General features: G+C 36.9%; 11 protein-coding genes, 1 long non-coding RNA gene and 3 pseudogenes across 29 annotated transcripts; 8 read left to right on the top strand and 7 right to left on the bottom strand.

The window, feature by feature from the left end:
- Positions 1-30,960: 30,960 nt before the first annotated feature.
- On the bottom strand, positions 30,961-33,371 carry LOC147473587 (uncharacterized). The gene is made up of 3 exons (XM_086587265.1): positions 32,393-33,371; positions 31,724-32,267; positions 30,961-31,633 (listed from the first exon to the last, which is right to left on the bottom strand). The coding sequence occupies exons 1-3, from the start codon at positions 33,369-33,371 to the stop codon at positions 30,961-30,963; spliced, it is 2,196 nt and encodes a 731-aa protein (XP_086443391.1).
- A 494-nt stretch (positions 33,372-33,865) lies between these two features.
- Positions 33,866-35,064, bottom strand: LOC147473586 (uncharacterized). Its single transcript, XM_086587264.1, has 2 exons — positions 34,541-35,064; positions 33,866-34,469 (listed from the first exon to the last, which is right to left on the bottom strand). The coding sequence occupies exons 1-2, from the start codon at positions 35,062-35,064 to the stop codon at positions 33,866-33,868; spliced, it is 1,128 nt and encodes a 375-aa protein (XP_086443390.1).
- Positions 35,065-39,019: 3,955 nt separating this feature from the next.
- Positions 39,020-41,128, top strand: LOC147473585 (uncharacterized). The gene is made up of 2 exons (XM_086587257.1): positions 39,020-40,792; positions 40,891-41,128. Exon 1 carries the CDS (start codon positions 39,020-39,022, stop codon positions 40,730-40,732), a length of 1,713 nt encoding a protein of 570 aa, XP_086443383.1. The 3' UTR covers positions 40,733-40,792; positions 40,891-41,128.
- LOC147473584 (RNA polymerase sigma factor sigE, chloroplastic/mitochondrial-like) lies at positions 40,890-44,112 on the top strand. Of its 2 annotated transcripts, none has more exons than XM_086587258.1 (6): positions 40,890-40,948; positions 41,161-41,516; positions 41,823-41,942; positions 42,250-42,315; positions 43,104-43,367; positions 43,576-44,112. In XM_086587258.1, the coding sequence occupies exons 2-6, from the start codon at positions 41,424-41,426 to the stop codon at positions 43,660-43,662; spliced, it is 630 nt and encodes a 209-aa protein (XP_086443384.1). In that variant the 5' UTR covers positions 40,890-40,948; positions 41,161-41,423; the 3' UTR covers positions 43,663-44,112. The 2 variants fall into 2 exon arrangements, with proteins under 2 accessions (XP_086443384.1, XP_086443385.1); XM_086587259.1 differs by having other exon boundaries at positions 40,899-40,948; positions 41,312-41,516.
- A 3,870-nt stretch (positions 44,113-47,982) lies between these two features.
- On the top strand, positions 47,983-56,429 carry LOC147473583 (uncharacterized). Of its 2 annotated transcripts, XR_015210384.1 has the most exons (7): positions 47,983-48,363; positions 49,694-49,815; positions 50,931-50,994; positions 51,435-51,522; positions 53,373-53,430; positions 53,797-53,839; positions 54,018-56,429. It is a non-coding gene; the product is annotated as an uncharacterized LOC147473583 (long non-coding RNA). The 2 variants fall into 2 exon arrangements; XR_015210383.1 differs by having other exon boundaries at positions 53,797-56,429.
- A 911-nt stretch (positions 56,430-57,340) lies between these two features.
- Positions 57,341-69,432, top strand: LOC147473582 (protein BLISTER-like). 15 transcript variants are annotated; one of them, XM_086587254.1, is made up of 14 exons: positions 59,658-60,039; positions 60,138-60,195; positions 60,574-61,237; positions 61,406-61,988; positions 62,295-62,414; positions 62,722-62,787; positions 64,185-64,295; positions 64,934-65,010; positions 65,604-65,676; positions 65,753-65,871; positions 67,045-67,092; positions 67,182-67,231; positions 68,021-68,098; positions 69,039-69,432. In XM_086587254.1, the coding sequence occupies exons 4-9, from the start codon at positions 61,896-61,898 to the stop codon at positions 65,611-65,613; spliced, it is 477 nt and encodes a 158-aa protein (XP_086443380.1). In that variant the 5' UTR covers positions 59,658-60,039; positions 60,138-60,195; positions 60,574-61,237; positions 61,406-61,895; the 3' UTR covers positions 65,614-65,676; positions 65,753-65,871; positions 67,045-67,092; positions 67,182-67,231; positions 68,021-68,098; positions 69,039-69,432. The 15 variants fall into 15 exon arrangements, with proteins under 15 accessions (XP_086443366.1, XP_086443380.1, XP_086443379.1 ...); XM_086587253.1 differs by lacking the exon at positions 59,658-60,039 and adding an exon at positions 67,422-67,837 and having other exon boundaries at positions 60,134-60,195; XM_086587252.1 differs by lacking the exon at positions 59,658-60,039 and adding an exon at positions 67,422-67,837 and having other exon boundaries at positions 60,134-60,195; positions 67,041-67,092.
- A 952-nt stretch (positions 69,433-70,384) lies between these two features.
- On the bottom strand, positions 70,385-72,837 carry LOC147473581 (cell division control protein 45 homolog; annotated as a pseudogene).
- A 4,945-nt stretch (positions 72,838-77,782) lies between these two features.
- Positions 77,783-79,392, bottom strand: LOC147473580 (transcription factor CPC-like). The gene is made up of 3 exons (XM_086587273.1): positions 79,160-79,392; positions 78,926-79,013; positions 77,783-78,058 (listed from the first exon to the last, which is right to left on the bottom strand). The coding sequence occupies exons 1-3, from the start codon at positions 79,212-79,214 to the stop codon at positions 77,929-77,931; spliced, it is 273 nt and encodes a 90-aa protein (XP_086443399.1). The 5' UTR covers positions 79,215-79,392; the 3' UTR covers positions 77,783-77,928.
- A 15,260-nt stretch (positions 79,393-94,652) lies between these two features.
- On the top strand, positions 94,653-96,218 carry LOC147473579 (protein FAR1-RELATED SEQUENCE 5-like). The gene is made up of 4 exons (XM_086587263.1): positions 94,653-94,782; positions 94,900-95,882; positions 95,964-96,063; positions 96,208-96,218. The coding sequence occupies exons 1-4, from the start codon at positions 94,653-94,655 to the stop codon at positions 96,216-96,218; spliced, it is 1,224 nt and encodes a 407-aa protein (XP_086443389.1).
- Positions 96,219-99,445: 3,227 nt separating this feature from the next.
- LOC147473578 (pentatricopeptide repeat-containing protein At3g53360, mitochondrial-like) lies at positions 99,446-101,835 on the bottom strand (annotated as a pseudogene). The gene has a single exon (XR_015210388.1). The product of XR_015210388.1 is annotated as a pentatricopeptide repeat-containing protein At3g53360, mitochondrial-like (transcript).
- Positions 101,836-101,955: 120 nt separating this feature from the next.
- LOC147473577 (rhodanese-like domain-containing protein 4, chloroplastic) lies at positions 101,956-106,578 on the bottom strand. Its single transcript, XM_086587281.1, is given in 10 exon segments — positions 101,956-102,262; positions 102,265-102,277; positions 102,390-102,596; positions 103,207-103,287; positions 103,677-103,751; positions 103,852-103,926; positions 104,752-104,838; positions 104,948-105,050; positions 105,645-105,696; positions 105,699-106,578. Coding segments are annotated over 10 exon segments (1,317 nt in total). The 5' UTR covers positions 106,291-106,578; the 3' UTR covers positions 101,956-102,230.
- Positions 106,579-107,468: 890 nt separating this feature from the next.
- LOC147473576 (uncharacterized) lies at positions 107,469-110,911 on the top strand. Its single transcript, XM_086587262.1, has 4 exons — positions 107,469-107,605; positions 107,714-107,892; positions 109,549-109,868; positions 110,542-110,911. The coding sequence occupies exons 1-4, from the start codon at positions 107,469-107,471 to the stop codon at positions 110,728-110,730; spliced, it is 825 nt and encodes a 274-aa protein (XP_086443388.1). The 3' UTR covers positions 110,731-110,911.
- Positions 110,912-111,542: 631 nt separating this feature from the next.
- LOC147473575 (uncharacterized) lies at positions 111,543-112,473 on the top strand. The gene is made up of 2 exons (XM_086587283.1): positions 111,543-111,949; positions 112,254-112,473. The coding sequence occupies exons 1-2, from the start codon at positions 111,680-111,682 to the stop codon at positions 112,302-112,304; spliced, it is 321 nt and encodes a 106-aa protein (XP_086443409.1). The 5' UTR covers positions 111,543-111,679; the 3' UTR covers positions 112,305-112,473.
- LOC147473574 (uncharacterized) lies at positions 111,631-114,991 on the bottom strand. The gene is made up of 6 exons (XM_086587282.1): positions 114,927-114,991; positions 114,628-114,763; positions 114,463-114,535; positions 113,378-113,443; positions 113,032-113,279; positions 111,631-112,773 (listed from the first exon to the last, which is right to left on the bottom strand). The coding sequence occupies exons 1-5, from the start codon at positions 114,976-114,978 to the stop codon at positions 113,067-113,069; spliced, it is 540 nt and encodes a 179-aa protein (XP_086443408.1). The 5' UTR covers positions 114,979-114,991; the 3' UTR covers positions 111,631-112,773; positions 113,032-113,066.
- A 9,021-nt stretch (positions 114,992-124,012) lies between these two features.
- On the top strand, positions 124,013-125,292 carry LOC147473573 (acyltransferase GLAUCE pseudogene; annotated as a pseudogene).
- The last annotated feature ends 18,740 nt before the right edge of the window (positions 125,293-144,032 follow it).

The following is a 144,032-nucleotide window of genomic DNA, read 5'->3' as shown; positions in this document are numbered from 1 at the left end:
TTTAGTTTTGTTGATTGTTTTGATATTGGTTGTTGATGTATGATGGACGTCGGGCTTGAGGAGTGGGGCTGTTCTAGTTAGGCTGAAGCTCCCAAGAAAATCGTTAATGGCGTTACTGCCATTACTGGGACTTGGGGTTTTCGTATTTTTAAAATCGTTTGAACCATTTTTGTTTGGATTTCGTTGGTTGGTTAATAATGGATTGAAGTGGGGTAGTGTAGGGTGTGTGGGGCTGTCGATTAGAGCTTGGTGGAAGCTCTGTTAATGGCGGACGGTCTCAGATCTAGGTTTGGTCGATATGTGGAAGTTAAGAATTAGAGTTTTTGGCTTTGTTAATGTTATAGGGGTTTTGCAAGGGTTAAAACCGATTGGTTTGTTTGGGTGGTCGATTGGAATTGTGGTGGCCGGATTTTTGGTGGCTGTTGGTGGAGGGGAAGATGAACAGTAACAATTTCGGTTTGGGCTTTGGGCCTAACCCTTTTGGTTTTGTGTGGGCCGAAATGTTTAAGTGTTTGGTTTGGGCCAAATTCTTTTAGTGGCTAGGCCGAAATTTCAATAGTGGTTGGGCCTTTTTCTATTTGTTTTGTAATTTTTTTGGACCAGTTTAATTAAGTTTAGTTTGGGCCCAGTTTAACTTAAGTTTTGGGACCAGTTCTAATATTAGTCTATGGGCCCGTTTCGTTTGTATTTTTGGACCGAACCACTTAACGTTTTGGGCCAGTTCAGTCTAGAGTTTTTGGGCCTGTTTCTAATATTGCTTGGGGCCAATCCATAGGGCTTAAAATAGATCTTTTTGGGTCTTTCTATGTTTAGACTTTCGGGTTCTAAGGTTTGGGCTTGGCCAGTTGGGTCCGAACCATGACCTTAGCCATGAGCCCATGAGCCATGCACATTGACCTTAGCCATGAACCATGGCTATGACCCTGAACCTGTCGAACACGGAAACGACAGTTTGACTTTGACCAGGACATGTTGACTTTGACCAGGACAGTTTGACTTTGACCATGACATGTTGACTTTGACTGTTGACCTTTGACCGTTGACTGGTGACTTTGACCGTTGACTGTGGAATGTTGACTTTTCCAGTTTTTCACATATTTGATTTGTATGGACAAATATAGTAATAAAATATTGTCGATATTATATAACTTGGTTGGTCATTATCTAATTTAGATTTGACGTGAGTAGTGTGTAAAGCATATACATATTGGGCTTTGATTGTGGATTTTTGACTGTTTAATCGTGCTACGTTTTATGTTGTATATTATATGGACATATGTAGTAATAAAATGCTGTGGAAGCTTGTATATATTTGGTTGTCATTATCTAAGAAAGATTTGTGTTGATGTTGTGTATTTTTTGACGCGTGGCGATATTGAGATGTTAGGAGACATTATATTCCTAATCGCTATAAAATGTATGCGATCATTGGAAGCATTTTGACATGATATCATATGTTGGGATATATATATTAATGTAATATTTTTGGAGGAATTTGTATAAACGCTCCATTATTATATATGTGAGATGCTACTATGAGGTAGCATAGTATTGATGAATATTTGCCCACGGGAGTGTGGTGTAGTGCAATAATATATTGGCACGTGAAAGTCGAAAAGTGGTTATGTGAAATAACTGAGATATTTCTACATATTATGGCTTAGTGCAATAAGGTAATTAACCTGCACGTGATATAGTGGAATTTATTATGAGTCATTAATATATGACACCTGAATAAATTACGTAACGAAAATCCTAGAACCTGACTACCACAACTCATGTGATTGGCCCTTCTGGCGTTTCAGTTAATCTGAACGGCCTTCGGGCGACCCTTACGGCGTTTGATAAAATTTGAATGACCCTCCTGGCGTAGCCGAATAGTGGCTTGATTATTCCGTTCGCAAAATAGAACGATGATGCGCAATATTTTATGCCGAATAGTGGCATTACTTACATAATTGCTTCCGTGTGAGGATTTACCGGTGTCGCGGCATCATTTCGAGGTGGTTACGCCGCGGAGTGGTTCATTATGTAAGGGGAGGCATGTGGATGTACATGTTGGCGTTGGGTAGCGATTGTGGTAGCCGGGAAACTAGGTAAGACATAGATCTGACGTGATTTTAGGGACACGCAAAGAAAGCTGAAATAATCTAATTATGGTAATATGTTTGGTTGGTTATTTGTTTAGTTAGAACCTAAAACCTCGATGGAGGAACTACATGCCTTATTTATGATGCGCATTATAGTTTGTTGTATGGTTAGTGGGAAGTTAAAACTCGATTGGAGGAACTACCTGCCTAGATTATTGTACTTAAGGATGTTGTATTAGTTGTTGAAAGTTAAGGTGCCTCGGTGGAGGAACTAACTGCCTTGTGGATTGTGTATATATATGTATATTATATGTTGTATTTTAGGGCTACTCACACCAGCATTGTTTATAATGCTGACCCGATTTGCATGTTTGCTTATCGGGTGTGTTCATTAAATGAACATAGTTGATAAGTCTTGACAGGTTTAGTGATGAAGAAGATTGGTTGCTGCTTGTGGTTTGCGTTAGCATTGCATCTCAAGTTGTGTTTTGTTTTCCCTTGAGGTGATATAAATTTTCAGTCTAGACGATGTTTTACGTATTTTCATTTGTAAATTTTTGTAATGAAGAGGACATTTGTATAATGGAACTTTTATTTGGTTTTTTATTATCCGCATATTTAAAGCTGTTGATGGGTTTTGGGAGTGGAAGTCGTCACACCTCGGAGATCGAAGAGTCGGGGACAAATAATGTTTTTCCGAATTCTGTCGAAATTCGGGGTGTGACAATAAGCACCCAAAACTGTAATACTAAACCCCATTGAGACATATAAATTTGGTTAATTATGTGTTTAATAATCATGAAATAAGTATATTTTCGTACTTTTGCAGGTCTTCGCAGTAAACATGAAAATATTGATTAAACTTGTGTTAAAGCACGGGGAATGATATATATATGAATTCTTCCAAATCAGCTATGTGAAGCTAAACAAAGACGGATCAAAGCCGGGGACTCAAACATGATAGAATCGAGTCAGAACGGGAATATGTAAAGAAAAGCGTAAACTTTCGGAACTCATATCTCGTTAACCTGGACTCCGATTTCAGCAAGTAAGTTGCCCAGATGATCAGCATGACTAGCTCTACTTTAGGCTAGAAATTACATAAATCGACGTCTGGACCCACTAATGGACATATCACATGGACCCACCTTTCAGGCCCACAAGAAATGATGAGTCATCAATCATGGAGCATGTCAAGACAAAAGTACCAAATTGTTGGTGCAAAGTTGACACCTTGCATGTAATTAATAAAATTAGGTGTTAATAGTGAAAAAAAAAAAAAGGTGTCACTTTGTTTTAATGTAGTGGATAAAAGTGAATTAAATGTGTGTGTGTTTTCACGTGGGATGAGGGGGAGAATTCTAGAAAGGAAGAAAAAAACAAAACAAGGGGGATGCACTCCATTTACTCCCTTGACTTCTTTTTCTTTATCATGCATTATTTGTTTTAGTTCCTTAATAGGAGTAGGAGGAAGGTAATAGTAGTTTTAGTTTTTAGTTTTAGTTTTGAGTTTTATGAGAAAAGCTTGTAATAGTTTTAATGGTAAAACTTTTTGTGCACTTATTCTAAATAAAAATCTAAACTTCTTAATGCAAGTGAGTTCCTTTATTATTATTCTTCTTCTTCTTTCTCATTTTACATATCTTTTTGCTTCTTTAATTTATATCCCTAAGATCATGAGCTAAACCTTCCCTTTTTGGGGGGTTAATGATGCTCATGTGAGGGATAACCTTTGTGATGTGATTTTAGTAAGTTGTTTAGGAAGAACAACTAGACCTACATCCTATCCCAAAATGGTAGTTGGTGTAGAGTCTAGTTAAGAATCAATGTGATGATCTTAGAGATAAGTCATTGTTTTAGTTCTACATGCTAGCAATATGAGCTTAGAGATGAGTCATAGTGTTAGGGATCAAGTTAATCTTATTTAGGACTTGTCTATGAGTTTTAGGAAGATTAAGATGCAAGAACCTAAAATCATACAATAGAGGTTATCTTCACATGAGGAGACCTAACTCTCCACACCTATCTAGAAGTTAATTTTTTATCTTTGTTTTAGTTGCATGTTTACGTAACTTAAATTTTTTATTTTTTGCATTAAAAGAAACCAAGTAGTTAGTATCAATTAAACCATAGCTTAAAACTTATTCACTAGTTTTCTAAAATAGCAAAAACAAGTTGTAAGTTGTCTTAGACTTAGGATGGTTCGACATCCCTACTTAAAGTTATAAACACGAATATCGTGAGTAAGGAAAAAAAAATCTTTGTATTCGCACTTTGTCAAATTAGAGAATAAAATCTCTAACACTAGAAAAAGGTGAACATCAAATGGCGCCGCTACCATCCTAAGGACTCAAAAGACCTTCCATTTCAAGTTGGAATTGCTCCAAAGGGAAACCCCCACTCACATTCCTATCCATCGTTTTTTTTCGTTATTATCATTTTTTTTTAAATTTTCCCACGTTTCGCTACTGATCCGAGTTTGAATTTTTGGTTGCACTTACAGGAACAAAAAGTTAGGACCTAGAACAGAATCTATACACTAAAATAAGATTGTTGTGAAAATTTGGGCTGATTTCTTGGAAGAATCTGCTGGCGTAAATGCGATCTTTTGGACACAGCGTCCGATGGTTGAACTTCAGCGTCTTGTGGTGTTAAGTCTCTGTTGGTACTCCTGTTTCATCTCCAGCATCCACTGTGAAGTCTTATTCCATTACCAGGCCTAACTCGCTGGACCTGTAACAAATACTTCAAATATCTTCTAGGATTAAGGATGTCGACGGGGAAGAAACGTCTGTTTCATTTCTTTGGTGGACTTGCGGGAAGCTACAGGTTCCAAATTTTATACTGTTTTGGCATGAATACCATGTATGTAGTTATTATGTACTAGTTTATAGATTATTATTTACGTATTAGGCTAGAAATATGCATGAATCATGTTAATACGCCAGTAAATATATATATGCGATTAAGTGGGTATGAATTGCATATTAATGTATATATATATATACAAATGGTACTGTTTTGCATGGTTATCTCTATCTATACGTATAAGTGTCTATTGTTGCATGTTTAGTATTTCTCTACGTATAAGTATACGATCTTGTTTAATAAGTTGATTTTGTCAAGAAAGAGGAGAACATTCCAACGAGGGTTAAAATCTGAGTTGGGTAAGTTGTTTCTAAACCTTACGGGGTGAAGCTGCTCTCTATATGACACTCGCAATCTCAATGAGTATTGACGAAATCGAATTATTATGCAATACAAGAGTTGTATTTTAGTTTAGGTATAATACATTGCATGTTTAGTTTATATTTTTGCATTGTCGTATCTATCCACGTACGTATAATATCTTCGCATGCGAATGTATCTAGATATGTATGAGTGATTACAATTTGCCTGTTAGTGTAGATATACGTATACGAAATATATATCTATCTATTTGCCTATATGTACGTATTACTGATGTGTATTTGCTTGTATGTATCGAAGTATTTATAGATGATACAACCTTGCCTATTCGTATTGCTATACGTATGAGTAGAGTATCTTCACATGCTACTGCATCTAGTATTATATGAGTAAGTTGTATTTGCATGCTTATACTTTCTCCCTTGCATAAATCCGAAATAAAATAATAATAAAAATAAAATAAAAATAAAAATAAAAATAATAATAAAATTAAATTAATTAGGACCTTGCATAAACTTTAATTCCTTAAATCTTAATCATATTCCAATAGTGTCTAGGAAACTTGAAAGATTGAGGTTACTTAATTAGAACCGTGCTTGCATGGAAAACCTCCCTCATATCTCTCTTGTGACCTGGCTATTGGTTTATACACACGTATTCCTAGCTTCACTGCTACGTTAGCAGTAGCTTAGGCCTACGTTGTTCCACTCTAATGCTTGAAGATAATCATAAAATTCAAGAAATAATAAGTTCCTTCTGTCAATTAGATCTAATTTTATGCTTGCATGAGATTAAGGTCTGGTTCTACTAAAGAATTTGAACTTACTTATCATAGGAGAAAATACGATAAGCATTTGCGTAAGTTTTCACCTCCACGAAGTTCTTCATCTATTAATCCAAATCAAAAAGATTCGTCACCATTCCCATCATTCATTATGGCTGACGAAAATCCACCAGCTGAGAAGCCCCTTTCGGACTTCTATATAGCATTACAGGAAGGACATTCTTCCTGCATCAAACTCGAGGACATTGTCGGTGATTTTCGAATTCCGCCAAACGTTTTTAGTTTGTTACCTGTGTATCATGGTTTGGATCATGAAAAACCATACAACCATCTTCGTAGGCTGCAGCAAGTGGCCACAACATTTCACCATCCAACTGTCTCTAAGGAACAACTCTTGCTGCGGCTGTTTCCATTCACTTTAGCAGAAAAAGAGTCAATTTGGTTAGCAGGACAACAACCACAATCCATAGATACATGGAATAAACTTGTTCAAGCTTTCATGCTTCAATTTTATACTCAGAAGAAAACTACTGAAATGCTTCAGAAAATTCAATTCTTTCGTCAAAATCCTCATGAATCCTTTACGGAAGCATGGAGTCGCTTTACTGATCTTCTTTTAGAATGTTCTCATCACCAACTAGACAAAGTTGTCCTTGTTCGTTCATTCTTTAATGGACTTTCTAATTATCAAAAAGAAACTCTTGATATAATAAACGGCGGTTGCTTCATGGACAAAGGAGTTACTGAAGCATATACTTTTCTAGAAAAACAAGCGAAAAAAGGTACACATTGGGGTAACTGATTCTTCTAGGTCATCTAATGATACTGTTACAAAAGCTATGTCTATTTTTGAGGTAAAACCCGATCCCGAATTAAAAAACTTGATAGAATCCCTCACTAAAAAAGTAGATGCCCTTGCAGTTCAAGTAAACGATCAACTCCCAAAATAGGTCATGAATGTTGACACATCCCCATGTGTGCTTTGTCTCAGTCCTGAACATCCTGATGGTTATTGTCCCTTGTTATATGCCTCCCCTTCTCAACCATCAGAAGAGGCATGTGCATTCAAAATTCCTAATGCACCTTGGTGACAACATCCGAATTTCGCTTGGAGCCCACCTCAACCACAGATGCCTCCTTCAGGTTTCGCTAATCCACCTGTTCGACCACCCAACAACTTTATTCCATACCGCCAAGGAAATAATCAGCAATACCAACAAAGTCAAAATCAATTTCAAAATAATTCCAATGCTAACTATCAAACCAATCATAGCCTTGTTCCAGCAAATCCAAATCCTAGCTATAATCAACAACTTCTCAGCAATAATCGTGAACTAGTACCTGTTGCACAACTTGCGCCACTCGTTACGGATAGGACAAGTGAGACGTTCTTAGCTTACATGAACCAACAATCTCAAATTTTAACGTCTATCCAACAATCACTTCAATAATTGGCAAGAAAGAAAGAAAGGCGTGTTTCTTGGACAAGCAGTTACAAACCCTAAGCCAGCAAACACTGCCTTTGAACTCACCAATGCACCTGGTATGAGTACTCCAAACCAAGGTGAGGTGCATGTAATCACTACTCTTCGATCTGAAAAAACTGTAGACAATCAAATACGTATGCCAGATGATCAACTAAAGGTATCCGAAAGTTCCAATAAATCTATTTCCAATAATGAACCTACGGAGGATTCACCAAATCCAACAAAGTCAACATCTCAGAAATTAGGAAACGAGCAAGCGGACACCTATGCCAAATTTCGGCCTAAGGCACCGTTTCCTGCATGCTTGGCTAAGAATAAACCTAATGAGAATTTTGATGAAATTCGTGAAACTTTTCAGAATTTGACAATCAACTTATCTTTTCTCGATGCCCTAAAGCTATTGCCCAAACATGCAAAATTTCTGAAAGATATGTGCACCACAAAAAAGAGAACTAATATTCCTCAATAAGCATTCCTTACCAAACAGTTTCCATCCATCACCGAACATAATGATATAGTCAAATACAAGGACCCTGGTAGACCAACAGTTCAATGCACCTTAGGTGACAAATATACGGCTACTGCGCTACTAGACCTAGGAGCTAGTGTGAACTTACTTCCATATTACTTATTTAAACAACTAGGTCTTCATGAGCTTAAACCTACAACCATGACTCTATAGTTAGCTGATCGTTCCATTAAGTATCCAAAAGGAATTGTGGAAAACGTCCTTATAAAAGTCCAAGACTTTTACTATCCTGTAGACTTTGTTATTTTGGATAAAGAAGTTGCATGTGATTCCATTCCCATCATCTTAGGACGTCCGTTCCTAGCAACTGCTAATGCTCTCATTAACTGTAGGGATGGGTCCATGAGTATGTCCTTCGGAAATCTTTCGGTCGAGGTGAATGTGTTCAAATTGATGAAACAAATTCCAGAGCCTAACATTGATGGTGAGGCGAACATTGTTGAGAACATTGTGCAAGAGTATTTAACAAAATCTTTTCCTGAAGATGAAATATACCAATTTATTTCCTTTAGCGATTCTGAATTTGAGGACAATGATTCTACACAAGAAGTAAACGAGTTATTATAGTCAATAACACTATTTGACCCTACGACCGTGATGTCCAGTGACTTGGATGAACATTAATTTGTTTACACCATAGAAGACGATTTTTCTCAAGAATCTTTAATACCCACTCCACCCACCCTTGACTTAAAACATCTTCCTTCGGAATTAAAATACGTACATCTTGATCTAGATGGTAGTCATCCAATTATCATATCATTACAATTGACTGACGATCAAGAATCCCGTTTAATAGATGTCATTCAACAACACTGTTCTACTATTGGATGGTCCTTCGATGACATTAAGGGCATTGACCCTAGTGTATGCACCCATCGCATACATCTTGAAGAAAATGCTAAGACGTCGCGTGAACCGCAACATCGTCTAAACCCAACTATGAAAGAGGTGGTACGGGAGGAAGTTTTAAGATTACTTGATGCGGATATTATTTACCCTATCTTCGATAGTGTTTAGGTAAGTCCAGTACACGTTGTTCCAAAGAAATCTGGCATTACAGTTGTGCGTAATGATAAAGATGAATGCATCTCCGCTCGTATTCTAGTGAAATGGCGAATATGCATTGACTATCGCAAACTTAATGCAGTCACTTGTAAGGATCACTTTCCACTACCCTTCATCGATCAGATGCTTGAACGGTAGCCGGTCATGCATATTACTGTTTTCTTGATGGTTATTCATGATATTTTCAGATAGTCATAGATCCTGCTGATTAAGAAAAGACCACGTTCACCTATCCATTTGGTACATTTGCTTATAAACGAATGTCTTTCGGCCTTTGCAATGCACCTGGTACTTTCCAACGCTGCATGCTTCACATTTTCAGTGATATGGTTGAACGTTTTATGGAAGTATTCATGGACGACTTCTCAATATATGGCGATTCTTTCGATAGCTATCTATCAAATCTGGAAAAGGTTTTCATATGTTGTGAGGAGAAAAACCTCGTTCTTAATTGGGAAAAATGTCATTTTATGGTTACAAAAGGAATAGTTCTAGAACATATTGTTTCAAAGGACGGAATCGAAGTCGATAAAGCTAAGATTGAAAAAATTGCTTCACTTCCTATACCAAAAATAGTTAAGTGACATTCGGCGCATTTTTAGGACCACCTTGAGGTTTATAGGAGATTTATTCAAGATTTCTCAAAGGTTGCTCGACCTTTAACCAATCTCCTACTTAAAGATGCCGCTTTTGACTTCACTTTCAATTGCAAACAAGCTTTTGAGACCTTAAAATCCGCCCTAACTACCGCTCCCATAATTCAACCACCTGATTGGTCTAAACCTTTTGAATTAATGTGTGATGCGAGCGACTATGCTATTGGAGTTGTACTAGGGCAACGCCAAGAAGATAAGCCAATTGTCATTTACTACGCGAGTAAAACCCTTAATGAAGCTCAACGTAACTATACCACTACTGAGAAAGAGTTTCTCGCCGTTGTATATGCCTTGGATAAGTTTCGTCCGTACCTAGTGGGTTCTTCCACAATTGTCTACACCGACCATGTGGCGCTTCATTACCTATTAGCGAAAAAAGATGCAAAACAGAGGTTGATCCGTTGGATTCTCCTCTTGCAAGAATTTACTCTAGAAATTAGAGATAAAAAAGGTTGCAAAAATGTGGTTGCGGACCATTTATCACGACTCGTCAGTGAGGTCGATAATGGTACAGAACCCATCTGTGATTCCTTTCCTGATGAACACTTGTATTCCGTTTTTTCGTCCCCTTGGTACGCTGACATAGTAAATTACTTAGTTACCGAGGAAGTCCCTTCGTCTTGGTCTCGTAATGACCGAAAAAAGTTCTTATCCACTGTGAAATTTTATTTATGGGATGATCCCTACCTCTTCAAGTATTGTTCAGACCAACTTATACGCCGTTGCATTCCCGACTGGTAACACAATGACATGTTATCCTTCTGCCATGAACAATCTTGTGGTTGTCATTTTAGTGGAAAGAAAACAGCGGCCAAGGTTATACAATGTGGATTTTATTGGCCAACACTGTTTCGAGATGCACATAAGTATTGCAAAGCATGCAACCGCTGCCAGCAGTTAGGACGCATTACTCAACGCAATATGATGCCCTTAAATCCCATTTTAATTGTGGAAATCTTTGATGTATGGGGCATCGACTTCATGGGTCCCTTTCTAAATTCTCATAGCTTCCTATACATACTAGTAGCTGTTGACTACGTGTCCAAATAGATTGAGGCTTTGGCATGTCGTTCTAATGATCATAAAATGGTCGTTCTGTTAGTAAAGGAAAATATTTTCTCACGATTTGGTGTTCCCAAAGCTATAATTAGTGATGGGGGAAAACATTTCTGTAATAAATTTTTTGAATCATTAGTAAAGAAATATGGAGTCACGCACAAAGTGGCAACTCTGTATCATCCTCAGACCAGTGGCCAAGTAGAAGTTTCTAATAGAGATATCAAATCCATTTTGGAAAAAACTGTTAATCCATCTAGAAAAGACTGGTCTCTAAGATTATCTGATGTCTTGTGGGTATATAGAACAACTTTTAAGACACATATAGGGATGTCTCCTTATCACCTCGTTTTTGGAAAACCTTGTCATCTGCCGGTTGAACTTGAACATCGTGCTCTATGGGCCATCAAAAGCCTAAATTATAATACCAATCCGGCAGGCGAGAAGCGAAAATTGCAGTTAAATGAGCTTGAGGAAATTCGAAGTGATGCCTATGATCTCTCGAAGTCCTATAAAGCCAACATGAAAAGAGTGCATGACAAGCACATATTAAGAAAAGATTTCAAAGTTGGTCAAAAAGTTTTATTGTACAACTCGAGATTACACATTTTTCCAGAAAAATTAAAAACTCGATGGTCTGGTCCTTTCCTTTCTCTCTCTTTGTCACCCCTTATGGGGCTATATCTTTGAAAAATTTAAACGATAACAGCGAATTTCAAGTAAATGGCCAATGTCTAAAACATTATCATGAGTTGCGTTCTCCAGATGTTGAAAAGACTCTTCTCCAAGATCCGGTCTACACAGACTAATAGATTCGCTAGTGTACTTCCTTCCATGTGATTTAAACAGGGAAAATACGCCATTAGGGTAGCCGGGTGACAAGCACGTAAATGCTATATATTTACGCTCAATTTTATATTAGTTAGTCCAGTTATTTTATTTGTTTGATTTAGTTAGTGTGTTTTTAGTGATTTTGCAGGAATTAAAGTAACTTGATTAATAATGTCGATATTGGAAAGAATCAAGATATCAGTGCATGACTAGTTGGTACCTGAAAGAGCATTGGAGAATTGGGTAATTATTTGGATCAGTTATGGTTTGGGATGCTAGTTTATTTTGAGCCAAACTAAGTACCAATTACCAAAAGATTTAGAAGGATATGGGCCCATGAACTTAAGTGGGCACGTGACAAGAAAAGGGAATTTTAGTTTAAACTCATGTGCTGAAGACCGGACCCATGTGCAACTAATTAGACCAGCCCATAATCCAAATACCAAAGTCCAAATAACAAAGCCCATATACACTTCCCACTGTAGCTCCTAGCTACCGGACCACTGGATCAAAACAGTTTCCTTCTCCAAATTCAATTCGCACGAACAGAAAAACCCATCCCTTAAATCCCGACGAATGAAATCGAACATTCAACCTTCCAAAATCAGACCAACCAATAAACCAAAATCAACATCATAAGCCTTTTATCATTCCTTCCATGCAACCCGAACCACCTGATAAATCTGTTTTGTATGAACCCACGAGAACAGTACCCCGAATCTTGGGGTGTTTCTATTTTCGATCAAATTCCTAATCTTGCGCGAGCTAAACCAAATTAGAACTTTCCCAATTCAAATCAAACACTACTCGTCGTGACCTAAAGAAAAGCTATATAAACAGGGGAGATAGAGAAGAAAAGGGGGCGCTCCAGAACACAGAAGACATAACATAACACCGGACAACCGAAGAGCGAGAATTGGAGACGCATGGAAATCGAGAACAAGACGAAGGAAAGCCAAGGAGATTTCACTGTCGACATAAGTTCTCTTAACCTTTACTTTATTTTCAGTTTGATTATTATGTGTAGCTAAACTATTAGCTAAGGCTAAGATGAAGCCCTAGACTTGTATAGGGTTTTTTTTTATGTTTAATTAGTTTACTGTTCTTGGAACTTAAAGATTAAACTTGATTGATTTCTTTAGATAGTAATAGGATTACTTTCATTAATTATATCTTGCATGTTTTCATGTCTCAACTAATTAATAGTTAGATTATTCTCTTATTAATATCAATGCACTACGTTTATCGTTTAAATAAATTTGTGAAGAGTTGTGCTATAAAAAGACAACTCTTGCTAGGGATTTATATTTTCGTTTGCTAAAATCCAATCAATCTAATAAATATAAGAGCTTCATGATCAGATCTTCGAGAAAGCTAGGGTTACCTTTCCCTCGTGCTACTCGTAATTAAAAGAGAACTATAAATTGATTTGACTAGGATAACCTACAACGGTCTAGGGTGGATTCGAATGCCTTAGTGTTTTCTTCGTTAATAGTTAATCCATTTAATTTATTGCTTTCATAGTAATTAGTTAATTTTAGTTAATAGTAATTCAAACTTCCATAAAAGAATATTGTTCGAATTAGTTAAGTATAATTTTAATACTCGTTTGTCCGAAGTAGCAATCCCTGTGGGATCGACCCGTTTGCCGCAACTATTTTCAACGATAGCTGTGCGCTTGCGGTTTAACTAGGGTTAGATTAGTCTATTTAATTAGACCGATTAATTTCCTATCACCGGGCCCTCTTCTATTTTCTTTTCTAAAATCCCTAGAGTGTGTGGTTGCAAGCGCCGGAACCTTAGTCCACAAAAACTCTAATATTCTGTTAATCGAGCAAACGTGCCTTATGGTAAACAATGGGTACCCAAAATTTCCCCTCCTTCCTTCCTTCTCTTCCCTTTTCTATTCTCTTCTTCGCGAACTTCAGCTAATCATTTGGTGTAAGTTTCTCACCCATCTCGAATAGGTAATGGTTGTAGTACTTTTGCTTGAAAGCGACGTGCACAAAGAATGGGGTGGTGTATGAATTGTCAAACACCTTTCTGTCCAGGTCTTGAATTACTATCCGATATGAGCCGGAGCCGGTATAAGGTATATTATTGTCTGACACTAGCTCAGCAGGATAAACTTCGTCGTCGTCCCATTGCTCCCACAGGTTGGGATTCGTCTTGAGGATTTGACGTTAAAAGACTCACATTCGTCTTGAGGATCTGACGTTAAAAGACTCACATTCGTCTTAAGGATGTGACGTTAAAAGACTCAACATGTATATACTCGTGTCTTTTATTTTCACCTTTACATTAAGTGTTGTGCACAAAGAGAGTCGTGATATGCAACATCGGATGGTCCCTCGTTCGCACGGGCAATGGATTTCACCAGGCCAACCCCGAATAGTTTTCTATTTGATAACAGTTCGGGGCGGTTTGAGGCTATACCATATGTACTAAGGGTAATATTATTATTAGACCATTGCACATTGGTCAGGGATGGTACCGTCCTGAACCCTAGACCCCCAAAACATAAAGGTTAAGCCACAGTCTGGTTGGATTGGGTTCTCCCCAGAGCCGACATGACAGTTGCCTAATTTTACAGTAATGGTTTTCTTCTTGAAGTCTGAGGTTGTTGACACGTTCATCTCCATTTGTAAAGTTCCTCAAAAAAAAAGGGGGGGGGGGTTGCGTTTTGTTTTTACAAATTTGTAAAGTCCTGAATTATTATTAAGGGTAATTGTGTAAATTTCATATCAAATCTAGGGTCATTTATGTAAATTGGTCGTCGGGTTTATGTTTCAAACGTACGTAACTGGATGAAACTTAACTCCGACTCATAAGTCCGTTAGGTAGCGACCATAGGCGAAAATTTGACCAAAAAATGGCGGTTAGCGGTTTTCTGCGTGCGAAGCTGGCACGAGTTAACAGCTTACACGCATGATTGGGTCATCATTATAGCATGCGGTGAGATAGAATATAGAAGATTAAATTTAGCGGGATGAGCCGGAAAAATAATTACGGCGCGACGTCAAATTCGTTAGTGGTTAGGAGTCTAAGTAGGACGTTTAATCTAAGTAGGATATATTGGGCTTGGGCCAAATATATCGCGGCCCAAAATAGAAAAACAGAAATCGCGAAACAGGAAAACAAGCGAAATCGCGAAACCACTTCTTCTTCCCCAATTCGCATCTCTCAAAAACCTAAGAGAGAGAAACCCGAATTCGCCCAAATTTCCATCGATTCGACCTCAATTCCTCACGCCCAAACCTTAACAACACTCAACCAAGCGTGGGAATTCAAAAAAATTATTGGATTTGCGTCGTACCGCCGCTGCCGCCGCTGCCAGGTGAGTTAATTTGCTTCAATCGATAGTTTAAACTCATTTCAATGGAATTGATGTGTTACTGAAAATATTGAACGGTGGTGTGGTGTTTCGGCAGTAGCAGCTGGAGAAGCTAGTGAAATTCGAGCGTAACCAAGCGAAACCGAAGTGGAATCGCGGCGACAGTGAGTGAATTCCTCTCCCAATCAATTCAAACCCACAATTGAACAACCACTCACTAACAACGGTGAATTCAAGTGTGGAGACTCACAAAATTCGGATTTTTGCGTAACACCGCGGAAGGTGAGTTTTATTTTCGTTTCAAATAATTATTTAGATTGAATTCAATAGCTTGAGGTTGTATTTGATGAGAGATATTGAATGGGGGCGTATAATTCGACGATAGCTATTTGGAGAGGAATGGCTTACTTGAAATCAGCCGAAAATCCTTGGAGTCGCGTCGTGTTTTGAGTGAAAGGTTAGTGAATTTAAGCTTTAAAGTAAATCATTTGAACTCGATTTGTCGTAGTTGGTTGTATTGAGGAAGTATAACTGAAATGGGATGGGTTTAATGTCGTGATGCTTCGGTTTGGAGAAGGAGAGCTGCGATTTTTGGTGGAAGCGACAAGCTAGGAACGATTTTATTGTTGACTTGGTAAGAATTTGGTTATTCATTACAATTTCAATGAATTTATGTCGATTTATAACTGTATAAGAATTGATTGAGTAGTGATCGAGGGATAAGAACACCCACCGATTTTATTAATAGAATTAATGTTAATTGAGAGGTGTAGAATGGGTTATAGTTAAAATTTGGAATTGGAATTGGGATGGGATAGGATTGGTAGATATGAGGGCTGCCATGGCGAAATAGCCGTAGAGGCTGTCGAATAATGCGGTGCGAGAAATGGCTGTAGCTCTGTTGGCGATAGTTATAGAAAAAAAAAAAACCGAACCCCGATTCTTAGCGTTGAGATTTCTTCTCGGCTTATACTAAGTTAAGAATTCCTCGTTGTTCGATCAATTCTAATAACCGACGTATATTTATATGCTGTATAGGATTGAATTCGAGTTGATTCGGTTAAGCGAGCTTGATTCGGTTAAGTGGGATTGAGGGAGAAGCGGAGCTTGCTAAGGTAGGAACCTACATCCCAATATATAGTCTGCTTATTTTCATGCATGATTTGAATTGCTTAAATTGGAAATAGATAGTTTGGGTATCAACCATGCATGTATATATGATATTCATGTTTTGCATTGTATTTCCTCGCTATAAACTATATATATAGATAGCTTTTAAATTGTGAAATGGGTTTTCTGTAAAATCGGGGAATTAGCGAGGGATTGTTTCTTTGTTAAAAGTGAAAAAACTGGTTTTGGGAAAGGTTCGCGTCTCTTGTCTCGATGGGAGGAGAGAGAGATGGATTTTGAAATCTGGGTAAGAATTACCCGGTTGTTTATAATTAGGCGAGGTTTCGGATTTTCGGAATGGGTGTTGTTATTACGATGATTTGCCGTTTGGGAATCATCGGTTGTTATTTACTATGACCGCCCGTTTGGGAGTCATAGGGTGTTCTACTCGAGGATGGGAAATCGGGGAACTCACACCTATATAATCAGAGTTTTAAAAGAAAAACTAGATATGTAACTAGAGTATTTGAAAATAATCGGTATCACAGTATATATATATAGATATTACTATGTTTATCACGAGGAGATTTAGAAAAGGGCGTGAATTCTATAAAGAAGGAAGCTGTTGTCGCATTCGGAGGAGGCGGTTAAAGCTCTAGGATTCAAGCGTGGTGTACACCTTTCGAGGTGGTGGGCCACCTTTAAAGGGATGCATCCTTTGGATGTAGTCCGGGAATTCCTTTTCTACTTTTCTAGATAACCATGCTTGTAGTGTCATTTGTATGGTGATTAGCTTGAGTGGGGTTACATGTTACCTCGATGAGGTTTAGGCGAGGAGTGAGAGTTTAGTCCACTCTGGATGTGTGTCGGGATCGGGCGGTCTGCGGTCGTCGAGCGGTTGACCACCGTAAGTTAGGTGACGGCCCGTATGGGGGGTCGTGGTCCTGGCCCCACGAGCCCTAAAAGCTTTGGGGATTTTGTGTAACGAACACAACAAGCGGCATTTCAGCTCCCCTGCAGGTAAAATCGAGGAAAACAACGGTGCATGGTTCACCTTGGGAATCTTGAACCGAGATTACTGGATGGGAGGAGTACCCGATCGTACCCTCACCATTCTAATAGGATGCGGTGACCCTGATGGTTGTATGATGATTGTGAAAACTCTATTTTGAATATCAATGAAGCATGTCGAGATGATTTACGCTAGTTAGTGATGTATATATACATAGTCACAATATTTGAATACTATTATAGAACCCGCATGTTTTAAATGTTTTCTATAAGTAGACTATTTATTGGTCATGCGTTTCTCTTGGGCATAGTTGTTTTGCTCATCCTACTTAACATTTCGGCAGACGAGCCGAGCCATGGAGGAGGTTTCCCTAACCCTAGTGATGGCGGGTATGGTGATTTGGGAGGATTCCTTATGTTTGTTTGAGAGAGCGAGTCAAGTTTACATTTTGGGAACGTATAGAGATAATTTAGGTTATTCTTTTCTTTGTAGATAATGAGCATAGCTCTTTTCTTTGGATGTATAGAGATAGTTCCTTCTTTTGTTGTATACATATAGAGCTCCGCTCATTTTGATGTAAAATTTGATGTATTTAAGTAGCAGTTACACTTACATAGTTGGTGGATGGGATGTGATGTTGGTTAGAAGGTTGGGTTGTATATATATGGTTGTTGGAAGGGTATTATGAAGTGTCCAGGGTTATGACAGGTTTATGACAGGTTATGACAGGTTTTTAGGGTTTACGAACGTCGATCAAACAAAGGAAACTCTGCCGAAATTTTGGTAGAATCGGTATAGGTGTCGGCCTCGAGATTCATTCCACGTCCTCGGGATGTGTGTTGGGTCTCGGGGCGTGACAAAATTCAACCCCCCAATAATAAAAAAAAAATTAAAAAAAAAAAAGGATTGGATGTGCCTTAGACATATTCAATTGGATGGCATTTTTAATGCCGATCGTTTTGACATCTCGCTCATTCAATTTGGAGTTAAAACGAAATGAAATTCCGAGTTTGAAATTTCGGGACATAAAGAGAATTTCTGGAAATCATTTGGGCTTGGGCCAAAAATTAGAACCCGATCCAAACCACGCGTCCGGTCACAAAACCCAGCACACGAGGCAATCCACGCGTCAGCCTCTCCCATTTCTTCCCCCCAAAATTTCGGATCTTGCTCCCACTCAAACAACCCTCGTGCACGCGGTATCCCAGGTCTAAAATTGACCAGCGCACGCAACCAATTCACCACCGATTCGACCAAATTTTTAACAGCACCATTCCCTCACTTAGCGAAACCAATATAGACCCTCAGAAATTCATTTTGATCATTCTATGGCTGGAAATCGGAGAATCACAGTTGAGCGAAATTTTACAAATCTCTATAATTCCGGAATGTTCCATCCCTTTTTCGATGAGGAAATTGCTAGTAGAGAGTGGGAATACCTTTTGCATCAAATTCCAGCTCATTACTCCGAAGATTTAGTGTTGAAGTTCTATAACAATGGAGGTTTTCGGGGGAATGAGTATTGGATTACGGCGGATGGGTTGGAACGTGAACTCACGTTGGAATTGATATCGACTACGGCAAATATTCCAATCAACTCCGATAGTCCGACACTGTTGATATCGGAGTATCCAAATACAATAGAGTTTATGTTTGACACGCTTCTCGAGGGCAAATACAATGATGGCTCGAGATGCATGTACAAACATTCCCTCAACGAACTAACCCTGGCGATCCGAATGATGGGGCCTACTGGCGTCATCGGTACATCGAAGACTTCTGACGTCAATAAGACATTCTTGCATCTGCTCTGGATACTTCAGGAGAAGAAGGAAAGTTTCTGCATGGTCCATTTCCTTGGCCATGTACTTACGACTGCTTCTGATAGGTCAGCTCCTCTTGATGTACTTGTTACACATATTATGCTAAATTTAGGGTTCCAGTCCGCTAGTCCTTTAATTCAAACAAGGTCTTTCAAAAATTTTGTGATTTTCGAGACTTGTGTCATGGACCACTGGGTACCTATAGCGAGAGATGATATTGAGCGTGATAACGTACCACCTCCTCCTCCTTCACCACCCAACTGTTTTAATGAGGATACCATACGCCGAATCAGTACTCCCATGGAAGCTTTGAGACACATAAACTCGGGAATGTGTAGCATGTTTGTCTGCCAGGATAAGTTTCAGCAGGAATTACGTGATCGTCAGGGCCATTTCCAGCGCATGATGATGGCTAATCAGCAACAGTTTCAAGAACGGGTGGTTAGGTCTTTGGCAACCATACAAAAACAGTTATCTCAACCAGGAGTTTGCAATACTCGTCATCGTCGGAACCCTAGTTCATCATCAGCTAACCTTGAGGATTCACAATAGCAGCTTGTTCCTCTTAGTCTTAAAAATGACTCTGTCATTTATTTCCCTTATGCACTGTATTTTTATTTTTCTAGTGATGAAAAATGATATATCATTTTATTTCTCATAATTTTGTATCTCCACCCGGTTTGAATGAGAAATTATTTATGTTATGCGATTATTGTCTTTCCTAAAATGGTAGCTTGTTCCTTGATGCACTGGGCCTACTCTCTAGGCCCAACGGTCATATACCCAACGGACTGATCCAAACGGTCAGATACCCAACGGTGAGATACCCAACGGTCAGATTTTCTATTATAAATCCAACTTTCCTCTTCAACCTTCACTCATCCCCTTCTCTCACTCTCCTCAAATTCATCTTAACAAATTCTCATTTTCTTCAACATAATGAATCCAATCAAGCGATTGGAAATGGAGCAACACAAATGGGCTATCACATTATTCATAATAACAGTGTTTATCATTGTTCTACTGTCACTCATGCATAACATGCTCCAAAATATCTAGATCTATGTAACCAACATCTCTCTATCTCTATGTCGTTTTGTATATTAGTATAGTGTGTTAAATAATTCTCACATATTTGTACAGTTTACGTATTAAATGGAGAAGTTCCCTATTTTATATTTGTGTGTATTAGTTGTATTTTTAAACTTCTTAAAAAAAAAATTAATAACTCACCAAAATAATTCAATCTTAACTCATGGTGTTCATAGAAGATCGCACACGCTACATAATACGCCTAAAAACCATCGAGCATGTTGCTCGATTATTTTTTTCATCTTCCATTATTGAGGTATGATCAACAATTCAGAAATTACCTGTAGGTTTAACAGCACTGTGAAACCTTCATCCGTATTTTCTAACAATGAAACATCTCATTAATTGTTTTTGGAAATTTGACATGAAAAGACTTACTATGGATACCCATATTTGCTGTTCATAAAGGTATGTGTCAAAACAACACATGAGTCACTTGTGTTTTCACATATTAATTTCGGATTTAACTACACCTGGAATCCGGATTGGTACAGACTCATAGATTGGCTATAAATCTATTCTTTTCAGCCATTCTCATTTCAAGCATTCTTAATTATCCTTCCCTCGTAATACTTCCAAATGGATCACCCAAGAAAAATAATGCCTGAGAAAGACTACCTGAAAATGTTTGATGATGGCCGATTTTCTCCTTATTTTGACACAGAAATTGTACGTCGAGGATGGATGCCTCTTCTATATCATTCAGCAGTTGGTTATTCCCGAGAATTGGTTTTGATGTTCTACCAATTTAGCGGTCTTGAAGATGGAAACTTATACTTCAATGCCTATGGACAACGATTTGAATTGACTAGGGAAATTATCTCCGACATACTTCAAATTCCAATGAATACACACAAGTTCCTTTTCCAGAGTCAACATTTGATTCTGTTAAAACTTTACTACGAGCTACCATATCTCATGGCGAAGTCGGAAATAGACATCACGTTGTTCTTTAACGCTCTTTGAAACAAAATCAACGAGTTGTGCTCCACTGGTTGGGACACAATGTGGTAGGTACATCACACCAATAAGAAGTCACAAAGCCTCAACTTCACCTACTTTGGATTTTGCAGACTCAAAGGGATGATTTTTGCCTAATCCAACATCTCTGGAACGCGATCACCAGGAAAACGAGAAGGTTAGCATCTCTACCTACTTTAGTCATGAAAATTATGATACGTTGGGGTTATCCAGTAATTTCTCCAGAGACACCCCTTCAAAGAGCAAATATTAGTGCACTCCACACAGACTACTCCGTTGGTTATTGGACTCCTGATACTCTGACAGATGAACAGAACAACCTAAGCTTAAACTCTGAACATTTCTTTGATGAACATACTATGCTAAACATTTTTAATCCCATGGAAGGCATTCAATTTTTTCATCAAGGCATGCGGGAACTACACGCTTGTTAGGAAATAATCATTAAAACTCTTAAGGATTTCCAAGAACGTCAAGCAATGCATGATGTTGAACATGAGGAAATCTTGGAAAATCACTCTCAATCCTTGCAATATCACGCTCTCCTAATGGAGAATCAAACTACACTCTCTGCCAGCCAAGGAGACATTCAGATGCAGCTCAGCCAACAAATTGAAAAACTAAGCAAGATTGTGGTGCCGCGATATCGTCTCAGAATCATCATAATAATCCATGATTTTCTTATTGAATAAAAATAGAATAATAATATTAAGTCAATAAATAATTAATCTAATATATCATTACGTTTTTCGTCATATTATGAATTTTGTTGCTATCTTTGTGTCTTCTTTTGTAAGAAATGCCTACTAGAATTGTTATAATTCACGTTGTGACAATAACAATTTTAACATGTGATTTTCAATGTCATTACAGGAGGGTCTATTTTCTTCTATACTCATTTATCCATCCAGTTTGCCATTATCCTTACCCATTTTTTTACTTCATCCAACATGACATCTTCATCAAATATTGCATCTTCATCAAACATGACACCTCCGAAACTCATTCCTGAGCAATCCTTTCAGTCTATGATGGATTCCAATATTTATGGGCATATCTTCCATGACTACATCACTAACATTGGGTGGTCTTCCCTAGTTCTTCAACCTGACCAAACTTATTCACCAAGTTTGGCAACATACTTTTATGCTAATATGGAAGACACACTAGCTTTCAACCATGTGCATGACATTTTTTTAGACGGGTTCACAATCATAGTTGGTGGCACACGTCATATTTTTTCTAAACAACAACTTTCCCTAACTTTGGATCTTCCCTATCACGATCCAGTAGAAGCATGGTATTACAACTTCCATAATTCTCACATGTCCTTTCATTGGCCAGCTTTTCGCGCAGCATACGGTGACGGTCTTGAAATTAAACAAGTAGGAACTGGACCGATACAATGGCGAGCCATCACCATTCCCTTAGCAAGTATGACCATGAACATGAGGACTACGATGTTGTTTATACTCCTGAACATCATAGGAGATTGGCATTTTTCTACAGCCAATGAGGCTACCTGCGTAGTATTCAATGCACTTGCTCAGGGTCATTCACTATTTGATATTTCAAGTCGTGTCATCTCCAATCTGAAGCAAGCACGCACTGTTCAGGATCAGTATATACTGTTGCCAGTAACTGCTTGCCGTATTATGCGGACACATTTCCTGTAGTTTTCAGCTACATTTCATGACTGGGTTAAGGTTGATTCTATGTGCCCAACAAATAAAATCATTCGTTCATTAAGGTTTCAGCAATGGAGACGTCCTGCTAGGTACCTAAGGCATGTTCGTTGTTACACGAACGATGAAAAATTGTTGGCACATTTGAACAACTCTGGAGAACAACGATGGGCAGAAATTTGGCAGTAAATTATCTTTTGGCGTGATGCTAAGAAAATGCATTTCATTCAAAAAGACGCCAGACCAGCAAGTCCTACTGGATGGTGACTTTGTAGGACATTGTACATATATCTAGCTATAAATAGTTATGTTTCGTGTGCTATTGTTTTTTGTTGTTTCTTTCTGAATAATATATTATGTTCTCCAACCTTTATGTTCTAGCAATCTAGCCCTAATTTTGCTCAAGGTTTTCAGGTACTTTCTTTCTTTATCTATTGATACTTCGACGACTAAGCATCATTCAGTTTGAAGGTGTTTTAAAATTGTAGCAAAAAAATTATGCAAATTGTAGCATGTATATAATTTTTATTTTCTTGTTAATAATTGTACTTAGTGACAAAGTCTTGTTTCCTTTTCAACGATGAAAATTGTCTAGAAATCTCACATTAGTATTTGAATTAGGATTGTTTTTAAGAAACTTAAGATAATACGTATGTAATAGTTTATACATCTTTTCATGAACATTCATACACTGAGTATCATCGATTATACATAGCAGTAAGTTTATGGAACTCACGGTTAGTTACTTAAACGATCAATCCTGTGAGAATCTAACAAAAAAGCCTCAATATGTGTGATATGTGAGTAATGACATAGAGGAGTAGTTTTTCCGAATAGAGAAAATCACGCATCTACTTACTTGATCACCATCCGAACCTTAGGCGAGAATTTAGGCCATCTTTGGATTGATATAGCCAAAAATTCATACATGTTAAAATTTTTACCACTAGTCAATCTACTGAACCTTTCATTTTCACTAAAAATCCCTTACCCGTCTAGTAACTCTAAATAAATTAAACCTACCCAAATGAGGAGTATGAGAAATAGAATGAAATATCGAAAAATAAAGAGAAAGACTTGTCCCAAATAAAAGTCAGTTACTTGCTTAAAAAAAATAAAAAATAAAAATAAAAATCATCAACAGTATCCAGAAGCTTAAGAGCAAGGTTGGGAAACTCAGTTAGAAGCAGGAAATAAAATAAGGATTTATCCAGTGTAAATATCTTGAAGACCCTATTCTCTCATACTCATCAATTTTGATTATCCATTTCCATTTTATTTTACACCATCACCTAAGCCCCCATAATACCTAATAAAGACCTCTAGCTCAATTAGGAGTAGGAAGGTGTGATAATAAGTAGTAGACGTGATTAATCGACTTTGGCTCCTCAGACTGTCATTGAGTATGTGAGAAAATGTGTGCCCACTGCACACTGGAGTTAGCAAAACTTAAGTGGAAAAATTATGATTGAATTTGTGTTTAGATACACACCTGTGAGAACCCATTTTAGTATGCTCTCCAAAGGATCCAGAAACGGCCCTGCTTGTACATTTCAATGAAGAGTTCACTATATGCATGATCATATGTAGATGTTTTAATTATTGAATGCATATTAACTTGAGTTTTAAAGAAATCAATCCTCGTTCCCTGCTAAGAAGATGTATGGATATCTGAGATTAATTTAGGAAACGAGTTTTTGTCACTGAGTCATTATAGTATAAATGAAGTTTATGAGTATCTTCTCTGGAAAACTCTCATGAGGCTATAACTCGTCCACTAGGAAATTCCTAGTGGTTTAAGGCCTTGTTGCATATGGTCAATGCATCCGCACTCTGCGAAATGAGAATTAGTTAGGACTACACATTTTTGGCCACTTATCTGTTTTAATGTCTCTTCTTTGTTTGAGGACAAACAAAGTGCTGTTTGGGGGTAGTGTGATAAGCACCCAAAACTGTAATATTAAACCCCATTGAGACATAAATTTGGTTAATTATGTGTTTAATAATCATGAAATAAGTATATTTTCGTACTTTTGCAAGTCTTCGCAGTAAACATGAAAATATTGATTAAACCTGCGTTAAAGCACGGGGAATGATGTATATATGAATTCTTCCAAATCAGCCATGTGAAGCTAAACAAAGACGGATCAAAGTCGGGGACTCAAACATGATAGAATCGAGTCAGAACGGGAATATATAACGGAAAATGTAAACTTTCGGAACTCATATCTCGTTAACCTGGACTCCGATTTCAGCAAGTAAGTTGCCCAGATGATCAACATGACTAGCTCTACTTTAGGCTAGAAATTGTAGAAATCGACTTCCATACCCACCAATGGACATAGCACATGGACCCACTTTTCGGGCCCACAAGAAGGGATGAGTCATCAATCATGGAGCATGTCAAGACAAAAGTACCAAGTTGTTGGTGCAAAGTTGGCACCTTGCATGTAATTAATAAAATTAGGTGTTAATAGTGAAAAAAAAAGCAAGGTGTCACTTTGTTTTAATGTGGTGGATAAAAGTGAATTAAATGTGTGTGTGTGTGTGTTTTCACGTGGGATGAGGGGGAGAATTCTAGAAATGAAGAAAAAAACAAAACAAGGGGGGATGCACTCCATTTACTCCCTTGACTTCTTTTCCTTTATCATGCATTATTTGTTTTAGTTCTTTAGTAGGAGTAGGAGGAAGGTAGTAGTAGTTTTAGTTTTTAGTTTTAGTTTTGAGTTTTATGAGAAAAACTTGTAATAGTTTTAATGGTAGAACTTTTTGTGCTCTTATTCTAAATAAAAATCTAAACTTCTTAATACAAGTGAGTTCCTTTATTATTATTATTCTTCTTCTTTCTCATTTTACATATCTATTTGCTTCTTTAATTTATATCCCTAGGATCATGAGCTAAACCTTCCCTTTGTGGGGGGTTAATGATGCTCATGTGAAGGATAACCTTTGTGATGTGATTGTAGTAAGTTGTTTAGGAAGAACAACTAGACCTACATCCTATCCTAAAATGGTAGTTGGTGTAGAGTCTAGTTAGGAATCAAGGTGATGATCTTAGAGATAAGTCATTGCTTTGGTTCTACATGCTAGCAATATGAGCTTAGAGATGAGTCATAGTGTTAGGGATCAAGTTAATCTTATTTAGGACTTGTCTATGAGTTTTAGGAAGGTTAAGATGCAAGAACCTAAAATCATACAATAGAGGTTATCTTCACATGAGGAGAACTAACTCTCCACACCTATCTAGAAGTCAATTTTTATCTTTGTTTTAGTTGCATGTTTACGTAACTTAAATTTTTTATTTTTTGCATTAAAAGAAACCAAGTAGTTAGTATCAATTAAACCATAGCTTAAAACTTACTCACTAGTTTCCTAAAAGAGCAAAAACAAGTTGTAAGTTGTCTTAGACTTAGGATGGTTCGAAATCCCTACTCAAAGTTTTACACACGAATATCGTGAGTAAGGAAAAAAAATCTTTGTATTTGCACTTTGTCAAATTAGATAATCAAATCTCTAACACTAGAAAAAGGTGAACATCATCTCACACGGAGAGGAGAATAGACAAAATGCTCATAAATTTTCAACAATTACAAAGACAATAGTAGAAATCACCATCAAGGACTAGCCACAACATGCTTATCTTTCGGGGCAGCACTGGTCGAGGGAGTGTGCGTGGTAGCTCTCAGCACCATGCGTATACCCGTACCATGCTCCCCACCATCACTCGCCTTTTTCAGCTGGTAATATTTCTCATCCAGTTCGGCATATTGAGCACAGGCCATGGTATACGCATCTTGCGATTTGCGTGCCACCCCCTGACATTGTTTGGCATACTCGGTCACTTTAGTTAGCTTCCCCTGCAGATCAGTCATAGCGTTAATTAGCACAGCGTTCTCGTCAACAGCATCCCGATACTTCTTGGTCATCACTTCCAGTTTCTTCTTATCAACTCCCCACGCAGCTCACATACATCCTGTCACACCCCGAATTTCGACAGAATTCGGAAAAAAACAATATTTGTTCCCGACTCTTCGATTTTCGAGGTGTGACGCACTCTCAACTCCCAAAAACCCATAAACAGTTTAAATATGCGGATAATTAAAAACTAATAAAACATTTCAATTAAACCAAAGTCCTCTTCATTACAAAAATTCACAAATAAGATTAGGTTACAAATCTCTTTTCAATAACTCTTTATTTAAAATTACAAATGAAAATACAAATAACATTGTCTCAACTGAAAATCTATATCACCTCAAGGGAAAACAAAACCTATCTTGAATTGCGACACAAACGCAAACCACAAGCAGCAACCAACCTTCTTCAACACTAAACCTATCAAGACTTATCAACTATGTTCATTTAATGAACACACCCGATAAGCAAACATGCAAATCGGGTCAGCATTATAAAATGCTGGTGTGAGTAGCCCTAAAATACAATATATATTTATACATATATTTACACACTAAATAAGGCAATTAGTTCCTCCACCGAGGCGCCTTAACATCCAACGAATAATACAACATCCTTAAGTACCATAATTAAGGCAGGTAGTTCCTCCACTGAGGCGCCTTAACTTTCCGACAATAATACAAAGGCATTTAGTTCCTCCACGAGGCGCCTTAGGTTCTAACTAAACTAATAACTAGCCAAGCATATTCTATACTTACCGCATTTCATCCTCAATTACAAAGTGGGTCGTCTCTGCACAAGTAATTAGTTTGACCCACCCTTATGCAAAACCATATACAATCATCTGTCTAAAGATATATATCATTAACCAACATATTACCATAATTATATTATTTAAGGCTTTCTTTGCGTGTCCCTAAAATCACGTCGTATCTATGTCTTACCTAGTTTCCATGGCTACCACAATTGATTCCCAACGCCGAACATGTACATCCACATGCCTCCCCTCACATAATGAACCACTCCGTGCGTAACTACGGCGGGATGCGCGACACCGGTAACCCTCACACGAAAGCCATTATGTGAGTACTGCCATTATTCGGCATAAAATATCCCGCATCTCGTTCTAATTTTGCGAACGGAATAATCAAGCCACCATTCGGTTACGCCAGAGGGGCCATTTAGATTTACTGAAACGCCAGAAAGGCCAATCAAATTACTTTCGCCTAAAGGGCCATTCAGATTCACTGAAACGCCAGAAGGGCCAATCATATCACATGAGTTGTGGTAGCTAGGTTCTAGGATTTTCGTTACGTAATTTATTCAAGTGTCATACATTTATATCTTATAATAATTCCACTATATCACGTGCAGGTCAAATACCTTATTGCACTAAGCCACAATATTTAGAAATATCTCAATTATATCTCATAACCACTTTCATTCTTTCACGTGCCAATATATTATTGCACTACGCCACACTCCTGTGGGAAATATCCACAAATACTCTACTACCTCCTAGTAGCATCTCACAGATAAAATAATGGAGCGTTTATACATTTATTTCTCCAAAACTATTGCATTTAATATATATATCCCAACATATTATATAATGTCACAATTGCTTCAAACGTATCGCATACATTTTTATAGCGTTTTAGGAATATTACATCTCCTAAAGTTTCTATCTCGTCACGTGTCAAAAATACACAACCTCAACGTCAAATCTTTCTTAGATAATGACTAACCAATTATGCAGGCTTCCGCACCATTTTAACATTTGATTTGTCCATACAATTTAATATATAAAAACGTAGCACAATTATACAGTCAAAAGTCCATAATCAAAGCCCGAAACCAAAACCCAAGAGTCTAAATATTTAAAGACCCCATTGGATCTATTTTAAGTTATATGGACCAACCCAAAGCCAAATTAGAAACCGGCTCAAAACACAAATGGATTCGGCCCAAAGAATTAAACTGAAACCGGCCCAAAACTTAAACTAAAACTGGTCCAAAACAAAAGATTTAATCCGGCCCAACAACTAACTAGTGTTTAGGCCCAAAACTTAAATCAAAACCGGCCCAACCAATACAAAATAAAATCAACCCAACCAAAAGAAAATAAGGTCGGCCCAACTAAAACAAAATAAGATTTAGGCCCAAGCCCCAAACCCACGAACCAAACAGTCTTCTTCCTCATCTCCCTCAGCTCCAGCAGCTCCACCAACCACCAAAATCGACCACCACTTCTCCACACACCACCCCTTTTTAACCAAGTGGTTTTGACCCAAATAAAAAACCAACCAACTTTAACAAAATCCCCCACTCAATTCGCTACCGAAATCTCACTCCCTCTAAACTAGATCTGTAAATCTTCATCCTCCATTAATGACTTCTACAACCTCCGACAACCCCCACCCAATCCAGTAATCACTCAAACCTCAACAACCAACAATTCAACATCAAAAAAGTTCAAACATCTCAAACATGAGGAGTTCGTTCTCTTGCTGGGGCGACGCCATTAACACTTCTCCAAGCTCCCAACCGCCCCCAACAGCACTCAAACCCCTCACCACAAGTCTACAACCCATCATCAGTCAACAACAAAAACAAAAACAACAATACCAGTTACATAAAATTGTACTGGTGATTTCTTGGTATTGGGCTTTATCTGCCATTAACGCCCATGAAGCTTCGATAGTCAATACGACATAGTTTCAGATTTAATCGTTTATCAATACGACAGTTTATCAATACGACAGGAGGAAAAATTATCGACAGTAAGCCTAACCAAAAATATACTGAGCCCGAAGCCAAAACTCTGACAGTACTGTAGGTTCGGTGAAAATTTAAAAATATAACCACTCACCTGTATTAACAGCTCCTACGAATTCCTCTTAGTCCGAGTCGTCGTGCTCCAACGCTCGAGCAAACAAGCCGCCTCCATTTTTATTATTTTATTATCTCAGAACCCTATTCTCCAGAACAATATGAATATATATCTGGGTTTGAAACCTAAGCCCAACACAGACTCGGGCCCAGAAACCAGGCCCACATATCCCAAATCCAATCCAACGAATTTTATATAAATAATTAAATTAATTAATTAATTAATAATTATGTATTTTAAATACGGGCGTTACACATCCCAAAGCTCGACGTGCGAGTTAACATCAGTACCAGTGTGTTGCACAGCGCTCTTCAATTTATCGTACCCCGCAAGAAACTACAAGTACAATACTAAAATTAAAGTTGCCCAATAAACAAAAAAGTAACACATAACAAAGGAGCACTTACCAAACAAGTAGCCATATCCATGGTCCCCAACAGCGTCTCCATATCTTCTTCTTCAACTTCGGCCTTATCGCCATCCAACACGTTTCCTTACCAACGGCTATGATTCTGTTACGCACAAACCACGTGCCAAGTTTCACTTCCCGTCAAGACGTCATCCAACACGACTCAAGCTCTACGGTGTGCCAGTCGGGTCCATTCACACTAGCCCGCTCTTCCACTCATGCTCAACATGCACTATCGTTTTCTCTCAGTAGATTGCTTCAATGTACAACACAATCTACTGAGAAGGGGCTGTGTAAGGGAGTAATATTCTCATTAAGGAATATTAAGCACACGTTAAGCATAAGCAGAGATCGTAGCGAACTCATGTCATCGACCTCTAAGATCGAGTCCTGAGCAGCTCGCTTCATGTAGGTGGTACACTTCAGTTCGCTCAAGAATACCTCAAGACGAACGAACGACCTGAGGTAGAACGCTTCGAATAAAGACACCATCCCTAATCCAGATTTAATCATCATCAGAGCCTTACCTGTACTTCCAATCACCGTGAAATATGACCTACTGCACCAACTCCCAATCATCAAACAATTCCTACCCAAAGCCAATCTAACACACATTCATAATCTCCACCCTACATATGTATATGTCAGTACACGTGTCTCGAAGATCAACACTCCTTTGTGCCTATAAATATCACCTACATGAACTACGTGAGACCTGATTCTTCTCTCCCCCCAGAATCAAGAGAAGATACGTAGGCAGCTCGCTTCTTAGCGAACTCGGTCTTTCCTAAATCCAATCCCATTCCTCTTCCTCTCTTGTATGTAAAGGAAAAACGCACATTTACAACGAGTATCGAAACTATACACCATTCACAGCAAAAGCCGTGCGAACAAAATGAATTCCATCAGACCATGTAATACACCCAAACTTGTACTCCTTTGATGCCCCCTTGTCGTAAAATGAGACCTTTTTTTTTTATGCAAATCATACTATAATATATATAACTAGCAAAAAGTCACACAGACAGAGGGAAGCAGTTTGAATCTAACATACACCCTGGAATATCAGACCTCCCTAACTGCTGATAGGACCAAGTAGCTAGTGAGTCTGCATCCCCATTAGAGTTCCTACTGATCCATCTAAAGGCAAAAGACCTGAGCCCTGACCTTAAACTAATAATATGGTTCTTTACACTTTCCCATTGCCATCTACAGGAGCTACCTTGTAAAACTCCAATCACTTCACAATTATCCCCTTCTAACACAAAGTGATGCCTTCCAAGATGCTTTGCCAGCAACATAGCGACTTCCGCTGCTTCCAGCTTAGCTTCTGCTGCTTCCGAAGCCTTAAATTTCCTGACAGCTGCCCCTACAATGGCTCCTTCACTGTCTGCTGCTATAGCCCCAACTCCAGCCCACCCATACTGCCTGTGGAAGGAGGCATCAAATCTAATGATTATACTATCATTTGGCATAATGGGAAAAACATTCTCAAAATTATTGTCAACATCAACTAAAACAGGTTTTGAGTTAGGATATTCTTCACTATGCGCCAGAATGCTGCTCTCTCTAACCAGCCTTTTACAATTTGCTTTCCTATTCTCAAATTTAAGGTTATTCCTGGCTTGCCAGATCTTTTGAATCAGGACAACACTGTGGGTTCTAACCAGTCTAAGCTCTTCATTAGAGCTGCAACACCAAGCCAAGAACAGATCTAACCTCTACCTTAATGTGGTCTGTTGACCCTTATGCACTCTCATGCCAACATGAGACCCAAACCAAACTGTCTTTACCCAGTCACAGGTAAAGAACAAATGTTCTGCAGTCTCCATATCTTTGAAGCAGAAAGGGCAGGAGAAATCCCCCTTAATTCTTCTAGCTGCTAGGACATCTCCCATAGGTAGGATCTGCATGTATAGTTTCCAGAGGAACACTTGTATGTATGCTGGGATAGGAGCCTTCCAGATATGCTTAAGGGTGAGGGGGTTACAGCTTGAGCTTTGCCCCACCTCCTTCTTAGGCTTGAGAAATTGGTAGACTGTTTTAACAGTCATGCTTCCATATTTGTCTTTTTGCCATTTCATTTTGTTAGCACTATTATCTTCAGGTCTTACTTTGATCTCAAGCACCTTGCTGCAGATGAAAGGGTTAAGATGAAGACTAAGTTTGGCCTCATCCCAACCACTTTTATCTGGCAGAAACAAGTCTGAGACCACACAATTTTCCAAGTTGGGTGCAACCACCCCCAACTCCTCTAGAGTAATGGGTTTACCATTGCAATTCAGCCAAGGATCTTTTAGGGCTGAGATAGACTTCCCATTGCCTATAGCCCAGATCAAACCCCCATTTATATCATTGAAGGTCTTATGGATACCTTTCCAAAAGTAGGATGCTTTGTCTGGGGGTTTTATCACATCCCCTATCCAGTCCTTACCATAAATGCTGAACAGAGTCCAGTCCATAGAGACTGGATATCTGTAGCATCTTTCCATGGTAACTTGGCCAATATAGCAACATTCATGTCCCTCGCTTTCCTTAGACCCAACCCTCCAATATCTTTGGGTTGACATATGTGCTCCCACCCTATGGTGTGGACACTTTTAGTTTCTTCCTTGCCTGCCCACCAGAAATCTCTACATGCTTTGTCAATCTTAGTGCAAGTGGAGACAGGTAACACATAGGTTGACATGGCATATAGGGGGTAGACTGAACTACAACTTGGTTGGATTAGAGTAGTCCTGCCAGCTTGGGACAGAACCTTTGCTCTCCATCCTTTAATCTTATTATGAATCTTGTCTACCAAGTAATCAAAGTCCTCCGACTTCTTTCTTGATAGCATGATGGGAACACCAAGATATTGTTCCTTAGGAGCAAAGTTCCTAACTTTCCAGAATCTTTTCAATCTGAACTTTTGTCTATAAGACACATTTCTACTAAAAAACACACTGGATTTATCAAAGTTTATTTTTTGGCCAGAGGCCTCACAATACCCATCCAGTATCCTCTTTAGGTTCCCTGACTCCACCACATTTGCTTTTGTGAAGAGGATGAGGTCATCCGCATAAAGCAAGTGTGTTACAGCAGGGGGGTTTCTTTTTATCTTTATGCCATGCAGCTCTTCTTCCTGTTCAGATTTTGCAATCATTCTAGAGAGGGCCTCAGAGACAAGGATGAATAAGTAAGGTGATAATGGATCCCCTTGCCTCACTCCTTTTTCAGGGGCAAACTTTTCCAGAGGGGACCCATTTAGCATCACTTGGAAAGATACAGTGGAAACACATTGGTGAATCATGTGTCTCCATTTCAGATTGAAGCCCAGATTTTCAAAGATGCTATCTAGAAAGGTCCACTCCACCTTATCATAAGCCTTAGCCATATCCAGCTTAAGGGCCATCCATCCCTCATTCTTGGATTTCATATTTTTCATATTTATGAAAAACTTCACAAGCTAGCCCCACATTATCCCCAATACTTCTACCTTTAATAAAATCCCATTGGAATGGGGAGACAATTTTATTAATCAGACCTTTAAGTCTGTTAGCAAGAATCTTGGAGATAATCTTGTACCCAAAGTTGCACAAGCTAATGGGTCTAAACTTAGAAGCATGATCAGGATTAGCAATTTTAGGAATCAAGGTGATATGAGTTTCATTCAGACTAGGATTCAGATATCCTTGATGGAAAAAATCCTTGACGAGGTCAATCACAGCAGGCCCAATGATATCTCAGCATTTTGTATAGAAGATGCCTTGGAAACCATCAGGCCTTGGGGACTTATACCCCATCTTTTTCACAACAGCCCATATCTCCTCACTCGTGGGAATGGCAGTGATGATATCATTTTCTCTGGCAGTAACACAAGGATGAAACAAATTTAAGATCTCATCATTCCTTTCAGGGTAGTCAGAGGTAAAGATCCCCTTAAAATATTGATTTAAGGAGGGCCCCCACCTCAGTCCTACCCTCCTTCCAGTCACCATCATTATTTCTAATCTTCTCTATAGTAGTCTTTCTTCTTCTGAATATGGTGGAGAGGTGGAAGAACTTGGTGTTTCTAGCACCATCCTTAAGCCACGAGTTAGAGGATTTTTGTTTCCATAACAACTCTTCTTTATCATACCACTCAAGCAGCTCATCCTTAAGCCCTTTAGCCTTGTTGTAGTTACCAATGCTAAAAGGCTTGCTCAACACAGCATCAAGCTTAGCTTGTGTGGCTTTGATATTGGTAAAAATGTTACCAAACACATGCTTATTCCACATAGCCAAATCTTTTTTAGTCTTTTCCAACTTATTTATGAAATTGCTATCAGGTAACTCATGAGAAATCGAGTTCCAAGCTTTTTCAATGACTTCCATACAAGTATCATGTTTCAACCACATATCAAAGAACTTAAAAGGTCTCGGCAGTTTCTCATCATTTTTGTCCAGGTTAATGAACAGAGAGATGTGGTCAGAGGTAGCATTGGCCCAAGTCCTTATTTGAGCATTAGGGAAGGAAGCCAGCCACTCAGGCGTAGCCAGAGCTCTGTTAGTCTTTCCAGAATATGATCATTAGGTTTTCTGTTATTGCTCCAGGTATATTTGGGGCCTTTAAACCCCAAATCCACAAGACCTAGCTCATTGATAAAGCTATTAAAATCATGCATGCTTTTAGTAAGTCTACTTCTCCCACCTATCTTCTCATCTAAGCTCGAGATAGCATTGAAATCACCAAACAGGCACCAAGGGCCAGGAACAAAGGGGGCAACATCCTTCAATTCTGACCACACTTTATTCCCATTGTGTGCCACAGGATCCCCATAAACAAAAGTAAAGAACCACGGATCAGTATGAAAGTAATTTAAAATCTTACCTATCACTTGGTTGCGAGAAGACCCTAGAATCTCCAGTTCCACATCTTCCTTCCACAAAATGGCCAGACCACCACTTAGCCCTTTAGCTGGAACCGCAAAATGTCTGCTAAACTTGAGTTTCTTGCCTAACTTTTCTATCCCTTCCTTACTTGCCTTGGTTTCAGACAAACATATTATATCTACATTAAACTTACCAATAAGGTCCATTAGTTGTTGAACTGCCGTGGTGGTACCAATACCCCGACAATTCCAGGCGTGTATCGTCATGGATACCAAGGCAGCTGTGAAGGGACATCTACCGCGATCCCTGGAAGAGATGATGACAGACCTCCACTGTTTTCTTCCCCAAGCTTGACTTCATCTTTATGAACTTGTTCCGAGCTTTCTTCCTTATTACCACTCCCCATACTTGTTTCCCCTGGACCTTCCTTATGATATCCTTCGTATTTGATCAGTTTTACAATTGTGGAATCATCCATAGCCAAGGGAACTGGCTGGCCCTCAGATACCTCACTCTCATATTCAAAATCCACCATATCCTGAGCTTCATTGTTGATGACTTCCTGTTCTGGATGTTCATCGTCTATCTGAATGTCTTCCTCCCAATCCTCAGACTCTTCTGTTCCCTCATCCTCATCTGATTCATTATCCAAGCTATCGGAATCAGTAGATGATGGTTCCGATGATGTAGCCATGTTATCACCCCCTTCCATACCTTGAGAGTCTTCAGACCCACTTGAGACAGAAATTATGTTGGCCTTTGTTGGGATCAGTAAATGTTCTTCCCCCCTTCGTCTCATCTCATTAGCTTCCCTTTTTACCCTCTTTGAGTGCTTAGCAACTCCTCTGATACTTCTTCTCAGCCATCCATTTCCACCTTCATCCGCCATGATCACACTTCCTACTGGCTCCGAGTACCTCTTCCTTTTATCTCCTAGGCTTATCCTCTCAGTAGTGTTTTCTTCTTGAGCCTCAGTTAGACCTGCTCCCTTTATGTTATCATGATGGGAAACTTTTTTCTTCTTTTTAGGACCTCGAGATACCATTGTCTTAAAACCCCTGCCACGCGTGGCCTTGCTTTGGAATTGATAGCCGGTTGATTGATGCGGTAGAGTTGCCACAGCCGCTGTATCTTGCTGGATTTCCTCGAGGCTAGAGACATTAGCCTTGGAACCAGCTGAGTATAGGTCTGGTGAGCAGGTAACCCTATTCTCTTTACTCCTCGTGATAAGACCCTCACCTAGATCCTTCCTATTCAACTGAGCCCCCAACACACCGTCCTCTTTTTGGTCTATAATGGATAAGATCCATTCATTCTTTGGTTTGCCCTTCTCCTCAACCTGGCCCATATTTTGATCCCTATCTTGGTCAAGACCAGTTGGACTCTTAGCAGCTCCTGGATCTCGAGTTATTTCTCTATCCAGCCCAGGATCCAAGCGACTACAAGTCTCTCTCTGTCCAGCCCTTCCCTAAAACTGTTTCTTTGTTCGGGTCCATGTCTTTCGCAAGTTGTTGGGCCTCCACATCTGTTTTCAAAAAAAATTGGAGATACTTCCAAACCATTTATATCCGTTGAGGTAGTCGTTAGTTGCTTTCCAGGTCTTTTGTCTTCCTCTGGCTCTCGACCCTTGATTTTACTGCCATCTGGCTCCCCTGACAAATTTTGTCGCCACCTTTCCTGTCTAGCACGTATATTGTACCCCCTTCCTCCCTGAACTGATGGTGCCGGCGTCTCCTCATACCTAAGTTTTTTTGGGGCTCCTGCTATAGTGATAGTCTGCTTGCCTGTATATGCAATGCCATTGAAGAACTTGTTCGCTTTTATTTGACTTGAGAAGAAAGGTTTGATGTCTTTTGGTGAGCCCCCAAGTTTTGATAGTTCATATCTGTGTTGGGCTCTTATCCGGCAGCTGTACTGGTCATGGCCTATGACACCACAAAAATAGCAGAAAATATCAAGCTTCTCATATTTGAACCTTACGTCCAGCATCTCTCCTGTTTCCAGCTTGATCTTTAAGTCATTTAGCAGTCTTTCCTTTATGTCCATTTCCACCCTAACTCTAGCTATAGGCTTGCTGAACTCTGGGGAGCATGATAGATCTGCTTCCCAAACTGTTCCAATATTTTCTCCTATCTTCCACACATTTGCGTTGTTGATCCGCATCTTTGGGAGATCCCAAATTTGGACCCAAAATTTTACATAATAGAAGTTGTACTCCTCCATATTTCTTGTTCCTATCCACTCCTTTATTGAGAGTATGTGTCCATGGACAATCCATGGACCATGTTCCAGCACATGTTCCCTTTCCTTTGCTTCCTCAAAAGTGATCCGAACATGTTCTCTATCCATCAGTTCCAAGCATACTGCTTTCTCCGTTTGCCATGTCCGGTGAACTTCCTCACTTAGCTCTTCCAAGTCTATGGTGTGACCTCCATATAGCTTCCCTATCAGTGTGAGGTTCCCATTGACTTGTTCTTCTATATTTAGGCACTCTAGCTCTACCACCCTCTGCTTCTTAGCAAAGAATAACTTATACATGTCTTTTTGGAGGTCTTCTATAGTCTTTTGTCTATCTGTTGTCACTTCCATCTTTATATGTTACTCCTACCGGAGCCACCTCGTTGAGACCAACCTGTTATCTTGACAGGTCACTTCTTCCTGCAAGGGGAGAAGCAAAATAAGGAGCTGTTTACAGAACTCGAGATCCTTGGGAATGGGCTAGGGATCGGTATGGAGAATGAAAGGTAGAGTTCGTAGAAAAGATAGAGTGCTTTAATGGAGTCTCTGTTTTCGCCCACAGGAAAGGCCTTTTTCGTAAAATGAGACCTTGAAAGACGTCTTTGCGGAACTAGAAAATATAAGTATCATAATGCACCGGCTATTAAAATTGACAGTTAATCCTTGTAGTTAACCTTCATCTTTGAACTTTGAGATGATTCAAAACTCAAGCTGGCACCAATTCTTCTTTCTCCAGTCCCTGCACATCACACTATATGTTTATATCTAGTTAGTGTTTTGTTTGGGCATTCATGTAATTCCAACAGTTTGTCTATTGTTCAGCATATTCAATCAAGTCCTCCAATGCTGAAAGCATGATTAAATTCCGATGAACTGGAAGGAATAGCACGACTCATGGACCAGCCTTTTGAGACATAGTACAATCAAGGAATTGAGGACGATTCATTTTCATGAACATGTTCATGTACATGTACATGTATTTACTGTATTGTGGGCCTACCTGAATACAAAGACCCAAAAAAAAAAAAAGGCTGGTGGTCATGGTCATGTCCATGAGTCGTGGACTGAAAAAGGGATGAAACCCAACTCTCTTTCTCTCGCCGCCAATTCCTTCTTATACATTCTTCAAATACTTGTTTTTCTTCCTTCTGTTGTCATTCTTTACTATCTCTGTAACATCAAAACTACGGCAGGTAATAATCTTCTCTTTCCTCTTATCCCTCGTTTGAAATATCAGTTACTCCAAATAGTGTGATGGGGTTTTCTATATAATGTTTGTTTCAACGTTTAAGCACTTTTCTTGTAAAAAATGGATTGCCCATTGTAAATTTCCTCCATTTTGTTCAATATCTGCTGCTATTCAAGAAGCGTCCGTGCCCATTTCACACGACCACCTTGTAGAACTAGATACTGTAAGGGTTGTAGACATTTTGAATGGTATGTGGAAAAAACCCGATGATGCGCTTTTGTTTTTTCGCCAACTAAATGACCGCGGTTTTCGCCATGATATTAAGTGTTATTCGGCTCTTGTTAGGATTTTGTGTGGTTCTGGTAATAGGAAAAGGCTGGGTTCTCTCTTTATGGACCTCATTGTGTCTAAAGAGAAACATCCCCATTTTGATGTTTATGAGCTTTTCGAAGTTCTTGGGGAGAGTTATGGTAATTATGAGGAGTGCGATAAATCGAGTCCTCTTGTACGGGCTTTTGATGTTTTGGTTAAGACTTATGTTGAACTTGGGATGTTTGATGATGCTATTAATGCGTTGTTCCAAACGACAAGGCGGGGATTCGTTCCTCATGTTTGGTCTTGTAACTATATCATGAATTGCTTGATTGACCGTGGTAAGTCCGACACGGCATTGGCCTTTTTCCAGCAATTGAAGAGGCTGGGATTGAGTGCAAATGCTTACACTTATGTAATTCTTATCAAGGCGTACTGTAGAAGAGGGAATCTGGGACGAAGCTATCAAAGTGTTTTATGACATGGAAGAAGCAGGTGTTACTCCGAGTGTGTTTGCTTACACAACTTTTATTGATGGATTGTGCAAGCATGGTCAAACACGTGACGGCTATGAACTGCTTTTGGCATGGAGGGAAGCAGGGGTCCCAATTGATGTCTTTGGCTACAATGTCGTGATTCGTGGGTTCTGCAATGAGAGGAAGCTGCAGGAAGGTGAGAATGTCTTACATGACATGAAGAAGCATGGAGTGGCTTCTGATGCTTACAGTTACAGTACCCTTATTCATGCGTATCGTAAGACTGGTGACTTAGACAGAGCCTTGGATCTTTACAATGAGATAGAATCTGATGGTATAAAGACGAATTGTGTAATTGTCAGCTCTCACCTCCAGTGTTTATGCAAGATGGGGAAGACTGTCGAAGTGGTGGAACAATTCCAGAGGTTTAAGACTTCAGGGGATTTTCTTGATGAGGTTTTGTACAATATTGCGATTGACGCTTTCTGCAAGATGGGTAAAGTGCAAGAAGCTGAGAAGCTGCTTGAAGAGATGAAGGGGAAGAAAATGATTCCTGATGCCATACATTATACATGTTTAATAAATGGGTACTGCCGTCAGGGAGAACTTGAAGGTGCCTTGGGTATAATGAAAAAAATGAATGAAATGGGGGTTAAGCCCGATCTTATCACCTACAATATACTGGCCGGTGGGTACTCGAGAAATGGGAAAGCACAGGAAGCAGTTGATCTACTCAGTGATATGGAATCCCAAGGTTTGAAACCCGACGCTAGTACATACAACATGATAATTAGAGGTCTGTGTAGAGTAGGCAAGACGAAAGAGGCCAAAGCTTTTTTTGATAGTTTGGAAGAAAAAAAGTGTGTTGTTACTTACAGTGCTATGGTCAAGGGGTATTGTGAAGCAGGCCATACAGAAAAAGCATTTAAACTTTGTCTGCGCTCGTTGTCTAAGCATCAAAACCTTGTAAGTAAAAATGCTTGCTCAAATCTCCTGAGTAAACTATGTGAGGAGGAAGACACCCAGGGAGCTCTTGTATTGTTTGAGAAAATGTTACTGGATTGGGACCTGGATGAGATATATTACTGCAAAATTATTGCTGTTTTATGCAGAGCTGAAAATGTGAAGATGGCGCGGCATGTGTTTGACCTTATGGACTTCAAAGAGTTAACACCGGATGTCAAAACTTACACCATAATGATGAATGGATACTGCAAGGCCCATTGCTTGCAGGAAGCTTGTAATTTACTTGATGACATGCAAAAGAAGGGACTCAAGCCTGATGTAATTACTTATACGGTGCTCATTGATGGGATCCATAAAGAAAATCGAAAAAGACGCCACTCCAGTCATAACTCTGAGGGAACCACGGGGAAATTGTATGATGCTTCTACATTGCTTAGTGAAATGAATATCATGGATATTACACATGATGTTGTTATGTATACTGTTTTGATTGATCGGAACTGCAAGGCAGACAACCTACAGGATGCTCGTCATCTTTTTAATGAGATGATAGACAGAGGGCTAACCGCTGATGCCATCGCGTACACAGCTCTGATGTCTGGGTATTATAGTAAGGGGGATGTGGACAAGGCTGTAAACCTTGTTGGTGAAATGATCAGGAAGGGATTAGTGCCAGATGACCGTACTATATCTAAGTTACAGGCTGGAAAAATTCAAATGAAGAAAGTCCAGAAAGTGAAGTTTCTACGTTGAATGTTTGTATTGCCAATGGATCAAACCTAGAAGTTTGAGTTATTCAAGTTTTGTTCAGGGGTAAGTGAGGAAAGAATTCAACGGATTATTTGTTGTCATCTTTATTTGTTTTTTAAAGTAGTAATTTTATTTCTCAAATTTGTCATGATGTTTTGCAGGCTTCAAGAAAGGAAGGTTCAAAATGAAAAAAAGATTCACCGTTTGTAACATGCACAGGTATGAAAGCGAAACAATGTGCTTTCTCATCTTTGTTTCCAGTTATTGTTACTGTCATTTATTTCAGTTAAATATATGTTGTAGCTACGTAAATTTCATTGTTCGTCGTAACCAAACAAGATGTCCAACTGAAATCTCATTATGGAACAACGTAACTGCAAATAAGTTGAAATTCACATATCATATGTCTTGTCCTTATTGCATGAAATTAGACCTGGCTGCTGAAGCGAGATGGTGTCGTATTTGTAAGATCTTGACAGAGGTTCTTTAGCTTTGTTCTTTGTGATTCATATGGGAGTTCATGGCATTGAGTGAAAATAAAACCGAACCATATGTCTAGAAGTTTTATATTTCAGAGTGCAGATACACCAGCCTCCTCTGTTTCTGGGCAGTTATTTGACAAGTGGAAAACTCCAAATATACCTGATATGCATCACAGTGGGAACAATTCAGTTTAGTGAGCACTGAAGAAGAAATGCAAGGTGCAGGTGTCAAGGACAGTGGTATAAAATGGAATCATGAGTTTGCTACAGTGAAGCTGGACGAAAACTTTGCTACTCTGGAACAGGTTTACTTGCTTTCTTTTTTGGGTTCACTTCATAAGCCTTAAACAGTATCTGCTGTGCATGCTCTCAGTACAATATCTCTCATCTCCTTGGTAGCCCTTAACTTAGCAGCTATGATTACTTGTTGGATCTATTGGGCCCTTCACGTGTACAACATCTGCTATAGGTTTTATCCAAGGATATGGGTTATTTTGCAGACTGAGGAACCACTTAATGTTCATTATTCTCTGTACCCTTTTCTGTTGAGAATCAATAAAGTTGACTCAATTTGCTTGTCTTGACATTTATTCTGGTGTCTTTTGTTGCAGCATATTGAAGATCTGACACAAGCAAAGTTCTCTATGGAGCGAGATCTGAATGCCTCAAGATCCTTAGCAAAATCATTAGCTACTGAAAATTCTTCACTCACAGATAGTTATAACCAACAGGTAATCATAAAGTTATAGTAGATATATTTTGCTACAAACACATCTCGAATTTTTTACCCCTGATCATCCATCAGAAATTTCCTGAAGTTTATTTTCCCACAAAGTTATTGTAGATATATTCTGGTATCTTTACATTACTTAATAACATCTGTGGTATATAACCTACAACTTGATTTTCTTGATCTTCCAAATGCGCCAATTATTTTATCTTGTGAACATTTAGTATTATTCATAATGTTTATATTACATTCCTTTGAACTTTAGTGCGTATTATTTGACGCACTTTTACTAATTTTGTATTGATCAGCGAGCTGCTGTTAACCAGCTAAAGTCTGACATGGAAAGTTTACAGGAGGAAATCAAGGCCCAGATGGTTAGTATAACTGCAACTTGTAAGCAATGTGTACATAGTTATCTGTATTTCTCTATGTCCCTTGTTTAAATGCAAGTTCTTTCCAATATTTTCCGTCTTCAACTTTTCACATATGTATCGAGCCCTATTGTTACTGCATTGGATCCTATCACTGAGTGTCGATCTTCAGTGTCACTCCTTGTTATGATAGTGTTAGTTAACATATACCCTTTAGTTTTTAGTTTTTACATCAAATTTCTGTTTGCAATGTTGTCAACACACTTTTTTCATGTTTCGCTGAAATTTTGTAATTACTTCACAAGTTTCATCGCATTGTTTGGAGGTAATGAAAGCTTTCGAGTTTTTGCAAAGTTTTCAGAGGAACTAAAATTTATGCCAAAAAAAAAGAGTGAAAATTGCTATATAATTTTTTTTTCTTGTTGAGTGATTTATCTTTAGCAGTCACTTTAGACGAGATCATAAAGCATAGCATGTATGTCCCAACTGCTGTCAAATTCGCAAACATATTGAAGAAGATGAAAACAGCATTATGCCTTATCCCTTCTTTAGAGTTATACACATTGTAGAATTGTGTGAACTTGCATATAGCATGGTGAAATCTTTGTGAAATCTTTCACTCTGCATGAAGCACGGTTTCTATTCATTAATAATATGTATTTGCTTACCACTGTATACTGCAAAGATTTCACCATCTTATCAAAATTAATTTTGTGGTATTACATCGGTACATGTTAATTAGGTGAATAATTCTGCTGGAGAAGCATAACGATGTTAGAAACTTTGTGCAGGTTAGGGTAGAAATACAAAGAGTCAAATTGGAATTAATGTTTAAGCTTGGGAGAAAACCGACCGAGGAAGAGATAATAGAAAAAGTAGGAATCTCTCCTGAGAGATACCGTGAAGTTATGAGGGCCTCAAAGTCTGTCCTCTCTCTTCATGCAAGGCATGCAATTACACAAGAGGAGTTCATCAATGGGATTACAGATGATGGTGGTGTAGGAGGTGATAGGAGGAGGCAACCGGCACTTCTCAGATTTGCTCTTGATGATGTGGTAACATTTTTATCAATACCATTTCTAAATACCTTGTCAGATTTAAACACGATGAAACATGCTTTGAATTATCTATCCCTTCTTAGATTTGCATGTAGATATGCATAAAGTGTATCTGAATGTGTATAAATTCCAATTTTTCAGCCTCTAGTATTGATAGTTTGATCTTAATTTTCGAAAACAACCTACTTTGTTATGCTTTCTCCAGCTTGATTGGCTAAAGCCTAAGGAGAGCCTGGTGATCAGACAGAGGTATGGGCTTGAATGCAAAGTGATAGAACGTTGGGAGAGATAGCTGGTAACCTTAATATCTCTAGAGAGATGGTTAGGAAGCATGAAGTGAAAGCATTAATGAAGCTCAAGCACCCAACCAGAGTCGACTATCTTCGCAGATATATCCTCTAAACTAAGAACTTTGATGTTCTGCACTTGGAGTCACGCTTGAAAGTCTCGTGTATGGTTTCCTCGTCTGCCATATTTTTTTTCATTCCACTTCTTGCTGTATATAAGTGATCTATAACATAGTTCCATTAACTATAAGATATCTTATACCACATATACTTCATAGTGGAAGACCATGTATACAACTATACACAATTAATATTTGTACCAAAACGATGATGCTACAGATAATCAAAATAGTCCAAGTCGGAGCAGATTAATCCTTAACTTGTTCACTTGATTATTTGTTGCATGGGGAGATTTTTACAGCTTATGGTTACGAATATAATTCATTTTTATTACATCTTTATGGGTACGTGCAATTTCTTAGTTCAATCCCATGGCACACTTAAGATCAGTAAATCAGTTTGTATTAGAGTCAATAAAGCTTTCAAACATTTAGCAGCTTATTGTTACTGCATTGGATCCTATCACTGAGTGTCGATCCTCAGTGTCAGTCCTCGTTATGATAGTGTTAGTTAACATATACCACTTTACTTTTTAGTTTTTACATCAAATTTCTGTTTGCAATGTTGTCAACACACTTTTTTCAAGTTTCGCTGAAATTTTGTAATTACTTCACAAGTTTCATCGCATTGTTTGGAGGTAATGAAACCTTTCGAGTTTTTGCAAAGATTTATGCCCAAAAAAAAAGAGTGAAAATTGCTATATAATTTTTATATTTTTATATTTTTTTCTTGTTGAGTGATTTATCTTTAGTAGTCACTTTAGACGAGATCATAAAGCATAGCATGTATGTCCCAACTGCTGTCAAATTCGCGAACATATTGAAAAAGATGAAAACAGCATTATGCCTTATCCCTTCTTTAGAATTATACACATTCTAGAATTGTGTGAACTTGCGTATATTAAAATTGATGGAATGAATCGCGGCCATATTATTATTCCTTCCAACCCTTCAGAGAGACTTGAAACTTTAGGACTTAATTGTAGCTTCTCCTTACCTTTATTGCCTTGCTAGTAATGGAAGGTGCTCATAAATCAAGTCCCCCTGAGTTGTAATATGAACTTTGATAATGTGCATAATTTAGTACTAGTTGTTGAATTTCACAAGCAACATAATGGGGGCAGGGCATACATATTATTAGAGTGGATATAAGGCTTTTACCATTTAATAGTATTATTAGATTTATATCCAGTAATATGCATGGGATCCTTTTCTGAGTGTATTGCATAGCACGTGCATTCAAAACCGTACTCTGTTTCTAATATTCACACAAATCATTAAACAAGATGTCATATCAAGATTATTTTATATAGCTCGGAAAATAGTCTTTTGTATTTATATTAATAACCCGTAACAAATTGAAGCATTTTGGAAGTGCCAACTGTGTGTTTCTCCTTAGTTTTACTTTTTATTTTCTCTCGACCAATAATCACCATGTTAGTACTTTTGGTTTTGTATTGCATTTTGTATTTAATTCTTTTTTATGAGGTTATAAAAAGCATAAGAGCATCATCAACGTGTTGTTATTTTTATTTTCAATGTTTTTGACAATTTTATAGCAATTTTCACCAACGCGTTTTTGATTTCTATTTTAAGAATTGTCAAAACTGGAGCCAAATTGGTTAAGAAAATAGAAATAAAATTTGGGAAAATCCAAGAACGGGTCTACTTTAGCCATTTTGGGGCGGGTATACTTTTTAGGAGTAGCATTTCTTTTGTTTTTTTTAATAAAAATTAAAACGGTTCTTGGTTTTAAATAAATAAAATGGGTCAATAGGGTTCCCGTTTTTGATTCCAACGGGACAACTTGACAAACCATTTTTTACAAATTTTGCCTAAACAAATGATGTTTCTTCATTTGCTTTTACAAATTTTTATGCCAAATGAAAAAACGCAAAAATAAAATTGCGTTGATGATGCTCTAACAAATTGAAACCTTTTGCTAGTGCCAACTGTGTGTTTTTCCTTACTTTTACTTTTTTATTTTATGATTATTGTATAATCACTATCATAGTATTTTTGGTTTTGTATTGCAATTTGTCTCTAAATCTTTTTATAGGGTTATCTGGCTCATTAATTAGTTATATTACATACTCTTCTAAACAGCTAGAACTTGATTCAATCAAAATGGAGTATGCAAATGCACAACTAGAGTGTAATATTGCGGCTGATGAGAGTGCTAGAATATTGGCTTAGAAGAAAATGTACTGTGTTTAATGGAGGGGTGCCAATGTCTTGGAATTGGTCAAAAGAGTGTCAATCCCATAAAGTGGGGTGTAAATACCGCGACCACAAACACCGTTAGCGAGCACTAAATGGGGACGAATGTTAGAAATATCGTAATAATGGACACCATGGTTGCTGCGAACACGAAATTGCCCGTGCCCCTGACTCTCAATGGTGCCTTCCCACCTTGTATTGTCATGTACAACTTCAACCATTTGATGCATTCTATAATAGCGGTTTGCTGCTAGTATAGCAGTAGAACGTCGAGGTCTAAGCTGGTTTCGGTGAACAATCTCTCTTAGCCTTCCAGAGTTATCTGGCTCCATTACGTCTTCATGAACAATAAGGTGTTGATCACCTTGCAATCCCCCTCTTGTACGTGCAATAACAACAACATTATGATGGCCTCCGTTGTCTCCTACTACTAACTCCATTTCACTATTATCTATGTATATATCCACCAAGATCCAGATGATCAGCCATTACAATAAGTAAATTGATACTATAAATTCTATGTGAGAAGTGTTTTTTGCAATAAGAAGTATGAGGTACTTGTAGAAATACCAAGTGTAAAAGGAAAATTAGGTACTAACATTGAATAATGGTTGAAAGAGTATATATTTGGAATATTTCTTAAATTAAGTGGTGGACTTACTTAACTCTAATTTGGAATGAACGAACCACATTTTTGTTGGTATCTTAACTAGGGATTCCTCGTATGAAATGAAAAGAGAAGGGAAAAAAGGTAAAGATTGGAACGAATATGTTCCTTCCCCATATGAATATGAACTGACCAATGAGTAGCTCGAGGGCAAAATGTGAAGCGGGCCAGACTATAAACACAATGAAACAAATGCAACGCCTTGTAAAGGTTCAGTCTCAGATACAGTCAAGAAGGATTTAAGACTGCAAGTACTAGTAAATGATCGTCACAATTTTTTCGAGTTCGTCACATTTTATAATTGCAACTCTTTGACATTCATTTTTTGTCGGGAATTGTGTCGCATCATAGATGTCGGTAATAAAAACCGTTGCATTGTTATCCTCAATAGTTTTTTAAGTTTGCTTGATGTACTTTAGCCATCATAACTAGTAATTGTTCCAAATTTTTGCGGAAACTATCGCAAATAAATATTCTAATATCATATTGTCTTATCTCAATTTCTTTTAACTGAAATTAAAACCTTTTTCATTATTAGTTTTTTTATTGTTTTTCGAACAGAAAAAACATAATTGTAATAATTTTGAAAAGAGCATGTCTTCAGTGCGCATGATGTATGGGTACGCAGGAATGAGGGCCTTTGGATCAGTACTTCTTTGTTGAAATACACCCTCACCTCTGTGTGTGAGTAGCCCAGATTCATCCTCACTTTCTCTCTCCTGCGCACCCTAGATTTACCCTTTTGAAAATGGGACAAGGTTTAAGATGACAAACATTATTGTTGAGACTACAAATACAACTTTAGACTATTTTAAATATATTCAACCAAATTAACACTACAACAACTTTATGATATGACAATACTTTTTTAACATTATTTTTAAAAATATGATGTTGTACATAGAATTTGATATCACTTTTTCCATGAGTGATGTTAGTAGTTTGTGATAATAATCTTGTTTTAAAGTCATTTTTATCAAAAGTCTACAACCTCACTTTCAGAAGTGACGTATATTTTGTGATGTGGTTTAATCAGTTACATCACTTGTTGATCACTTTATAAATGATGTGAAAATTAGAAATATTAAATCACTTTAAAAGTTATTTCCCCTTGTTGTTAATAGATGGACAAGTTGTGTACACGGGACCATTAGACGACAGCTCTATCGAGATGAAAAAAATTGAGATTTAAAATCACTAATGAACTTATGAAGTGATATTTTATTTTTTGATATTTCGTTTAAAAAAAATTCAAACATATCTAAACACCTTTAAAAGAGCTTACCCGAGTTAGCCGATCTAGCTTAAGCCGCCAACCCATAGAGGCGTGGGCAACCTAGCCGTACACCGCCCTTTTTCTCCTTAGCCCATTCGCCATCTGTCCCTTTTAGCTGCCTAACTCTATCCGGCGTCCATCCGGGTTTTTCCTCCAAACAGCATTCAACACCTACCTTCGATCTCCTAGCTGCTCAACTCCGAGCCATCATCCTCAGCTTCCACTGCCTGCTTCACCCAATCAAAAGAAGGCTCTGTAAAACAAATTCGTTGTTATCGAATCAAATCAATTCAATCAGTACTTTTTCTGTTCTTATCAAATAAACCCCCCAATCATTTGCTTAACGTCTTCTTCCCATCGTACGAATTTCTCCTTTTTCAATCGCTAAGAAGAAGAAGAAGAAGAAGAAAGCTATTAATAAGAGGTAAGAACCCTACTTCTTTAATTACTTTTTATTATTTCATTGATTCGTTCATGTTTGTCAATTGGGTATGTCATTTTCTTTCCTTGATTTTTTTTCAATTGAGTGGGGTTTGAAAATTGGATAAAATTAAACCAATGTTTTTATTTTGTTAGCTAACTTGATGAATTGGATCAATGTCGTCTAGAAGAGAGGACTCCATTTACAAATCCACTTACCTGTCTGGGAATGCAGGAGCCACAATTCTAGATGTTGAATGATTATTTGTCTTATGGAATACAATCATCTCTCGTAAGTAGAATATGTAAAGCAAAAACATAGGTCAACATTCAGAACTTAAATCGGAGTCCAAGTTTTTCTTCGGTTCCATCCGGCCTACTAACCAGAAGAGTACTTGAACAAATTTGTGATAATGGTAGTATCAGTGCCATTGTTGTTAAAACCCACCATATTCCAATCCAAGTTCTGGCAAACCTGTTGGGGTCCACTCTCAATAATGTTGTTGATCAGTGCAGGCTGATTTGTATGCGAGGAAGCCACCCTCTGATTATTGACATAGTCATTTGGTTGTTGAGACACATTTCCCCGCTGTCCAGTTCCAAAACGTTATATCTGAGGTTGATGTGAATCTGGAAATGAGTTGTAGTTTGAAGGTGGTGCCTCTAGCTGTTGACCCCTAATCTGATACTAAATTTCTAACACTCTAGGCTTAGATGTTACACACTCTAGATGTGCATCAAATTCACATACATTACACCGATAAAGCCACTACTTTGATCCCAGCTTTTGGCATACGTCACAAGATAAGCCTTTGGTTTGATAGGGAGGGTTATACGTCAATTTAAGAGGATGAGAGTGACTTTGGTGTTTGACGGATGGGGGCATGGAAGCGCAGAGGATATGGAGGTCAAGGTCACAGGAGCTGCAGTAGTAGTAGAAGCCCTTAACATGTTCCCAACATGCACCACATATAGGTAGTGCTCTTTCTAGGTAGGAGGGTCGTGAGAGGTAGGGTAGTAAGCTTTGTTGGAGTAAATGGGTGAGTAATAAAGCTTGCCAGTGGGATGGTGGCGCTTGGAGGATTATGGCATGGTTGGGATATGCAGGGTGGTGAATATGTTGGGGTATTTGAGAGCATTGGATATGGAGGATATAATTACAAGCCACTACAACTAAAATCTTACATACTCATATTTGAGATACTAAAAGATTATCTTTAGTTAAGTTAAGAAATATGGCCTATGCATTCTTTTTTGTTTACATACCATATCATTTTATTTATTTTTGACTGTTTTAGTTTTATTCTAATGTTATATTTATTTATCATGTACAGGCAAAAGATCAAAGGCAGTTTTGAAGCACTTTAGGAATGGAACAATTTTAGTTTTTACTATACTGTAGTTCAACTCCAAAGTCCAGATATATGCATTGTCTTATTTTGTTAACTGTTCCATTGTAAGTTTTCTATTTCTTCTGTTGGTTTAGTTTTCATAATATTTTGCTCTCAATAGTTTTTGTACCAACCCCATCAGTTGATATTAATAAATTATCACCTTCTGTAAGTTGTTCAATTTTTTGTACTTATAACATACTGTGTGACTGTTTTTCCCTTCCTATATAAATTAAGAAAAAAAGAATTTTTATAAGGGATTATAGTTTATAGTTGCAACTTGATAATCTCTAACCACCTTTGTCTAAATTGATTTGCCCAGTTGAATATATGTAAGGTTTCCTACGTCCCGGGGCTATTTCACTAGGGTACCCTTAGTTTAGTAAAAACATTTGACTGCTGTCACGATTGTATATAGGCTAACCTTGTATATATATTTTCGATTTTGTCTCGACAGTCCAAACCGCTATCCATATTGGCATCCTTAACCATGCACAAACCTCTACACAAGTTACCCTTCACTTAGTATGTAGCTTTCAATAACACAACTGAGCAAGAAAGGGCAACATTGCGTCCGAAGTGACTGCTTAAATTGCTCCATGAATTATATCGATGTTCCCAGTAACCTTGCAAATTCAATTTTACATATTGAACACCATCTGTTGTATGCACACCCCCAAATCAATCTCATAAGGAGTTTCGTTCTTGGGTATTTGTCCTAATTACCATTGAAGTTAAATTGTGTAGTTCAAATGTTTATCAAATCTATTTTATATTCTGTCAATGCCCAACGGTGCATGATGGTAGCAATAGGACAATAAATTGAAGTATTTATTAATTGAACCAGCAATGCTGTTTTGCACGTACTAATGTAGTGGAAACATAACTTGCTCCTTGATTCATTAATTATTACTCTGAATTCTTACCAATTATTGCACCGGTTAATCTACACATGACTCATACAAATGCTATATACGAACCCCATGATGACGGATGAGTTGTTTATCTACACAATGAAGTTTCTTGTCACAATATATATATGGGTTGTCCCATATAACCCCTGCTGTTGTATTTTGGTATGATCCCATCTGCTTTATTTTTCATCAAATTTAAAAAACTATCATTGCAAATACTCACATTTGTCTTCTTTAATCATGACCAAGCAATGTTGAAAAAATAGGGGAAGAACTGATGATTTTAAAGAGATTGTACGCTCCAGGGCTATTTCACTAGAGTACCATGAGGTTAGTAAAAATATTTGACTCCTGTCACCATTGTATATATATCTTAATCAGTTTTGTCTCGACAGTCCAAACCACCATCCATATTGGCATCCTTAACCATGCACAAGCCTCCACACAAGTTACCCTTCAATTAAGAGAAGGTATTTGTTTTTTATAATCCTCAAATTATTAGTTAACGAACAATATAGTACGATACCCGATGGATATTTTTGTTTCAATTTTATTCGTTAATCCTGGTACTTTTGTTTCATTTTTAAGTCGGCCTCATTTCAATATCGATATCCCCAATAGCCTTGAAGAATCAATTTTCAAAATAAAACCATGCCTAGGGATTTTTAGTATTTCGTTTTTTTGCCTAACAAGTAAGACATTTTTATATCCTTCAGGTTGACCATGCTTAAGAAATTATGAGTGCATTGCCATTGTAATGTCAACTCCAGGTCTTGCAGCAACTATGTTATCTGGTGGTTGTTAAGCTCCCTCAACCTTTCACTTCGCATACTGACGTTTGCAAAATCAACCTGCAAGGTGCGTAAAGAATCTCCTCTTACTTTTGCACAAAAGATTGATGCCTGTATAATATATTCTAAGCCCTGGTAAATAGTTAGAGTGTTTCATCTCACTGAAAACATGCGACCTAGGAGAGATCCATTCTTCTTACCCCTGCTGTTTCACACTATATTCGTACCACAGATAACATTGTTGAAAAGTCCAATGATTTGTTGGGAATAATTAGACTGATTTTGGAGAGCCGCCAGACATGGAAAACGATATTGAAGAAGAGATATAGACCTCACTTGATCATCGCATTGGTTCTTCCGATATTCCAGTAATTTATAGGGATCAATGTAGACATGCAAGTAGATATCCAAATATTTGAATCCGATTCAAATTCATATTAGAAAAATTGGATATTATCTAAAAATTTCGAATATCAGATTCAGGTTCAGATCAAATTTGCAATCTGAAACCATTTCGAATGTGGATGCGGAGTCTGGTGATATCGGTCGGATAATATCTTATCCGATTTAATTATTATAAGTCTATTATTAAATAATTAATTAAATACAAAACATCATAAATTAATGAACTATAAAAATAAAAACGTTGAAGGGCTTTTTTCCTTTCTCCTTTCTTCAAAGCGAGAGACCAACGCCACCACCACAACTTTTCTTCTTCCTCTATCAAATCATTAAATCATTAAAGCTAATGAAACTGAAAGTGATGAAGATAATTATTTGACTGGTTTCCCTAGGGAAATAGCTAGGTCTTTACTTCACCAAGAAAACCCAAAAACAAGGGGTATAGCTGGTTTGCCTGAATCAACATTGTATGGTCCTGGAAGTTGGCCTGCTTCGAGTCAAGGTAGTCCTAATGGTCCATCTATGGTGTTTTCTCCACCTTCATCATCTTTGAATGATGGAGAAGATGTTTGGGATCTTCTATATGATTCTGCTGCTGAAGTCGTCAGGATGCGGTTGAATGAAGAACGACCTAACTTTGGGAGAGGATTTTTTGCTGTTCCTCAAAACCCAACTCCAAAAAACTTTACGACTACTGTTGGGTTTTACCCAAATTAATCAAATGAATTACTTGCTCACCAACAACTGCAGTTCAATCACTTTCTTCAGTTGAAGCAACAGCAGCAGCAGAGAGAACAAATATGTTTTTACAATTTAGTTATCGGCTATTATCCGATCTCTGAATCGGATATCGGATTCAAATGCTATTTCATACATCCGTCGGGTACGGATTCGGATTCGAATGTGAGTAACACATTTCAACTTCGGATTGGGATCCAGGCCTATCCGAATCGGTACCTATCTGCACCCCTAGATTAATGTTATTATCTTCTATGGTCCAATAATTTCCAAACTGCTTAGGTTTGGAACCAGTGCATCTCTTACTTTTCCAGTAATGACTGCAACTATCTAGACTAATAAATAAAAAAATGTCTCATGTAGATGGTTTACAGGGTGTAAAAGATTTTCAGTCTGATCCTAAAATATTGAATTCACCTCACAATACCTGTACAAATATCGATAAAACAGATGGATAGTGTGTGTGTGTGGGGGGGGGGGGGGATGTCACAAAAATGCACTACTTCATTATTCTCAAAAGTCATATCGGCAAAATAACATACCATATCACATTCTAATTCCATAGGAAGCTTACCATTCACTGTCCAGCTTAATATCTCTACTGTTTCCTACTTTGTTTAATAATGGTCACGAGTTGATAATCGTCATGAGTTGAATTAGATTGCTGAGTCGTCTGTGTTTTCCCAAGAGAAAAACAAACATACTACTTATTTCACTCTGTTACTAATGACTTAAGGCATTTATATCATCAAGAATTTCTTAATTCTATATCTACAGCCGCTCTGCCCCAATCACTTTGCGAGTCTCCCTTCGAGTTGGATTTGAAGCTGAAATGGTAAGTAATATATAGATAATGCTTTTATTTGAAAACTTTCATTCCTATTTAATTTTCGTGTTGCCTAATTAGTCCGCATAATGGAGTTCAAAATTCAAAGAACTGATTCATAGATGTCATTGAAAAAACTATAGGTAAAAGATAGCGAAAGGAAACTCATGTCCTTAATCTTATTCTTGGTTTATCATGGTCACCACATGCCATGTACGCAAACAAATTCAGATGATTGCTCAACTTTAACGACATTTTTTAGTATGCAATTTCAAACTCCAATGGTCTGTTCTGCCTGTTATAGTTTAGCCTTACCCTTCTAACATATCAATTTACTAATCTACATAATTATTTTCCATTGTGTTATTATTGAAGATGCAGTTGCTGCAGTGCAAGCTGTCAAAACTGCCCAAATGAGGTTAGTGTGTTTTTACTTTTGGTATGCAGTTTTCATTCTATTTGTTGTGTTGAAATCAGGTGATGTGGGTGGCATCTCCATCCTATGAATATTTTATACCCAAAATGCAAATTCTGTCATATTATATGCCGATGTATTCCCAATTCATTCTCAAGAAAGTGTCTTCTCCAATTTACAGGAAATTGTTGCGGCTACTATGCTCACTAAAAACCTTATTGTGCTTGGCCAGTAGCTACTAGGGTATAGACAAGTCAACCCTTATTTATTAATTTTCCTAGGATGATCTTAGTGTTTTATTGTTTGTTTGTTTGTTTGTTAAAGGATGTGTTGAATAGGAAAATGATTGTCGACCTTATAGTATGTTTTAGAAACTGCTACATATTGTAAAACGGAAGAATAGGGAGAATGGGTACAAACCTGAAAAGCATTTAACAAGCACAAATACAAGGTATGTAAAAAATAATTATGCATTAATGGGTTTAGAAATTTGATTGCAATATATGCTATTACCTCGAATGTTCAAAATCGAAATTATGTTTTATTACATTTTCAGTGACTAGATTGTTCTTTTTTAATTATGCATTATGTCCAAATTCCAACTATTTTTTTCCCTAACTATTCCAAGTACCGCATTAGCTTATTGTTCACTAACAGTCTAGGCATTGCATGGTAAATATAGTAGGCAGTAGACAGGGCTACATAATATGTTTTTACACCCTTCATCCCTTTTAGTAACAAATTATGCTTCGTTTTCTTGCTTCCTTCATTTTTTGGGGAACAAGTCAGCTTTCCTTCTGATAATGTCCACAAGCGAGCAGGGAAGGGGGCTACTAACAAAGGACAATCACTGAGTTTCTACCATGAAGCTTAAGTACACTAACCGACTAGCGAGTTGGTCTAATTCAAAGATATCAACTGTTTAAAGAGACGTCACTTTGCTGATAAAAATGTCTCACATATACTGTTACAGACTTCGTTTTCGTCATTTTCAATATAACAAGAAGAGGGTAGACTTTAAAAGTTAAAAAAAAAACAATTTTGTTTATTAATTCGGGGTTTTTAAGAGCATGCATTCTTTAATTAAATCAAAACAAGTTCAGTGATGGATTAACTAAAACTCTTCAATTCCCTTTTTTCATTCTTTATTATCTTGATTTATTTGGTATTTTTTTTCCACAATCATTATCGTTATTGTTTGATGATTAGCATGACATGTAACTACAAAAGTAATGATGGTCAGTGATGACATGTGACTACTACCAACTAGGTATGCATCATCTTCTTTAAACTAAATAGTGCAACATATTTCCTAAAATTAATTGCGACGTATTTTAAAAAATGGCAGTATGGTTTGAATAGAAAGCCCTATGATTGTTCAGCAACTGAGGAACAGAGGTAACTCTATCAAACTTAAATGGTTATCTGGGGTAGAAAAATTTATATGTTACTGAAAAGTAAAAGTAGATATCATGCTTTATCCAATAATGATCACGTGTCTGATTGCATTACTTAGTCATCCGTATGTTCCAGGAGAAGAACAAACATACTACTTATTTAAATCTATTGCCAATGATTGAAGGCATTTATATGATCAAGAATTTCTTAATTCTATATCTATAGCCGCTCTGCCACCACCACTTTACGACTCTCTGTTGGAGTTGGATTTAAAGCTCAAATAATATGTAATATATAGATATTGCTTTTATTTTAAAACTTTTATTCCTATTTAATTGTCATTTTGTCTATTTAGGTTGCCCAATGGATTTCAACATTCAAATGACTGATTGATAGATCTCAATGAACAAAGTATAGGTCAAAGATAATGAAAGGGAACTCATGCCCTTGATCTTATTCTTAGGCTGTCATTGTCACCAAATGCCCTGTACACAAACAACTCCAAATAATGAAAGTCGATGAATAGCAACTTATGAAAGTAATAACAATCATCTGCTCACTCCATAAGCCATGTCTATGACATTGATATTTTTTTGTTATTTTGTTCCTTCTCTTTCAATATGTAAACTTCACCAGCGAACTACTAAGCAGTTCATCAGTATTGTTTTCACTACAATTTTATTACTTTAGTAACTTCAGTTAGATTGCCTTTTCAGTATGTCAACTCCAGAAGGCAACTAATAGGTAATGCATCAGTGTTGTTTTCACTTAACTTTTGTTACTTTACTATAACTTCAGTTCGATTAACTTCTCCTATGTTGGCTTCATATGCTTAAGACAACCTCTACGGCTCTACGATATTATAATGTTAAAAACAAGTTTCCGTATATGCAATTTATTTAGTTTTAGACACTCCCAAACATCTTCAAATTGACCTTGACTTAACTTTCAAACATGTTTATGGTCGCGTAGGTTTTTTAGATATTCATAATGACCTTCGTTTCTGGTGCTTATGTGCTCATGCCAACATCATAGCTTCCACGAGACAACAAAGCAGGTTGAGCTCATAAAACCTATCTGAAAAATGAACCTAAAGCAAGTTGAGCTCATGAAATCTATTTGAAAAATTAACTTTGAAATTAACACCTAATCAATGAACAACGACTGTTGATAATAGTTACATTTTAGCAAGTTTATAACTCTGACCTCTTCTTTGCGGAGCACGTGTACTTATACTAGTTGAAAATTAAAGAATTCTCGTTAGGGGTAATTTGGTAAATTACACGAGAAATTTAGGGACACTTGGGTTAACGTTTTAGTTTGGTGTAGTTTAAATACAGTTAACACCGACTTAGAAATTTAGAAGTCTAGTCACCCATTTCAGTGCTTAGACAATTCTGCCAAGGCTTTAAATCCAAATGAGAGACAGGCAACAACGCAAACTCTGAAGTAATAAGATGTGAAAATGTCAAAGAAGGATGTCATTGTTATTAAGATGCCGTCACAGAAAAGAGAGAGTCGAGCACTTGCGGTAGTTATTGAGAAGAAACAAGTAATAACCAGTACTTTTAAACCTCTTAATAAAGTGAACAAGTTTCAATCAGCTTCTTTGTTTGATGAAATGTGAGTATCGAAACTATACACCCTTCACAGCAAAAGCCGTGCGAACAAAATGAATTCCATCAGACCTTGAAAGACGTCTTGCGGGGGGACTAGAAAAAATAAGTATCATAATGCACCGGCTATTAAAATTGCCAGTTAATCCTTATAGTTACCTTCATCTTTGAGCTTTGAGATGATTCAAAACTCAAGGCTCGCACCAATTCTTCTTTCTCCAGTCCCTGCACATCACACTATCTATTAGTGTTTTGTTTGGGCATTCATGTAATTCCAACAGTTTGTCAATTGTTCAGCATATTCAATAAGTCCTCCAATGCTGAAAGCATGATTAAATTCCGATGAACTGGAACGAGGAAACAATAGCACGACTCATGGTCTAGCCTTTTGAGACATTCATTTTCATGTCCATTTAGTGTATTAAAGGCCACCTGAATACAAAGAAAAAAAAAAAAAAGAAGAGGCTGGTGGTCATGGTCATGTCCATGAGTCGTGGACTGAAAAAGGGATGAAACCCAACTCTCTTTCTCTCGCCGCCAATTCCTTCTTATACATTCTTCAAATACTTGTTTTTCTTCCTTCTGTTGTCATTCTTTACCATCTCTGTAACATCAAAACTACGGCAGGTAATAATCTTCTCTTTCCTCTTATCCCTCGTTTGAAATATCAGTAACTCCAAATAGTGTGATGGGGTTTTCTATATAATGTTTGTTTCAACGTTTAAGCACTTTTCTTGTAAAAAATGGATTGCCCATTGTAAATTTCCTCCATTTTGTTCAATATCTGCTGCTATTCAAGAAGCGTCCGTGCCCATTTCACACGACCACCTTGTAGAACTAGATACTGTAAGGGTTGTAGACATTTTGAATGATATGTGGAAAAAACCCGATGATGCGCTTTTATTTTTTCGCCAACTAAATGACCGCGGTTTTCGCCATGATATTAAGTGTTATTCGGCTCTTGTTAGGATTTTGTGTGGTTCTGGTAATAGGAAAAGGCTGGGTTCTCTCTTTATGGACCTCATTGTGTCTAAAGAGAAACATCCCCATTTTGATGTTTATGAGCTTTTCGAAGTTCTTGGGGAGAGTTATGGTAATTATGAGGAGTGCGATAAATCGAGTCCTCTTGTACGGGCTTTTGATGTTTTGGTTAAGACTTATGTTGAACTTGGGATGTTTGATGATGCTATTAATGCGTTGTTCCAAACGGAAAGGCGGGGATTCGTTCCTCATGTTTGGTCTTGTAACTATATCATGAATTGCTTGATTGACCGTGGTAAGTCCGACACGGCATTGGCCTTTTTCCAGCAATTGAAGAGGCTGAGATTGAGTGCAAATGCTTACACTTATGTAATTCTTATCAAGGGGTACTGTAGAAGAGGGGATCTGGACGAAGCTTCCGAAGTGTTTAAAGACATGGAAGAAGCAGGTGTTACTCCGAGTGCGTTTGCTTACACGACTTTGATTGATGGATTGTGCAAGCATGGTCAAACGCCTTTAGGCTATAAAATTCTTTTGGCATGTAGGGAAGCAGGGCTTCCAATTGATGTCTTTGGCTACAATGTTGTGATTCGTGGGTTCTGCAATGAGAGGAGCCTGCAGGAAGGTGAGAATGTCTTACATGTCATGAAGAAGCATGGAGTGGCTTCTGATGCTTACAGTTACAGTACCCTTATTCATGCGTATTGTAAGACTGGTGACTTTGAAAGAGCCTTGGATCTTTACAACGAGATAGAATCTGATGGTATTAAGACGAATTGTGTAATTGTCAGCTCTCGCCTCCAGTGTTTATGCAAGATGGGGATGACTGTTGAAGTGGTGGAACAATTCCAGAGGTTTAAGACTTCAGGGGGTTTTCTTGATGAGGTTTTGTACAATATTGCGATTGACGCTTTCTGCAAGATGGGTGCAGTGCAAGAAGCTGAGAAGCTGCTTGAAGAGATGAAGGGGAAGAAAATGATTCCTGATGCCATACATTATACATGTTTAATAAATGGGTACTGCCGTCAGGGAGAACTTGAAGGTGCCTTGGGTATAATGAAAAAAATGAATGAAATGGGGGTTAAGCCCGATCTTATCACCTACAATATACTGGCCGGTGGGTACTCGAGAAATGGGAAAGCACAGGAAGCAGTTGATCTACTCAGTGATATGGAATCCCAAGGTTTGAAACCCGACGCTAGTACATACAACATGATAATTAGAGGTCTGTGTAGAGTAGGCAAGATGAAAGAGGCCAAAGCTTTTTTTGATAGTTTGGAAGAAAAAAAGTGTGTTGTTACTTACAGTGCTATGGTCAAGGGGTATTGTGAAGCAGGCCATACAGAAAAAGCATTTAAACTTTGTCTGCGCTCGTTGTCTAAGCATCAAAACCTTGTAAGTAAAAATGCTTGCTCAAATCTCCTGAGTAAACTATGTGAGGAGGAAGACACCCAGGGAGCTCTTGTATTGTTTGAGAAAATGTTACTGGATTGGGACCTGGATGAGATATATTACTGCAAAATTATTGCTGTTTTATGCAGAGCTGAAAATGTGAAGATGGCGCGGCATGTGTTTGACCTTATGGACTTCAAAGAGTTAACACCGGATGTCAAAACTTACACCATAATGATGAATGGATACTGCAAGGCCCATTATTTGCAGGAAGCTTGTAATTTACTTGATGACATGCAAAAGAAGGGACTCAAGCCTGATGTAATTACTTATACGGTGCTCATTGATGGGATCCATAAAGAAAATCGAAAAAGACGCCACTCCAGTCATAACTCTGAGGGAACCACGGGGAAATTGTATGATGCTTCTACATTGCTTAGTGAAATGAATATCATGGATATTACACATGATGTTGTTATGTATACTGTTTTGATTGATCGGAACTGCAAGGCAGACAACCTTCAGGATGCTTGTCATCTTTTTAATGAGATGATAGACAGAGGGCTAACCCCTGATGCCATCACGTACACAGCTCTGATATCTGGGTATTGTAGTAAGGGGGATGTGGACAAGGCTGTAAACCTTGTTGGTGAAATGACCAGGAAGGGATTAGTGCCAGATGACCGTACTATATCTAAGTTACAGGCTGGAAAAATTCAAATGAAGAAAGTACAGAAAGTGAAGTTTCTACGTTGAATGTTTGTATTGCCAATGGATCAAACCTAGAAGTTTGAGTTATTCAAGTTTTGTTCAGGGGTAAGTGAGGAAAGAATTCAACGGATTATTTGTTGTCATCTTTATTTGTTTTTTAAAGTAGTAATTTTATTTCTCAAATTTGTCATGATGTTTTGCAGGCTTCAAGAAAGGAAGGTTCAAAATGAAAAAAAGATTCACCGTTTGTAACATGCACAGGTATGAAAGCGAAACAATGTGCTTTCTCATCTTTGTTTCCAGTTATTGTTACTGTCATTTATTTCAGTTAAATATATGTTGTAGCTACGTAAATTTCGTTGTTCGTCGTAACCAAACAAGATGTCCAACTGAAATCTCATTATGGAACAACGTAACTGCAAATAAGTTGAAATTCACATATCATACGTCTTGTCCTTATTGCATGAAATTAGACCTGGCTGCTGAAGCAAGATGGTGTCATATTTGTAAGATCTTGACAGAGGTTCTTTAGCTTTGTTCTTTGTGATTCATATGGGAGTTCATGGCATTGTACACTCCCCGGGTGAATCTTATCAAATTTAGTTTAGTAATCTTTAATTTTTATTTCTGTTTCTTCAGCTGGAAGAGTTTAAAAAGAAAAAGGCAGAAGGAAAAGCGAGAAAGCCTGCATCAAGTGGCCAGCAGCGGTCTACTGAGGTTAGCCAACATGTGGCACCAACAAAAGAAAGTGGATCTAAGAGACCTGTTGCTTCAAATGGAGCTGTTACCTCAGAAGGAGATAAGCCTATTATGGTAGTTTCAAATAGTAACAGCAATGCAATTGAATTGTCCATTAACAATGAGTTAGGTTCCTCTGGTGAAACACATGATAATCTTCGTCAGTTTGACAGTAGCCACAATAAGTTTTATATGGACTCCAGGCCAAAATTCGGAAAGGATGTGGCATCTAAACAGTATCATGGATCAGAACTTGATCATCAGGAAGAAGAGAAGAATCGTTAGTCTAGTACTTATAATGGAACTCAAGAGATGATTCAAACCACTTTAATAGGCCATTCTAATGGGAGTGGATATGATGATCGGAACATTTATCAATCTAGTCGATACTCCGTAAGTGGATCTCAGCTCACAGAAGACAGGAGTCATCTAAAGGAAGACTCTACTACATCACATGCTTCTTTTACAAGCATTTCACCAGAGAAGCATAGTGATCCAGTGCAACTTGATGCTGGATTTGCCAGCACATCAGCTAGTGGCAATGCATCTGTTTATCTAAATGAAGGTAATCTATCTATCTATCTATCTATCTCTCTCTCTATATATATTTATTATTATTATTATTATTTTTTGAATTTTGATTTACCACTTTTTTCAATTCTGTTGGAACAATATATTGGAGTGCATATAGTCTGATTTAACGTTTGGGGATTTTTCATTTACTATCTTGTAGTCGGTTATTCTGGAGATTCTATTCCTTTTACAACCTTCTTAGCGGAATCTTTTCCTAGAGCTGAGCGGTCTAATGGTTCTATTTTTGATATGGGGCGAATGAAGCTTAGTAGTTCTGTTGATCAGGAACCCAGCACAGGTAGTGAAAGGTGGAAATCATCAGATTCCTCACTCTCTTCAGGTTATAATTTTGATCTCAGAAGTGACTCCAATCATATCCCACTTAACCCTGTAACATTAGAAACTGGAACCCGGTGGAATCGTCCATCTTTTCTTGGCTCGCTTAATGTTCCCAGAGTCTCCCCTTCCTCCCACTTGCCATTGAGTGAAAATAAAACCGAACCATATATGTCTAGAAGTTTTATATTTCAGAGTGCAGATACACCAGCCTCCTCTGTTTCTGGGCAGTTATTTGACAAGTGGAAAACTCCAAATATACCTGATATGCATCACAGTGGGAACAATTCAGTTTAGTGAGCACTGAAGAAGAAATGCAAGGTGCAGGTGTCAAGGACAGTGGTATAAAATGGAATCATGAGTTTGCTACAGTGAAGCAGGACGAAAACTTTGCTACTCTGGAACAGGTTTACTTGCTTTCTTTTTTGGGTTCACTTCATAAGTCTTAAACAGTATCTGCTGTGCATGCTCTCAGTACAATATCTCTCATCTCCTTGGTAGCCCTTAACTTAGCAGCTATGATTACTTGTTGGATCTATTGGGCCCTTCACGTGTACAACATCTGCTATAGGGTTTATCTAAGGATATGGGTTATTTTGCAGACTTAGGAACCACTTAATGTTCATTATTCTTTGTACCCTTTTCTGTTGAGAATCAATAAAGTTGACTCAATTTGCTTGTCTTGACATTTATTCTGGTGTCTTTTGTTGCAGCATATTGAAGATCTGACACAAGCAAAGTTCTCTATGGAGCGAGATCTGAATGCCTCAAGAGCCTTAGCAGAATCATTAGCTACTGAAAATTCTTCACTCACAGATAGTTATAACCAACAGGTAATCATAAAGTTATAGTAGATATATTTTACTACAAACACATCTCGAAATTTTTACCCCTAATCATCCATCAGAAATTTCCTGAAGTTTATTTTTCCACAAAGTTATAGTAGATATATTCTGGTATCTTTGCATTACTTAATAACATCTGTGGTATATAACCTACAACTTGATTTTCTTGACCTTCCAAATGAGCCAATTATTTTATCTTGTGAACATTTAGTATTATTCATAATGTTTATATTACATTCTTTTGAACTTTAGCGAGTATTATTTGACGCACTTTTGCTAATTTTGTATTGATCAGCGAGCTGCTGTTAACCAGCTAAAGTCCGACATGGAAAGTTTACAGGAGGAAATCAAGGCCCAGATGGTTAGTATAACTGCAACTTGTAAGCGATGTGTACATAGCTATCTGTATTTCTCTATGTCCCTTGTTTAAATGCAAGTTCTTTCCAATATTTTCCGTCTTCAACTTTTCACATATGTATCAAGCCCTATTGTTACTGCATTGGATCCTATCACTGAGTGTCGGTCCTCAGTGTCACTCCTCGTTATGATAGTGTTAGTTAACATATACCCTTTTGTTTTTAGTTTTTACATCAAATTTCTGTTTGCAATGTTGTCAACACACTTTTTTCATGTTTTGCTGAAATTTTGTAATTACTTCACAAGTTTCATCGCATTGTTTGGAGGTAATGAAAGCTTTCGAGTTTTTGCAAAGTTTTCAGAGGAACTAAAATTTATGCCAAAAAAAAAGAGTGAAAATTGCTATATAAGTTTTTTTTTTCTTGTTGAGTGATTTATCTTTAGTAGTCACTTTAGACAAGATCATAAAGCATAGCATGTATGTCCCAACTGCTGTCAAATTCGCAAACATATAGAAGAAGATGAAAACAGCATTATGCCTTATCCCTTCTTTAGAATTATACACATTGTAGAATTGTGTGAACTTGCGTATATTAAAATTGATGGAATGGATCGCGGCCATATTATTATTCCTTCCAACCCTTCAGGAGACTTGAAACTTTAGGACTTAATTGTAGCTTCTCCTTACCTTTATTGCCTTGCTACTAATGGAAGGTGCTCATAAATCAAGTTCCCCTGAGTTGTAATATGAACTTTGATAAAGACACAATGTGCATAATTTAGTACTAGTTGTTGAATTTCACAAACAGCATAATGGGGGCATGGCATACATATTATTAGAGTGGATATAAGGCTTTTACCATTTAATAGTATTATTAGATTTATATCCAGTAATATGCATGGGATCCTTTTCGAGTGTATTGCATAGCACGTGCATTCAAAACTGTACGTCTGTTTCTAATATTCACACAAATCATTAAACAAGATGTCATATCAAGATTATTTTCTATAGCTCGGAAAATAGTCTATTGTATTTATATTAATAAACCGTAACAAATTGAAGCATTTTGGAAGTGCCAACTGTGTGTTTCTCCTTAGTTTTACTTTTTTTTTCTGATTACTGTATAATCACCATCGTAGTACTTTTGGTTTTGTATTGCATTTTGTATTTAATTCTTTTTATGAGGTTATAAAAGCATAACAAATTGAAACCTTTTGCAAGTGCCAACTGTGTGTTTCTCCTTACTTTTACTTGTTTCTCCTTACTTTTACTTTTTTATTTTATGATTACTGTATAATCACCATCATAGTACTTTTGGTTTTGTATTGCAGTTTGTCTCTAAATCTTTTTAGGGGTTATCTGGCTCATTAATTGGTTATATTACTTACTCTTCTAAACAGCTGGAATTTGATTCAATCAAAATGGAGTATGCAAATGCACAACTAGAGTGTAATGTGGCTGATGAGCATGCTAGAATATTGGCTTCTGAAGTCATTGGCTTAGAAGAAAAGGTATTGTGTTTCTTGGGTAACTGTCTGACACTTCATCAATTCAGAGGAGAAATGCATAAAAAAACGATATCATGTTGACTATAAAGGATAAGCAAAATGATACTATGCCCCATACACAAGAACTTGTTGAAAAAATAAGAAGAAGAAGAAGAAAAACTTGGGCAATTGATATGATAAGAGTTTTCATATCAACAATGCTACCATGGATCTTGTGGTTCAGGACTTCCTAGACATTTTATTCCTTTCATCTGAAAGGTCTCATATGATAGTACAGAGAATCTCAGTTCACTTGAAGTGAACTTTTTATTATTAAAATGTGTTAGTTCAAAATACCCTGTGATGTTTCTTTTGTACAGATGATGTTTAGCAAGATTTTTGGTTTTGATTCTTGAATAATTGGGCGGGATCTGTTTTGATATTGTTTAGTAGTTGTAGTGTTGTTTGTTTATATGTTTAGGTTTTCAGTTAGTAGTATTGTCTCAACTCTGGAGTAATATCTAATGAAAACTTTCTTGCATAATATACTTTTGCAGTAGCACATTAATCACATTACACATCTACATTTCTGTTATAGTACAATGGCATCTGCATGCTTTATGGATGTGCTAATTATTATAAACTCTTCCATGATTGCGTAGGCACTGAAACTGAGGTCAAGAGAACTGAAGCTGGAGATGGAATTGGAGAAATCAAATGCCGAAATTATTTTATACAGGTATGCCTTTGTTTTGGATCCTGGTGGTCGATTATCTTTATGAAATAATGTTTTAAGAAACTGTTCCATCCTGTTGAACACTTTATGGTTAGAGAGACTTAGAGTATAAACAGTTATTGCTGATTTACTAAAATCATACATGTTTAAATTTGGTGAAGTATTGAAATTTCATTCTTTCAGCACAAAATTAGTGCACAAACATGTTCTTATTGGCGAAGTGAGGGTTACACCACATACCATTGCAAGGGTCGTACCTCAGTCATTACTGAATTACTCAAATTATGCGTGTTTAAATTTGGTATAGTAATGAAATTTCATTCTTTCAGCACAAAATCAGTGCACAAGCATGTTCTTATTGGCTAATTGAAAATTACACCACAAACCATTGTAAGGGTTGTACCTCACCTCAGAATAAAACCACCTTGAAACACCTTTAACTTTTAATGGTTGGTGATGTGATGCTTATACTCATGAATATATGTTCCGTCTGAGTTCTTTTAATCTTTGTCCATGCATAAATGGTTCTAACTCGTACAATTTATCTGACTATCGTCTTAGGCCTGTCTGACTTATATGTAATCTAATGTCTGTAGTGCTTTATAAATTCTGCAAGTGGATGTCTTTGCAGTCTGTCTTCAGCTTTTGCAGTGTCCTTTTTCATTTATAGTAGGTATTCGATTTCTTTCCTTACTGACTATTTAAATATTTTCAAATATACTACAGATTAACTTTGAAACTACAGGGCCAGAGATATGGGAGGATACTATGGGAAGTGTTGGCATATTTGTAGCAGCAATTGGAACTGGCGGTACTGTCACAGGCACAGGGAGTTATTTGAAGATGATGAACAATGATATTAAGGTTTGAATTTCTTTAATATGGGACTTTGTAGTTTAAGGTTCTTTGTAGTGGAACCGTTCTTTGTTATGTACAACGATCGTCTAAGTCCAGCATCACTTGCATGTCTATCATTTTAGAGTTGTCAATATGGAGAAATTGGAAGTAATTTGTTAAACACATATCACACCTACTTAATTATTCAGTACGTTTGTTAGTCTGTACATTTTAATCTAGGGTGAATGCTCTTGTAGAAAACTTTGACCTTTTGCTTGCATCAAAGAATTGAAATTGAATCAGTTTGTGCCCTCCCCCAAAGAAAAAACAAATGAAAACTAATTGAAAAGTAACCACTTTAGTTGCTAACCTGTAAAGATGTTCTTTTCTGTTTTCTAGGCTGAAAATTGTCATAGATGACTACAACTAGAACCAAGGACAGGTTCATTTTTTGTGAGAATGTTCACTATTTTAGTGATTTTGGTTTGAGTTGGTGGTCACATTTGCTCAATAGTTTGATTAAATCTAATCATCTAGGCCATACCTATTTAGTCAGAATACGTCAGCAACGAAAATCTCATCTGATCTTCAACGATAGGAATCTGATGCAACCAAATAAATACCTAATTAAATTGTTTAGTTGTGTCTTCTAACATAAAATAGTAAAAAATAATTATCTCGATTTCCAATTTCCAATTTATCTTGATTTGTAACCATTTTCCAGAAAATGATTGAATTGAAATAGGATCAGTTTAAAAAACGAATGAAGGTTTTGGTAGGCAGAGTGGAATATGGATACATGGTGGTGGCTTTGTGACCCTTTCAGCTGTGGGAAACGTCCCTGTAACTGCCTCAAAACTCATTATCTCCCGTACACTGAAGCTAGTTGTGTATCACGGTGAGCCTTTTGTTTTCCTCATCTTGAGAGATTTCCTAGCAAAAACCTGGTCTGACAGATTATCCTGTCATTCTAACACCCAAGTGGTTTTGCATGCCCAGAAACTACAATAAATTTTGCATACTAAGTTTAGTGTGTTAGAATAGTATTATTATGTGTGGCTCAGGTGGGATGCACATACCTTCGCTACACAAGTATACATTAGATTGTACTGTTTCTCATTCTCTGTTTGCTTTTTAGTGTTGGACGATTTGTAGCTTTTTATTTTTTGATTTTTTACATATTTCGTTTTGCCTAGGTAGTCGGAGTAGAACCTGCTTAAACTAGCACAATATCTGGAGACAAGCCAGGTGAACGAGATAATTACATCACATTTATCATGTTTCCATGTTGTCTATATCTTCCTGGAGCTACCACTAACCTACATATATACGTGCAGGATACATTCCAAGCATTTTCGATGTCAAACTACTTGATGAAGTTGTGAAGGTAAACAAGCTATTCTTTATGTGTATCATTTCATTATATACTATTAATTGGTTGGGATGCCCAGTTTTCTTATGCGAGTTAGGTTCACATCTGAAATTGATGTAAAACCTTGTAATTAAATAGAATTGCTAGTGGGGTTTAAATAAATAAATAAACATTTCTGACGATCCTATTATTCTTGAACTAGCAGGTTACCACTGGTGAAGCAGTTGATATGGCTAGAAGATTAGCTCTGGAGGAAGGTTTACTGGTAACCTGGTGACCCAAAAAAACAATAAATAAAAAAGAAAGATCCAATACAAACACACCCACAAAGTTGATGATCCAAGTTGGACGACTAAAATGGAAATGCAGATCTGCAATGATATTAGCTATGTGAATTATGGAGTTGTATCATGCAAAGGGAATTTTTATCATTTTTGGTAGATTATATAGGAGATCAACATTCATATAATTAGGTAATATTCTAAATATTGGAAACCTCTTATAGTTTTCTGAGTATTGCACATTCTCAAAATGTTTGCTCCTATTTAGGGAGTGGGGGGAGGTGGAATTTTCTTCTTCTGAATCACTTAACCACTTTGTGTTCTCCAATATTCTTCGTGGGTAAGCATAGTAATTGAGAAATGAAAACAAGAGAAGACAACTTTGAGAGTTCATATAAATCCATGGAGACTTTCCATTTTCTTAAAGTTTAAAATTTTGTTTTGTTATATAAACAACTAAACAAGTTTACCTTATAGTTAGCTTTCTGATTCTACAACAATCGAGTTGCTTTTATTTTGCTAGGTTGGCATTTCTTCGGGTGCTGCTGCCGCTGCCATATGTATAGCAAAATGACCCGAAAGTGCTGGAAAGCTTGTTACAGTTTGTAAATCGTACTCTGTTCTCATTCTTTATCACCCGGTGACAATAACTTTTGGAAATAGTAATAAATATAATCTTTTTGTAAAAGTTTTTTGCAAGATGAGTTTCAAATTTAAATAAAAGCTAAAATGTGGAAACACAGCTATACTGATATGGAAAGACAGACATACACTTGCATATGATTTTGAAAATATTGTGTAGGTGCTATCCCTTGTAGCCTTTGTATGTAATCTTAGTTAACGGCGCATAAAATGGGTATTGTGTCTAGTTATAATTGGATTGATTATGGCTTCTGGACTAATTAATATGTCCAATAATGTAGAAGATGGGAGTAGGTTAACCACCATCCTATGGTTTCAATCTATTGATATCTTTCTAGGAAATCCTTACCTACGGGAATTGCAAATTTAATCATCGACCTTACCTAACATGTTTGGATGTAAAACGTGAATACCTAAAGAAAAATGTATTTGGTAGTAGATGGACTGAATTTTGTTTTAGCTTAGGAAAGGGAGTCTTGCATTCCCATGGTTATCGTATGTGTTCTTATCCTTGATATGTAGCGTTTGTGAATACTTTTGACATGCTCCTAAATATTGAAACTAGTGAAGTTTGAGCCATCATTCGATGGATTGTCACATAAAACGCCAAAAGGTCAGGTTCATACAAGCAGATCTAGGCTTCACTGCAAGTGATGGCACTTCGGAGTAATAAATTGAGTAGAAGAATGTTCTAAAGTGCAATGTACCTCTAATTATTGACAAGCATGTGTATTCAAATTACAGCATGTATCCGCATACATATCTGTCTAAACTTGTGCAACATTGGTTAATCTTCCAACTACTGCACTTAAGACAGCATTTGGAGTCATGAATTGGTCATAACAATTATTTTCATAATCCTGCTTGATCATTTTTGTTTATATTTTTGGTCACTGAAGGTTGTGTTCCCAAGCTTTGGTGAAAGATATATTTCTAGTGTTCTATTTAATTCCATTCATGAGGAAGTTGCAAAGCTGAAACCACAATGACAATCCAATTTCTTCGGAGCAATGGTTTCTTCATTTTCCGTGAAATCGGCAATTGGGGAACGAGATTTTTAGAGTAGCAGCCACAGAGAGTGATACTGTAGATTTTTTTTTTTATTGTTGTCACTGATGATAGAGTAGTTCCACCATTTGATTAATTTTTTTTTGTTTCCCTTTTTGCAATGACATCAAAAGGATAGCAATTCCGTGAAAAAGTTGCGATTGATATGACAATGGTCAGTTATGTTGCTGGTTCACTTGGTTAGATGATGTTCTTATAACAAAAAGTAATGTTCTCAGAATCTCAGTTTAGCTTATCACTGTTTGATTTGCGTAATTGAGTCTGTGCATCGCAATAGCATTGATTGGTGTAACAAATCTATTGATTATAAAATAATACAATGCAAATTTTGTACATATCTAGTGATCTTATTAAATGGTATGTTTTATTTGATTCCTAAAGTTCGGTAGATGCTTTCAGGCTTCAGCTGAATTTTGAAATTGTGGGAGATAACACGATGACTTGATCTACCTATTTTTCACCGAAAGGATAATATAGCTAAAATTAATGAGTCTAAAAATTGATTTAAATTTATCGATAGATCACTACGCTACTGAATTTTGGAACCATGAGCCTATAGCTTTTGGATTATGATCCAAGTTTACTCGTTTCGTTCATTGTCCATTCTACTATCTAGAGATCTCCAACGTTTCCTCCAGTGATCTTTCACTGGTTTCTCCTGTTTTGCTCTCCAATCTGTTGCTCAAATGCGTGGCTACTCTCATTGGACATACGTGAATTGTGAGCCCTCTTATTTTTGTCAAAGTTTCATCAGAACTCTAGCTAAGAATAGTGTGGCCCCAATGTGAATACTCATCGTTACATTTAGTGTGTGACTGTGTGCTGGTGTGGCGAGCAGAGTGATCTAGAAGTACTAAAACACTGTGTGTGGCTAACGAGGTAAATGAGTCAAATGAGTCATGTAAGAATTATCTCAGATTCCGCAGATCATCACCCATGGATTGAGCAATCATGTTAAACGACATATATGATCATCAGCGTTTGTTTTTGTTTCCGTCTCTGTTACATCAAATGTTTCTTGTGTTTCAACACTTCTGTGGCATGAGAACAGTTCTCTGTGACTGTCTCAGCATCTTAGGCATGTTTATTCATTCAGTACACTTGCTCATCCGCAGAATGGTACGCCTGTATTACCAACTTTGAAATAAAGAAAGTATCACAATAATGAAATACAACGGAGTCCAAGTATTTGTTTATTAGTACAACAAAGACCATATATTATGGAAAAGGGAAACAATTCACACTGTAACATATATGAAGAAAAGCACATTTTTCCCTGAGAAAGATAATGAACTCAGTTGGATCACATTCAGAGCTCAACGTGGTAACCCTTTTACAGTTGGACAGAAACTTCACATTAAAGCTTCTCAGACAACCTGATCATAAAAGAATTGAGTGCCACAGAATCCAAGATCATCCACGAAGACAAAACTCCGGTGGCTGGGGTACTGGCTATTGCTCGAACATCTCATGGAAGTATTCAGCACCAATCTCATCAGCTGCAGCTCTGAAAGCAACCCCAAAGGCATTCCCTTGAACGGCCCCAAGCCGTGGCTTCCCACATACCCCTACAATCAGAAATTTATTGCGTTCATGTCCTAAGGACGCGCATATCAGAGGCTTCATCTTTGCACCCTTCTCCCGCAAAGCATCGATCACAAAATAACAGAGTTTAGTTAAAGCTAGAGGATAACTCAATAGTTTGGCATCCCCTGAATCATCGAGCTTCACCCACCTGAACCTTCTCCCACTTCTTATAGAGCCCCTCTTAGTTACAGCTGCACTTCCTTACCTGAGGATCGCCATTTGTACCATGATTGCATCTTGCATTCCCTTTTTCAACTTATTAAGATTGCTCAAAGATAGATCATCATTAACTACACCAAACTGCTTCGAAGCACAGGATCCCTCTGATTGCACTGATTCCAGCAAGGCTGTAACTCCATAAACCACATCGGCAGCAGATACCTTTGAGCTATAGCCATGCAAACGTAGGAAACTTCGGTAGTAAAACTCGGTGAGTCCATACTCCAGTAAGAATCTTTCAAACTTATCTTTCATTTGCCTTTTTACTCCTTGATTCATGTACTGGAATTTCTGCTGGCAATCAGCAAGGGGGAATCCCATCTGGCATAGAAGAAGCTTGAGTTTCTTCAACCCATTGTCACTCCATGTCTTCAGCTTGGTTGCTATATACGAAGAACACAGCATCGAGTCAAACAAATTCCACTCTCTTAACAGCATAAGCCTTGGCTCATCTTCATAAGCAATTCTCGAAGCATCTGGCGCTTTAATCTTTGTACCATCCTTGAGGGTCACCGAAGTGACCGCATCCAGATTCCCTGTGCTATTAATATGTTGTTCAAGCTCCATAACTCCAGCAATGTATCTCTCATTGGTTAACCTCTCATGGACAAACTGGTCAGTTCGTGAAACACAAGCTAACCACAGCAACTCCTTTGTGTTTTTTCTAAGACAATGTGATAGATCAAACATCAAACACCCTGATGGCTTTCCATGAAAAGTACCCAAATGGTAATGCTCCTTTTTCAATTTCTTGAACAGCTTAATTGGGTCATCTTCATTTTCCCCGAATATCTTTTCCTCTTACGAGACCCACCCTTTTGACTATCTTCTTCATCACTATCACTATCGCTCTCACTCTCACTCTCACCAACTTCATCATCACTATCCAAATCTGCCGCATTAGCCAATGCAGAAACATCAAAATCATAGGCCAGGTCAGCTTGTTGTTCATCGTCACGAGTGTAAAGAACAACAACTCTATCATTCTGGTCGCTAAGGTTATGAAGATGAATCGGTCTATGACTGTCAACAACAAAAACACGAGCTAGAGACCCTAGATTCAAAATGCAGCGAAGATCTCGATGGCAATCCCAATTAACCAAAAGAATGGAAACAGGCTGATTATTAGAGCTAAAATTTGGACCAGTGTAATTATGAATCTCACTAAAAGACGCGACAGGGTAACACGCTTACTTAACTGAATCAGAGTAAGTGCCTTCTAGCTTAGTTGGTAAAACTCCGCCAGCATCAAAGAGTTACTGATCTCATTTAAAACAGTCTTGCCCAAGGAATAATATATATATATATATATATATATATATATATATATATATATATATATATATATATATATATATATATATATATATATATATATTAAGAGCACAAAGAGAATCAACATCAGAACTAGATGGGAAAATCAATAAAGGGGAAGATGGTGATGCCATAGCTGCTTCGCGTAATCTAGCGTAAAATGATTCAATTCTTAGCTCCCTCACCATAATGAAAGCATAGCCTATAATTGCTTAATAATCCATAAAGATCGAAACTTTTTTATACCCAATCACTGTTAGATCAAAATAACCAATGCCCATGTCTTTATTTTCTCGGTTTAATGTACAAAGCTGAGATAAGATAAAACATGAACAGTATAGTTTCTTTCAAATGAGAGAAGTTGAGAATACCTGAAAATGTGAATTGGAGTAAAAACGAAGTGGGTTTTGTCCGAAACTTTGTTGTTGTGAATTGAAGAGATTAAGGTTTTGGGCAAAGTCAGATTTGAAAGAGTGAAAAAACAAACAAGATTTTCGCATTTTTTTTAAGTTGAATGAATGAAAATTTTGAGTTTTCAGATTCCCGCTGAAAGTTTACCGCTTTCATGGACTAAAGAACCGGGCAAAACTCCAGTGGGCTAGGGTACTGGGCTATTGCTTTACGTATCATACATTCATCTCTACACTATATGATAACTCATCTCTACACTATATGATAACTGGGTTTTGAGGAACCACTCTCCACTATCGAGTAGGCAAATTGAAATCTTCCTATTTGCTCAATTTATAAACACTTCCCTTACAAAAATGAAAACCCCTCTCCTTTTATTAATAATTTAGAAGAACCCCTCTAATGTAACTTAAATTATATAACTATTCTCTATTTTTCTTCCTGAATTTATAACAAGTCCTCTTTTATTAATAATTTAGAAAAAAAAAAACTCCCTAATATCAATTAAATAACATAATTATCTCTTATATTAAATTAGATGTGCCTCCCCTATGTAATTACAATTATAATCTAAAAAAATTATACTAATTATCGATCTCGAATGACTGGTTTCAAGACTTCAGGAAAAAAAAAACTCGATGCGTTTGTACTTAATCAATGTGTGGATAATTAGATGTGTGGTGGAAACATGCTTATGACACACTTTAGTGCCCGTAACGCTATTGAGTATTGACCAATGTTTTTCTCTTCATTCCTCATTGGTGTTACATTATGTGCTTGGTCAATGAAACAAACAAAATTATATATATATATATATATATATATATATGGGGAAGGATAGAGGCACATTCACTGTAGCCACATTCTAGCCACATTGTAAATTAATCCAAGCAAAATCGAAAAATTGGACTTACAAGTTGAATTAAAATTTTGAATTTTTGTGGAGATGATCTCCCACCATGGAGAACATGTCACAAAAATTCAGGTAATTCAAAGAAATCTAACCTTAGAACATACTCACAAGTATTTTGGACCGTTAGATAAAAAGTTCAAAAAAGAACACTAATTTTGACATGGTTAGACATATCGAAATATTATAATTTTTTGTGATAATGATCTTCATGGTGGGGAGATCATCTCCAAAAAACCGTAACCGTAATTCATTTGTATGTGAAAAATGTGGCTATGGACGTTGGATGGGTTATAAGAATGTGCCTCTATCCTTCCCCTATATATATATATATATATATATATATATATATTCAAATTTTCTCTGAGTCTCAAACGAGTTTGTGAATATACATTTCATCAACAAGGCTTACAGCCTTGTCCACATCCCCCTGACTACAATACATAGGCATCATAGTTGTGTACGCGATGGCATCAAGGGTTAGCCCTCTGTCTATCATCTCATTAAAAAGATGAAGAGCATCCCGAAGGTTGTCTATTTTGCAGTTCCGATCAATCAAAATAGTATACATAACAACATCATGTGTAATATCCATGATATTCATTTCACTAAGCAATGTAGAAGCATCATGTTAACTTGAAATCTAAAGAACATTGAGTATCAAAGATCAGCAACAAATTTGAATGTTCAAAGATCGCCGACAAACTTAAAAATATGATCATAAAATAAAAATATGAGAAATAATGAGTTTTTGATTGGTAGTTGATTGTGTTAATGACGGCCATTGCTTTTGGATGGTGGTGGTGGTGACAATTCAGATTGTTATGGAGAATGGAGGTGGTGGTGGAGCGGTGTTCAAGAAAAAAAATATTAACTGTCTAAACTTCACTGTTGGATTGAATGAATGAAATGATGTCTTGTGTAGTTTTTAGTAATTTGTCCTATTTTTAATAACAATATTTGCAGTTTGGTCTTCAAGTAAGTCACTTGTGACATGTGTAGGGTATTATGGGCATTTCAAAAAATATATAGATGGAATAGACGTGGAGTCGTTCGGTCAACTCACAGTCAACGCACTTTAACGGCAATTTTGGACCAAAGTGCAATAATGGATTAATTATGGACCAAACTCTAATATCACTATTATCACTATGACCAAAATGCCAAAACCTACGGTCACTTGTGTGCTATTGGTGTGGGAGAAGTTGTGAGATGGCCTAGCTAAAAGTGGGAGTCCTGAGGACAACAACCCACCCATCCTAGGCAGAGCCATTTCATGGTCCAACAGGAGGAATGTCTGAGACCTTAAAATGTTTTAAAAAAGGTGATGAGGTATCACATAGCATCCTTTATTCCTGCTAGGACCCCAGGTACTCCCCAGTCCCACATCTTGCTTGAAAGCATCTTTCCTATCCAAGTGAGTATTTTTAATGAACAAGAATTTATGTGGAACTTGTTGTGGCCATCCAAACAATCAAGAACTGACAATCAATTGTTCATGCTTAATGTTCATTCTAGGGAATAATAAGACCAATATCAGTTGGGTCTCCATATATTTGATACAAGTTTCTCTAATCCCGCTATGGGTTTCTTCTAAACAGAGTTTTCTCTTTTCCAAAGTGAGTATTTTTTGTGAGGAGACTGGTTTTTCTTCTTCGTTGTTACTTTTTTTTTTGTTCCTATCTCTCGGTTTTACGAGAGTTTTGTTTTTCTGTATTTCACTTTTCAGTTGATTATTTTATATTTCAACAAGACGACGACGTGTATTTTCTTGTCACGACTCACGAGAGATGGTGAGTGTTGTTTCAAACTGTGCGGTATTGATATCAGGACTCGTGAAATTAATGGTTTTGTAGATTAGTTATGTAAAAGGGTCCTACCAGCGACATTCTCTTTCGTGGGCTAGTAGCCTGGTAGATGTCTTGCTTGAATTCAACCTAACTGCCGGTGTCACTTTCTTTTAGTTACCAGATTTTGTTGCAACTGCAAATTGCTTTGATCATTTTCATGTACGTTATCTACCAGTATGATCTGGAAATGTTCATAAAGGTTATCAATGTACTCTGTAAGTCTGTAGAATGTGTCACATATGTCAGTATTTCTAGTATTAACAGGGTATTAACATCTGATAAAAAAAATAAAAAAACAGGGTATTAACAACCGATACAAGTTTGAAAGCGGGATTCACATCTGAAATTTGAAGGAGTGATTGGAGTGCTTATGCTTTTCTCACCGTGCTGCCAGAATCGCCAGAGAAATTAACATCCCCTCATTATCTCAGTCAGCATCGCCATTACTATGACAAACAAAAATTACCACTACTATACTCTTAAGACCACTATGAATATATTATTTTATCTCCACCATCACAGTTTAAATATTATATTATGCAGCAAAGTCATCTTCAGTATCAAGCTACTAAAAATGCTTGCAGTACCATCTGTACGTCAATTAGCCACTAAAACACCATTATCATATCTCAGCGACTTATACCAGCATCCATTGCAATGTCATCTTCGTTGCAGCCAGCCAGCCACCGAGCCTCTCTAATTATCTTGCATTCCTGCCATTATTGTCATTATCTTTGCCACCCTAATTAACGGAGAAGCCAGTATATCAGCAACAACTATCAACCAACATGGTTACAACCATCACCTCACTATTAATTCCGAAAGAATATTGATTATTTTCCCGGGTTTGAATTTCACTCCGAAATTTGTCTAATTTAGAAATAAATATATTAGAAAAATAAGAGAAACCGAAAAAAGGATGTAGGATGTGGAAGTGGGGTAAAGAGGTGGAGGTGGAGATGGTGGTGGGATAAAAGATGAAGCAGATGATTGTTATTTTGTTTAATCTATTTTAGTTGGAATTTTGAAAATTTGAAAGTTCGGAACGTTGATGATAGTCCACCTCATGGAATTTTGGTTAAGGGAGATTTGCACATTTTTTTTTAACAATTGTCAACATGAACATTTCATCCCATTAATTTGACGGGAATGCATCAATTGAAACAAGTTGAAAGTTCATTGTATTTTTTAATATAAAAAAAAAAAAATTAAGTGGCAAGTTCAAGGGGGGGGTGCTGCTAAAACGGTGGCACATGAGATTTTAGAATTTTTAGCTTTTAGCTTGCGAGCCAAATTTGACATGCCAAAACATAAAAAACCAGTCTAAGAGTATTTTTTTTTTTAGCATTTTGTAGAATTGGCAGTGCCATCCATCCACTAGTTATAGTGAACAGTAAAAAAAAAACAGTACTGTGAACAGTATAGATGGTCTAATGCAATTTAACTGCACATATGCACATATAACGTAAATTGTGTTGTTTGTCTCCCGAAATTTATTTTTAGTAGCGGTTAGACAAGACCACAAATTTGCTAGATACACCAGCCATATTTAATACTCTTCTAACAGTTCCATTAGAATTGTCATTTGGTGTTTAGGGTGTTATATGGCATTTAACAACCTATATAGATAGCACCCCATTGGACTTGCTCTAAGGTGTATCTTTTGAAACACCATGCCAATTAGTTTGTTTTATTTTTATTTTTGTTATTGTTAGCAAAAATGTAATGTTTTGAGGTATTCTAGCCCAGTTACAACAATACACTTCTCGGATCAAGAAAGCGGAACTGCTTGATGTTGAATTATTATTATTATTATTATTATTTTGATTGTGAAACAATTTTTGACGAGATTAAACATCATATTCAATTGATAATTTTTGTGGAATTCTGTAATCTTCATTATTGAAAGACTATCTCTACTAAAATTAACACTTAACTCATCTTGTAAGCCCACTTTTATTGATAGAGTTCTCTTAGAGTCATATAACAATCCCATCCCCACGAAGTTTACTCTTTATTAGAGACTACCGCAGGAATTGTAATTAGATGTAAGAACCAATAACTATAACTACATGTGACAAAGAGCATATATACTTAAGGTAACTCGTGACCAAAACTTTAGAAGTGGTCACACAATGATTTTGTAGGGAACAATCGACCGTACCCTATGTCCCATGCAAGTATGCAACTCCGCACAAGATCACGCCTTGGTTGAATGTATTCTGTCACTTCTTGTGAGTTGTGACTAGTTTAATTAATTTGTCCCCCCACCCCCCGCAAGAAATTCTTTAGAGAAATTCTTTAAAAGACGAGAAGAAATTACATTTTTGTAACCGCCACTAAACTCTAAATTCAATTTACAGCATAAGCAAAGCCAAAAAACAAAATTCTTTGGAATAGTCCAAAGATGTTTTGCCACGAAAACCTTTTTCACGAATTTGCGCTATCAAAACCCTTTTCTTTTCTCTCTTCTGCAAATGCTTCGCCATGTTTCATTATCCAAAATCTCTCTATTTCTTCTGGTTTCCTTCCTGGTATTCGGCCTGCAATTAGATCCCACCTGAAATACCAGGAAATATCCCACAATACTCCAGCTTAATAAGGTAAACAATCTATTATAAAGTGCCTCTTGCCAAGAAATATAAAAAAAAAACAGTCATATACGATGTCACAAAATCAATCTTGGAGTAGTGCCATGAGTAATGAGTTTGTGTCCATCCAAGTGTCTGAAATTTGTGATATTGATATGAAAACACACAAATAGCCATAAAATTCAAAGTTAATGAAAGACGACCCTGCACAATTATTTTATGACCTTTTCCGTGGTATATATATTATCATAGCAAATTCTATATTATGTGAAGAGAAGACAAAATAGACAAAAAGGAAAAGAAGAAATGAAATGAAAATTTTGAACGAAGAGAGTCAAGAGACAACCGCCCAAGGAATATATGTCTAACAACAGTATGATTGAATAAATTAATGGTAAGTTATTGCGATAAGACATATGTAATGTACCGCTAATTTTCAATTCGCTTTCTAAGTTGTTAACAAGCTAACAAGGTTGGATTACACAATCATACAAAAAATGACTCATATACGATGTCGATGTTTCCCATAACGTTTTCAGCTTTTCAATACACTGATATTGATTCCAGCAAAAAAAATACACACTGATATTTAGGCCGGATATGGTATTTTTGTTCTATAGCTAATTTACGGACTGTTGTACTTGTTCTCTAACATACGAGCTAGGTTATGAGTAATATGCATTCCAAATCAATCTATAGTTACATGGAACGTAAACCTGGTCAAGAAATAAACGGGGCTATTATTGAGAAGTATATGGGGCGAAAACCTGGTCAAGACAAACGGGATTATTAACTGATCGAGAAGTATGAGCTTAATTTGTAGAGTTATTATTTACCTGTCACCCACAAGCTTATGCATTCTATATATCAGGTCTTCTTCTTGTTCACTCATCTTTATGAATTCCCACTCTATGCTACTAACCTCTGCCAAACCAGCAAACCCAAGAAAATGGGCAATGACCCATTAAAATTCAACGACAACAATATTAACAACAAAGAACAAAGCAAAATGGCCCACTGGATTTCAAAGGAAGAAAAAGAAGATATAATATATGTTGCAAAAGGCTTACCTTCAGATTCTTGCTTCTTCGCAATTTTTTGTTGTTTTCGACGATGTTTATCCATATTTTTTTTTTGTGGAAGCAACAAAAGAATTCAAGGAATGAAGATGTCAATTTTTGTTTAAGGATATATAGCCAGCTACAGAAATGAACAAGTTGGATTTAACAGTTTCCTCAAGTTGGATGTGTGGTTGAAAAGTCTAGAACTACAAGTGCTACCAACCAAGGATACAAAAAGGAACGGTGTTGACGAGTAGTTGTGCAGTGTTTTAAGGTTCTTTGAAAAAGCTACTGTTTATGATCTTATAGCTGTGCTTACAATTTTAGAAACTTGGCACTTTCAAATTTCAATTTTTCAAGACTTCGAAATGAGAATTAATTAAAGCCTTTGTCATTTAATGTGTCGGATTACTCCGATAGTCCGATACAGAGTTATACGACTTTGACACCCATTTTTTTCCCCTACTACTGTTAAAAAACTTGTACCTACTAGACAAAGTGGTACTAGTTCTTTACTTCACTAATGTGTTATTGTGTATATCTCTTTTAGTTTGTTGCATTAAATAAAACTGGAACAAGTTTTGAATGAAAACATAAACATACAGATCGTTTGAATGTCGGATATATTTGAATTTTGAACAATTTTAAAAAACAAATTTTAAAAAGTAGTAAAAATAGATATAAAGTTTCATATCGGAAATTTGATATATATCGGGAAAAAATGGAATTTGTGTTGTGCCCAAAATTAGCCAAAAGAATACCAATGAACTAGAAGTCATAAATAAAAGAACAAAGTTTTGAATGAAAGCATAAACATACGTCATTAAGTTTGAATTTTGAACAACCAAAACAAGGTCGTATGCCCAAACTTGAATTTTGGAATCAAATAAAATTTCTGATTTTGTTGATTTCTTGATTTTTGGAATCAAATAACCAAGTAGATTTACGATATTAGATTCTGTGTTTATGGAGAATGGTACAGCGCTTTAAAATTTTCATGTGACTTATTTCGACTATTACCGGTTAATCATTGATTTAAAAGCTGCTGATTTTCCGACAAGTAATAGACCTGAAATTTTGATAGTTTTGGGACTTTTCACTTTTTCAGTACTTCCAAGTTTTCAGTACTTCCTAGTTCCGACAAGACCAGTGTAAGTCATAGCATAGTACAAAATATTAGGATATAACAAAATATCGATTTCTGATTTATGGATATGTATCGTGGATATATTTCTCTTTTTGGAGATATTTGATATTGTTTCATATGCAAATATCGTAGATATATCTAAAATATCGTAGATATTGTAGATATTTCTTGATATATCACGATATATTATTTATATTTATTTGAAATATAATAGTAAATATTAAATAAAATTATTATCTAAACAAAATATTTCAAAATATCACAATATATCCTAAAATATCAAAAATATCATCGAAATATTTACAATTGTATATATCTCTAAACTTATTGCGATATTTATATATCCTTTGTTGAAATCTCGATATTTTTCACTATATTTTGTACTATGGTGTAGGTTGTGATTTGTTATTTGGTGCTGGGTCGGGCTGTTATGTTTCCAAGTACTTGGAAAACAGAATTTTCGATGAACTTTGCAACGGAAATTGATATCTTAATTAGATCTCTAAATGTGTAGATAGGGGAACCACTGCCCTCCTTTAGTCCTATACTTATCCAAAATGCTAGCGGCCAAAGAAAGTGCTGAAACATGTTTCTTTATGTATGGAATTTCTATAATTTTGGGTTAGGGTTAATTAGTAGTTTAGGGGGGTTTAGGGACATATTTTATCTTAACACGTAAAAAAACTCAAAATTGTTAAGACATTTATAAGTTTTGGATTAGGCTAATTTTTTGTAGATATGATCTCCTAACTATTCTAAACATTGTCACAAATAATCAAAAAAAATAAAAAATTCCAAACTAGCTTGCCAAATATAGTTAACAATTTACAAAATTTGGCTAATTGTAGACCGTTCATTTTCACCATTTTTTATACTATATTTGGCAATTAAATTTTTTTTTTGATGATTTGTGACAATGTTTATAATAGTTAGTAAATCATATCTACAAAAAAATTAGCCTATTCCAAAACTTATAAATGCTCTAACGATTTTGAGTTTGTTTACATATGTCTCTAGAACCCCTCTCTAATTAGTATTACACCCCCACTAGATAAGCTAATTAGGGTTTCTCCCCACTAAATAGGAAATTAGGCCCCACACACACATACGAAAAGAAACACACAATCAATCCAATTTGATTTTTTTTTTTTTTTTTGTATTTTTATTGGTGGGAGGGGCAACTATAATTTCCCATCTAGTGGGGTGAAAACCTAATTGGCTCATCTAGTGGGGGTGTAATACTAATTAACTCTTTAGGTTATTTAGGAATGTTGACCCCATTATTAGATGACAGTTAGGGGTAACCTCCCATTTTAAAAAAATATTAGGGAATACACCCTACCAGTTAGGGGTTTTTTTTTTTTCGATATAAACATATCTTATATTCATCAAAGCATTAAAGGAACAGTGCTACTGTCCAAAAGAAAAGTGGGCAAAGAGTTCACATCCTGGTTATGGGAAGCCCACCTAGCAAGTTCGTGAGCTTCACCATTAAACTGTTTACTAATCCAGCTAAACCGACAAAAAACTAAAGGCTGATATAAACCTTGAATCATACATCTAATAGGTTCTAACTTCCAATTCATCGAGTTCTGATTGCTCAAGTTTTGTACACCCAAAATGACTTGACGACAGTCTCCCTCAAACAGACAAGACAAACTCCCTGTGGTCCTAGCTAGTTTGGCAGCCACTTCTAACGCCACCATTATCTCTGCCTCATCTGCACTTCCAGCTTCAAAACGTCGAGTAGCTGCTCCTAACAACATTACTTCCCCATCCCAAGCCAAGGCTCGCTCCTGCTGCTACAGCCCTCGTAGCCCTACAATAGGCAACATCAAAACAAATTAAAATAGTGTTAGCTTCCACTATAGGGAAAATAGAATTGTTATTTGTATCAAGCCATGTCTTAGAGATGGGTGAGTTAGAAGAAACCACTCCCTGATTCTCACTGTAAGCTTTGAGACTCCTGTTCCACTTAGCATATGCTCTCCTCAAGAGGCTATCTCTGTTGGGGTTTTTGCCCTCAAACTTAGCTTTATTTCTTATCTCCCAAATCTCTTGCAAGATTTGAGATACTAGCAGGCCCTTTTCAGCAAGTCCAGGGTCTGATGTCTGAGTCTAGTCAAGGAAGACATCCAGCCAATCCTTTATGGACTTATCAACATTTTCTTCAACTCGAGCCCCCAACTCAGAGGCAAATCAGACCACCTTTATCCATTCACATTGGAAGAAGAGGTATATGGGGTTTTCAGGGGCAGACCAACAAAAAGGGCAAGTATATTCCCCCTTAATGTTTTTACTAACCAACACATTTCTGTAGGGAGAATATTCATATACATTTTCCATAAGAACAACTGAGTGCTAGCAGTAAGTTGTGTTTTCAAAGAGCTTTGATGCTTTTGGAATTCAAAGAGGAGGTTCCTCCTTGCCATTCCTCTGTTGTTACAAACTGGTAAGCAGACTTAACAGCTAAAAGCCCATTTTTTGTGTTCACCCATCTGACAGTGTCACTTGCCAGACTAGTGGGTCTGATCACCACTTGTTTTATCAGGGCTACTATCTCAAGTGGGAAAAGAGACTCCACCTTTTGATAGTCCCCGCCAGAGCCATCCCCAAGCATCAGGTCCCTCACTCTAAGGTCCTCAAGGTCTGGTATGTCAGGTATCAGCTCTTCCAGAGTAATAGAGGCATTGTTTAGGAGGATCCAAGGTTGTTTTATGACTTTCACCTTGTCCCCCTTTCCAATGCTCCATATTAACCCTGGAAGTATACCTCTGGCAGTTCTATGCACACCTTTCTAGAACCAAGAGGCCCTAGGAGGAGGTTCTTCTTTACTATCAAACCAATTCTTCCCATAGACAGCCAAGAAAGTTTTAGCCCATATAGAGGTGGTATCCTTAATAGCTTTCCAAGCCAGTTTAGCAAGCACTGTCTTGTTCATGTCTCCATCTTTTCTCAGCCCTAGGCCTCCCAAGGCTTTGGGTTTACAAATACCATCCCACCCAATGGTGTGGATGCTTTTGCTGTCAGCAGTACCATGCCACCAGAAATGTCTGCAGGCTTTATCCAGTTTTTTACATGTGGATTTAGGTAGCTTGTAATTTGTCATAGCATATAAAGGAGTAGCTTGGGCTACAGTTTGAATGAGAGTGTTTCTACCAGCTTGGCTAAGGACTTTAGCTCTCCACCCTTTTATCTTACTACGTACTTTATCTACTAAGTAATCAAAATCCTCTTTCTTATTATGAGATAGGAAAATAGGGACCCCCAAATACTTGTCCTTTTTGTCAAAAAATCTCATCTTCCAGAATCTTTTCAAAATCATTTTATGCATTCTATGAACATTTTTGCTACAATATATACTGGACTAGCTTACCATAGTTTATCTTTTGTCCCGAAGCTTCACAGTACTCGTTCCTCTAAGATGCTCTTAAGCTTCCAACTTTCAGCCAAATTGGCTTTAGTGAACAAGATAAGATTATCAGCATATAAAAGATGAGTGATAGGAGGGGCATTTCTTCTGATCTTAATGCCATGAATATCCCCATTGCTTTCAGCCTTAGCAATCATCCTGGATAAAGCTTCGGATATAAGAATAAACAGGTAGGGGGAGAGAGGATCTTCCTGTCTAAGACCTCTATCAGGATTAAAACTCTCAAGAGGAGAGCCATTCAACAACACTCTGTAAGAAACTGTAAAGTCCTGAATTATTATTAAGGGTATTTTTGTAAATTTCATATTAAATCTAGGGTCATTTATGTAAATTGGTCGTCGGGTTTATATTTCCATCGTACAAAACTTAAGGAAACTTAACTCCGACTCCTAAGCCTGTTAGATAAGCAAATCGTATACGAAAATTTGACCAAAAATGTCGGTTAGCGGTTTTCTGCGTTCGAAGCTGGCACGAGTTAACAGCTTACACGCATGATTGGGTCATCGTTATAGCATGCGGTGAGATAGAATATAGAAGATTAAACTTAGCGGGATGGGCCGGAAAAATAATTACGACGCTAAGTCAAAATTCGCTAGTGGTTAGGAGTCTAAGTATGACGTTAGGCCTAATTTAGTCATGGTGGGCTTGGGCCTTAATGAAACATAACAAGCAAAAAAAAAAAAAAAAAGCCCAAAACCAAAATTGCACCAAACAACCCAAATCGCACCCATCTTCCCCAATTTCTCAATCCTTTAAACCCTAGGTGAGAGAAACTCAAATTCTCTCAAATTCAGTGATTAGAACCAACAATTCCTCACACCTAATCGTAGTAACACTAAAACCAAGCGTGAAGATTCAAATTGAGTGGAATTTCTTCGTACCGCCGCTGCCGGATGAGTTTAATTGTTCCAAACAACTAGTTTGAACTCGACGTCGATAGTTGGGGATGTATTGATGAAATATTGAACGGGGGTATGGTATTTCGGCAGTAGAGTTGGAGTAGAAGTGAATTCGAGCATACCGAAGCGAAATCGCGGCGAAAGGTGAGTTTGAATTCGTTTAAAAGAAATAGTTAGTTTCAATTTCGATTACTTGAGGGTGTAATGCTGAAATTGATTGTATTGGGGGTGTTGAAGGTCGGCAGTGGCAGTTTGGAGGAGCTAAAGTGGAGGGAAACAGTGGTGGAGCCTAAAATTCTTGGAGTGCGTTGGGTTTTCGCGAAAGGTTAGTGAATTTCGCCTACAAATCGATAGTGTAAACTCGATTTCGAGTTAATTAGTGGTATTGGATGAAAGATAATTGAATGGGGTGGTTGTTATGTCGACAGCAGCTGTGGTTGGCGATAGAGTGGAGCGATTTTTGGGTGGAGCAGCGAGCTAGGAGCGATTTTTGCTGCTGACTTGGTAAGAATTTGGTTATTCATTTCAAATTCGAGAGATTCATGTCGATTTACAACTGTTAATGTGAAGTTCGAGAGATTCATGTCGATTTATAACTGTTAATGTACATTTCGAGAGATTTAATATGAATCGAAGGGCGTGGGATTGGTTGTAGTTGAAATTGGGAATTTGAATTGAGATGTGATAGGATTGGCGTCGATATGAGGGCCTGCCATGGCCGAAATAGCCGTAGAGCCCGTCAGAGTAACAGTGGCCGAAATGGCTTGTAGCTCTGTTGACCGTAGTTATAGGAAAAAAATACCCGAAACCAAATCCTTAGCGTCGAGATTCTTTTCGACGTTCGTAGATAAGAATTTTCTCGTTAGTTTGATAAACTCTAACGACCGACGTATACATCTGATGTTATAGGAGTGATCTCGAGTGAATTTGATTAAGTGGGCTTGATTCGGTTAAGTGGGCTTGAGGAGAACGGAGCTTGCTAAGGTAGGAACCTACATACCAATATATAGCCTGCTTATTTTCATGCATGATTTGAATTGTTTAACTAGGAAATAGATAGTTGCGTATCAACCATGCATGTATATATGATATTCATGTTTTGCACTGTATTTCCTCGCTATAAACTATATATATATATATAGCTTTCGTGTGAAATGGGTTTTCTGTAAAATTGGGGGTAGCGAAGGATTGTTTTCTGGTTAAAAGTGAAAAACTGGTTTTGGGAAAGGTTCGCGTCTCTTGTCTCAGTAAGGAGACAGAGAGATGGATTTTGTAATGCGGGTAAGGATTACCCAGTTGTTTGTAACTAGGTGCGAGGTTCTGGATTGTTCTCGGGATGGTCGTGTTATTTACGATGATTCGCCGTTTGGGAATCATCGGTTGTTATTTACTATGACTGGCCCGTTTGGGAGTCATAGGTTGTTCTACTTTCGAGGATGGGAAATCCAGGGAACTCACACCTACATAATCAACGATTTTAAAAGAAAAACTACATAGGTAACTAGAGTATTTGAAAATAATCGGTAATATGAGTATATATATATAGATATTACTATGTTTATCACGAGGGATTTAGAAAAGGAATTGTGAATTCTATAAAGAAGGAAGCTGTTGTCGCATTTCAGGAGGCAATGCATTCATTTCTAGGATTCAACTGTGGTGTACACCTTCGAGGTGGTGGGCCACATTTAAAGGGATGCATCTTTGGATGTAGTCCAGGGAATTCCTTTTCTACTTTTCTAGATAACCATGCTTGTATGTGTCCATTTGTATGGTGATTAGCTTGAGTGGGGTTACATGCTACCTCGATGAGGTTTAGACGCGAGGAGTGAGAGTTTAGTCCCTCTGGATGTGTCGAGGATCCTGAGTAGTCTGCAGTCGTCGAACGGTTGGCCACCGTAAGTTAGGTGACAGCCCGTATGGGGGTCGTGGTCATAGGGCCCACCTGAGCCCTAAAAGCTTTGGGGATTTTGTGTGTACGAACACAACAACGGCATTTCACCTCCCTGCCGGTAAAATCGGGGAAAACAACGGTGCATGGTTCACTTTGGAAAGTCTTGAACCGAGATTACTGTATTTGGGGGAGTACCCGGTCGTGCCGCCACCATTCTAATAGGATCGTGGCCACAATAGTTGTATGATGATTGTGAAAACTCTATTTTGAATATCAATGAAGCATGTCGAGATGATTTACGCTAGTTAGTGATGTATATATACATAGTCACAATATTTGAATACTATTATAGAAACCATGTTTTAAATGTTTTCTATAAGTAGACTATTTATTGGTTATGTGCGTTTCTCTTTGGGCATAGTTGTTTGCTCATCCTACCTAACATTTCGGGGCGAGCGGATTCGAAGGAGGTTTTCCCTAACCCTAGTGATGACGGTTATGGTGATTTGGGAGGATTTCCTTATGCTTGACGAGGACAGAGTCAAGTTCATACTTTTGGATGTATAGAGATAGTTTAGTCATTTTGGTTGTATATATATAGAGCTCCGCTCATTTTGATGTAATATTTGATGTATTTAAGTAGCAGTTACACTTACATAGTTGGTGGATGGGATGTGATGTTGTTTAGAAGGTTGGTTTGTATATATATGGTTGTTGGAAGGTTGTAGTTTAAGATTTCCAGGTTATGACAGGTTTATGACAGGTTTTAGGGTTTACGAACGTCGATTAAACAAAGGAAACTCTGCCGAAATTTCGGTAGAATTGGGAGGGTGTCGGCCTCGAGATTCACTCCTCGTCCTTGGGATGTGTATTGGGTCTCGGGGCGTGACAGAAACAATAGAGAGGCATTGGGAGATGAGGAGTCTCCACTTAACACTGAACCCCAGCTTATGGAAAAGATTATCTATAAAGGACCATTCAACCCTATCATAGGCTTTGGCCATATCCATTTTTAAAGCTACAAACCCTTTTTTTGTTTTCATATTTTTCATATTATGAAAGATTTCACTTACAAGCCCAATATTATCTCCTATACTCCTACCTTTTATGAAGGCTCCTTGACAAGGGAAGACTATCTTATTTATATGTGTCTTAAGTCTATTAGCAAGGATCTTAGTAATAATCTTAAAGCAGAAGTTACATAAACTAATAGGTCTAAACTTAGACATGTGATCAGGATTAGAAACTTTAGGAATTAAAGCAATAAAAATTTCATTGAAACTAGAGTTCATGCAACCTTTATCAAAGAAATTTCTAACACAGTCAATAATAGAAGGGCCAACAACATCCCAGCATTGTTGGTATAAAGTATCATGAAAACCATCAGGTCTAGGGGCTTTCAGAGCCCATCTTTTTTACCACATGCCAAATATCCTCCTCAGAGGGACAAGCTATAAGAATCTCATTTTCTCTATCAGTTATGCAATGAGAGAACAAATTAAAGATACTATCATTACTAGCAGGATTATCAGAAGCATATATATCATCAAAATACTCTTTAACAGCTAGCCCCACTTCCTGTCTACCTTCCTTCCATAAACCCTAATTATCTCTTATCTTATTTATGTTATTTTTTCTTCTCCTATACACAGTGGAAAGAACTTAGTATTCCTACCCCTTCCTTTATCCAATGTTGGCTTGACTTTTGTTTCTAGAAAACTTCCTCTTTGTTATACCAGTCAAACAACCTGACTTTAAGCATCTTAGCTTTTTCATGATTCTGAGAAGAGAAAGGTTTATGGAGAACTCTATCAAGATCTTTTTGGGTTTTTTTGATGTTATGAAAAATATTACCAAACACTTTTTTATTCCAAATTTTAAGACTGTGCTCAGTATATTTTAGCCTATGAACCACTCTCCAATCAGGGAGGTCATGATGTGTAACAACCTTCCAAGCCTGATCAATAACAGGCTTACATGAAGCATCTCTCAGCCACATATCATAGAATCTGAAAGGCTTAGCAGCAGTATCCATCTTGGGTTTAAGATTAATCATCAAAGACAGATGGTCTGAGGTAGCATTGACCACATTCTTAACTATCATAGCAGGAAATAGATCCAACCAGTCAGTAGTGGCTAGAGCACAGTCTAGCCTCTCAAGAATGTTATCTTTAACCTTCATATTATTATTCCAGGTAAACTTAGGTCCCTTATACCCCAGATCAATCAGACCCAAATCATTAATAAGATTATTGAAATCAAACATGCAATTATTGAAAACAAGACCGACCCCCTATTTTTTCATCAAGAGATCTTATTGCATTAAAATCCCCAAAAAGAATCCAGGGATCATGTATAAAAGGGGCACTCTCTCTAATCTCAGACCCAAACCTATGCCTAAGATTAGTATTAGATTTTCCATACACAAAACTGAAAAATCAAGGATTAATACTGTGATAGCTAGTCAGTTAGCTTACTAGTTATTTGGTTTGTCGTAGCTCCTAGCACTTCAAGATTGACTCCCATTCTCCAGAAAAGAGCAAGACCACCTCGAAGTCCAGAAGCAGGAACGCAGAAAAAGTTATCAAACTTTAACACTTTACTTAACATACTAATCCTATTCTCTCCCACTTTTGTTTCAGACAATGCAAACAAATGATTATAATGGTAATACACCCAACCAGTTGCAAAATCTAATGGTAATGCTTTTTCATGCAACTAATAATGTGGGGTCATTCCTAAATAGCCCAAAACTTTATGTGCAAGGGGTGTCTATGACATATATTGTTTTGCCAATATAATACACTTACTTCAATCGATAATATTTTGTTGACCGAGGCCGGATTGAAAGAGGGTGTGGCACTTCTTCAAATTCCAAGCGTGTCGGACTCTCAGGCTTGAACTTAACGTATAATTATATTTCTTAGTATTGTTGTTATTATCTTGTAAATTTCATTTCAACTGCAGATGAAGTACATCTATGCTTACTGGATTTTTAGTTGTCACATAACCTCAGCTCGTGGAACTAATTTTGATATTTTTCTTCGATAACCAGAACAAATGTTCAAATAGTTATGGACTTATCGAGTAATACCATACTTTGGGATTTCAAAATTGCTAAAATTCTGAGATATCCAAAAACCACAATTCTAAATTTGGGATTCGAATTTTTCTACATTTGCATCATTATTTTATTTTCTTAAAAAATTGAAATATTTTATAGAGTTCGGAGATTCCGTTCATAATCACGAAGTAGGATTAATCCTACATACATGTATTATTCTATAGTAGTCATGCATATGGCTTGCCCTAGATATGGAAAAAAAACAACGGTTAGTTAGTGTTACCCCCACCCCCAATTAGGATTCCCCCCACCCCCACTAGATAGGAAATTAAGCCCCCATATTCACACACAAAAAAAAAAACACGGTCAACCCAAATTGATTTGATTTGATTATTTATTTATTTATTTATTTTTATTTTTTTGTACTTGGAGGGGGGAGGGGGGTAATCCTAATTGGCTCATCTAGAAGGAGGAGGGGGGTAATATAATAATATAAAACACTGCACTTATTGCATTTTCTATACTTTAATTTACTCCTGTAAAATTAAAGCTAATTTTTACAATGATTTCACCTCAACAGTTTGATATTTCCAAAGATTTAATTTATAGTTCGTTACAACCACTTTTTCTTAACATATACTTAATTAGGCTTAAGTTATTTTTCCAACCAAAATTTTAGAACTATCACAGGCCTAATTATAATTTAGGCCACCTAATAGTAATTAAACTCATATTTAAGTGGACGACAACTCAAGCAGAAATTAAAGCATTGCGTACTAGAAAACTACTAAACCAAAACAACTTAATTTCTATATGTCATTCCGAATTTCCTATATCTATCCAAGGATTTTCTTTATGGAAAATGTAATGTTTTTCTGTTAGAACTAGGCAAAATTTTACCAAGCAAAAAAATGTTAGAACAATCTATTCTATAAGGAAGAGCAATGTGGGGCCTGTAGGCCCCCCATCTGACAGCTCAAATTTTCTCTTGCAGCTTATGACGTGGTGGATCCAAAGGATTTTTTTTGGGGGGGGGGGGGGGTTATTTGGGCACAAGAGTACTAGATCCTTGCTGATTTGGTCAACAAAGACTGCCTGGTTGGGCTTTTATTGTCGGGTGGACTGGGCTTTAAAGTCTGGTGGGTTGCGATTTTTTTGGGCCTACTTTAAACAGTGTCGTAGGCTCAGGCTAAATACTAGTATAATATAATTTAGGAAGGACTAACAAACAACAGTAATTTGGACAATTTGATGTAGATATAAGAAAACAAGAGAAGCGATTAGGTGGGGAATAAGTACAATAAAAATATTTGGAAAAGAGAATTTGAGATATTATATGAGGCATGGAAAGGTTAATGGAAGAAAAAAGTACAAAGATATATTCAGAACCAAAATATATAATGATAATCCATGATTACTAAGACAAAGGTGATAGAGATAAATAAAAAAAATATTAACTCTAACATGCACAAGTCATGCCTACTTATTTATTTCATTTCTTTATATTTGTAGTGCAAATTTTTTTGCCACGAGGGGGAAAGTGGTTAACAAGAATGGCCATATCCATCCGCCAATATTTTAGATACTGTATGTGGTGGCCAAATATCGTATATACCTATATTCACCATTATTTAACTAATGCAATATCAGCTATAGAGTCGATATATATATATATATATATATATATATATATATATATATATATATATATATATATATATATATATAATATAAGTTAGTAGAAGATAAGGAAAAAAATATGGATACATGGCACAAAACTATTGGATGAAGCCCATGCGGAACAACTATAAAAGGACCGGAAATGCAGAAGAAAAAGAGGGAAATTCATTTCCACATTTCATTTCTATTTTTCACATTTGAGGAGAGAGAGAGGAATTGAGAGATTGTAAAACTTCATTATTGATCAATAAGAAAACTCAATTAAATTTTAGGGGGTGTTTGGATCCTATTTATTTATTGTCAATAAATATTTATTAGTGAAAAAACGTCTTTTGAAAAAATAAGCATGTTTGGTCTTTATTTTGGTAGAAAGTAGTTTTTCAACCAAAAAATATTTATTGGTCCGAAAAATATGTTTTATGATAAATAACAAAAACTTGTTTTCCAAGTTAAAAAATAGTTTGTTCTTCTCACTTTTTCATCCAGCTCCAAAAGTATATGGACTGCCCATTAGTGAAAAATGCCGATAAAATAGCTTTTAAAAAAAAAATCTCAACCAAACATATTTATTTAAAAATTGCTTTTAAAAAAAATCTCAACTAAATATATTTATTTAAAAATTGTTTTTAGAATAAATACTTTTTCCTTCGTATTTGAGAAAAACTGATTTTTTGAAAAAAATGAAATCCAAACACCCACGTTGGCGTTGTCTGTGCATCGAACACAAGATTTTTTTTCTTTTATTCTTCTTCCATTTCGAGTCTACGTTTTCCACGTCTTCTTATCAAACCCAACATTCATTATAGGGTCAAGTTCAGTTTCTGCTACGGTGATAATGAATGTTGGGTTTGATAATAATGATAAGGTATTTAATAAATAAGCTTGAGACGATGGTTTCTTGAGATTTGATTTTAGTACTGTGATGGTAACTCTTGGAGTCTTGGTTATATACGTAAATGGTGAATTTGATGATTATGATGAAGGGTATGTCGGAAGTTTGGTATTGAATATCTACGAGCCTTGGTTAAGATATATCGAATTGCCAATATAAATTCAATTCCTTGATGCCGATATATAGTCAATCACTTGGGGGTGACATCGAATTCAGAAAAACAAATACAGTTTTAACAAATACAGTCAATCACCTCAAAATATATTTTAGGGTTTGCACAATGAACTGGTTAGCCGGGTATTTAAGTTTGGGGTTTTCGAATTCAATTTTTTGGGACTAATGATATAATATTTGTTTTTTTTTTTTGGATTTTTTGGGACCAATAGCACACTTGTAATAATTGTTTTTTTTGTTAGAGTCTGCCCAACACAATATGGGGTCTGTCAATAACAAATACCTTAAGTTAATGGCTCAAGTCTTAGTACATGCTTGGGAACAATGTGGTTCATTGGTTGATCATGGACTCACGTGTTCAGGTGGATCGGAGTGACCGACACTGAATTATATCTCCAAACCATAGTCACATATTCGGAATTCGGTATCAATTCGGCAAAGAAGAAATCGAGAAATCGTTAATTTGTACAAATTCGTTAAAAAAAATCGGAAAAAATTGGGAAAGCCATAAATAATTAAAACATAAAATAGCAAGAAATGAGACTCAGCCCCTTGGTTCTAACTCAGTTGAGTATAAACTTCCTCCTATCGACCCATATCACATAACCTCCTTATTATTTAGGTCTTGTTAAATAACCTCTCTGTTTTCCAAAAAAGAGATAAAAGCTAGTCTGTTTTTATTTCCCTTTTTTTTTATTTCCTTTTTTACCCTTTTGGGATTGAAAATTTCCCGACTATATATATGTATATATATATATATATGGGCCGGCTACGTCGACATACTATCTTGACATACCAAGCCAACCATCAGATCTTATTGAATCTAACGCTCCAGACATCTAAAAAATAAAACCAAACAAATAAAAAAATGAATAAAATTGACATTTTCTTTTTCCACAAAAGAAAAACCCACATCTTCTTCTTCATCTCCCCCGGAAAACCTTGTTTACTTCCTTCACGTTTTTTTCCTCCCCAAAAAATAAGACACTAAAGAAGAACGAGTCATCTCTCACCAAAAAAATGTGCTTATCATCTTACCCTTGTGTAGAAGTCTGGTGGTTAATTAAATACTAGTTAATTAAATCAAAAAAGAAAAAAAAAAACGCACAAGGGTTGGAACAGAACACCAAGCTGAGAATCCTTCCACCTTATGGTCTCGGCAATCGACATCAAATCTTTTGCATTCATTGTACCACTACGAACAAATACCTTCCACCTCATGGTCTCTCGCAATCTGACATCAAACGTTTGAAAAGATTGGGGGGCACCATACATTTTACATAAGAAGGATAGCTACTTCTCAGGGATATAGAGAGACCAAGATGATCACTTTGTTGATTAAGTTGAACTTGTTTAATCCATTGGAAGTCCGAAGCCTGATAAAGAAAGCTCCCGTTACTTAACATACCTAACACTTTGATCGAGGAAATCATTCTTCCATTTATTTCGGTCACATGTTTGCAAGTGTATAATTGAAGACATCTACCAATTGCCTTAGAATTCACTATGCACCATATCCCGGACGAGCCACCAATTTATGTACAAGTGGATTCTTCTCCAATTGAAGCCACAAACGAGGACATACAATTGTTAGAAGCGCCCGTATATAGGGATGTCGTTTAACAGTTTCGAAGAAGCAAAGAATTACTACAAAGAGTACAGTCGACAACAGGGATTTGAGACACGTGTTAGGAGTGCAGATAAAAGACAATCACATGTGGACATACCTTCTAGTTGTCTCTTGGTTTGTTCACGTGAGGGGATCCATAACAAGAAAGAAGATGTGTCTAGTGGAGTGTCAGGAATATCAAGAAACACTTCGACTATTAGGTGCATGTGAATGTAAAGCAAAAATGAGATTGGGAAAGAAAAAATTGGAGAATATATACAGAGTAACATTGGTTGAAAACAGCCATAGCCATGGCTTGGTTTCTCCTTACAAGAGGGGTTCAATAAGAGCGAATAAATCTATGTCAGAAGCAGCAAAGAATCTTACAAAGATTTTTGATAATGAGGGTTTACCAGTGGGAAAAGTTGCATCAGTTTTCTCTGGGGATGCAATTGGGCTTACTTCAAAGATGTGTCAAAACTATTCTGCCACAAGAAAGAAACCAAAAGAAAATGATGCGACGGCTGTACTTGATTACTTTAAGCAAAAGAGTGCAGAAAATCCTCAATTATACTCTTATTTGTTCAATTTGGATCCTAATGGCACATGATTAATTTTTTTGGATAGAAGGGCGGGTCGGGTGCGATCACGAGTACTTTGGAGACGCGTTGTATCTTTCGATACAACTTACTTGAACTAATATTTATAAAATGCCTTTTGCCCCTTTTACTGGTGTCAACCACCATTTGCAGTTCATTCAATTTGGTTGTGCATTATTGCTTGATGAGACTGAGGAAACATTTGTGTGGTTATTTCGGACATGGCTTGCAGCTATGGGTGGTAAGCCCTCCAACCGATTCTCTTGATCAAGGCAGGCGATGACTGCAGCGATTGCTAAGGTATTCCCTTCTACATGACATCGTCATTGTTTTTGACATGTTTCTAATAAATTTTCAGAGAAGTTGGGGCATGTCTACCATAAAAACAACACCTTTGCTATAGAGTTAAACTTCATTCTTAAATCCTATAGGATAGATGATTATGAAAGCAAGTGGCCTGTACTGATGTCAAAGTATGATTTGGTGGAGCATAGTTGGTTGAAGGAAATGTATGAGTTAAGAAGAAATTGGGTTCGGGTTTATCACTTAGACACCTTTTTTGCTGGAATGAACACAACTGGGCGGAGTGAATCAATGAACTCTTATTATGATAATTTTGTTAGTTCGACGACTACTCTCATGCAATTTGTCCACGATAACGAAAGAAGTTTGGAACGGATTGCCAAGCATGAAAGAGACTTTGATTACAATACTGAACATAAATGTCGCAATGTGGGTAGAAATGAATTCCTTTTAAAGCATGCTGGCAAAGTGTACACAATAAATGTTTTTAATAAATTTAAGTCTCAGATGGAAAATGCAAGAAACTGCTACAAAATTGTTGAAGAGGAGGTTGATAGAAACGGAACTGGAACTTATTTCTTGAAATCAAGAAAGCCTCAAAATACCAATGTTTGGAAAGTGAGTTTTGATAGAACAACCCTGGAGGCTGAGTGTGAATGTAAGTATTTCAAGTTTATGGGTATACCTTGCGCTCATCTTCTGAAGATTTTTCTGCGGTATGACGTCGAAGAGATTCCAACTCACTTTATTTTAAAGAGGTGGACGCAAAAGGCAAACACTTACAGAGTTGTGTTTGATGGTGGATTAGTGAATGGTCATGGAAACCAGGAGGCTTTAAGAGTTTTCCATTGCATTAAAGTTTCTACTCAATTGGCATATGATGCAGCAACTAATGTTGAGAATTACGCATTTTTCATAGAGAAAATGAGTGAACTATCAATTGGAGTTGCCAAGTGCAAGGAAACTCTTACTGAAGCAGTTACTAAAGAAGGTGGTTTTAATTTAACTAATGAGAAGCGCAAAGTTGATATAGCGGAGGTATTTTCTTATCACTTGCTTTACCACGATTAAATTTATTTTTAAGTTTAATTAACCCCTTAATTAATCTTTGATTCACAGGTTTTAATTTTGAACCAAAATATTTCTCAAACAAAAGGGAGAAATAAGATAATAAAGTCTAGCAGGGAGATAGCCCAAGAAGAAAAGAATGGGAGGTTCTGTAAATCGTGCCAAAAGATTGCAAAACACGACTCAAGAAATTGTCCAGAGAAGATTAAAAACGTAAGAATGTGTATTATAGTAAATTTAATTTTGCATACTTATATATTTTATTTTCCAATTTTAACATGTCTTTTACTTGCAGGCTACTTCTAGCGAGCAACGCGGTTAATTAGGAGTGGGGAAGAGATGTTGAAATTTGATAGCGGGTGTGCTGAATTTTGATAGGAGTGTGGTGAATGTTTTTTTGCATGGAGAGGATGTCGAGCAATAAGAAATGACTTATGCGTTCAAAAAACTGCTGTTATTGATTTATTTATTTTTCTATTATTTTAGGTGCTGAATCATTCAATCTTTTTTTCTATTCCTTTTGTTATTAGGAAACAATGTGGTAGCTGTTAATGGAATTCGTAATTTTGGCAGACAAAATGTGGTAATTGTTCCTCACTGATGTACAAATAACTCTGACACATTCCTTGTTGATGGATTTTGGAGTTTGAAATTTTGGCAAACAATGTGGTAGACAAATATCTCTTGTACAGCTCTCATCGGATATGATGCTACCTCAACTCTGACTCTGAGTAGATTAAGATCCAAACATCTCTCAAGTAGTCCTACCTCCATAGCTTTTTATTCTTGAAAGATTACTAAATCTGATTTCCCATTTCCAATACAAGCCACTGGAATAGTACCATTACTGTCTCTAGTGATTTCATTATGTCCTATAGCCTAGTTAATTAGAAGGATGAGCTTTGAACGGTATTGAACACCAATTTGATATAACTCCTTGCTTCATGTGAGTCTTGAACTTCTGAAATCTGTCTTTGTATATAGTCTCTCATCTTTCTAATGATTTTACTTAGGTGTACCTGAGAATCTTTAGATATTTGCTTGGATTTGATTTGTTTTCTTGAGGCACTGACAACACTAGTCCTCTTTTCGAAAGCACCAAAAAGTTGCCTCTTCTATACATGTTCTTAACATCAAATGAACTGCTTATAAATGTGGTACGTACTATTCCTTTGGTGCCAAACATTTCTGTTTCACATCCTGCTAGCACAACCTATAATATTTCAAAAGGGGATATTACAAAAATGTCATCCAGCTCCATTCTAAAGAAACAACCAGCAAAAATGACGGAAATGTGGATGGAACATTTCATCAAATATATTTTCCTCATATTTTTAATGGATAAATCCCAAAATGCATCAATAATGACATAAACAATGGTAAAATTCTTCACAAAAATTTACTTCACAAAAATGTAACTTTTACAATTGCTATTAACTAAAATCATCTTTCACAAAAACACAGTTCTAAAAAAAAAAGTCGAAAATTTGGCCATCCTTCAATGGGATTTTTCCATAGAACAGAAACAAATTGGTCAATGGATGATTTTCGAATTCGACAATCCTAGTTTTTTTTTAATCTTCGACAAAGAGAGCCTCAAATCTAATCTTCATCTCCTCCAATAGAGCGATCTCGGTCCAATAAAAATAAAACGTGAATGAAAAAGATTGAGAGAGAGAGAACTAATGCTATCTAAACCGAACAAACATTTGAGAGAGAGAAGTTGAGTGAGGGAGAACAATGCGACTCCGTTTCTCTTTGGTGGAGAAAAAAAGAGAGAGAAGAAGAAGCTACGTGAATGAGGAATATGAAAATGTTTTTCGTTTGAGAAAAGAAATTGTCAATTTTGCCCTTTTTTAAATTATTTGTTTGGTTATTAGAAGCACATCTGGACATTAGATTTTGTTTGATCTAACGGTTGGCTGGGTATGTCAAGATAGTATGTTAGTATAGTATGTCGACGTAGCCGGTCCGATATATATATAACTATATTTGCATAGTCATTGGAGCGATAAAAACTTAAATTTACATAGTAACTTTTGGGATTGAAATTTTCTCCTGACACCTGACATAATATATGTAAATGTATTTTTATATAGTCATATATATGTAAAACTATATTTATATAGTCATTGGAGCTATGAAAACTTAAATTTACATAGTAACTTTTGGAATTAGAATTTTTTCGACACTTGACAAAATATATGTAAATGTATTTTTACATAGTCATATATATGTAAAACTATATTTACATAGTCACTGGAGCTACACCTGACATAATATATGTAAATGTATTTTTATATAGTCATATATATGTAAAACTATATTTATATAGTCATTGGAGCTATGAAAACTTAAATTTACATAGTAACTTTTGGAATTAGAATTTTTTCGACACTTGACAAAATATATGTAAATGTATTTTTACATAGTCATATATATGTAAAACTGTATTTACATAGTCACTGGAGCTATGAAAACTTATATTTACATAGTAACTTGATCTATGCAAATTTAAATTTACACAGTAACTTGATCTATGAAAAATTAAATTTTCATAGAGAAAACAGGTCGATCATAACTTATGCAAAATTATTTGAAATGAACAACAGCCCAAAAAGATTTCATTTTTGAATTGAAAAAAACTTGACTTTCATATTCAAAATATTCAAAGAGATTTCATCTTTGAATTGAAAAAGTAGACAATTCTCAGATCCGGTTTTGAGTGGAAGAAACAAATTTCCAAATCTTGATATTGTTTCTTAAATCTAATTTGTTTGGTTGGAGAACAACAAATTTCAAGAGAAATTAATTGAGAGAAAGAAAAGAAGAATTTCGTATTTGAAAAAAAATGAAAGAATGAGAGAAAGTGAGAAAAGAAGAATTTCGATTGTTTTGTCATCTTATCTTCTATGTTAATTTGGTTTTTCAGGATATCTAGGGTTTACAAGAAGAGAGGATGCGGCGAGAAGAAGGAGAAAAGATAAATTTGAGATTTAGGGTTTTATGTGTGGGGGATATTTTAGTCAGTTTGGATATTTTAGAAAATAAGGGGGTTTTTATGGGTTAGTATGTAATGAGGGGGTTTTTATGCCGGGTATGTATCAACTAGAGAGATTAAACCCAAAATCAGTATAAAATAGTATGCTGTGATTGTGCATCATGTCGGGGTTACTTCGAGCATATATCAAATTCAAAATTTACAAATATAAATATAAAGTCTTGTTATGTCTTACAATATCCTCCCAATAATTATAATTTAGAAAATAAAATATTAAAACAATTAATAGAAAACTATCTATTATAAAAGAAACTCGGTAAACATCTAGAATTAGAAGACTTTTACAGACTTTATTGTTTATTCGTTTTGAAATTCGGTAATTTGTCAATTTGAAGACTTTTTAAGTTTTGAAATAGGAGACTTTTGTGACCAAACTTGTAAGAAGTTATTTTACCTTTTATCTTCGGCGTAGGTGCTGGCGTGTTGCCGAAGTCTAAATCTAGAAACTAAATATAATCGCAGCGAGTGAAGGTAGAAAATTGTGATTGTTGGTCACGATTCCTCAAAGACAGTTTTTATCCACACTACATTGCCATTTCACAGCTTTCATATTCGAAGGGAAGGCAATTGAAATCAAAACTAGAAATAACAATAGTCGTTAAATCTTCTAAAGTTGCATAAATTTCACTACAGTGTGGATGAGTTCCATCTTCTACGCAGAACACATTAACCGTGTTATCTACTTCAATCCAACTATGCGCAGGGTCTTTCTTTACTTTCATGCCTCTCAATCTCTTCCTCACTTTCAATACCTCCTCCCACTTACCAACTCCTGCATAAATATTAGACAGAATGACCTGTGAAGATATTTGCTTGGGATCCAAAGCAAACATCCTCTCAGCAACTGTTTTGCCAACTTCTATGTTCATCCTAGACCAGCATGCGCTAAGCAGAGCTCCCCAAACAACCCAATCCGCCTCAATGGGCATCTTATTAATGAAATTTAAAGCTTCTTGTAGATATCCTGACCGACCAAGAAGATCAACCACACATGCATAGTGCTCTAAGGTTGGCACTACCCTGTAATAGCCCATTGAGTAGAAAAACTTCATTCCTTCCATGATAAGACCTGCACGACTGCAAGCTAATAGGATCCCAACAAAAGTAACAGCATTTGGATATACACCCTGCTCTGACATCTTCTTAAATAGTAATATTGCTTCAGTGCCCAGGCTGTGATGAGCATAACCATTAATCAGAGATGTCCATGCAGCCACATTTGGTGAAGAGATGTTTACAAATGAGGTTTTAGCATCGCTTATACTGCCACATTTTGCATACATATCTACAAGGGATGTTCCAACATACACATTAGATTCAAATGAAGATTTAATCACATGTCCATGAAGTAACTTTCCTTGTGGAAGTGATCCAATGCATGAACAAGCATGAAATAGAGTAGAAAATGTTGACCTACTCCTCGCTACCGGTAACCTTTGCATTGCCACATACAACTTGATTGCCTCTTCGGGTTGATCACTTAGAGTGTAACCAGATATCATTGAATTCCATGTTACAGTATTTCTATCCCCTTTTGTTTGTTCAAAAAGTTCTAAAGCTTCGTCAAGAGCCCCATTCCTACAATAAACAGTGATCATGGAGTTCAAAGTAACAATCGTTCTTTTCAGGGCATTTTCCTAAACAACCTTTTTGAATCTTGACTCGACCACTCATTGCATATCCTTTAATCATAAGATTATAAGACACTGAATTTTTTTCAACCAATACATTAAAAATCATCTCCGCCTCTTCAATCCTACCCATCGATATAAGCCCCCCAATTATCGAATTTGAAGCATTTAAACACGGATACCTCAATCCCTCATAAACTTTCTTTGCATCTTCAACGGCATCACAACTTGAGTACAAGGCAATAAGTGCACCACCAATAGATTGATCAAATTCAAATCCAAAGATAATACAAAGCCCATGAACAATCTTCCCTTCTTTCAAAATCCCCAACTCTCCAATAGACCTTAAAACACTATCAAATGTAAACTCGTTCGGATTTGTTTCTCCACTCACTCTCATCAACTTAAATATCTCCAAAGCCTTCTCATATTCATCTCCCGCTTCTCGAATATCCAGAAATCAATGTAGTCCACGAAATAACATCGCGATGGCATTTTCATAAAACATCCATTGCCTCTTTCATTAAATTTCTATTAACATATCCTACAAGCATTATACTCCATAACAACTCATTCCTCTCACACAACCCATCAAACACTCTCCTCGCTTCGGCAATTTCCCCACAATTCGAATAAAAACTCAATAAAGAACTACCTACAAACTCAAAATACTCCAACCCAGATTTCAAAACAAGAGAATGCATCTGTTTTCCACAACTCAAAGACTTTAACCTCGCGCAAACGCTAAAACTAGAAGAAGAAAAAAGTGGTCTCATTAAGCTTCATATCACTACGATGCATAATTGAAACTATACTAAGAGCTTCTTCGAACTCACCAAACTTCTTATAACCAGAAATCATAGTGTTATAAGACACCAAAGTTCTTTCACCCATTACATCGAATATCTTTCGAGCAATACTCAATTCGCCTTGTCGTGCATGCTCAGTGATTGAGCTATTTAAAGACTTTAGATATGAAAAAGGGATGTTGGGATTCGCTTGAAACGTTGAAAAGGACATGTGTTTCTTCTTTCTTTGATGTTTCCATTTTTTAAGAAGAGAAGAAGAGTTTCTAAGCATTGAGAGAAAAGAGAGGGAAACAGGGGGGGCAAGTGAAGGTTTTCAAGTTCGAGCTAGTTTTTGAACTTATAAGAGACCGTTTTAAGTGTAACGGCCCAAATCCTGAAACCCAATTGGGTAAGCCCAAATATTCTGGGCTTGGGCTGGGCTCTTCACTAAATTGAAATCCAACACCAAAAGTACGACCGTTACCTTCACTGAAAATGATGTGTTTGTCGGAAAACAAATTTGCAGTTTCTTTGAGGACCATGGTAAGACTAATAAAAAGGAGTTTATTAAACTACAGATTTATTTGTTTGAACTTTGAAGTAAAAATAACACTGAAACAAAAAGCTCAAGTATACTGAACATTAACATCTACAGAAGATAACAAGTTGTGAATTGGACTCGTGGAAGGGTAGAATAAACACTCGGTATAAATTTCTTCAGTATGATTGTATCCTTTCTGTCTTGAACTTGTTGGAACAGAAGAAATCTTACTGCATATGTCTTGTTGACCTCCCCTATTAACAAGTCACACAGTTTCTTAACGCAAATACACAACTCTCAAGGCTTTGACGGTGAAGGAGATGTTGGGGTTTGAAATCTGGATACTGCAACACGTAAGCAAAAATAATTAATGTAATCGAAACCAATGCAAAGTAGGATGCAATAAGAACTATGAAGTTTGGTAAACCATGCAGACTACTGAAGAGCAGGAGTTACGTAAGGGTATGGAGAAAGTGTGCCAGAATGTGCTGCTTTAACTTCAGTTTTAGGCACTGAATTAATCTGAGGTGGCTCAGCAGCTGCCTTGACTTCTGGCTCTGTTTTCAACTCTTCAGATTTCAATACAGTAGTGCTGGGTGGATCACCTATTAATCCCTCTGCTGTCTTCTCAACTGTTGGTGATAGAAGAGCCTTGCCAATTTGCTAAGTTCCAAATGACATACGAGCACAGAAATATGGAAACCGTTAGCAATAACACAATCGTCCCATCAGAGTAATTGAACATAATGTACGAATGTTTTTTATTCATAGCTATTGGACGATCAGCAATTTCCATATTTGTGCCAAACAAAAATTTTGATTTTGTAGTTACACTACCTATTATAGTGGCAAATCCAAAATTGGTGCAGCACAATAATATCAACATTGTAGAGTTTTCCATTCAGTAAGTCCACATGTTTGCCTAAAAATGTTCTCTCACCTTAACGATTTAAGAGGTTTATTGGTTTTCGTCCAACAAGGCGCAAACTTCTTATTGTTTATGTTTTGTTTTGTTTTTTTTTGTTTTTGTTCTGTTTGTGGCAGTGAATGAGGTTACTGCAACACCTTCCCTTTAGCCTGTGCTTTTCAAAGATGTGAGAAACCCCCCTCAAAAGCAAACAAGCAAAACGGTTCAAGTTTTCGCCTTACTTTAAGTGGATTATTGCCGAGTACATATGCAACAGTTCAGCAGATATCATACTTCTGAATTGTCATATAAGATAAGATATGCATATATGATATATGGAGCTTTTAATATGATAGAATGAGATACCTTTATCTCACCAACAAGCTCTTTGGGAGCAACCTTAGTGGTCAAGAACTCGTCTAATTGCTGCAGGGTAGCCTTCCGATCCTGTCAGTGGAAGCCAATAGAAGTAAGCATTGGTAAGTAAGAATGAAGAACTAGAATCAGTAGATAATGTTTGCAACAGTGCTTGGAAGGACCTAGTGTTCATGCCATAGAAACACGGAAATGAGTAATTCACTTATAATCAACAGAAATGAATATGGTACAGTTCATTATTCAGTTATTCTTGGTCCCGTTAAATATTTTTTTGACATTTGAAACCAATTTGAATAGAATAAACTTGTATTTTAATTCCAATGTTCTTGTCTTGTCTGGAAAAATCTTATATCTTTGCATATCCATCCAACTGATTGAACAGTTTGTATTGAATAACTTGCATTTCATATCAAGTTATTATAAATGAGAGACAGAAAGTGAGGATATCAGGGACTAACTTCTGCATATAGAAACTTCTTCCCAACAAGCTGGATGAGTACGGCTGATCCCACAAGCTGAAGTATTGTCTCAACCTGGGGATTTTTTTTTCCAAGTCATCATATACAGGTTCGTTCTTAAAGAAACAAATATCGTTATCCTTGAATCATTAAAAGAAGATGCTCATATCCCAACCTCTGTAAATGCTAATAGACTTAAGCCACTAGCTGCTACTAGACCCAGTGCAACCGGCAATGCAGCTGAACCCTCCTACAAAAGTCTATCTTCGTGAGACATAGAAAGACAGTCTATTAACTCAAGTTTTCGAGGAACATTAAGGCTCACTGTATTGAAATCATTTTTTTTAAGTACATAAGCTTGCATTTCAAAATACCAATGCATATAAAGTAGTTAGGGAATAATCGTTGGAGCCCCCCCGCCAGGCCGCCATACAATATTAACACAATCAGCTGCTTTGTCCTATACAATGGAAATTGTCGATTGTAGATTATATAACAGCGGTGTTCACCTTGTATTGGTGTATTTTTTTTCTTCAGGAAATTCTTCATCTACTGTAAAGATGCCAGCAACTTATATTATTTAAAAGCTCTACAACCAATGATACTGGTTATAATATGGGTATACTGCAGTAATGGTGTTGCAGACTTGCAGGAAAAGAAGAGAATAGGATGCAATCCATTAGACAGATATTTGATTCTGTAACCTCTCATTCACTTTTCGATTGGAAGCTAACTTGATGAAGAATCTCCAGGTGGACTAGAAATTATTGAAAAACCATGATATATAAATTTGTTGTGAAGAACCTTATTCCCTTGGGGAAAGCTAATAAAGACAAACTAATAATCTTTAATTCCGCTCTTGTTGTAAAAGTTGACTTGTTAAACATTAACTAGATATTCATGATTTCCATTGCCATATTCTAGTTTGCACAATAGTAATGTAGGTGTATCCTTGTCACTGTCTACGACACGTGTACATATTTGCTTAACATTTTTAAGCATAATGTAGGTATTATCTAATGTACCCTGCAAAGATCTAAAAGTTACTACGTGAATAAAAAACTAGGATACATACTCCAAGTGCATCACCGAACGTGTCAGCCAAATTATCAAAATCAAGACCTAGCGTTCTTTTTGGAGGTATCCAAGGAAGCCCACTATTCTGCAACACTAAACACACTTTTCAAGTTCCAAAACTAGATATATCAAGTAATAAGTTTATCAATACATAAAGAGAAAACATAAAGAAAATGAATGCGAAAGAATTAGACCATCCATCCTCGCTTTCCTTCCGCACCATCTTTGATTGCATAAGCGGCTTTGAAACCATTTGCAGTCACCAACTCAGCAACCAGTTCAGAGTTCCCATCAAACCTGGTTTCCATTATGGCATTAATATAGTGAACTCTTAGCTGCTACATGCCTACAACCAATTGCAAATCTATAATTTTGTGCACCAATGTGAACCAAGTAATATGTAATCGTCCAAAACAAATCAGGATCCAGAAAACCTTATAAGTAGATTAATTGAAGTTCTGGGCTCCCCTGTCTCATACAAACACGCTTCTAATTTTCTCCTTATTTAATTGAAGATCATTTCAATGGCGCTCTGCATAATTGATGTATACATTCAAAACCAAATCAATTTGCACATAGTGTAGAATCCCATCCTAGTCAGCACTTTGGATGGATAATGTCCCAAGAAGGATATGTAAAATGTGATAATGAAAGACCTGCGAGCTTTGCAATTGTCAACAATAAAATTGTAGTGGCGAACTTTGGATGGATAATGTGCCAAGAAGGACTATGTTTGGCTATGGAGTCATCTACTATATAGGATGATATCTCATTCTATCTATTTATACATACACTTACATCTATCTATTTATACATACACTTACATCATACGGTAAAAGAAAATTCTAAAAGTGTTCACCATTATATTGGTTCAGCCGTTCAGAAGCTTACTTGTCTAAAATGAACAATGTGGTGTTTTCAGGTTCCTTGAACTTCAAAGCTTCTTCTTCAAGAATCCAGGCGTGTCTTCGCCTTTGTAAACGACTGACACCGCCTTCTTCTTCAACCCTCGAATATCAGGACTACCAACTTCCTTAAAGTCCACTGATGATCTTATATCCAGTAACTGTGCATCAGCATCTTCACCTATTTTCTCATAAGCTTTTTTCGCAGACTCAACACCCCACGGTTTCTTAAAAATTTGAGACAGAACTAATGGTACAGCTAAAATAGTTACACCTCCAATGATAACAGCAGGATTCTCTTTTCCAAAACTAATAACACTATCTACAACTCCACCAACATCAATATTAGAACTGCTTTCAGTTGATGAACTGCTTACGGATTGTTGTAAAACTTCTTCATATGTAAGAGCTTTTGCAAGACCAGCACTAATAACAGAAGACAGAAAAACTAGACCTCCATTAATTCTCCTTTGTACCACTTCTGAAAAGTTTTTTGGGGTGGCATTAAAAGTGGTAGATTTTGTGAACTTAAGTTGGGAAGTTGAAGCAAGAGATGGTAGCTTTCTGGGTTCTGTTCTTCTTTCAGAAAGAACTGAAACTGGTGTAAAGCTTGCTGCATTGAGAGCCTCCATGCAGCAGTTCAAAGATCACAATATGGTAACTTGGGTACTTTAGAATATAGACAAGAAAGCTCTAATTTCCATGAGAGTTGAAAAGATGTTGTTTTGGTTTTCAAGGATAGAGAAGGAGATGAAAGGCTTAGCTTCAGAGAGGGGATACTTTGGGTGATGGTTGGAGCTGAGGTGGATCTTAAGATGGATATGAAACCAATGAGAGAGGGACATGTGGACTAAGACTTTGGTTTTGATGGTAGTTGTTCATCGATCTTTTGCATGATTTTGTGGTGGAGAAACATCAGAATTTGGAAGAAACTTTTGGAAGCATCTAGAAAGGATAATATCTGGAATTCTGGATATTGTGAAATTACAAATTCCGACAAATTTCACAATATCTGCCGTTTTTTCAGAGACTGCCATCAAATATCTATTTGTACAAATGTCAGTAGGATGACTTTCCAGAAACCGTAGCAGACTAATGCGTTATACCGTTAAGTAGTATTGCAGTTGGTTAAAAAAGGAGACCGGTGTGTTGCAAGAGAGTGCGACAGCCAAGTCCTACACATTGAATTTGCCTTTATCTGTTTTACATAATTTTTGGCCATCGTACTATACTTTTTGGCGTCAGGTGCGGACTCCTTAATTTCTAGCATTATTTGAGTTTCAGCATCCGCTAAGAGTGCCTGAAGGAATTGACTTCACAAGTGAATGAGCAACAAGTGTATCCTTGTTTAGAAATCCCAGGGTGGCGGACATAGTGGTATGATCAGCGAGGAGGCTAGGGTCTCGTTGGAGGTGGTTGTTGTGTGGTGATCGCGCTTCTGGTCAGAGGCATCCTTTATCTGCTTCAAGAAACTCAGGATTTTCTGAAGTTGGGAGGTCCTAAGATGCGGAGGGGAGGAGAAACATCTGATTCTTCAAGAGGGAGAAGATCCTACAACTCCTTGGTGCTGTAAGCTATCACCTTATCGAGATGGAGCTGTGTGAGAGAATTGTTTGACAACAGCAGACGCAACAGTTTGTGGACATCTTGGAGCAAGCACGAGCGTTCAGAACCATCAACAGATGACGACTCACTGGTGGATGACTCTAAACCAAGAGAACCAATGGCAACAGAACTGTCTACGGGTACCCACATATCAGTTCTGTAGATCTAGGATTGGAGCGCCAATCACCACGACAAACTCTAAACAATGTGGAAGGCCTCATGTGGAGGCAACATGTTGAGAGTACGCTGCAGAAGTAGAAAATGTGAGGCTGCATTGGCAGCAAGCCCACAATTCAAACAGCTGAAATACATTCTTAGAATCCTCAGGCTGAGACACAGCTTGTGAAAGAACCTTGGTTGCTAGTGAATCATTTCTGAAGTGATCCATAAGATGTGCACGTCTTAGGGCGAATGAAAACAGGGGGCCACATTCCAGGAGTGACTTTGAAGAAGACACGTTCCTGGGCGGTTGTCGCGTTGCTCTCGAGAGGAAACAGCAAAGACCTCATCTGGCAGGGAGGATAGGTTTTGTTTTTTCCACCTTGGTGTTGGCTCTGGGTCCCTCCTCTATGTTATAGTCTTCTACATCCTAGGTTTCGCTGTTCCTTCATCAAGCTTATGTTTTTCATGTAAGCGATTCTGGTGACAGTTCTTGCTTTGCATCAATCTCCCTCCCTGTGTGGATTTCTTTTTTTGTACGGCTGGCTGAGGGGATGAAAAACCCCTACCATTTTATTAAATAAATGAAAATGAACTTACAAAGTATAAGAAAATAGAAAAGAGATAAAGAAAAACATAAAAAAAATCAATAATCTAAGGGGCCTGCTTGATAACGATATTTTCCCACTGGCAAATGGGATTTTCCCAACTTAAACACAGATTTGTTGCTGGTTGTTTCCAAATATGAGTCTGGGAAAAAGAAAACAAATTTGCCGGCAAAACACTCACTTGACCTTCTTTTAGTAGGAAAAATTTATCCATGTAGGAGCTGGATAAATTTTGCCAGAGGAAAATGCTTGCGCCGATCAATCCTAGTATGTGACAAACCCATTTGCTTCTCTCCCTCTCAATTTCAATTTGGTTGACTGCGATTTATGGTCCAGATTTGAGAATTTTTTCATCTCTTTCTTCGTTCTTCATCACTCACCTTCTTTTCCTCACAGTCAAAGAGGTAAACTTTTTTTCGATTTTTTCCATCTTTCATTTTCTTTATTTATTTTAATGAATTGAGTTAATTTAGTTGATAATTATTATGTTTTGAGACTTGAGTTTCTTTAATTTGATTGTTTTGTGTAGTTAATTGAAATGGGCATTTGATTGTTGTTTGATTGTTTGGTTAGTTAGATGATTGTTTGAGTGGTAATGATCATTTTGTTAATTTGGGGCTCGAATAGATTTGATTCGAGATTGTTGTGTTTGAGAAGAAAATGTATATTTTATTTCTTTCTTCAATGAAAGCTAAAGATTATTTTCCTAGTAGGAATGTTCCTGGCAAATTTTTAAGTGGGAAATTATTTGCCCACTATATATTTGGCCCAGGAGGAATTTTTATCAAACAAGCCCTAAAGGCTAAAGCATAAAAGCTAAAGATAAAGACTACCGAGAAGACGACTGTTCTTTTGAGACGGCCTCTTGGCCATCTTAGCATCATACTGAGCCCTCTTTCACACAGAAGGGTGGAATTTGAGTCAAGTAGCTCGGGCTCGGCTTAAACTTGGCTCGTTTAAGCTCGATTTCAAGTTCGATTCGTTTAACTAAATGAGCCAAATTTGAGCCCATATTATAGCTAAGCAATAAACAAATAGGGTGAAACTTCGGCTCAATAAACTCAAATACCATCTCACGATTAAAAAAAATAGCCGAAGCTACTCGGGCTTGATTTCGAAATTTCGGCTCGTTTAAGCTTAGCTCAGGATCGTTCATATAATATATGAGCTAAGCTTGAGCCTATATTAAAATTTGTTTAAATAAACGAGCTGAGCCGAGATTAGTGAAACTCGGCTCGATTAGCTCGAATTCCACCCCTATTCACACACCTAATGCATCTGGTTGAGCTCAATATTGGAAGAAAAGAATAACTTCATATGCTGATCCATGAATGAGGTGCAAAATGAAAAAAGTATTGGAAAAAAGGTATTAAATACCTTAACTGAATAGAAGGGTAAGCATCACTGTCTTCGCAATAAGGACTATCATTTCATTGCAAGTAGTGTACCACCTGTCCAACGTACTATTCTGGAGAATAAGCTATTACTTATAATATTTGAATTTCTATGGCAGAACAGCAGGTGATGGATCCAACTGTAGTTTCCAAACTACTAGAGACTCCACCCCAAGTATCTGCTTCTGTGGCAACAACATCAGCTGTCGTTCCATCAGTAGAGAAGAAAAGGAAAGAAACAAAGAAGAAAGAAGGGAAGAAAAGGAAGACATACAAAAGAAAGAGACCAAAAAGAAAGAAGACTTGCATGATGACAAGTTAAAAAAGAGCAAAAACAAAAAGAATGAGACGAAGAAGAAGAAGGAAAAGGGCGAGAGTTCCAGTAGCAGCAGCAGTGAAAGTAACAGCAGTGAAAGTGACGAACATATACAAGACAACAAAAAGGTAAAGCACCAGTACACCACTACTGTTACGGTCTAGTTTAAGTCTAATGGGCTTCATAGGTTCGGAGGAATGAATGGGCTGTTAGGACGGTCTAGTTTGAATGGGCTTCATAGGTCCGGAGGAATGAAATGAATAGGCCGTTAGGACGAAGTCCAAAGAGGAGTACACAGAAACCATAGAGCGGAGGATATCGTATAATTAGATAGGTGGTGGATAGATAGGCCATGTAGTAGAGGACACGTGAGAGGAGCAAGAGAGATGGATGAAAGCAAGATCAAGAGTTAGACGTAGAGAGCGGAGGACCGAGTATAAGAGAGAAGAGAAAACCTAATAGAAAGGGAGGTGGGATTAGAGAGAGGGAACTGATAACAGAGAGGAAGAAAAATTAGGTCATAACAGCTACACCTTAATCAAGTAGGCACTAGTTTAGATTAATTTTCTCTACCGTGGAGTCTTGAAGACCCCAAATTTTGCCCTCCTAAGGATAACTTTTTCCTATGAACGTGTCAAAAACAAAGGGGAGAAATAAAAAGTACCAAAAAGCAGTACACCAAGCACCTTTTATTATAGAAATAAAGCTTCCAATATTTTTTGTGTGAAAAAGAATTCAAAATTACCTTCTTGAAAATTTCCAAAATGACCTTCATGTGATATATTTCTTTTCTACATACAGGCAAAGACAGCAGAGACTTGGATTTGGTGGGGAATTTTGGGAGGTTTGTTGTTGGTAATAGGGGGAGCTCTGAAGATAGTTAAAGCATCCAAGATAGAACAGGTGGATGGCAAGGGACAAGAGAAACAATCTCACAAAATAGAAACCCAAGTTCCAATAGAGTACTATAAGAGCATGGGAAATAAATGAAAGGCCATGAAAACGTTCCTATTGAACCCTGTTCAGACAAGGAATATTCTTAGTAACAATTGTTCATATCAGGTGTCCATACCTCTATTTTTTTTGCAAACAAACATGTGTTTGACTGAAGAGGTCAGTATAATAAGTTGTAATAAAACTCAAAAATATTTTAAAGTACCATGTTTGTGTATACCAGCAATGAAGATAGTTAAAGCATCCAAGGTAGAACAGGTGGATGGCAAGGGACAAGAGAAACAATCTCACAAAATAGAAACCCAAGTTCCAATAGAGTACTATAAGAGCATGGGAAATAAATGAAGGCCATGAAAACGTTCCTATTGAACCCTGTTCAGACAAGGAGTATTCTTAGTAACAATTGTTCATATCAGGTGTCCATAACTCTATTTTTTTGCAAACAAACTTGTGATTGACTGAAGAGGTCAGTATAATAAGTTGTAATAAAACTCAAAAATATTTTAAAAGTACCATGTTTGTGTATACCAGCAATGCTAAAAGGATATTGCTCTACTTGAAAAATAATTCTTCTAAATAAAATATTCTGCAACCAAGTTGTGGAACAATTTATGCTATTCTCTTTTGGTAGCTTTCATGCATATGTTGCCACACACATACACACCAAACACAAAAGAGAGAAAAAGTGAATATAACTAAATTATCCGGCATCCAGAGGATACTGAAGTCTAACTACAAGCTATTGTCAGACACGTGAACGAATTAAGGTTGAATTAAAGGCTGTGATTGCAGTAAAACGAGGGACACTAGTATATGAAGATCAACATTCTTCAGTGCTTTACTCTGAAAAAAAGGAATAAAGGAGATGCAAAGATGAATGGGACTGATATTCCCCTGTTTTTCTTTATAAAGGGCGTCCAGTTAATCATTCTGGCAGTCCGAGGTGAAGTTCATTACCTGTGTCAAGTTATTCCCTAGTGTTTTCATGGCTTCACTCCAAATGCAGAAACCTGATGAACAACTTAACCTTCAGACCAATCAAGTAGATAAGCCTGCCCAAGAAGATACTCATATTCTGCATAATGTAGTAAATACCAACGATGGAAATCTAAATATAGCTTCTGATAAGAAAAAGAAGGATAAAAAGGAGAAGAAGGAGAAGAAAGATGAGAAGAAGCCTAAGGATAAGGATCTGACCAAAGACAAAAAAGAAAAGAAGAAGAACAAGGATGTCGACAGTGTTCATGACAAGAAGGTATTCATCTTAATTATTATTATTTTGTTTTTTCCTTAATTTAATCTAGTGGTAAATGCAACAAATGATTTCCATTAATTTGGTTCAACATAGCCTCGTACTTGTCGATGATGAAATCCAGTTGAATTATATTCTAAGTTTATTGAGGCATGTCATAGAGGTGCTCTACTATTTGTTAGAATTTTAAGCAATATAAGAGTAAACTAAAAATACACATTACTCTTACAATAGTATAAAAAAAACACCAGACCCGTTCTTCTAGGTATCTAATATGAATTTGATCTTCTATATTTTTTGGTTGCAGAAGCAAGAGAAAGAGAACAAGCATGAGAAGGAGAAGAAGAAACACAAGTGACTAAAGAATAAAGATGGCATAGTAGAAACATAGAAACTTATAAAGTAAATAAATGTTCATCATACATGGCTTTCTGATATGATGAGATGAACTCGAGTGACAGCTCTTAGCACTGCGTGCTTTACAGAAATATATAATTATAAATCAATAAATATGTGCGATTGTAATCTGAGATGAATGTTTTTTAGTAACTCTTCTGAGAATGAACTAACTGATCCTAATTACTTGTATCCCCTACCCACCCCCCCCAACACACACACACACACACACACCAATTATAAAACTGCATGTTCAGTTCCGAATTACTGATAAAAAGACTACAAATTCTCACAATATAATAGATAATGCACCAAACCTGCACTGTGAGTTTACAGCAAGTGGCTTGACCGTTTTAGCTATCTAAGTTGGCATACCAAGATTTATCTACAGACCAATTTACTTAGATTGATCATCATCTTTAAGAACAGTCCTGTTGATCAAGCAAACAGTCAGAATGCTGAGCCCAACGGCAAAATTTATCGACCAGGACAGTAAGTCTTTGGTGTGGACTGTGGAGAACATAATTCTTAGAGTAAAGGAACAAACGTTAAAAACAAAATGCAATTAAGTAATAAAAACAGTGATGATAAGCAATTAAGCAGTATTAATATATTACCAAATCCTTCACAAACTAACTACCTGCCTCACCTATCACACACATCTGTGATCAGAATCCTAACTTTCGTACCTGTTCTAACAGTGATACAAGAGCAGAAAGCGATGTTAACTTCCAACAATTTTGGTTAGAAATCCTGCTATAGCTTTAACAACCTGATCTTCAGCTTCTTCTTGGGTGGACCCATTCACTACCAGATGCTTCTTGGCAATTTTGAAGGAGTGGTCACCCCCATCAACCACATGCAATTCATTAATGGAACTCATTTTCTTGCACACAGCAGCAAGCTTATCAAGAGGACAGAGGTTATCTTTGCTACCCTTTAAAACAAATAAAGCTATGTTAGACAGCAATTTGGAGAGTACAAATTAAATGAATGAAAATATAAATAAACAAATAATTGATTGGAGATTTTCACCTGTACAAACATTATGGGAACCGTAACCTGCAAAAGAATCTCGTCTCGTATTGTTCCATTCATACCCTGAAAAATAAAATAAATAGAAAATAAGAATATTTCTAGTGACTGATATGACCTAAAAGAAACTGTAATGTGATCAGCACCAACAGATGCTCTACTTAATACAATCTATCTATCTCCTGAACAGTGAATAGGTGAAGTAGGAAAGATCAGCAACGAAGTTGTTCAAACTTCTTGTTTTTGTTAAATATACCTTCTCTTTGGATAAGATTTGACATCGAGAAACAAGTGTGTATATATATATGTGTGTGTGTGTATTATATTCCTACCTTGACATCTCATTTTGACATCCAAAAGCTAAAAGTGGACTTGCACATTGAACTAAAGGCTGATTTTTGGTAGAGAAGATCTTCCTACCACGGATAGCTTCTCCACCAAAACTCGTCTCAATTGGATATGTCTAGCCTTATCAAAAAGAGTGCTAAACTTGTGGATGCTGAATAAATATCAAACTTGAACACAACTTTTCACAAGGTTAGGCATATACAAATGTGCTGATTTTTTGTGGAGATGATCTCCATTGTATGGAGAACATATTCCCAGAAAATCACCCGTTCATTGCGTAGGTTTTGAATGTCAAAATAAGATGTCAAGGTAGCCTATATATATATATATCGACTCAAAATCCAGGGTTACATTTTCCTGTCTTTAGTAGTAGTTTCCTATAAAACTAAACTTCCAAAACTTTCATTAGTGGAATAGTGTTATACTAAAAGACTATACAATAGTATATATTACCATGGATATTAATAGAAATGGCAAAGGAAACCAAATTAAATATTAACAACGCGTATACCAGAAATATCTTAAAAGACAAACTGTCCAACCTAAACTGGCAATTCACTTACTTAGAGAATGAAGGCTATATGTGTTACATGCTCAAAATAATTTAACAACACATCAGATAAAAATCATTTAAGGGGAAAAAAAAAAGGAACAATAATAATAGTAAAACATTTGAACAGAAAAAGAAAAATGATATAAAGTAGCATGATTTGAGGTAATATACTTGATAATGATACCTTTAGTGGGTAGCCTAAGCAAATTATGGCTGAAACATTTATTTCATCTTTGCCTGCGACCATGCAACTTACTCTGCATAAACGAAACCAGATTGATGTTATATGATAAAGCCGAAAAAAGTTTGAAGAATGCAAGTTGCTACATTTCCTCGCAAGAGAACTCACCTTGAGCCCATTGATTTCCCAACTAACACCAAAGGATGGCCAGGATGCTTATCAACAGCCGTTTTGACAATATCACAGTGGTAATCAACTAGTTTCTCTGCCTTCGGAGGAGCTCTCCTTTTTCCTCCAGAGATGTCTGTTCTTAAATAGGTTTGGTAAGTTCATACTCCAACTTATATTCATTATCCAATAAAATTAATTTCAAACAATCTGCAATACCATATTATAATTTGTTTCTGGAATAAGTTAATTGCGCAAGCAGAAAAAAAAAAATGACACTGTTCATTAAATAGACTTACAGGGATAGTCAAAGGTAACTACTTCCACAGCATGTAATGCCTTGCCGATCATTTCTTTCCATCTGAAAAAAAAAAAAAAATCATTTATCTTATTAGTCTGAAAGCATATCCATTTATCGATATTTCAAGATTAATATTTCCAAATCAATAAAAGATAAAGGACAAACTTCTGCTGACCAAGTCAATCATTATAATACCAGCTCAGGGGGGGTATTATAATGCGCTAGAATAAAAATCTTTTTCGTTTTTGCGGAGACGCTTTGAAGGTGGTGGTGAAGGTGATGAACAAGAAGAAGATGACATCATTTTGAAAAGTAGCTAAAAAAAAACAGTTGAAGTACCAAGAAACACTTGCGGGAAACGGTTATAGGGTTTCGCGCCACAGTTCAAAGTATCGATGCCGACTTAACAACGATCTTTGACATTTCGCAAACCAATGTGCCGATATTATAGTTGTGAAAATATCAACATACCGTGCTGTTCTATTCGACATTTCGATTTCAACAGATTTCACGATGTATCGGGATCATCTACGAATGTCAATGTTTCAACTTTCAAGCAGTGACTTCAGAGTTTAGACGTATATCACGAATCACGATATCTATCGCGATTTGACTTTTGAGAAATCAACATGATACTTTGCCAACTGTTCAGTGTTGGCATATCAGCATTTGCCGAATTCTAGTAGAACCATTTGATTCAGGGTGTATTGAACCTACAGCTGTAATATAGCTTGCCTAAAACCAAAACCAGGAACTGGTACACAGATAGTAGGGTTAACGAGTATTAGGATTTCCCCCCACTAGATGGCTAATTAGGGTCTCTCTCTCTCAATACACACAAAAAAAACACAGTCAACTTAATTTGATTTTTTTTTTGTGTATTTAGAGAATAGACCCTAATTGGCTCATCTAGTAGGGGGTAATATTCCTTAACCCCAAATAGTATACAAGCTTGTTCGAGAGCTTTAGTCAAGTGGTGAAAATAAGTGATAAGATAACATATGGTGCAGATCTTTAAAGGGGTTTTGTTGACTTGTTTTTCTCTCTCCAACGAGTGCTATAACAAAATTTATAGGACTTGATGATCCATATCCAATTTCTGGATATGCCGTTGATTACTTAAATCTAAGAAGTAAAAAACAAGAAAACATATAAAAATAACATAGAGTAACTCAAGGGACAAAATAGATGAAAAAATCACTCTCAAAATCACATTTTTTTTAATCACTTAGTACTTTAGCAGGACCGGGTAGATTTTAAGACAAATATATCCCTGACGAGAAATAAAATAATTCCCGAGGTGGTAAAAAGTTAAATTTACCCCTGACACGAAATTTAAAAATGGCCCAGTCCTACCAAAATGACTATGCATTTGTAGTATGATGAACAATTATTATTTATACCTCAACATGAGTTATGAACAATCATTATTCATACCTTAACATAATATACGATTAGTGAGAACACCTATTGGAGTATTTGTTCATACCTATTTGGTGTTAATATCTACTCAACATAATGTATGATTCGTAAGAATACCTATTAGAATATTGATCAGTGAGAACACCTATTGGGGTTTATACCTCAACATGAGCTATGAACAATTATTGTTTATATCTATTTGGGGTTCATAGGTATGAACAATTACTGTTCATACTTCAACATAATGTATGATCAGTGAGAACACCTATTTAGTATGAACAATCACTGTTCATATATATGTATCCCACTACTAATCACTGTTCATACTTCAACATAACATATAATCAGTGAGAACACCTATTGGGGTATACCTATTTCATTGTTTATTCATACCTTATTAACATAATGTATAATCAGTGAGAACACATATTGGCGTATGAACAATCATTAATTGTTCATACTTTAACATGAGTTATAAACAATCACTGTATTGTTCATACATCAACATAATGTATGATCAGTGAGAACACCTATTGGGTCATTGTTCATACTTATTTAGGGTATGAAGAATTATTGTTCATACGTCAACATGAGTTATGAAGAATCACTATTTATACATCAACATAAGCTATGAACAATTATTATTGTCATTCACCTATTTGGAGTATGAACAATCACTATTCATACCTTAACATAATATATGATAAGTGAGAATACCTATTTGGGTTCATCTTTATTTTGGGTATGAACAATCAATATTAAATATCTCAACGAAATATGAACATAAATTGTAAAGTATCAAAGCGACATAAAAGACAAAATTGGAAAATATTTATTTTCAATCCCCGTTATTTGACCTTACTAGTTATTTTGACTCAAAAATTGGTTTTTTGGATTATTTTCATCCCAAAATTGTCCTTGTGTGGTGAGTGATTTCGACAAAAAGCTGTCCTAGAGAGTGATTTTGACTCGACTTTGTGACCAATTATATTTCTTGTAAAAATAATTTGTTGAATTACAACACGCCACATCCAGACTAATCTTAAAAGAAAAAAAAACATGCCATATTCAGTTTTGAGATTAGCCAATTGGTAACGAAATCAACTAGGAAGTCCGAATGTCAAATGTGATTCCTTTATTTTTTTGATCGACTTCAAGTAAATTAGATATGGTTAAGATGCTTTGGACTACTACTTTATTCCCGCAATGTACCACCCAAGTGCCTCATCAAGGTTTTTGAAAGCCAAACCATTTGTGAGGAAACTGCGTACTAAGGAATCTTGTTTATTTGCCACTAATATCACGAGTGCCAAAGATGAAAATTGACACTGATAAAATCCACTCAATTCTGAACATCTTTTTGAGTTCAATAACCTATATAATAGCCTTCAATCCTCTACAACAATATAACACCAACGAGTGATACATATATTTGAAGTTTCCTCTAGGCATTGGTTGTTCACTCTCCCTCAAGAGCTTCTGGCTTTGTAATCATCCGTCATATCTAGTGCACATAACGAGCTAGAAGAACTTGGGGGAGAATGAAGAAAAGATGTCTTGCATAAGGGTTATGGAGATTTATCTAGGCGTTCATTGTTCACTCTCCTTCAAAGGCTTCTAGCATTGCTCTTCCTTTTCTGTTAAGCTTGAAGCCTTTGATTGGAGTGGACAATTTTTGTCAAGCTACATTGTGATCTAAAGTTTAGGTTTAGGCGGACGATTGCAGTCATTACTCACTCTCCCTCAAGGGCTTTCGAACTGCTTGAGATAACGAGGGGAGAAGTGCTTGAGGAGAGTGGGTACTGATTGTGATGACTAAAATGCAGTTCAAGCTATATTGCCTATATGGAATGCGTAAGTTGATTTGATTGCCTATCTAGTGGACTGTAAGTTTCTTTTAACATCCTTTTACTGTATTATCTTAATTTTTTACAGTCTATTGTTAAGCAAACTTTCATATACAACAACCATCACAACAATTTGATATATTGTGGTTTTACGGATTTGTGCACTCATTTTGATTTTGCCGTCTAGTTCAATTAAAAGAGTATAACTTGTAATTCTCATCAAATTGTTCCCATGCCATGATTTTGGAGTTCAATTATTTAGACAAACGCTTGATATCTGAAGTCCCAGAATATGTTATATGTTTGCAAAATAATTTGCTATGCAATCATTAGTTCGATAAGAAGCAGACCGATCGATTTGTTTTATGTATGCGTTGGAAGGGATAGATTTTTTATTTGGTAAAACAAAATCATACTAATCATCAATTAAGGATAAACAAGAGATATATGCTTCTCCTGGGGAAAATACACTCCCTTCATTCTATATATCCGCTATATCCATAGTCACGCTTGCGCAGAACTAGAAGTAAAGTAAGGGTAATCATTTTGGTCACCGCAGACATACGTAGTGCGTTCGTATGGAGTTCTTTACTTATCATACTGAATCTTTAAGCATTCTTCATTGGAAACTAATAAAATTTTATCTTACTAGTGATTGTCCCGGTGAATACAGATTGCCATTGTCGGAACGAGAAAAAAAAAGGGGTGAATACAGATTTGACTGGACATAAGAGTAGAATACAGTTTGTATCTGGAGTAAATGTAGGACAGGCCATTGAATAAGCGATTACCCCTCTAGGAAACAGTAGAGCCAGTAAGCTCTGATATTAGCAGACTAAATGAGAACAGATATGCACTGTAGAATAGACAGCAAATAAATAAATATATAAAAAATAAATAAATAAAACGCCTCATTTGAGTTACCCTCACTGCCCAAACAGATCATATCACTTGGTCATGTTGAGGTTACCCGTGTACTTGATCCAATGCTCGACAGGGTTGGGAAATCGGGTATGAATATTTTTTTGGGATGACATTTCAGCCCGCCTTCAAAGGTCTTGTACAAAATGTGTACATGTAAATGTTACCTATAAATATTTTGCATGATTACAATAAAGTTTATCAACAGTGATAGTAGAGTCATTCTGAGGGAATTAGAGAATGGTGGAATGTGCTCATGGACAACCACTAAGATAATTTCATTGAGAATTTGAGATACAGATTTACATTGCATCCAAAAACTTGGTTTTTGTTTTATTGAAATCAGTGTGGGTGAACCGATTCCTATGAATGCGCTGTGCATGTATCTATCGCTATCAGCTCCAGCATTCTACTGTCTAATCAACATAACTCTAGCTCATTGGATGAGTTATTAAGTCAAACTTTAGATGTGGCTGGCGTTCTTGTTAAAGTTAGTCGATCAACTAGATGAACTTCGGTGAAATTATTATCGGCATGGGCAGGGCTAATAACGCATGCTGTTTTCTCATGGAGGATGGAGGCATCTCCACCAACTTCAAATATAAATGTTTGAACTTTGAAGAGGCCATACCGCCATACTGCTTCGATGTGCAGATCAAATCTCTCTCCATCTGCCATGTCACCAGTCTTATGCCACATAATCCGGAGTGTGCATTTCGAGACATTCATGTGTGTTGGGCTGAACATTAATGTTGCTGCCAGTTGATGAGTTTTGACTTACTCCTGTATGACTGAAATATCTGGTGGAGTCACTTATAATTACTCAAAACATAGACCCTCATTCTTAACCAAATTCAATGGCAACTCTCTCCCAAGGACGACTCTTTCCGTTCCACCACCACAATGTGTTTCATCCTAATTTCCACCCTAGCGCATATTTTCCAACATTATCAAACACACACCTATCCCCACAGTTAAAATCTTTAAAAATTAAGCTCCTTTTCACTTCGCGCCCATCATCGGGTTCTAGAAACTGTAGACCAAACTGTAAAATCCATAGTCTTGTTAGAATAGTTGTATAAACACAACAACTAAAGTAGAACGAATGAAGGAGCGATGCTGATGAAGAAACAAGGACGGCAAAGATGGCGGGAATAACCAAAAGCGGATTAAAATTTCATCCTTAAGGAAAGATTTCACCCTTCCAATGGTGCGAGAAAGGCAGCGGTGATGGCGTCTTCCTCCGCGGGATTCAATGGTTAGCAATGACGACTTTGCACTAGAAACGGTACTACCCTCTAGAAAAGCAATATAACTCTCTCGGCGGGCCGGAAGAAGAGAATAAGAAAAATTTGGTTTGAGTTTTACGTTTCTCGAGTTGTTTCGATCAAGTCTATTTTCTCTATGGACTCCGCAGTCTTATTTATAGAGGTTAGGAGAAAAGAGACCAACTCAACTAATAGAACACCTTTGAAACTTGCGCTTTCGAGAAAAAGGCAAAACAAGTTTAGGCTATTGGTCAAACCACTACCCACAACAAGTAAGCCCAAGCCCGGGCCGAACCACACTTTCGATGTGGTGGATAACCAATGTGGAACTATCTACTATACACTAAAGTGGCGAGAATACCATTTGTTCATCTCCTCCACTTTGCACACACACTAGTATTTAGAAATACACAAGAGATTCCAACAAATCTTGCCTTTAGTACTCCTAATAGAGGAACCCGAAGAAGATCGATATTCCTTTCCAATATAGACAAAAGTCTTAACTTCAAGGCTAGTACAATTCGTTTCTTCTCTAGGAACCGGAATTTTCTATGGAAAACATAATTGCAAAACTTGAAAACGGTGCGGTATGATTTCTTGGTAGGGAGGTTGAGGTGGAGCAATAAAAAGGTCGACTAGAAATTGATTGCAACGCAGTTGGATTAAAAGGATTTGTGGTTGCTTCTTGTGACTTGTCATTTGAAGAGCTGGGAGGTATTAGCTCTCCAAATTTAGCAAATCAACAATTTGCACTTAGAAAATGGAATGCCTTGCCCGAGGACCGACCTCTCGTTGTCATGCAGGTATGAAGTAGAGAAACAAAGCATGCATGTATCTGAGAAGTGAGAACTGCTAAGACAAAAAAAAAAAAAAAAAAAAACTCTTAAAGAGCACGTTTTTAACGGTAGCTTGTCAAAAATGATGGCAACTCATCAAACGGGCTGGCTTTTTAGATTTCTTCTCGGTCTGGTGACTTGATTCTCAAGTTCACTTTTGATCTCTCAAAACAGAAAACCCCTGTTTTATGATGTTCTACATATAAATATAATCTAAAGTTCAAACCTTCTTTTGAAATTGCTCAAGGCTCTTCAAAATGTTTTCTACGAAGAGTTTTCTATATCTGCACATGATCGATTTGTTATCTACAATTTATCACTGAAATTCGCCTATGTTAAATTGTGATTTGTAGCATGTTAAATTCTGTGTTAGTGGTGATGCTAGGAGAGTTGTGATATTAATATATTAAAGACACCAAGAAGAAGACCAAAGAAGACTAGAGATTTATTAGGGTTAAAAAGGTTGAGAGAGTCTGAGAGAGATTGTTCTCTACCCAGAGTTACATACTTATACTAACCTAAAACATAATAATAGAAACTACTAGATATGGATGTCCACACTTATAGAAATATGGGACTTTCCATATTGGACATATTATATCTTGACATATTCTAATCGATATATTCTAACACTCCCCCCAAGTCGTGAATTACGCAAAACTATGCAAATTACAACTTGGATTACAAAACAAAAGATAAGAATATTGTTCCCCTTTTCGATAGAAGCTGTCTTGAGTTGAAGAACTTCGAACAACCTGTTGAGGCGTTCGAGCGAATTTGCTTGTCGGTGTAGGCAATGACCTAACCTGAATACTGAAGGTGTACCTCAGTCACAAACTGAAATCATAACACCAGTGTAGTGGCATGCTGCTTGGCTACTACTCACTTCATTCGTTGTTATGGCTGTCATAATATAAATTGAAAACAATAACAGTGACTTGATGTGCGCTTCTTGGCTGCTACTATCAATATCACTGTTAATGTCAACAAAATACTATTATGGGTACTCCTGAAACATACGTCTGATTGAGGCTTGATTTGCTACTGAAACATACGTCGATTGAGGCTTGATCGCTCCCGAAACATACTTGCAGTTGAGGCTTGACTGCTACCTGAAACATACTTGCAGTTGAGGCTTGACTGCTACCTGAAACTTGTTTGCAATTTAGGGCGCCACCTAATCACGAATCTGAAAGGCTGCAGAGTGGGGATGTCATACTGAAGACTGAATAGTGGATTGCCTTGTCATGAAGAGTTAAATCAAGGCTTGTTGGAATATGGAGACATGAGTACTCTTCCTCATGCGTCTCCATATTCTCTTTCCCTCATATACTACTGAATGTCTTCATATATCCTTATTCCCCCTCTCAAGTTGGAATATACAAGGTTGTTGAAACATACAAAAGCTTGTCTATTCCGACTTGAACTTGAAACTAAGAAAACTAAATACCAACTTATACAACCAACCAATGCTCACTTCAAAACACAATACTTCATACTCAATACACAAAACAATTATAGTAGAACATGCATCAAACAATACTCACTATAGAGGGTGGAGGGTGGGTCGCCTTTTTATATTTGCGAACTTCGAAGCGATGAAAGATGGAAAGAATAATTCCTCGCGTGAGATAGAGGTCATGTGCCCCTATAATACTTCAAACAAGCAACTTGATCATGTTCTAGAAACCGAGAGAAGACGACATCAATACCAATTCTTGTGAAGCTAGAAACCCAAACATCCATAATAAAGATACAAACAATACTACCCTCCAATCTTAGATGAGAGTGCAAACTACCTTCCAAAGGCTTGATACTTCAAAAATCTCAAAAAACCGATGAGTGGAAGCTTGGCTGGGTAGCGCCTTTGTCAAGGCATATTGGAGCTGCGCACACGCCGGTCCAATACTAACTTCAAAGACTCGGGATACTGAGAGGTTGTGCCCTCTTATCAATAATACTAAGATAGAGTGATTGCAGAAGACGTAGATTGCGGAAGCGAAACAATACTAAGAAACCAATCTTGAGAAACTTGGGATCTCTCCTAGCATTCTTCAAACAAACTTTAAACACTAGCGAAATCTCAAAAACTTACTTTAACATGACGATGAACAGTACCGTGAATAGTAACTATGAACAGCGTTGGTGAACAGTAACCATGAACAGTAAACCGTGAATAGTAACTATGAACAGCGTTGGTGAACAGTAACCATGAACAGTAAACCGTGAATAGTAACTATGAACAGCGTTGGTGAACAGTAAACCGTGAACAGTAACCGTGAACAGTAAACCGCCAGAGAAAAAAAATTGAAACTTGAATTAAGATATAAGAACTTCTTCTTGTGAGAAATTCTTCTTCTGAGAAATCTTTCTTCTTCTTGAAACTTGACTTAAATACTATACTGAAAATTAAAACAAACTGATTTTGATTTTTTTTCTTGGTGAGGGTTTCCTCTCCTAGCATACCACTGAACCTCGGTCTGATACCATGTTAAATTCTGTGTTAGTGGTGATGCTAGGAGAGTTGTGATATTGATATATTAAAGACACCAAGAAGAAGAAGACCAAAGAAGACTAGAGATTTATTAGGGTTAAAGAGGTTGAGAGAGTCTGAGAGAGATTGTTCTCTACCCAGAATTACATACTTATACTAACCTAAAACATAATAATAGAAACGACTAGATATGGATGTCCACACTTATGGAAAACATGGGACTTTCCATATTGGACATATTATAATACTGACATATTCTAATACTGATATATTCTAACATAGCACAATCATTGCCGGACAGTAGATCCTTAAGACAACTTAACAGAACTAAACAAAATCTAATATTTTACATTCTGACAGGTAGAGCACCATAGTTACTACTCTTAGCTTCTTCTTAATATAAATTATTTAAAAAAAAAAAAAAAAAAAAAATCCCATCGAGTTTCTACAATATGTAAACGCCTATTAGTACTTCCCGTGTTAGTCATATTTTATATTATTATGAAAAGAATATTATGTTTATAATGTTGGAAGAACCAAAGAAGTAGAGTCAACTTTTCGGAATTTAGTGCTTGTATATTTCATCAATTATGATATGTTTTAGTTAGCTGCGCTCTAAAAAATTTCAACTCGCCGCCTTGACATGCATAATTATATTCTTTTCCATTCTTTAATTCAGGTCACATCACTCCGGTGTGGTGGATTTGCATTAGGCTTTGCTCTCAGTCATGTAACACTTGATGGCATTAGTAGCAAAATTTGGTTGGAAAATCTGGCCTCTCTCCTTGCAGGCAATGATCTAGTCTTACCTCCTTACAATAACCGTCGCCTTTTAGCAGCTAGATCCCCACCAAGAGCCACGTTTTCCCACCCAGAGATGCTCAATTTCGAAAGCCTACAAGGAAATAAGTCCACGCTACTGAAAGCCACATTCCAAAAGCTCAACTCTCAGTATTTCCAACTAAGGCTGGATGATATTATCAACCTAAAACAGAAAGCAAGGAGAGGCGGTGGTGACAATATTGCTCATGCGACAGGCTTTAATGTTGTAACAGCACATATATGGCAATGTGTAGCTAAAGCTAAAAATCTAGAAAATGGTCCAGAGAAATCATCAACAATCCTATATGCTGCCAGTATTCGATCAAGAATGCGACCACGCCTTCCATCATCCTATGCAGGAAATGCTATCCTTAGTGCTTACGCGACAACTACTTGTGGTAAAATTGAAAAGCGACCTTTCTCACACTTGGTGCAAATGGTTGCTCAAGCTGACGCTAGAATAACAGATGAGTATGCTAAGTCTATTATTGATTGGCTAGAAGTGAACAAGGGATTTCCCTATGGTGACGCTGTTATATCTTCATGGTGGAATTTAGGATTAAATGAGATTGAGTACCCTTGGGGAAGGCCAACGTGGAGTTGTCCAGTGGTGCCTAACCATGGGAACAATGCTATCACATTAATCCCAGAAGTTGAAGGTAAGAAATTTAAGGGACTGCATGTTCTTGTATCTCTTCCAGAGATGGAGATGGAGAAATTCAATTCCTTTTCAAGAATTACTATAATGATTTAGTGGGTTGTGCTGCTTTCTCCAGATGTATGTGTGTACAATTGTTTTTACTTTTTCGTTTATGTGCCAGTTTGTATCTAAATTGCTGAGAATGTTCAAAGAACATTTAGTGGAATGTTGGAAGTTTTGGATGCTAGCTGAACATTGTTAGTGATCTCAGTGCTAATTGCTAAATGAACAGTGCAGTGAATATTGGAAGCTTCCATTTGACAACTATACACGAATGAAAAATATGATCAAAAGCAGACATTGAAAAACAAACTCTGCCATTGAAAAACGAGCACCTTCAGAGAAAACAGATCGATGCTCTGTGAAAATTAAGCAAGCGATTTGTTTTGCTAAAGAAGCAAGCGATTTTGCATTGTGCTTGATAGCATAATGGACACGCAAAAGTTTGCTCATCTGCCGATGTGAAAACTACCATCGGCAAATCATAGCTGGTAAATTTTATTTGCTAGTGGTATTTGATAGAATACTGGACAAATTTATAAATGTTTTCCAGAATAAAAAACATCGTTGTCTTGCGTCTTGACAATTGATGGCTGTAAGTACCCTCTGTTCTACACTACAGAGCACGTGTCCACATGGTAGGACGTCTTATTTCAGCTCGTCCCACAACATCAGATCGTACTAACGACCCAGCATCTAGGTCGTCACCAGTAGCAGTTACAGCCATTCATGGAAAGATATCAACTAGCACAATCATGGAGCTCAATTAACGCCACAATCAAGAAAACATTAACTTTGTAACAACACATTAATGGCGAATCACCAAGATAGCACACAAGGTGGATCTGCAATCCATAACGGTTCAAGCACACATCTATAAATAGAAAGAGATGAACTACATAAGGCTTGATACAAGTTTACCCCGAGAAACTTGATACGTAGGCAACTCTTATCCTAAGAAGAGTGCAACCATTTCCTATCCAACAAATCATCAGGTCGTAGTCCCAAAATAACCAACATCTACATTGGCGCCGTCTGCTGGTTTGTTTCTTTAAGAAAAAGAACAACCACTCTTTTCTCAAGCCCACGAAGCTGGTCAGAAAAACCACAATGGAGCCCAACCTACAAGCATTGGTAGACCAGATGAAGACACTCCAAGAAGCCTTCATCACTTTGCAACAAGAAAACCAGACAATGCGAGAGCAGGCCATCAAAGAAAACCTCCAAAAGAAGCTGGAGAGCAAGAAAAACCAATGGCCAGAGCAACTTGAAAACATTCTATGGGCATCTGGAACAATGGCTAGATCAAGTACAAATGAGTCTCCTTTCACACTTTGCCGGGCGAAAGCGGTGATTCAACAATGTCACAACTACACCATCGACATTGTTGAATCAGAGTCAATGACAACATCTTGGCAAAAGAAGTTGATCTCCTAGAAGAAGAGCGAGAAAGCGCCACAATATCCCTAGCACGGTACCACCAAACAATCCAACGTTCTTACAACAAAAGGGTCGTCCCAAGATCTTTCCAAGTTGGCGACCTAGTCCTCAAAAAAACTTTAGCACCAGCCAAGCTCGACCCAACATGGGAGGGCCCCTACATTGTTGACAAAGTCGTTGGAAATGACACATACTGGATCAAAACCCAGCTCGGTGATAGGCTTCCCCGACCTTGAAATACAGCTATCCTTAAGCGCTTTTATCAATAAGTTTTTTCTCTAAGTACATAAGTCAATGTGAATGAAATCTCATCAACATTTTGAGTGCAGCTATCATTTTTGCATTACATGAGCACCTTGCATTTCACACTATGCAGCCCTACCTAAGACATCACAATGTCAGGTCGGATATCAAAGCCGGAGTTCAGAACGACTCAACAACAATAGCCACGCAATGGTAAATTTCAATCAATTCAAATCAAGGTCCCCCGAAAGGACCCTAAACCAACTTAACACCAACGCCAGGGTTAGGTATGGTTCAACTGTAATTGCCACTCAAATGCCAATTATCAGACAAATTCAATCTAGAGGACCCTCAAAAGGACCCCAAGTCAACTTACAACCTCACAAAGGGTTTAAGACAGATTCAAATATAATGGCCACTCAAAGGTTAATTATATCAATCAGAAGTTCCCCCAAAAAGAACGAATCAGGGCGTACACCTAGGGATAAGACAAAGCCTAGGTGCCAACTATGCAAATGCATAAGGTCGTACTCAAACGCTCTACGACCTGTGACAAAAGACGACCTAGCAAAGGCAAGCAGTCTATCAGGACTAGTACTATGCAGCACAGGTCGTCAAACAACAAACCAGTAAAAACAAAAGCAATCACATGCATACTTCAAGCCGACTTCAGCAAGTAAGTAATTTAAATATTTCTAATTACAAAATCGGTTAGATACCGAGGCCCCAGGTTATCCCGGGAAAACGACCTCAGTATCCCCATAAAAAATAATATTGTATTAGTGATAAGTACCCAAAATTGTGTTTTAAACCCCGCAGAGACATTACATTTGGGTCAATTATGTGTTTAATAAATGTAAATTAATTGTATTTTCATGTTTTCCACGAGGTTTCAACAATCGGCGATAAAATACACCTGAGAATCTGCATTTTAACATGAAATCTGACCCGAATAAAGCTTGGACTTGAAATCTTGATGTCGGCTCATTTAAAGCTCAATCTACAAAGCTCATGGACTCGAGAGAACCATGAAACAAGTTGAAGAATCTAAACTTGAGTTCCCGAGCTAGCCAAAGGAGTCATGTTTGGGTCAAGACTTGGTCAAACCGACTTGTAAATGATCCGAAAATCGGGAGAAAGTTCAAATAGTGACATCTTCCGTCTCTAACTCCGATTGAAGCATATGACCTATCAAAATGATCGGTATGAGAAAACTCTACACAACGGTATATTGCTTTTTACAAAATGGACGTATGGTTTGAAATCAGAGGTAAAAAGCCAAGCACGTCACTATTCATCGAAACGGCGTAGATATTTTAGATATTTTATTATTTAACTTTTTGTAAAGTCAAAAGATGAATAGTTCCGAATAGTGTCAAATAATGTTGAATAGTGTCAAATAGTGATTACTATTCCTTAAAGTCAAAAAAGTTGAATAGTGATCAAATCTCAGTCGTTGGATCAGATTTCTAAGATTCGATCACGACCGTCCCCCCCTAGAAGGGTCCATCAGTAGGAGTAGAGTAGTTTACTGCTTTCCTAGTGTAATGAAGAATTTAATTTACAGTTTTTAATTAAAATGTTTTTAATTCAGTTTTATTTTCTGTTAATTAGAATAAAACTTTAGTTATGTGATCTCAGAGCAGAAACTCTACCCGAGTGAGAATTATATCCGTTTGGGGAGTTAATAAAACTCATATGAGGGAAAATCTTCGTTGTTGGTTTGGTAAGTTGTTTAGGAAGAACAACTAGACCTACATCATATCCCAAAATGATAGTTGGTGTAGTGTCTAGTTAGGGATCAAAGTGATGAGCTTAGAGATAAGTCATTGCTTTGGTTCCACTTGCTAGCATGTTTGAGCTTAGAGATGAGCCCTACATGTTAGGGATCAAGTTTTCTTCTATTAGACTTGTCTATGAGTTCTAGGAAGAATAAAATGAATTTATCAAACAACAGGCCCAATTAAAATCATTGAGATGAAATATTTTGCAATTTTATTGAAATGTGAGCGAAATGACAAACCCGAGGCCCGTTTTTACAGTCGGATCAATGGGCCATAGCGTTTTGATAAAATTAGCAAAATAATTAATTTGATCATATACATCAATCAAATTTATTTCTTCTTCCTCTCCATATTTTTTTATTTTCGGAAAAAAAAAAAAAAACCCACAAAATCAACCATTTTGTGGTTATGGGCCTGTTTTTGGGCATTAAAAAAAAAAAAAACACCCGCACCCATCTCTTTCTTTTCATTTTTCTTTTCTCTCTCCACTCTCCTCCTCCTTTTCTTCTCTGTGTCTCTTTTTCTCTTATTTTCTTTTCTGTTCGTCTCTTTCTTTTTCTTTATCTCCTCTCGACTTGTCTCCTCTCTCGAGTGTTTGTTGCAGTTGAATTGAAGAAGGAGGCGCCTGGACAAGGTGGTTGGGTTTCTTTGGAGGTGTTCTTGTGAATGGCGGTCCGGTGTGGTGTTTTGAACCGAGATGGTGCTAATTTAGGTTCATGAGTTGGAAGTCGCGGTGGTTGGAAGGTCTTTGTTGGGCGATGAATGGAGGTCGAGGCTCAATATGAGTGAGTTGGGGATGGCTGATGTTGGTGGTGCTATTTCGGGTGGTCTTTGTATGGGGTGACTCGCGGTGGTTGGGTGTTGTTTTGAATGTCTGCTGCTGGTTGTGATGGTGCGTCTGGAAACACCGGAGTCGCGCCCTCTTGGAAGCGCTTACGGATATTGGAGCAGGCGATGAGAGCTTCGGCTTTTGCTGCTTTCGGGTTTTCGAGTTTCTCGAGGGGAGACTTGAGCGATCAGTATCTTTGCATCTCCCGATTCGAGCACCGCTTCAAGAGCGATTCGACTCCATTCTTTTTCTTCTTCTTCCGGATCTGAATGGAGTGTCTTTCTTTGATTGCTTGGTTATGTTCGGTGGTTATTTTTTTGGCGAAGTCTTTGGGTGGTTGGGTTTGCTAGAGGTGATGGCTGTTTTGGTGGTGCGAGGGCGCCTAGTGCTCTCTTGTTGGGCCTTGTCCTTCCGGCTGCGTACACCTTGCCTTGTGGTTGCTATGATGATGGAAGTCATGAAACTAGTTGTGTTTGTTGAAGTTAGAGTGGCGGTGATAATGTTGAGCGGTGACCGAAGCAATACTAAAAGTCTACGTGGTAGTTGTGAGTGTTAATTTTGTGGTTGCACCTATCCGAAGCAATTAAGATGAAAAAGAAATAATAATAAAAAAGAAATAAAATAATAATAATAATATGTAAATAGTAAATGAATCAATAATAATATTGTGTGTGTGTTTAGGACTTACGGCTTAAAACCAAACGGACTTTGGACTAAATGATTTGGGGATTTGCACCTAATGCCTAATCCCACGTTTGATTGTGCCGAAAGCATATGGATTTGTGGACACCGATTTCCATTTGCCCTAGCACCACACCTAAAAAAAAATTAAAAAAATTAATTACTTAAGTGTTAAATATTTAGTTATATATTTTTTTTGGCTCATGTAAATAATTTAGTTGTTTGTTTATATTTTTGTAAATGTATTCGTGTAATCAAGCCCTCGAAGGCAAATTCTGTAACTTATTTGCCTTGTGCCTCATTTCAGCCTGGTCTGTGGGCTTCTATTTGTATCAATGACCACTCAAGTCATCTTCGACCCAAGTGCGTGTAAGCACAACTTGGGCAGGTACGTTATCTTTTATCTCTCCCTTGAATCTCCTGTACTGTCAACGGGTTATATGCAATTTCCAAACATTTTTAGGCTATTCAAAAAAAAAATAAAAATAAAATAAAAAAATAAAAAAATAAAAAAATAATCAATCTTAACCTATTTTGGAAATGATATGACAGCCTGTTTAGAATTAACGAGCATGATTAAAATTCATTTTTTAATGAATGCTTAATAACTTTGCCAAAATAATGAACTTTGAAAACATGCTTTTATATCGGGTATTTGAATATACTTTAAGGGAATCTCCTCCATGCTTAAATTTCCTACCATCTCGGTAACTCAAAATGTAGACATACCTAAGTGTAACAAACTTTTACCCTTGCATACAAGAGATAAATCAATCATTTCCGTTATTGAGACCAATCTTTCAACTGAACATCTTCAAAATGCTAGTTGTCCTATTTTACAAATCTAAGCTTCATGAAGGACACTTTCTAATGCAATTTTTTTCTCGACACGGGTATGTAAAAATACCATTTTTTGGGGGTATTTTTCGCTAAACCCCAAATCTTTCAACTATTACCTAATAGTTGATATAGAAATATGACACCCCAGTTTCATCCTGTTTGGGGGTGTGCATAGTCTAGGGGAATCTGACATATCTGGTCTCGGGAATCTGACTTAAAAAGACCCAACATAAAGTCTTGAGTATCTGACTTTAAATGACTCATTTTCCGTTACATTCAAGTAACACCACAATAAGGTAACCGCGCTCTTCTATTTGGAGAGATAGTTGTAAGCGTCGGTTCCTTAGATCCAAATAACTTCGTGTATTTCAATTTAGTACCTAATGGGTGGTAAGGTAATGTTTATCAACGACGCGAGTTTATTTGTTCAACATATTAGCGAATAATCTGTATTTGCTAAATCATTCCACCATATGGGTGCGAATGATAAGGGTTTCTACAAACCCTTATATTTGATAAAAGTCTTAGGAATCTGACTATAAACGACCTAAATTATTATGTCTATATATGTGTGTGTATTTTGGTTGTTTTTCTTTATTGGTGTGCTATTTTCAATTTTCTTGTTGCATGCATCTTTGTAATTTTGTTATAGAGAGATTCAAATTTTTTTGCTCCGTTTCTCGGTAATTTCTTTCCCTATCTCTCTTGATACTTTGAGGACAAAGCATCCATCTGTTTGGGGGTGGGAGATAAACATTTTGCTAAAATTAGGAACTTTCAAGTTATTCATTTTTTCTTTCTTTCAAAAATAAAAAAAAAAAAATTAGTTAGTCTTATTTAGTAATAAAGGTATTGTTTCCTTTTATCACGATGAAAATTGTCTAGAAATCTCACATTAGCATTAGAATTAGGATTGGTTTTATAAACTTATGTTAATACGTCATAATAGTTTTTATATCTTTTCATGAATATTCATGCAATGAGTGTCAATGACTGTACATAGCAGTAATTTTTGGGACCCATGGTTAGAATACTTAAATTCCAAATCCGGTTAGAATCTAGCAAAAAGCCTCAACATAAGTGTATCCGAGTAATGACCCAAGGATGAAGCAATTCAGTAGAAAAAATCACACGTCCACTTGCTTGATCACTATACCATATCCTAGAAATGAGAATTTAGGCATTCTTTGGACCGATATAGCCAAATAAAAAATATATACAAACCCAAAAACTATATTTTCCCTAGTTTTCCCGTTGAGCCTTTATATTATCCATTTCATTTTTCAACCATTATTTCCTTACCCATATCCATATATGATGAGTTTGAGAAATATGATGAAGAGCATAAAAAGAAGAGAAAGACCTATACAAATACGAAAATTCGTTCTATCAGTTGGCGTTGATTGATGAATCTAGTTAGTTGTGTCAAAACCAAGAAAAAAATAAATTCCATGAAAGAAAAAAAAAAATTCAAAGTTATTAACTCCAAAAATAAAATCAAATGGAGTAGAAAAGCCAAAAAGCGAGCTAAGTATGGAGCAGTTTTGAAACGAGAAGAACACTAGGTTTTCTCCGATGAATTATTTGAAGACCATATTTTCTCTAACTCATTGTTTTGTTATCCCATGCATTCCTTCTAAACCACTTCCTAAGCCCATAATACCTAATAAAAGTCCTCTAGCTCAATTAGGATAGGTTAGTGTGTGATAGTAAGTGGTAGGCGTGATTGATCGACCTCGGCTTCCTTGGGCGTCATTGAGAATGTGAGGAAACATGTGCCCCTTGCCTTTGGAGTAAAGCAAAACTTGAGTGAAAAATATGAGAGAATTTGTGTTTCGACACATACCCATGTGAGAACCTACTTAGGGCGCTCCAAAAAGGATCCGAAAACGGCCCCCGCTTGTACATTTCATTGTAAAGTTCACTGAATACATATTCATATGTAGATGTTTTGATTATTGTACATTTATTAACGTGGGTTTCAAAGGAATTAATCTGCGCGTTCCCACTAGTGAGATGTATAGATATATAATATCTAATTTAGGGAACAAACCTTTGTTCTTGAGTCATTTTTGTAGTATAGGTGAAGTTTGTGGGTATCTTCTCACGGAAAACTCTCACGAGGCTAAAACTCGTCCACTAGGGAATTCCTAGTGGTTTAAGGCCTTGTTGCATATGGTCAATGCAATCGCGACTCTCTGAAATGAGAATTAGCTTAGGACACATTTTTGGCCACTTATCTATTTTAGTGTCTCTTCTTTGCTTGAGGACAAGCAAAGTCTCATTGGGGTGGTTGATAAGTACCCAAAATTGTGGTTTTTAAACCCCGAGAGACATTACATTTGGGTCAATTATATGTTTAATAAATGTAAATTAATTGTATTTTCATGTTTTCACAGGTTTCAACAAATCGGCGATAAAATACACACCTGAGAATATCGTTTTAACATGAAATCTGACCCGAATAAAGCTTGGACTTGAAATCTTGATATCGGCTCATTTAAAGCTCCAATCTGCACAAAGCTCATGGACTCGAGAGAACCATGAAACAAGTTGAAGAATCAAACTTGAGTTCTGAGCTAGCCAAAGGAGTCATGTTTGGGTCAAGACTTGGTCAAACCGACTTGTAAATGATCCAAAATCGGGAGAAAGTTCAAATAGTGACATCTTCCGCCTCTAACTCCGATTGAAGCATATGACCTATCAAAATGATCAGTATGAGAAAACTCTACACAACGCTATATTGCTTTTACAAAATGGACGTATGGTTTGAAATCAGAGAGGTAAAGCCAAGCACGTCACTATTCATCGAAGACGGCGTAGATATTTTAGATTTTTATTATTTAACTTTTTTGTAAAGTCAAAAGATGAATAGTTCGAATAGTGTCAAATAATGTTGAATAGTGTCAAATAGTGATTACTATTCCTTAAAGTCAAAAAAAGTTGAATAGTGATCAAATCTCGATTCGTTGGATCAGATTTCTGAGATTCGATCACGGCCGAATCCATTCAACTATAAATAGAAGGGTCTAGTTTTAGTTTTTACGATGGAATGGTTAGCATTCCATCGGTAGGGAGTAGAAAGTAGTTTCTTGCTTTCCTAGTGTAATGAAGAATTTAATTTCCAGTTTTTAATTAAAATGTTTTTAATTCAGTTTTATTTTCATTGTTAATTAGAATAAAACTTTAGTTATGTGATCTCGAGAGCGTAAACTCTGCCGAAAGTGAGAATTATATCCGTTTGGGGAGTTAATAAAACTCATATGAGGGAAAATCTTCGTTGTTGGTTTGGTAAGTTGTTTAGGAAGAACAACTAGACCTACATCCTATCCCAAAATGATAGTTGGTGTAGTGTCTAGTTAGGGATCAAAGTGATGAGCTTAGAGATAAGTCATTGCTTTGGTTCCACTTGCTAGCATGTATGAGCTTAGAGATGAGCCATACATGTTAGGGATCAATTTTTCTTCTATTAGACTTGTCTATGAGTTCTAGGAAGAATAAAATGAACTTATCAAACAACAAAACTTATTAAAATCATTAAGATGAAATATTTTGCAATTTTATTGAAATGTGAACGAAATGACAAACCCGACCGCTGTTTTACAGTCAGATCAATTAGTATCAAGAACAAAGAGTTGTGTAAATATTGTTCAAAGACCTCCCAACCTAAGAACAAATACAAGACGTTCATAATCAATTCACGCAAGAAAAATTATCCACATTCAAAGGGTCCAGATCACCACCCTTTACAACACCAGAATCGATAATCTGATCAACAGCAACTTCAGAAACATCCAAACCAGAAACAACAGAAAGAACAGCTGGAGCAACCGGTGGCACAACGATTTGGTCAGATGGCAAATCAGATGGTTTACTAGCATATACACCAGCATCTGCAGCAGACACTGTTGCAGCCCCACTTTCAACAGACATCTTAAGGTGATCATACTTATCCAATGCCTTAATATAATCATCCAATAGCACGTAAACATCACCACTCTCCACCGTGTCCACCAAGTTGTTATATGCAGTTTCAGCTCGTTCAGCAATGGAGCGCAGCCTCTTGCACTCATCAACCCATTGCTGAACCTCCAGCTTTGCATAATCCAGAGCGGGTTGCAACAGAACCACTTTACCACCCAGCTGTTGCACTTGATCCCTCAGCCCTGCAACCTCCATTCTCTCCACTTGATGTTCACCACCACGATGCGCTACAAGTTTGCTTTTGCGACATCCGGCTCTCCTTCTTGTAACGATTCGGAGATAGGCGCCATACTGCAGCGGCTTCCTATACATTGCGGAACCTAGCAAACAAGATAACAAATATAGACATTAGAGTGGATCAAAATCAACAAGACCCAAAAGGAGCAAGCTCATAATGGAAGAATACTCACATAGCATAACGACCGTTCCATCTCCACCAAGTTCACTTCCAGGCCATTATTATCCGGCTTGCGCCTATCCCGGCAAAGCACAATACTCTCCAACAACGCCCCACCAACCAAAGGGGACTTGAAGCTACAGTCACCACTCACAACAAACTTCAGCAATAAACTGTAGGGGTCCTCATACGTAACCATTCTATCAAGGACAACATTGTCACTCGTCTTACTTGGGTCCGTACTATCTGACCCCTTGCCCTGCTCGGCAGCAGGCTCAGCCTCACCAACTTTCTTCTTTCCACGGGCCTCAGCTAACCCAGCATCATCAGCAAAATCAATCAGGTTCATCCTCTTCAGAGGAACCTGACTTGAAGACGAATGACCTTCAACAAAACCAAGTCGGTCTTCAGACTTAGTTCGGGCCTTCTTAGCCCCCTCCGACTCAACCACTTCGGAATGCCTTTTCAGATTAGGCTTCTGGAACGATGTGGGAGCATCACCCTCCCCACTAGCACTGCCACCTGCAGCACCACCGGCACCCGCATCTCGGAGGAGAAGCGGTTGGATCGCGAACGATCGCATCACCGAGAGGAAGCGGTTGGGCCGAGCCCTCCACCCCCCAACTTGGAACGTTGGGGTGCCAAACGATTTGCATCGCCCAACTCAGAACGTTGGGATAACAAACAATTTGTGTCACCTAACTCAGGACGTCTGGAAGGCGTCACCCCTCCAGCCGCCCTCACCGCACCAGAATGGTGTTCAACGACCCCACCAGACGTCCTAGCTCTACCAGAACGGCTGTCACCAGTAGCTCCACTCCTTTTCACTCCAGAAACAGGTGTTTTCTTTTGACTCTCCCTCTCCATGGCAGATTTCGAGCTAGAATCATAAAGTTCAACCATTACCTTGCGAGCCCTAGCCTTTTGCTCGAGCCTCTTACAGTTGATTTTCTTCCCTCCACGCCTCTTAAAGTAATCTTAGCTGACCTCCCCAACAAAGCCTGCTTATCCTCCAAACTCAAACAAGCAAACCTTTCAATAACACCGTTCTTCGTACGAAAACGGATTGTAACCTCTACAAAAACAAACCAAATAAATCAGAACGTCCAAATTATAATTTAAAACACACACAATACGACCTACAACCAATGACCTACCATGAGATTGTACAACACATTTATCAATCTCCAAACCAGGCGGGCAATATTTACCTACAACTAACAACGGCTTACGCCCCCATTCCTCCTTACTCACCCCCATAATAACAAGAGACTTCCCCTTATAAATATGAAAACTAAAGTTCACAACACCCGACCTCCTCACAACAAAGTGCTCCGTCACATCGTTTAAACAGATGTTGTAGCCCCTGTCATTCAACAAATCCAACACATGGAGAATCCTCTAACTATTCCCCATGAGTTGACAGTGGGCTTTCCCCAAAAAGTTCAAGACCTCCACAGTAAGACGGGAAAAGGGCAGCCTCATCCCAGCCTTCAACTGCCTATAACAAATAACTACTCCTCCACCCCAAGGAACGTAGTCATTAGTATACAAATTCTTCTCCCCAGCCAGATCGGATTTCACCCAACCAAACTCCTTCCTCAAAGCGGCATAACAATCCACCGACTTAGGCTTCCTCTCATCCACCGTCTCCAATGAAGAAGACGGCGAAGCCTCATCACCACTACGAACCCTATCCTCAACTTCTTTGTCACTTACCGTTCTCTCTCTCCATTTACCAACTTCAACCTCACCACTAAAACTATCACTAGTCATAGACATTGCACAATCAAAGAAAGAAGGAAAGCTCAAATTTCTAAAGTTGAAAACACGAACCTGATGGCAAGGGATGAGAAGTTTTTTTCTTTGCTTTCTTTCCTTTTCTTTCGCTCTGGATTTTTTTTTTTTTTTTTCCTTTGGTTGAAAAGTGAACAAACAAAAAGCTTTTACAAGTTAAAAAACCCCTCAACTGCCCAGACACCTTGAGACAATCAAAGTGTTTCGTGTTCCCAAAACCTAAATCATTACTCGCCCACAAATCACCGTAACTCTGGGCCCACGAATCCAGTCCAACAGTTCCCGCACATTCCCCAAAACCTAAATTTAAAAGAAAACAGCAGTCAGACACATGCTTTCAAACTTTACTTTTTAACCGTTCTCCTTCCACGCAATAGCTGTCCAATAAACGAGTAAAAAATAAAGGGGGTTGTGTAAGTACCCTCTGTTCTACACTACAGAGCACGTGTCCACATGGCAGGACGTCTTACTCTAACTCGTCCCACAACATAAGATCGTACCAACGACCCAGCATCCAGGTCGTCACCATCACCAGTTGCAGCAATTCATGGAAATATATCAACTACACAATCTTTGAGCTCAATCAACGCCACAATCAAGAAAACATTAACTTTGTAACAGTACATTAATGGCGGATCACCGAGATAGCACACAAAGTGGATCTACAATCCATAACGGTTCAAACACACATCTATAAATAGAGAGAGAAACTTGATACGTAGGCAACTCTTATCCTAAGAAGAGTGTAGCCATTTCCTATCCAACAAATCATCAGGTTGTAGTCCCAAAATAACTAACATCTACAATGGGCATTTGTTGTCATGTGGAACTAAACGATCTTAGGATTGCACCCACCCGTGTCAATTTCACCTTGCTTCCTACAAATGCTCTAACCTTAATAATAGGGTTAACTTTTCTTGAAGACTAATTGTCCTCCCACTTAGGTTTAGATAAACTATGAACTTTACATGGAAGTTTTATCTAAATTATAAATTAATCTAGATTGAACATAAATAGGAATATCTACGGTCATTCCTAAAGCTTATCTCAAAAAAGATATAGGGAGAGTTTGAATAACTTACCATAGTCCAAACCATACCCCATAAGGTTATGTTCCTTCTATCTGCAATCTCTTTTTGTTGTGGAGTTCTTGGTGCACTTAATTGAAACAAAATCATATTTTGTATTAAGTTACCTTTTGTTTTCACATTTATAGGCCCATGTACATCTGTATGTACTAACTCCATTAACTATGTGGCTCTTGACCTTTTACTTTAAAAGATCTTTTAGTCATCTCTCCTTCTAAGTAAGATTACAGGTCGAGAAAGATTATAAAGGGAGTGAACTTAAAATCCCATATTTCACCCAAGCTATCAATCTTATTCAGATTGATATGACCAAGTTTTAAGTGCCACAAGTTTGTTAGATTAACTGAAGAAAATACCCTCTTTTGAGGTAATAACATATGATGAATTACTAATATCAAAAACATTTATTTCTAGCATAGAAGAAAGTAAATAGAGGCCATTTTCCAAAAAACTAGAGGCAATAATATTTTTATTTAATATGATTACAACTTTTGAATCAAATGAAATAGAATATTATATTCTTACTTATAAAGTGTAGAAATAGAAACCAAATTTCTCATTATCCTTGGAACATAAAAATAGTCTTCTAAAACCAACATTTTCTTTTCTAATGCTAAACAATAAACTCTCATTGATACTGTAGCAACATTTGCCTCTGTTCCTAGTGCCTGGTACACCTTTTCTTCATTCATCCTTCTTTTCCTCTGAAACTCCTGTAACATTTTACAAAAGTAGTTAGTGGCCTCTTATTCCACTTAACAGGTGTCAGAAGGAAAAACCAACTCTTTGGTTTCAAGAATAAAGGATTGCATACATTCTTTTTGTTTTTGTTTCATAGCCAGATACTCTCTATAGTTCCGCTTCCAATGACTAGGCTTTTCACAATGGTAACAATTACCTTTTGCTTTAACCCCTAAATTCTTCTCCACTCCCCCTTTTGCCCCAAGGGCAAACTTTGTACCCTTTTTCCACTTGTCTTTGCCTTTCGACACAAACATTTTTTGAGACCATTACACTTGTTTTAATCTTAACTAACTCTTCAGCCTGCTGCAAAGAGTTCATTAACTCTGGTAGTGTCAGATCCATATTGTTCATGTTGTAGTTCAACTTGAACTGATTAAATGAAACTGGCAAAGACTGAAGAATAGCATCAACCTGAGAATTGGAGTCTATTTCAGCGCATAGGATCTCCAACTCATTGACATAGCCAATCATCTTAAGGATATGCTCCCTAACCTGAGTCCCATCATCCATTTTTGTATTCATTAGGTTTGCCATCACAATCTGACGTTTAGTACGATTTTGTTCGTCAAACATCTCTTGCAAATTGGTCATGATCTCAGTAGTTGTACCAAAATTTTGGTGTTGGTGTTGGAGTATGTTTAACATGGATGTCAGGAGATAACACTTGGACATCTCATTAGCCTTTTGCCATTTTTTGTACTCATCTTTCAACCTTGCACCAAAATTGTCTGCTGGTTCAGAGGGACAAGGGGTAGTGAGAACGAATTTGTAACTTTCAGCAGTCAAGATAATGTTAATGTTATGCTTCCAGTCCACATAATTAGGATCAGTTAACTTATTTTCTTTCAAGGTAGATGCTAAGGGACTGAAATTTGATTGAGACATATCTGGAACATTTACATATACACAAAAATTATTATAATACATTTAATATTGGTTTTAGAAATTTAATAAACCAATAACCCGCTTATATATAATAAAAATACAACACCCTCCATATTGTATCAATAAGACAAATATAAGCAATAGAAACCTAATACTTATGAATAATCTCTTATCTGTAGGGCATCAAAATTATTCAACTTAATCAGGCGAGTTCTACTAGATCCATCAATTTTACATACATGTAATATGATTTCCATTATCATTCCTTTTGCTACTAAAACATAATTGCACAAACCGTGGGGCTGTCAACTATATTTCAGTCAAGTGTATCATCATCATAATTCATTAATGTAACCGTGAGATAATGAATCCGTAAGGAAAAACACTCCCACTAGCCATACATGAATTTTTCTTCTCAAGAACAGACAATAGGCCAAAATATTTTAGTATGCAATTAATTTATCCGTAGGGATTATATTAATCACATCTAACAATATAATTCCTATCAAATTGATAATGGTGTAGCAAGGGATTCAATTCGTAAATTAAATGCCTTTACCACTTGCTTTATATAGACCGAGGGTATTTACTAAAAAAAATCAACACTAAGACAATGACATCTTTCTCCTTTTCTTTTTAACAGACTATGTATCTTATGCCAAAATTAAAGATCTATCATTGATATATTAGTGTACTACGGAAAAAAAAAAAGAATAGCTTGCATATCATATGCAAATTGTTATCTCATAAAAAACATTCATGCAAATAAGAAAATGATCTAATTTAGCATGCAATGTGTATCTAATATATTATTTAATAATTTAGCATCAAGACATACATATCATGCAAATATTAAAGTGTAACACGTAAAGCGTACATAAATTTAAAAAAAAATCATGTACTCGTGCACGTACGTCTTGTGTGTGCATCAATATATATGCATTTATATAGTTCATGATTCCATGTTCTATCTTTTTGCGCATCCCATGCATTGAATAAGTACTGTACTTATCCAGTAAACTTTAGTAGCAAACTTCCAAATTTACAAGTGCACATGTTTCTTTCAGGTACCACTTATAACCATGTCTATTGTACAAGCAGTGGCGGATCCAGGGGGGGTCCATGGTACGCCCTGGCTCACCCTGAATTTTGGAAGAAAAAGTACCTACTTTTCACGCCTGAAATTCTCCATTTCATTAAACCTTGAGCATATCCTTATTTAAAGGAAAATAGAGTAAAGGCATATGTTAAATCTGCTATTATGCTAAGGGTCTAAGAGTAGTTTCTCACTTTATATTAGTTATTCTCTGAACTGGGAACCAACTAAAGAGAAGATAGTCATTTCATTGGCTAAGCATGCTCCTCCAACCATCAGGAAGCCACGTGGCATTTCATTTACTTTTTTATATAGGGAGAAAAAAATTGGCAGATCGAGAAAAGAGAAAGACAATTAGATCATTTGGAAAAACAAACAATATAATTTGCTAATTTTTAAAATTCAATTTACTAAACTATAATATTATATCTAAAAATTGTTTGTTTGCAATGGTAATAAAAAGCAAATAAATAAAATAAAAAGATGGACTGAAAATATTAAACTCCAACCATTAGATGCATCTAATTGGAGTAAATTTATAGTGCTATTTCCCTGGAATAAATTTTTTGTACAAGAAAAAGCTTTGTAAGCATCTCATGTGTCGGTAGACAAAAATCTCAAACAAAACTCATCCTTTACTTAGCATGTGGTCCATAAACAATCAAAGAGGAGCACATGTCATGCAAAGAAAACTTAACTAAAATTACAAAGCCTTTACGATACGTCCTTCTTTATATTGTCAGTAATAACCAACAGTACATCTCGACCAACGCCTTATGCTCTTCAATAAAAAAATTTGTACCATACAAAATTAACACATATACTTTCTATTTTCTTTTTAACACTCACCATAAAAAACATATTAATTAAACTAACATCTTATGTTAATAACGTTAATATATTTTTTCCTTTATACAATTTTAAATAGTGCGTACCAATACTAAAAAAATTGCACCTTTATTATTTAGAACATTGTTTCGACCTCTACGTGGCAAACGTCCATTAGTAGGGGTCTCTATTTTATTCGTTTAATCGACAGGGCTAAAGCCCAATTTGCAATACAATGGATTAATGTACATGCCCATTAACTCATGTGTCTAAGGCTGAACCTTAGCCACATGGCTTGCCACTAATGTACGTTAATTTATGTCCATATTTGTTTCTTATCAAAGAGATAATTATCAGTTGGAGTTATATTCAATCACAATTACTTAAGATACAAGAATACTTGAGCTACAAGGAGTCTCTACTCTACCTATATAAATACCAAACTATTTTTCATACAGAACTACGTTCTTGAGACTTGATCCCATCAATAATTTGGGTACGTAGACAACTGAAAGGTACAATCTCATCATTCACTCAATCACCATCGCCTTTTCACTACTTTTCTATGTTATTCATTTCTTTCATCACTACTTAATATTTTGATCATATTTGGTCGAAACATAATTGGCGTCGTCTGTGGTTTTTATTCAAAACCAACGATCACGTTCTACAAAAGTTATGACGAATACTCGACGAGCCTAAGTTTTTAATGCACTTACTGGTGATCATCGCGAATGTGAGGTTCAAGGTTACCTTGGCGGTATCGGACTACTCCCTCATATTCTTTTTCAACACCCGATTGCATGCGACTCGGCTACCGTTCCACCGATGCGCCAAATTATTCGGCACGAAGTTATTGCCTCTAATGATTCTTCGTCATCTGTTGCGGATAATGTCAGTCATATGTCTCGAGAAGCACTTCTTCAAAAGTGCACAAGTGTACGACAAACATAACAACTACTACAACCGTCGCCTGAAACGAACCATTTCTCTCGAAGATGATGTTAGATCCGCCACACCATTAACGTCACACACGCCAACAACATAGTTGCGTGTGGGTTCATTTAAGTGGTGATGATTAGATTCTCGTTATTCGCAATGGTTATCCACGAGTTGAAGACAATAAATACGGACTTCGCAATGGTTACTTTTCACGATTCTCAGCAAAGTGTATCTAATTCATATTTGTCCATTGTCGTTTGATAGTGATGATGGTCGTCTAAGATTATTTGTTAGTACGGCTCTTATTTCAGCTGAATAGAAGCATTCTTGCTTTGAGAAAATTGCATTGGCCTTGTTTCATGCTGTCAGACGTCTTAAGCTTATTCGATAAGTTTATCGAATATCCACTGCGCAAGTTTTTTCACAATGTCTACGGATCGAGTCGTAGAATGGAAAAGTTATCTTAACGCTTACAACATTGTCTCTGACACTCATACAGTTAAAACGAGACAAACTTTGGTTTCGCTAATGCCTGATTTTCTTATCGATGATATTCCTATGTCGAACGTATTACTCGATGAGGAACACATCGATCCCTAATTGTCATTATCTCCTGGGGGCGTTGACTTGAAATACTTAACGGATATATCAGCTGATTGTTAGATTTACACCAATAGTTTGCATAATAAGTCTGGCTCCGGTCTTGGTTTTGACATCTTGAAGCTGAATGAAGACATAATTGGGAGGTTTCTACATTTGGGTTTTGACGCTTCACATAATATGGCCGAGTACGAAACTGTCATTTGTGGTATACACACAACTCTTCAGCTAAGGGCGACTAAGTTACGATTAATTATTCTAAGCTAGTTACTAGTCACTTTGAATGATAATATGCGGCTCGCGATAATAGAATGAACGTTTATTTAGACTTAGTTCAACGAATTGCATGAAATTTTACATCTATCAGTATTGTATAGTATCCATGTTATGATGTAAGACATCCTGATTCTATCGCATACTTATCCGTGGAAAATCAAGTCGTCGCTGTCACGACAACACTAGATTAACCACTTATGCTGTCAGATGATTCCAACGAGCTTGGCACTGATAATGTCTCGGTATCTACCGACGACGATCATGTAGCTGATGATGCTCCGGAATTCTTGATGAATTAACACTCTATCGCAGCGACACAAGTCTCAATCCAACCCTTTGT

This window comes from Coptis chinensis, unplaced genomic scaffold (assembly GCF_015680905.1).
Source record: "Coptis chinensis isolate HL-2020 unplaced genomic scaffold, ASM1568090v1 utg2290_pilon_pilon, whole genome shotgun sequence".
Lineage (NCBI taxonomy): Eukaryota > Viridiplantae > Streptophyta > Magnoliopsida > Ranunculales > Ranunculaceae > Coptis > Coptis chinensis.
This window is presented reverse-complemented; position numbering and strand designations above follow the sequence as displayed.

What these genes read in the sequence shown, in the direction of transcription:
- LOC147473587 (XM_086587265.1), bottom strand. Translation starts at nt 33,371, where the DNA reads ATGAAAAATATGAAATCCAAGAATGAGGGATGGATGGCCCTTAAGCTG. An exon ending in GTCTCTATGGACTGGACTCT is followed by an intron (nt 32,268 to 32,392) that starts GTTCAGCATTTA and finishes TCTGGGCTATAG; the next exon opens with GCAATGGGAAGTCTATCTCA. An exon ending in GACTGGGTAAAGACAGTTTG is followed by an intron (nt 31,634 to 31,723) that starts GTTTGGGTCTCA and finishes TTGGTGTTGCAG; the next exon opens with CTCTAATGAAGAGCTTAGAC.
- LOC147473586 (XM_086587264.1), bottom strand. Translation starts at nt 35,064, where the DNA reads ATGACGATACACGCCTGGAATTGTCGGGGTATTGGTACCACCACGGCA. An exon ending in CTAGGTCTTGTGGATTTGGG is followed by an intron (nt 34,470 to 34,540) that starts GTTTAAAGGCCC and finishes AAAGACTAACAG; the next exon opens with AGCTCTGGCTACGCCTGAGT.
- LOC147473585 (XM_086587257.1), top strand. Translation starts at nt 39,020, where the DNA reads ATGGAAGAAGCAGGTGTTACTCCGAGTGTGTTTGCTTACACAACTTTT.
- LOC147473584 (XM_086587258.1), top strand. Translation starts at nt 41,424, where the DNA reads ATGCAAGGTGCAGGTGTCAAGGACAGTGGTATAAAATGGAATCATGAG. An exon ending in ACTTTGCTACTCTGGAACAG is followed by an intron (nt 41,517 to 41,822) that starts GTTTACTTGCTT and finishes CTTTTGTTGCAG; the next exon opens with CATATTGAAGATCTGACACA. An exon ending in CAGATAGTTATAACCAACAG is followed by an intron (nt 41,943 to 42,249) that starts GTAATCATAAAG and finishes TGTATTGATCAG; the next exon opens with CGAGCTGCTGTTAACCAGCT.
- LOC147473582 (XM_086587240.1), top strand. Translation starts at nt 57,556, where the DNA reads ATGTTTGTTTCAACGTTTAAGCACTTTTCTTGTAAAAAATGGATTGCC.
- LOC147473580 (XM_086587273.1), bottom strand. Translation starts at nt 79,214, where the DNA reads ATGGATAAACATCGTCGAAAACAACAAAAAATTGCGAAGAAGCAAGAA. An exon ending in GAAGAAGCAAGAATCTGAAG is followed by an intron (nt 79,014 to 79,159) that starts GTAAGCCTTTTG and finishes CTGGTTTGGCAG; the next exon opens with AGGTTAGTAGCATAGAGTGG. An exon ending in CATAAGCTTGTGGGTGACAG is followed by an intron (nt 78,059 to 78,925) that starts GTAAATAATAAC and finishes CTGGTATTTCAG; the next exon opens with GTGGGATCTAATTGCAGGCC.
- LOC147473579 (XM_086587263.1), top strand. Translation starts at nt 94,653, where the DNA reads ATGCCTTTTGCCCCTTTTACTGGTGTCAACCACCATTTGCAGTTCATT. An exon ending in ATGGCTTGCAGCTATGGGTG is followed by an intron (nt 94,783 to 94,899) that starts GTAAGCCCTCCA and finishes ATAAATTTTCAG; the next exon opens with AGAAGTTGGGGCATGTCTAC. An exon ending in GCAAAGTTGATATAGCGGAG is followed by an intron (nt 95,883 to 95,963) that starts GTATTTTCTTAT and finishes TTTGATTCACAG; the next exon opens with GTTTTAATTTTGAACCAAAA.
- LOC147473576 (XM_086587262.1), top strand. Translation starts at nt 107,469, where the DNA reads ATGTGGAAGGCCTCATGTGGAGGCAACATGTTGAGAGTACGCTGCAGA. An exon ending in CTCAGGCTGAGACACAGCTT is followed by an intron (nt 107,606 to 107,713) that starts GTGAAAGAACCT and finishes GTGACTTTGAAG; the next exon opens with AAGACACGTTCCTGGGCGGT. An exon ending in ATATACAAGACAACAAAAAG is followed by an intron (nt 109,869 to 110,541) that starts GTAAAGCACCAG and finishes TTCTACATACAG; the next exon opens with GCAAAGACAGCAGAGACTTG.
- LOC147473575 (XM_086587283.1), top strand. Translation starts at nt 111,680, where the DNA reads ATGGCTTCACTCCAAATGCAGAAACCTGATGAACAACTTAACCTTCAG. An exon ending in ACAGTGTTCATGACAAGAAG is followed by an intron (nt 111,950 to 112,253) that starts GTATTCATCTTA and finishes TTTTGGTTGCAG; the next exon opens with AAGCAAGAGAAAGAGAACAA.
- LOC147473574 (XM_086587282.1), bottom strand. Translation starts at nt 114,978, where the DNA reads ATGATCGGCAAGGCATTACATGCTGTGGAAGTAGTTACCTTTGACTAT. An exon ending in AGTTACCTTTGACTATCCCT is followed by an intron (nt 114,764 to 114,926) that starts GTAAGTCTATTT and finishes ATTTAAGAACAG; the next exon opens with ACATCTCTGGAGGAAAAAGG. An exon ending in GGGAAATCAATGGGCTCAAG is followed by an intron (nt 114,536 to 114,627) that starts GTGAGTTCTCTT and finishes TCGTTTATGCAG; the next exon opens with AGTAAGTTGCATGGTCGCAG.